Source organism: Manis pentadactyla, chromosome 10, assembly GCF_030020395.1.
Source record: "Manis pentadactyla isolate mManPen7 chromosome 10, mManPen7.hap1, whole genome shotgun sequence".
In the NCBI taxonomy this organism is placed as follows: Eukaryota; Metazoa; Chordata; class Mammalia; order Pholidota; family Manidae; genus Manis; species Manis pentadactyla.
Window position 1 is genome coordinate 11,794,470 of NC_080028.1, and position 121,896 is coordinate 11,916,365.

The 121,896-nt window shown below is 50.0% G+C and overlaps 4 protein-coding genes and 1 long non-coding RNA gene across 14 annotated transcripts in view; all 5 read right to left on the reverse strand.

Moving 5' to 3' along the window:
* MCM5 (minichromosome maintenance complex component 5) overlaps positions 1-11,094 on the reverse strand; it is an 18,571-nt gene extending 7,477 nt beyond the window's left edge. The window contains exons 1-9 of one of the 2 annotated variants that reach the window (XM_036891406.2): positions 10,946-11,094; positions 10,528-10,702; positions 8,871-8,997; positions 8,661-8,789; positions 6,240-6,412; positions 4,198-4,353; positions 2,859-3,025; positions 2,207-2,378; positions 1,193-1,304 (exon numbers count right to left, since the gene is read on the reverse strand). In XM_036891406.2, coding sequence (XP_036747301.1) covers positions 1,193-1,304; positions 2,207-2,378; positions 2,859-3,025; positions 4,198-4,353; positions 6,240-6,412; positions 8,661-8,789; positions 8,871-8,997; positions 10,528-10,694 — 1,203 coding nt within the window. In that variant the 5' untranslated portion in view covers positions 10,695-10,702; positions 10,946-11,094. Of the gene's footprint in view, positions 1-1,192; positions 1,305-2,206; positions 2,379-2,858; positions 3,026-4,197; positions 4,354-6,239; positions 6,413-8,660; positions 8,790-8,870; positions 8,998-10,527; positions 10,703-10,920 lie in introns of both variants that reach the window. The other variant, XM_036891405.2, reaches the window with a different exon arrangement.
* A 2,294-nt stretch (positions 11,095-13,388) lies between these two features.
* HMOX1 (heme oxygenase 1) lies at positions 13,389-19,418 on the reverse strand. The gene is made up of 5 exons (XM_036891387.2): positions 19,272-19,418; positions 18,018-18,138; positions 15,515-16,006; positions 15,000-15,099; positions 13,389-13,946 (listed from the first exon to the last, which is right to left on the reverse strand). Exons 2-5 carry the CDS (start codon positions 18,135-18,137, stop codon positions 13,816-13,818), a joined length of 843 nt encoding a protein of 280 aa, XP_036747282.2. The 5' UTR covers position 18,138; positions 19,272-19,418; the 3' UTR covers positions 13,389-13,815.
* A 13,178-nt stretch (positions 19,419-32,596) lies between these two features.
* Positions 32,597-39,523, reverse strand: LOC118915490 (uncharacterized). Its single transcript, XR_005026095.2, has 5 exons — positions 39,445-39,523; positions 36,501-36,680; positions 33,821-35,746; positions 33,530-33,702; positions 32,597-33,365 (listed from the first exon to the last, which is right to left on the reverse strand). It is a non-coding gene; the product is annotated as an uncharacterized LOC118915490 (long non-coding RNA).
* A 9,104-nt stretch (positions 39,524-48,627) lies between these two features.
* TOM1 (target of myb1 membrane trafficking protein) lies at positions 48,628-86,345 on the reverse strand. 3 transcript variants are annotated; one of them, XM_036891575.2, is made up of 16 exons: positions 86,179-86,345; positions 70,612-70,696; positions 67,987-68,065; positions 66,944-67,093; positions 66,475-66,609; positions 66,186-66,332; positions 63,631-63,747; positions 61,243-61,376; positions 59,098-59,131; positions 58,619-58,712; positions 57,694-57,814; positions 54,933-55,008; positions 52,143-52,181; positions 50,689-50,748; positions 49,641-49,680; positions 48,628-49,563 (listed from the first exon to the last, which is right to left on the reverse strand). In XM_036891575.2, exons 1-16 carry the CDS (start codon positions 86,228-86,230, stop codon positions 49,409-49,411), a joined length of 1,518 nt encoding a protein of 505 aa, XP_036747470.2. In that variant the 5' UTR covers positions 86,231-86,345; the 3' UTR covers positions 48,628-49,408. The 3 variants fall into 3 exon arrangements, with proteins under 3 accessions (XP_036747470.2, XP_036747472.2, XP_036747476.1); XM_036891577.2 differs by lacking the exon at positions 52,143-52,181; XM_036891581.2 differs by lacking the exons at positions 48,628-49,563; positions 49,641-49,680; positions 50,689-50,748; positions 52,143-52,181 and adding an exon at positions 52,188-53,631.
* A 3,184-nt stretch (positions 86,346-89,529) lies between these two features.
* On the reverse strand, positions 89,530-118,273 carry HMGXB4 (HMG-box containing 4). Of its 7 annotated transcripts, none has more exons than XM_057486417.1 (11): positions 118,159-118,228; positions 113,585-113,674; positions 112,826-112,944; positions 112,473-112,551; positions 110,741-111,693; positions 98,943-99,024; positions 97,859-97,923; positions 96,761-96,866; positions 96,142-96,311; positions 92,160-92,282; positions 89,530-91,648 (listed from the first exon to the last, which is right to left on the reverse strand). In XM_057486417.1, exons 2-11 carry the CDS (start codon positions 113,613-113,615, stop codon positions 91,604-91,606), a joined length of 1,773 nt encoding a protein of 590 aa, XP_057342400.1. In that variant the 5' UTR covers positions 113,616-113,674; positions 118,159-118,228; the 3' UTR covers positions 89,530-91,603. The 7 variants fall into 7 exon arrangements, with proteins under 7 accessions (XP_057342400.1, XP_036747104.1, XP_036747103.1 ...); XM_036891209.2 differs by having other exon boundaries at positions 112,796-112,944; XM_036891208.2 differs by lacking the exon at positions 113,585-113,674 and having other exon boundaries at positions 118,159-118,273.
* Between the last annotated feature and the right edge of the window lie 3,623 nt (positions 118,274-121,896).

The window sequence follows — 121,896 nt, forward strand, 5'->3', positions numbered from 1 at the left end:
TGGGGGTGTCAGGACCCACACAGCCCAGCTCCGTGCTCTGACCCCAGTTAAGGCTGTGGCTCGCTCCAGGCCACACTTCAAAGCTGGCTGCTCAGTGTCCTCCCTCTGGACAGGGAGGTCGCCCTGGCAGACGTCGGACCTGGAGACTCTCCCCCAGGGTCATTCACATCCACCACCCACCTGAGGCCCCCACAGCCTTGAGGCAGCCTTGGGGGCTCGGCTCACAGACGAGCAAGCGGAAGCCCCCAGGAGAGGAGCGACACACTTCCAGGTGGCCTCAGGGCGGGGACAGACTCCTGACTCCCAGGGAAAAGGCTTCCCCCACCGAGTCCCGTCATCTTTGCACCACCTGCGTGCCACAAGCTGTCACTGAGTCCTTGAACTGTGGCAAGATGTGCTTAAGTGTAACACACACAGATTTCAAACTTAGTGCTAAAAAAGGAATGTAAAGTATCTCAATATTTTTTATATTAAGTTACATATTGAAATAATGTTTTAGATATATTGGGCTAAACAAGTATTTCACTTCCACTTCATTGTGCAGCTACTGGAAGATGTACGTCACCGCTGTGGCTCCGTGTGTGGCTCACACGGACAGCACCCACACGGAACACCACACTCGCTGTCCAGCCAGACGCCTCCCACCTGTACAGCCCTGCGCCACTGAGCGCACGGTCATCCTGGCTGCACTCTGACCCAATCACTGCCCCAAGGCCCCAGCCCACCACACCCTTGGTTCCAATCCTGGGCTACCACTGCCTCACTGGGTCCTTGAACTACCCTGTACCCACTTCCTCCTCCATAAACAGGAGTCAGAGTCCTGACTGCAAAGCACTGAAGGGAGATTTAAATGAGTAAAATTTGTAAAACGCTTCAAACAGTCCTGGCACTTGATTTTAGCCATGATTGTTGTCACTGTGATGACAGAGAGGGTGGATAAATGCAGGCTCAGGGAGAGGAGGTGACTTGCTCAAGGTCCACAGCCAGTTACTGGCCAAGCGGACACCCAAGCCCCACCCTGTCTCAGTCCAGAGCTCTACCCTCTGCCCCAGACCCACACACACCCACTGGGGCTCCCTTACTCCTCTTGCCCAGGTGAGGAAGAGGTTCCCAGGGACCCAGCGGTCCTGCCTACAGCCTGGCTCCCTGCTGGGGCCACCGAGGTGGACAGCAGCTGGTCAAGGGCACTCACCCCGATAGGAGAACACTTCTCCACAAACTTAAGCAGCTGGGACTTGGCCGTCCCTGGGTCCCCCAACATCAGCAGGTTAATGTCTCCTCGGCGAGTGAGTCCGTCAGGGAGCCTGCAGGAGTTCAGGCAGGTAAACAACACAGCATCCACCAGGAGCCGGGACTCGGGGAGGTCACATGGCAGACCGGCAGTTGCCCACTCTAACCCCCAACACTACCCTTAGAGCAGGGACGAAGGCAGGGGCTCTGGCTGAGTGAGACCCAACATTCTTGGCCTGCTGTGTTCCCTGGCTTCACCCATGCTAACAACGAAGGATCAACAGAAATGGTGCCTAGGGTTGGGGCACACACACAAAGGCTCTGATAAACAACCCTAGCAGCTAGAAGGAAAGCAGGGCAGCTGCTAGGGGTCCACACACATGTCCCCTTAGCTCTCTATGCATCAGCTTCCTCATCTGTAAAATGGGCTGGGTTGTAGCTTTCTCACAGGGTCACTGTGAAAACTGACTGGGTTTCAGACACATAATAGCACTTAGCAGAAGGCCCAGCAGGTGGTAAGAATGCAGTAAACGGTAGCTGCTGGCATTATTATTTTCTATACCTCTGTCATTTTAGTCTGAAAAGGATGCATAATGCCCTTTCGTGTTAGGTTCTCACCTGCCTTGTTCATGTGGAAACTGGTTCAGAGAGATGCTGTCTCTTACCCAAGGTCACACAGTAAACAGCAAAACAGACATCTTATCCCTGGTCTCCAGACTCTGAGCCCAGAGCTCTCCCCACTGCACTTGCCAGGTACCCCCAATCCACCCCCTAGCCAGGGCTGGAGGGCCTCTCTGGAAAAGAGAGCATGGATTAGACACCAGCCAGCTGACAAGCCTGCGAGTCAGGTAAAGTGCCTGGGCTGAGGGTCCTGGGAAACTGGACAGAACATTCCAGCCCTGACCACCTGGTAACTGTCCTCCTATGGGCCAAGTCTCCCATCCCCTCCCCAGACCTGGGGGGTCCTGGACCCCACCTCTTTCGGGAACCCCCAAAGAGCAGGCAGGCGATGGCCTTCTTCATGTCTGTGCCCCCAAAGATGGAGGGGGCAATGCTCTTGGAGATGACCTCGTAGATGTTGGGGAGACTGGCCAGGCGCCGGAACTCTTCCTCCTCCTGCGGGGTCACAGCCGTGGCAAAGCTGCGGCCTGGGAGGGCAGGGAGGGCGGGCATGAGTGCTGTGGGTGGAGCACCTGCTGCAGCCCCCCCGGGCCACCCGCCTGGCCTCAGCTCAGAGCCTCCCAGAGGGCAGGGCCTCCAAGCCCGGACAGCACAGTTTGAGCAGACAGAAGCCAGTTCTCCCCTCAGGAGAGAGCCTGTGTGCAGGGGCCGGTGAAGGGAAGTGTGGAGGGGGACCTGAGGCCACAGAGGCCCTGGGGGAACCACTGTGAAGTCTTCCATCTTGCTGAGAGGCTGCCTAACCAGCCAAGGACTGACATGGTTATCTTTAGTTACGACAGCAGCTCACCCTGGCTACTGTGCAGAACAGAAAATACAGGGGCATGGCTGGAGACAGCAAGACCAGGAAGAGGCCCAACGATAATCCAGGGAAGAAATGGCAGGGGATCGGGCCAGGGTATAGCACCACCTCTGGCAGGCCAGGCAGGCAGGAATCAAAGCCAACTCACCAGAGCCATCTGTGTCCACCTGGATGCCCAGGACCCGGATGTAGGAGCTCCGGATGCCCACGCCCACCCTGTCTCGGCCCCTGCTGGAAGTCAGGCCAAACTTCTTGATGGAGTAGATGCCCATGATGGTGACCCTGTTTCCAGGAACAACCTTGTCACACAGGTACCTAAGGGTAAGAAAGGACAAAGGTGAGAGCCCGGTGGGGACAGCAAGGCCCTGACCCCCACCCTGTCCTGGTCACAGTCCACCTTAGCGGTTCAATCAGAGGCGTCACAGCCTGAGCTGGCTCCAGACTGCTCCACCCCGCAGGGTCCCCATCACGACAGAGCCGGGGCCCGAAGGCTCTGCGGCTTGGAGGGTGGTACCGACAATCCTGGTCATGGTGGTGGCCTGCCCTTGCCACTGCCTTCAAATCTCATCAGCTAGGCTGCATGAGGTCGGAGGGCAGGGTCCTGCTAGCCACCCCCAGCCCACCCCCAGCCCTCAGAAGTCCCAGAAATGCTTCACAGAGCAGAAAGTCACATCCCACAAAAAGCCATCACGTCATCGTTAATGTTCTATGAGAGGATTCTATGACTCCTTTCTTCCCACACCCCGACGTCTTCAGCTTTGTGGATCACAGGGTGCTTGGGAAGGGCCTGATAAATTCTGAGTATCAACTGTGTATTAAGGAACTGTGTCAAACAGTCCACATGCATTTTCCAATTGAAATTTCCCAACAGCCCAATGAGAGACGAAGGACTGTCACCATCCCCATGTAACTGATAGGGAAACTGAGGCTGAAAGCGCTCATGCAACTTGCTGGGGAGTCTCTTTCCTCCACTTTGCACTGCCACTGATGAAGCTGACGAAGCCTAGGGACCCGTTCCTCAGAAAGACCGTCAACCCCAGCACAGCTGCATGCAGGGCAGGGGGCACAGCCCCAGCTACGAACACTACCCACCACCCACAAGCCCTCCTCCCAGGCTCCAGCCCAGCACCCTCCTCCCTTTCCAATCACTCAGAATCTTAACAGAACGGCTAGGGTGGGGGCATCAGGCTGGGCAGAGGCTGTCCCAGCTGCTGATCTCCCTGCACCACCTTGGGCTGCCCACTTCAGGGAGCTAGAGAGATTCTCCCAGAAAGAGCACAGGCTCAAAGCCCAGTCTCCCCTCCCTGAGGCAGTTACATGTCCTCATCTGCAAAATAAAGGTTGACCCAGACCTGCAGACTATGAGGAGACAAGACGACAGGAGACGCACAGGAGCTCCAGGCACAGAGGAAATGTCCCCTAAGCAGCCTTGCTCCCCTCCCTGCCCACCATACTCCAAGGCCCACAGCCAGGGTCGGCCGCCTCACCGGTCGCAGTAGAGCTGCATGTGTCTGGGCATCTCGCCGTGAGGCACCGCGTCAGGCAGCTCCTGCAGCTTCAGGGTCTGGAAGTCCACACACTTGCATTTGTCGGGCATGATGAAGTACGGGTCCAGGGGGCACTTGGGGCGCCCGGCCTGATCCCTGTAAGGGAACCCAAAGCCTAGGGAGTCCATCCCAGGGGTCAGCAACAGGAAGAGGTCAGCAGCAAGTTGAGGGTCTCCAGGATAAGCTAGGGGAAGGCCACCCTAAAAGTAGGGTGGCTCTGGGGGGACCAGCAAAACAGATTAGGTGCAGGGATGCCGGCTTCCTATTAACTTGTCACACTCCCAGCCCCCTGGAGCTCTCTCAGTGTCCCTACAGTAAAGAGGGGCCAGACAGCAGTGGTATTACCAAAGCCCCACGGAAATCCCGGCCTCTCAGTGAGGGTCTGGGCACCTTGCGAACATTCTCAAGGCCAGGCCTCCATAAACCCTACGCGATGGAGTCAGCGTTCAGCTATTACAGCAATGTCATAGCAAGCCCCTCCTAAGTGCCAGGCACTATTCCAGGTGCTGCGGACACAGCAGTGAACCAAGTCCCCACCTTTACGGAACTCAAGCTCTAGATGGGAGACTGAAAGGACAAAGCAGCAGTAATGATGTAGAAGAGTGACAGACAGTGCCCCATGTGCCCAAGAAGGCAGCGAGAGACGAGTGACCCGGTGCCGCGCGCACAGAGCGGAGATGGAAGGTCTGGGCAGGCAGCTGAGCAGGCTGACATCTGAGCAGAAAGCTACAGGGCGATGTCAGGGCACGGCCTGTGGAGGTCAGAGGGAAGAACGTTCTGGGTGGGGGAGTAGCAAGGTCAAAGGCCCTGCGACTGGAGTGTGCTCAGTGTACGCCAGAAACAGGAGGGAGGCAGCAGGGCTGGGGCTGAAGGAGGGAAGACAGGGGCCCAAGGGGGCTGGAAGCAGACATGGGGGCCATGCAGGCCCCGACAGGCCCCGACTCCGGTGAGACGGAAACACCAGCATCACCTGTGGGGTAAAGGGTCACCCAGCTGCTGGTGGAGAACCAACTGGGGTGGGGGTAGGGGTGAGAGTGGCCCCAAAGGGATCGCCGTTCCAGAGCCAGCGACAACAGCATGGAGCCCGGCAGACGTGCCGAAGGACGTAAGACACGGTCTGACTCTACATACAAGCTGAAGGGCAGGGCCAAGGACTTCCCGATTGCATGCCAGATGGACGAACCTGTGAAACCTTTGAAAGAGTGTATATCAATGATACCTTAATAAAAAAAAAAAAAGATGGGACAAACCATGAGACCAGGATTTGGACCTGAACACCTGAAAAGTTGGCATTTCCATCTGGCAGTGAGGTGCAGAAGGGCAGATCTGGGGGTGGGATGGCATCGGTGCAGTATGGCACATGTTCAAGTCAGTGATGCCCATGAGACACCCATGTGGCCGTGTCTGGCAGGCAGCTGAACGGGAATCTGGAGTTCAGCAGAGAGACACATTTGAGTGTCCTCTGTATAGACAGTAATTAAAGCCTGAGATCACCTAGGAGTGAGTGCAGAATCAAGAAGTGTGGCTGAGCTCTGGGGCACTGCAACATTTAGGTCAGGAAGCTGCTGGAAAGCAGCAGAGACAAACGCCGAGCAGCCTGGGAGAGGGCTGGGGGCCCTTCAGATTAGGGACAGCAATCATTTTCCATTGGGGCCAGAAGGTAGTTTTGGTTGCATGAGCCAAGAGGCCACACCCTCTGCCTTTGTAATGCAAATGAAACCAACAGCAATATGTAAATAAATGAGTGTGGCTGTGTCCCTGGTCCCTGCTGATGGCTTCAACAAGCCAGTTTGCTTTAGAAGACTCCAGATAAACTCATTCCCTGGGACCACTTCTCCTTCCCAACCCGGAGCTCGTGCACAAGTTACCGATGTCCTGGTGGGAGCAAAACCCACCAACGTAGAGGGACACCCAGTTCCTAGACCTGAGCGCCAAGATCAGCCATTCAGCTGTCAAGCCCCACACTGCCTCGGCCCACTCACGTGTTGCACTTCCTGGGCAGGGCGTAGCCCTCCAGGCCAGGACGCATGGCGATGTTGGTGAGCGTGTTGCGGCAGCTGCGGCACTGGATGGAGATGCGGGTGGCCCTGGCACGGACCCCAGAGGCCGAGATGATAATGCCAGGGATCTTTACTAGGTGTGACATCATGTCAGACTGCAATAGAGCCAGCAGGAGAGTGGCTGGTTAGAGGGAGCCAGGGACACCTGGGATTATGAAAATCTTTTTTAAATGCATACTTAATTATTTAAGGACAAAGTGCCACATCTGTAATTTGAAACACTTTAGCAAAAAGTAAGTAAAAATAAAGGAGAAAGCAAGTAAGGCTTTCTCCATCAAATCTAGGTGAAGGTATATGGAATTCATTACACTATTCTCTCCTTTTGTGTGTGTGTAATTTTTTATAATAAAAAGCAAAAACCAAGAAAGTTGATCGTTGTTTCTGGGATGGTACTGGGATGGTTTTCCTGATAGGTTTTCTTGGCAGACAAGCAGTCTATGGGTTCATCCTAAGGCCCCCTCAAAGCCTGGGAGGTGAAGAAGCGAAAAACACTGGAGGGAGGCTGGCCTAGTGATGAATGAGGCCACGGCCCCATGTGCCTACCATAACCTGGGTCACTAGAACTGTTGGAACAACCACAGAGCATGTTTTCTAAGAAACAATCTACAAAGCCGCAGGTATCCTGGCTTTCCAGAATTCCAGAGCTGGCAGGGACTGGGGTTGTCTCAGCCCCTCTATGCCATCCTGACAAGGGATCCTTCTGGGGAGGGTGCCATCACCCAAAGCAGGCGATTCACTGTGTTCCCAGTGAGTCTGAGAAGAGGAAAGGAGACTCGCTTCTCTGACCAAACAACTGTCCCAACACAACAAAGTCCAATGCCCAAACAGCAAGTCCAGTGTCACTGTGACAGGCAAATGTGTGATACTCAGTTTGGTTCCAAACACGATCCCAGTCTGGTGCTGGGAATACAGAGATGAAGCCAAGGTGCTCCACAGCCTCAGGAGCCCACAGCCCTGCTTCTGGAACAGACTGGCCTTCGTGCTAAGCAAGGAAGGCTTGACAGGGACCCCAACAGAGCTGCAGTATGCAGGGATTCGAGTGATGGGCCAGTGCACAGTGCACTATGAGGATGTGACATTAGCTACATTTGGACACCAGAGCCTCATGCATCATTGCATCTGATTTGCAGAATAGCCTCATGACTGAAGGACAAGCCCATCGCCACCACCTCTTCCTCTCATGGCTGTCCTGGCTTCCGCTCCTGCCTATTCTGTGAGTTCTCCTTCCACACGGCAGCCAGGTGGTCTTTAAAAATGGAACCAATTCACTCTCATACTTAAACTTCCACTGGTTTCCTACATGATTCAACCCAACCTACAAAAGCCCAAGCTCCTTCCCCAAGCGTGGAAAGGCCATGGCCGTGCGGCCTCTCCATCCTTCCCTCCCTTCCTGTCCTCCAACTCCCATTCCCTGGAGTCCAGCCACCCTGGCTTTTTCCTGTTCCTTGAAACACGCCACTGTCCCTCCCTCAGTGCCTGCTTCTCCTGGAGCTGTCACATGGCAGACTAGGCATCACTCAGACCCACCCCAAGATCACTACCTCAGACACCCCCTCCCTCAGCCAGTCGCCCCCCCATTCTCTCCCTTCCCTTCGTGACTCATACCACAGTACCTGCAAGCACGTCCGTGTCCCTGTCTGTCTCTCCCACTAGGAGCTCAGTGAGAACAGAGGCCTACCTGTTTATAGTGAAGGTCTAGCCTAACACCTGGCCATGTAGCAACCACTCAGAAAATATGTTAAACAAAATAAACAACCACATGACAGACTGGCCCTGCCGACCGCTCCTGCTTCCTCATCGCTCTGGCCACGCTGTCTGTCTTCTGTGTGGCCTCAACACCCCGTACCCTGCTCACCTCAAGCTTTGCACAAGCTGTGCCGCCCCCTGCTCCCTAGAACACTCTCCCAGCTGTGTGCATGCTCCCTTGCAGAACTCACTCACGTGGCACCTCCTCAAGGAAGCTGTCTCTTTTTCAGAGCCCACCCCACCCCACCCCCGCTTTCTCAGCACCCTCCTTTTTTCCTATTAGGTTTCCAATCATCTAAACCACCCCGGGCAAAGCTTCCTAGTTCACTCAGTCTCCCCCCAGCCCAGGGAGACAGAAACTCGATGAGGACTGGAGCTTGTGATTTAGTTCACTGCTGTTTCTTTAGGACCCAACCCAGTGGAGGCACCCAGTAAACACCTGGCCGGTGAGTTCATTTTACAGAGGAGGAAGCAGGCTTGAAAGGTTAAATGAGCTGCTCAGGGTCACACAGGTGACACCCCGGTCTGCCTGTGTCCAAAGCTATCTGCACCTCGCAGCAGCCATCGCCACCTTGACTGGCTTCTAAGTGGACCCACCTTCAGGCTACGAATGATGGACGGGCTGGCGTCTGACTTGAGCATGACCTGGATGTCCTGCAGCACCTCGTCACCAGCGGGCCGCGGCCGGGTCACCTCATCAGCCACCTCCTTGGCAGCTTCCTCCAGCTGGAGAGGAGGAAGGGGACACGCTGTTAGTGACCAGAGCAGGACCAGCCCTGGGGGTTTCAGGGTCAGGGTCCCACTCACCAGCTGCAGGTGCTCCGCTGGTTGCTTATACAAGTGGTCAGCCAGGTCCTCGTCAAAGCTGGCCAGGTCCTCCATCTCCACCTCGACCCAGTATTCCCCCAGGTTATAATGCCTCTTGAGTTCATCCCTGGGGCACAAGGTGGCAGGCAGAGGAGGTACAGAGAAGAAACTGACACTGGCTGAGGTGCACCTGCACCCCAAATCTGCCCACACCGTCACCACCACCGCCCACCACTACTCTCCCCAGACACAGGTGGAATTCTAGGGGTCCCATCATTTAGTCCCATAAAGGCCCCTGGCACCCAGTTGAGGCACCCTCCAAGGAAAGCCCCACAGAAGGCCCATGAGACCTTCAGGAGCTTCTTTCAACACTCAGCAGTCTGCACACACGTCAGCTTGGGAGACTCTCGCTATAAACCACCTCTTTCATTGCAGGACTCCCTGGAGTCTTTATCTCTCTGTGACTAGCAAAGCACAGGGCTCAAACCTAGACACCGAAGCAGAAGAGACCATGTCTTGCCAACGCCCAGACTTTTTACAGAGCATCTCATCAGACTATTGTCTCAAGAACACTCTTGGGGACCTCTGTCCTATGCACAGCCTGCTCCTCAGCCTCATCCCCTTCTACCTATGTACAAGAGCCATATAAAATGGCCAGTCTAGGCCCAGAGAGCCCCTGGCTGTAAGAGGCCACCCCTACCTCTGCCCATGCATGCAACTGCTCCTATCTGGAATGCATTCCACCCCCACAACTCTTCTCTCAGCTCAAGGGCCAAACTGGCTCCTCTGCAAGTCAGATGCCTTCTTTTACATTCCTCCTTTGAGGCAATTATCAGCTTGCAGTTTATTTGTTGGTCTCGCTGCCTCATTCCCACTGATGTATGAGCTCCCTGAGGGCAAATGGTGTCTTTTCACCTTTATATCTCAGTGCCTGGCACACAGGTGGCCAATGTCAGCTGCTGCATGAATAAGGGGAGGTAGGATTGGCTATGCCCATTTTACTGAAGAAAAAACTGAGGCAGACTTACTCGGAAGTCACTCAGCAAATAACTGGTCTGGCCATGCAAACTCACCTTCGCTGCATTTAAAGTCCTAGGGCTGGGCCTATGAGGTTTTGGCACAAGAGCAATAAAATGACTAGAAGCAGGGACCTGGCCTCACTCACTCAGTATGTAGCCCTAGCACATGGAACAGTGCCTGACGTGCAGCAGGTGCTCAATCAATAGAAGGTGCCTGACTGGAAAGATAAATGAATGAATGAACGAATCCTAACTGCAATCTTCACCCCTTTGTACCCAGAAAACTTGAGTTTACAAGGGGGCACAGACATTACATGGAAGGACAGCAAGACACGAACAGGTACTGAATAAAGAACCAAAAGGCCCAATTGGTTCTAGCTGGTTACTGGAGTCCCATTCAACAGATGAGTCATTCAAGTTATTTCAGGTACAAAACCATATGCCATAGAAACCTGGGCCGATGAAGCCGACTGGGACCAGGAGAGCCTCCTTCACCTCTCTGGGCCTGTTTCCCCATCCGCGCTCTATATGACACTACAAGTCTCCGAGTGAGGACGTGAGGCCAGCGCGGTCAGTGTGCCCAGCCCCACACAGAGGGGCTGGTTGGGGCGCCTCTCCTGCCCTGTTCCAGCCGGCACCTGTATTTGAAGGTGAAGCCGGTGCGGTCGGTGCCCACTCGGTACTGCCGCAGGAACTCCTTGAAGCGCCTCTGCAGCTGCGATTTGCGGGCCTGCCCCTCATCGGCAGCTGTGTCCCCCCCGAAGCTGTCGCTGTAGAATATGCCGGGGTCGTCGAAGCCCGACATGCCTGCGCCTGCAGCGGGGACAATGAGCTGGAGAACGCCGGGGGAGGCACGCGGCCTCCGCTCACACGCCTGGGTCGTGGGCTCCCAGTGCGGGCCGGGGTAACCCCAGCTCCGCCGGGGCGCGACCCGAACTTTCCCAGAAGCCCCTGCCCACCCCTACTGCACACGCCAGCGACCCCCGTGAGGCCGGCTCCCTGTCTCCACTCCCCAGACCCGCCGGCCTCACCTCTCCCTTCCCGCTCTCCAAGGACCCAGACAGTCAAGCACCCCCACGCTCCGCAGACGACTTTCGCGGGAAAAACCCAGACGCCGCGGTCAGGTGCCGCGGTCGCTGTGTCTCCATTGGTTAGCTGGGGTCCCGCAGTCAACGATTGGACTGTTCAGCGCCCTCAAGCCCCGCCTCCAGGCCCGGCAGCCGAAGTGGATTGGCTGCGGGGCGCGTGACGTTTAACGATTCCTGGGGTCTTCCGGGCTCCATTTTGTGCACCGACAATTTGGCGCGAAACTTTTGACGGAAGAGGAGGCGGTGCCGCTGCGCGGGGCGGGGCGAGGCGGGGGCAAAGATGGCCGGAGGGCGGCGCCGGCCCGTGAGCGCTCGTTGTTTACTCTTCTCTAGCCTTGTAAAAGTCTCGTGGAAAGTGACCCCATTCAGGGCCTTGGGGTGGAAGGACGAGGGCTTGGGAAGCTGGAGCCCCGGTGAGCGCCTCGCCTGCCCGGTGGGAGCCGCTGCCTCCGGCTGCTGGAGGGCGCGGCCCGCCTGCGAACCAGCTCCGTGCCCCTCACCGGAACACGGGCTTCCAGAAGCCGGAGGCTAATCAGTACCACGTCACGGGTGGTCTCCTTAACGCGTCTGGGATGCAGATTGTCCCCACGTTGGAACTCAAGGTTGTTTACTTAGACCTAAATGGTGACTTCTTTTTTTAACTAAAAAATTTTTCATTATTTGGCGATGCTTAAAATTTACGAAAACTTCACTGCGAGATACCCAACCTAGCTCGAAAATTGGGATTTGGCCAAACTCGACGCATTCTCAAGCAGTAACAAGGGATGCATAGTCTCCCCTTCTTTCCCATCCCCTCGTCCCCAGTATGAACAACTGCAAAGAACTTTTTTTCCCCCTCTGCCACATTCACACAAATATGTATTTATGGAAGTGTTTTAAAAGATGTGTATTTTCACAGTATATAGAAATAATGTCAAGTGAATCTGGAACTGGCTTTTCTCAATACTTAATGGAAGTCACTCTGGGTGGGGAATAGGTTTAATTCATTCTGATTTAACAGTCGCTTAATTATCCATAGTATGAAGAGAAAATAAATTACTCAGCCATTTTCCTACGGGTAGAATTCAAGATGGTTTCTCTCTCCCCTCCCTTCCTTCCTTCCTTTGTCACTACAAACAATGAGGGTCCATGCTCCATTCACAGAAAATGGAACAGCCCAGCGTGGGAAAAGCTATAGCTGCTATCTGAATGCCTACGTAACTCACCAAAAGTAGCTCTGGTTGCACTTTGGAATTTCCCAGGGAGCTTTTCATCAACGGGAGTCTAGAGTCCTGTCCCGGGGCCCCAGAATCAGAACCTGTCCGGGTGGGGCCCAGGATTCCCAGGAAATTCTAATGCTGCTTCCACGGATGGAGTTTGGACACCACTGGCCTCTCCACCAGCTGCGGGAGGTAGGCGTATTGTTCTCATTTTGCCAGCAAACAAAATGAGACTTGAAATGACTTGTCCGAGGTTCCATACTTCGTGACAAAGCCAGGAATGGAGACACAGGTCTCCTGACTCCCAGGCCCCCCATACTAGTGGTACAAGGAAATTCTTTGTCCCCTGCTCTCCCACTACTCCTTCAGTGAGGGGTTTCCACTAGCCAGGTGGGAAGGCTGCATATGTAATATTTCAATGGCTTTCATGATTTAGGACAGTGGTAGAGGCTTGCTTGGGTTCTAAGAGCTGGACAGACCTGGTTTAAATCCTTCCTGACCCCTGGTAACACCCCTCACAGGGTTGCTATGAGAATTCAGTGAGACGATGTAGGTGGTGACTCACAGCACAAAACTCACAGACAAAAACCCCACAAAACACTTATGTTCCTCATTTCATAATAGGAGCTATTGTTGTATGATGTTGGCATTTTACATGCATCTGACTTGCTTCTCAGGACAGGCAGGTGGTAGGTCTCAGTGTATTCATTAAAAAGGTGACAGAACTGAGCCCCAGATCAGTTAGTAACTAACCCCGGAGGCAGAGCCTCAAAGCTCAGCAGCAGGGATTTGGACCTAGGTCTCACTCCAGGCTCTGAGATTCACTGTACCAAATCCATAAATTCTCTCTCAGGGTCTGTTTGTTTCAGCCTCAGAAGAGCCATCTTGCTTTAAACAGGGTTCAACACAAAGATGTGCCCACCGACTGCTTAAAGTTCACCCCCTACATTGTCACACCAGAGCACAACGTCCAAAACCATCACCCCTTCTCCCCACCAGGGATTCAGGAAACAGCTGATAAAGGTCACCTCCCCCAGGGTGGTGAGCCCAAGAAAACACTGTGAGTTACTATCAGGCAATACAGTTTATTATTTCACACAAAAGTTAGCAACCAAGGCCACAGTGCTGTTAAACACCTCCCCCCCTCCCCCTCCCCCCAAAATTCCCCCAACCCTGCTATAAAAACAGTTCAAGCTGAGCCAGGGTCAGAGAGTGGCTCTAACAAAAACAAGACAGACCAAAGACACAACATCTTTGCACATTTATATTAAAAATCGCCATGGCCCACAGGGAAGGCAGTCATGTCAACACGGAGACCGTGAACCCAGGGCAGCTGAGGTGCAGGAGAGCTGCTGCTCCTGGCCATGTCTCCCAGGCTCTGCTGCAGGAACGCAGGATGTTTAGGGGCCAGGAAGGTATCCTTGCCCTGCTTTGAAGTTCAGGTCATGGGCTGATGTGCGTTTGGGGAAGATGCCACAAAAACCTTCCTTTCCAGAGAGGGACACAGGTAGAGGGCAGGGGCCCTGACAACCTTCCGTGCCCAAGGTAAGTAAGGAAAGCAGCCAGGAGATTTTCCCTCTCCGGAAAGAGGGCTCCTTCGGACAGAGTTCACGGCCCCCACGAGCCAGCACGCTTGCGTTCACATGGCATAAAGCCCCACAGCAACCGTTGCCACCAGAAAGCTGAGTGTAAGGACCCATCGGAGAAGCGGAGCCTGGGGCAGGATGCTGAGCTGGGCCTTCCCTCTGGGAGTCTCTGTGGGAGCAGAGTCTGAAAGAGAAAGGGGAGCAATGGCAACAACAGGTGGACAGAGGTGGATATCTGATGTCACAGGAAAATGCAGCACAGGGCCCCAGCCTCTCTAAGACTGTCCCCGCTCAATGCTGGGATACTGTCAGAGCACAGGCAGGTAGCCCTCTGGCTACTGTCTGAATACTTCCAAAGACAGGGAGCTTACTGCTTCTCCAAGCTGTCCATTCCTCCACTTTCAGCCAGCCCGCATTGCTAGGCATGCCCCCAGGGACGCTCCAGGAGACCACGCTTTGACAAGAGCTGCATTAGGGTGAAGACCCCTCACTACCAGGTGGCGATCCTATCAGGACTGGCCGTGTTCCAACATTCCCAGGCACAGTCCTGCCAGGAGGGGGCCATGTGGTCTGGGCACAAGTGGGAAAGCCACAGGTGGGTTAGGGGTTAAGGTGGCTCTAGGAGCAAAAGCCAAAGTAACATGACAGGCAGGTGGCCTCTCTGTTCTCTCCCACTCCCAAAGCCACACTCCCACCCATGGGTGTCAGGCTCCATGAGGGTACATTTTGTGGAGCACTTTGGTCCTTCTGGAAGTTTCCTAGATATTCTCTCTGCATAGCCACAGCCCTTATAGCTCTAAGGCCCACATGGAGGGATGCACATGCAATAAGACCCAGAGGCCACATATCTTCCTAGCATCCCATAGGCAGGGTCAATAGCTAGAAGCGGTCTTGGACTCCCCGCTCCATGTCAGGGGGTCTCTACTCAGGAACTAAAAAGGAACCCGCATTAAGACGGGGGGAGGGGACGGTGGGCTTTTCCCATGACTTCTGAGGGCGCTTTGTGTGCAAATCTTCCCCTCTGAGCCAGTGAGCACCACGTCCACCACCCTTGGTTTTAGAGCTGATGAGGTGTGGAGAGGTCACACACAAAAAGGCTGGCTCCTCCTCCCTTTCGCCAGCACTCTACACCCTCCTTGTCATTTAAGACATTCGGGAGACAGAAGAGTCAAGCGACACTGGAGACAGACAGCTGGGCCACGTGGTCCTCCAGTGGAGCCCGCCTGGAGGGCCTCACCTTGCGTCCTGCTGGCGGCCCACTGGCGAAGCCCTGGGGCCTGTGAGGGAGTCTGGTCCTCGGCGTCGTGAGTCAGCAGCTCCTGCACCTCCTCAAACAGCTGAAGGACAGAGGAACAAGCCAGTGTCAGTGAGAGAAGGCACAGGCCCCAGCTGAGGCTAGTTTAAGCTTTGACACGGCGTCGTCAGAGTGCCGCAACAGGGGCCCTCCCGCCTGGAGGAGCCGTAGCTGACCTTAGGTGCTGGCCCTGTGCCAGGCCCTGCTAATCAGGACTTTACTGGTAGAAATTCAACCCTCACAACTCTAAAAGGTAGGCGGGAGCATATCCCATTTTACAGATGGAGAAACTGAGGTACAGAGTGACTAAGGGATGAGCCCCAGATCACCCAGCCAGTAAGTGGCAGAACTGGAACGTGGTTTTAACCAGGATCCGTAGCCTGCTCCCCGACTGTAAGAGAAAAGCCCCTTGGAAGTGCCCTGGGGAGATTCGCCCACCCTGGGTGGCAGACCCTCACCTGAATGTTGAGCAGGAATGCCGTCTTGGCCTCTTCGATTACCCGCTGCCTGACCTCAGGGGTCATCTCCAGGGAGTTCATGCGGGCGCGGTAGAGCTGCTTGAACTTGGTGGCGCTGGCAATGTTGGGGAAGGTGAAGAAGGCCACACCCTCGCCAGAGCTGGGCAGGTCTAGGGCCTTCTGAGCAATCTTCTTGAGGACCTGGCCCCCAGACAGGTCACCGAGGTAGCGGGTGTAGGCGTGCGCCACCAGCAGCTCGGGCTGCATGCGCCCCACCTCTTGGAGTCGCTGCACATAGCGCCTCGTGGCCTGCGTGTAGGGGATGGTCTGCTGCCAGCGGGGTCCATACCAGAAGGCCATGTCCTGCTCCAGGACAGCCCTGCGGTGCAGCTCCTCCGGGAAGTAGAGCGGGGCATAGACCGGGTTCTCCTTGTTGCGCTCGATCTCCTCCTCCAGGGCCACGTAGATGTGGTAGAGGGAGGCCATCACCAGCTGGAACCGGAGCCAGTGGGTCAGACAGACAGCCGAGTATGAGAACCCCCATCCAGCCCCATCACCACCACCTTGGTGAGACCCTCTTTACCTCCCTGGGCTGGGATCCTACCCCCCGCCGGCCCCCAGTCCCCTGCACATGGCAGCCAGAGGGAATGCCACGCAAGAAAAATCTGATAATGCACTTCTGAACCTAAAACCCTTTCGTCCCACTGAATAAAACACATGTCCTAACTTCATCCTTATAAAAATCTAAAGGAGTTGCTATCCCCATCTTACAGAAAAGGAAACAGGCTCTGAGAGGGTGTGGGTTGTTGAGGTCACACAGCTAGTAAGAAATGAAATGGGAGCCAGGCCTGGCACTGCTGAGCGGCAGTCCTGGCTCAGGAGCAAGGGGGCCCCTGAAGGAATGTGCAGATGCTGGCACCTCTGGCCTTTGACCTGGGAGTGACCACCTGCAGGGCCTGATTCTCCTTGCCAGGGGCCCCCTCTGAACACCATCACCTCTGCATGCTGTACTTGGGGGACAGGCCCAGTACACCTTGGCTTGGGGAGCTCCTTTTACACACTAATACTCCAGTTTGAGCTGGAAGAAGGACAAAGTTCAGATGATTTCCAAGTTACTTCTGAACCATAAACCTTCCTACCAGCACCATTTCTCAAAAGGGCAGAGCCAGGCAGCCTGGTATAAAATAGCTGACCTGGTTCTAACCTTGGCTTAGCCAGTCCTCAGCTGTGTGACTATGAGTAAGCCACTCACCCTCTCCGAGCAATCTGAGGTCTGAGTGACTCAATGCAAGGAAGCCTTCATTCTCTCCCCTGCAAAAGGGGACAATCTGACCACGTACTAAAGGAAGCTGATGTGAGGGCCAAGCAGGACGACACAGGTGAAGCGCTGGACATTCAATCGGAGCCCGCAGAGATAAATGCCACCTCCATCTGCATAACCCCAGTGAGCGCTGGGTTCTCTCACGGATCTTTGTGCCCACCTTGACCTTAGTGGCTTAGAGGCAAGATCCAGAATCTTGGTGGCTGGGGATGGGATTTCCCAGCAGTCATCTCCCTGCTCCTGCTGCGTCCAGCCACATGATAGCAACTGGGTGGACGTCACCTTTTTGAAGGAGGGAGGAGGATGCAGAAGAGGGAACAAAGGCTATACCCAGCACCCACGGGACACAGCCAAAGGCCCCAGCCCCAGGAACTGAGCTATTACAGCTCAGGGAAGCATCACTTAGGCTAGAAGTGGGGGAGGGTCCAGATTTCAAAGAAAGGTGTCAGGAGCAGTGAGATACGGCTCCCCCAACTCCAACACCCTCCATTCAACCTGAACGTGTCTTTCCTCACACTCCTTAACACCCAGCACTTCTCTGTTTTTATCAAATGCTTTCCTTTCGTCTACATTGAGTTTCACAACCGTACTTGGAAATAACACAATGAGTGCCTACAAAGTGGGTGCTTAAGAAAACCCTATCAAACACCTCACAGATGAGGAAAGGGTGCCTTAAGGAAGTCAGACAAGATGCCCACAAACATACTGTTAGGAAATGGGTCAGTTACAGCTCGAACCCCTGCTACCCCTTGCCTTCAGAGGCCAGAGTTAGGTCAGAAGGACAAGCTCTGAAATGACACCAGCCTTTCCCATTGACTTACTGACTGTGTGACCTTCTATTAGTTACTTAACCTCTCTGAGCCCTCCCTTCCTCATCTTCCCCATCAGGGCTCAAGTACAGACTACAAATCAAATGTGTAAAATGCCAATCAGGGCACAGATGCTCAGTAGATGGTGCTACTGCCCCAGACCCTCCACAACACTAAATAGCAGGCTCTGGATTTGCTGGGTGACCATGGGTAAGTCACCTCCCCTCTCTGATCCTCGATGCCATCATCTGTAATAATTCCCCTGGACATGCCCATCTGTTCTCAGCATCCCTGGTCCCAGTCCCCATTTAAAGCACTGTCCCGCAGCCTTGGGCAGGCATTCCAGTCCTCCGCCGGGGCTGGTCCCACATACCTTAAAGCCTTTTCGGGTGACCTGGCCCTTCTGAAAGTTCCTCATGAACTCAGCATTCTCTGCCTGGGTGTGCACCTCCTTGGTGGCCTCCTTCAGGGCCTCTGACAAATCCAGGGTCATGCTGCAGAAAGAAGAGAGGGACGGTGAGCAAAAGGGTGGCTTTGAGCAGGAGTCATCTCAACACTTAGCTTCGGAGGGGGCCATCCACCTGTCTGCAGGCCCTCAAGGGATTTCCCTTTGTCAGGCTCCTCTCCAGACACTAAGTCCCACCTCCCATCTAATACACAGGCCACGTTCCCAAGCCTTAAGATGCAACCCCATCAGCACTCTTCAGGTGTAAAAACAAGTGGGGAGATCCTGGTACCAGTTATTCTCAGTGGAGGGGAGATGGGAGCACCCTGGAAGCAGCCGCTGTGGGCAGTGTGAAACTTCATACTCAACATCAGAACTGCTCTGATTGGCTTTTACACCCCAGGTTTAATTCACACATTTTGTTGACGTTTCAGACACACCTCTCACAACCCGTCATAACATTCCGCTCATCGTAAAACTGTTCAGGTTAAGAAGCCCACCAAACTCTTTTACTCGCTAAGTCCCTTCTGGGAGTATTTCTGCCTTACTGTTCATATTTACCTCCCACAGAATTGTGGTTTCTCCTTTCTCTCCAGCAAGCCTTCCAGAAATATCATGCCCCTGCCCTGTACATGCTGATCAAGTTGGGAAAAGGGAAGGCGCCAGACTTGGAGGTGGACAGACCAAAAAGTTCAAACCCCAGTTCTGACACCGACCTGCCCGGGGACCTAGGCTCGCTGCCTCCCTCATCTGTAAAATGGGACAGCACAGCAACCCTGATGTCCTGCTCAGGTGCTCGGCAGCTAGTGGGAGGTGGACACGGACAAGAGGGGGCTCTGGTGGGAGACCCAGGCTCTCTAACCCAGGCTGCGGCAGTCGCACGGATCCTCGATTAAGCAGAGAGCACCTCCCAGCACACTCAAAAGTCCAATGCGCCCCCCAAAAAAGTCAGATACCACCGCGGTCTTCCCATGTGGTCACCCACTCTGTGCCAGGGAGCCAAGCATGGAAGTCACCCTTCAGCCCTCTGTCCCACCAGACAGTGCTGGGACCCAGCTCCTTATGTCCCAAAGACCGAGGGACTGGCCGTCCCGCGCTGCCGCTTCCCGGCCCGGTCCTGGGAGAGTCCGGCCGGAAGGCAGGCCGCCCCGAGCGCCCCGCGCCCCCGCGCCCCGTGCTTGCCTGTCGGGTTGCGGGCGCTCCGTGCGGCCGGCGGCTGTCGGTGCGGGCTCCGGAGCGGGCTGTCAGTCTCGGGGGACCACGGGCCTGCGGTAGAGCGGCTGCCGAGCCGGGCCGCTCAGTCCATTTATCCCCGAGCAGGGTCACGTGGCCGCCCGCAGCTGATCCTCACTCCCCGGCGCGACGTTGCAACACCCGCGCCCCGCCCGCGCAGCCCGCGGGGGCGGGGGCGGGAGGAAGGAGCGGTCATATGACCCCTGGAAAACAAAGTCTTCCAAAGGAAAAAAAAACTTCTGGAAATCTAAGCAGCTGCGTGATTTTGCCCCTTTCAGAGGTGCGGTGGGTTTGAGTACGCCGCTGCTCGGCGGTTTCTCAGAGCAGGAGGCTGGTGGGCCACGCCAGCGAACTACCAACCCCAGACCCTGCGCTGGGAGCCTGCTCCCTGAATGTCACCTCCTCCTGGACCCTCAGCCTGACAGCCTGCCTCCTCACACATCCTTTAAATGTACATTTTAGAGCCTGTTTTTTTTTTTTTAATTACCTACTAAGTGCTAGAGACTGTACTGTTTTCATTGTTCATCCCTGCAAGGATCCTGTAGGGTACTGCGTTACCATTGTACAGAGGGGGAAACTGAGGCTCAGGGGAATGAAGGGTGTGCTCAAAGTCACACACATAAAGCAGGAAACTGGGACCCAAACCCGAGCGAGTCTAAGTCTCCACCTGCCTTCTCCAGCCTCTCTTCTCATACAAAACTCCGTGCCTGCTTGCATGCAGAGGGCACTCTTCCAGGGCTTGCAGGTCTGGTTCATCTCTACCCTCAGTGCCAGGACCGGCCTCTTTCTGACCCTTTCTGACCAGCTGTTGAATGAACTGTGCATGAGATCGATCGCTTGAGAGGGGAGGGAAGTAGGTCACTGGGTGAGCCCAGATGATGAAAGAAACGGACTAGGTGACTCCTGACGTCTCCTCCCGATGCCACGATTCTGGATTCTAAGTTAAAAACAAAAGTAAAACACAGGAAAAAGGTGACTTCGGTTCATTGCAAGTATGTTGTTTGGAAATGAAGGTCACAAGTGCTCTGCTTCTGAAGGAATGCTGGTAAGGGCTAAAGGGCGGCCCGTCAAGCATGGAGTCCCCAGCTCGGGGACTGTGGTGGCTGAGCCCTGCAGTCCCTTCCACGATGCACACTGGGGAGTCTCCAGTGCTTGGAGACAGTCAGGGAGCCCTGGACAGGTACAGGTGAGCAGTGGGTGCTTCCAGTCTGAGGTCAGTCCTGGCCCATGATCCATCCTCTTCAAAGGCCACTTACTTGAGTGTCAGTCACCAAGTCAATCCACTGAGCTGGGGGTTGCTGAGCCTTCTAGATAGAAGTGCCATGCCAAGGAGTTTAGCCCTTGATATAAGCTATATAATCACCTTCCACTTCTATGAACAGTGATAATACCAATAGCTAATATTCACTGAGCACTCACTGTGTGCCAGATAAACACTTACATGTATTTGCATTTAATCTTCATAATAACTCAGTAAGGTTGATGCTGTTATTATCCCCATTTTACAAATGAGGAAACTGAGGCAGGGAGGTTAAGATACGGGTAAGAACCCACATCTGGCATGAACTTTTCAAAACTTCAAGGTGGGGTGGCATCTGCCAGAATACACAGAGGGTAAGACAAGCCAGGAACAGGGTTATTATTCACACTATAGCCCAGAAGGCACCTCCAAGGTTGTTTTGGAAAAGCGACCTACAGAGGATGTCATCTGCTGGTCCACAAGACTCAGAGAGGTCAGAACTAGAACTGTAGCTGCTAGAAGATTTCAAAAAGAGTTGCCAAGAACTTTTCAGAAATGAGGACTCACAGAAACAGATGCCCTCATTAAAATGTGAACTCCGCTGGGGTGGAGCGGAGGGGGCAGGGACCTTGTCTGCTGTGTTCTGAAAATCTCCAGAGTCTGGAACAGAGCCTGACAGGTAGCAGACAATCAGTAATGAATGAATGAATGGCTGCCACAAGATGTCCTTCTGGTGAACATGATAATTTTGCTGGCTGCCAGGAAGGGCTGGAATCAAGCTACAATTATGAATTGCCAACTTCTACTGAGCATTTACTATGTGCAGAGGCCTTGCGTACAGGGTTTCATTTAATCCTGACAACAGCCCTGCAAGGTATTGTCATTTTCATCTCCATTTTGTCCACAGAAACATTAAGGCACAGAAGGGTTAAGTCATTTTCCCAAGTCACACAGCTAGTGATGGCAGAGCCAGGATTCATGCCATGGCGCTCTGAAGCCAGAGCCCATGCTCCTGATCCCCACACCACATGCCCTCTCCCAAAGGGACCACGCTGTCCTCCAGCAGCGTAGGGGATAAGGGTATGAAGGTCTGAAAGTGTTCCAGAGCCTGTCAATTCAGGAACCGCAGAAAGTAATGCTCATGTGATGTGACCCCTTTCATATTTAACAATGGGGAAGCAAAGGCCACAAGAGGGGAGTAAGTTGCCAAGTTCCCAGTCTGGCTTGCTCCTTATTTCAGCCGCTTCCCTGGGAGCCCCCACAGTGGGTAGAACGGACCCCACATACAGACCAGCCAAGGGCAAGGAGGTCAGGTCAGCACTGCTCTGGTTTTCTCTTCAGTCCCAGTTGAGCGTGTGGCCCTTCCGGGAGCTGATTCAGCTTCCTGATGTCCCCCTTCCCTGTCTGCAAGCAACAGCAATGATCCAAATGGCAGTCTCTCTCTTGCTGTGGGCTGAATAACAATCCCCAAGGATGCCCACCTCCTAATCCCCAAACCTGTGCATATCTTACTTCACATGGCAAAAAGGCAGATGGGATGCAGTGAAGGCTGAGATGGCGAGATGATCCTTGTGGGCCTAATGTGATCATGGCAGTCCTTTTACGCGGGTGGCTGGAGGGCTGCAGATGCAGAAAGTGGGATGATGAGCAAAGCAGACAGACAGACAGATGGAAGGGTGCTGTGCTGCTGGCTTTGAAGATGGAGTTCGGGGCCTGTTGGGGAAGAAATTTCCTCTACCCTTCAAGGTTCTTCTAGCTGGTCTAAGAACAAATTGATGTGTAACAGGAGGAAAAAAAACCAAGGTCAATTACATACTAGGGGAAGCCACAGATGAGGTTCCAAGACAGGGAGAATGAGGTGTGTGTGTGTGTGTGTGTGTGTGTGTGTGTGTGTGTGTGTGTGTGTGTGTCATTGTGAACCAAGGAGAAGGGATAGGGATCTGAGACTTCAAAGGAAAAGGGAAGCAATTTCCCAAGAATATGAAAAGAGTAAATGTTTGATAAAATACTTGATGGGCCACCCAGAAACAATGAGGGGACACAAAGAGGAATTGTCACAGACTTCATCACATTCCTCCCAGGCTCCCCCAGCCAGTTGACATTATAATACAGCTTCTGTGGTGAGAGCTCTCCTCCTGGAGCAGTACCTCCATCTAAATTCTTTTTACGCAGCTGGCATTGGGGGAGATGGGTGTGGGGGAGGTCGGTGTTCCTTTCTGAGTCTTTTGGGCCTTGGTGGTTTTCAGCTCAAAATAATCTGCACGTCACAGTGGCACATCTTGGGGCGGCCTGCCCTTGGTCCCTAGAGTTCACAGGCCGAGGAGAGCGGGTAGCCTCCAGAGCTGGAAAAGGTGAGGAAGTAGGTTCTCCCCTAGAACTCCAGAGCACAGCCCTGCTGGCCCATTGTAGGACTTCCAGCCTCTAGCTCTCCAGAGAATAAATTTGTGTTGTTTTAGGCTACTGTGTTTGTGATGTTTGTTACAACAGCTGGTAGGAAAGGAATACACCCCCCTCTGCCATCTCCCATTAAAGCTTTATTCTGCGGAAGAACCTACCACCCTCTTCTCTGGGTTTTCCTTTCAGAGTCAAATGCTTGAGCAGCTGGAAGGGACCAGTAATCTGGGGAAATGGATGGTGACTTGGACAAGCAGGGTGAGAAGGGACCTAGGACATCCATATTTTAAAGGCAGATCCATCGAGAATTTCAAGTAGGAAATGGGATGTGAGAAAGAAAAGCAGTCAGGGTCAACTCCAAAGTCTTTGATTCCACCAACTGGGAAAATGCAATTGACAGTTCACTGCAACGGGGGGAAGCTGAGCTGCTCAGTCTTGGACAAATACATTTTGAGATGTATGGCACGAAAAACATGCAAAGACTTAGAGCTCTGTAAAGGGGCTTCTGGCCTTTTCTAGAAGTTTCACTTCCTTCTGCTTGCTGTGAAAGCTGCCCTTTCACCGGACCAGTCAGAGGTATCAGAGGAAGCAGCTGGTGACTCAGCGAATTCCGCCTTCCTCAAGTTTCCGAGTCCCCCTCCCAACAGTGACACAGCAAAAATGCAGCTGCACCACGGGAAGGTGAAAATCTCAACTCAGCACTCCGCGGGCACCTCCTCTGCCTGCCTGGAAAGCAGAAGTGGTTCGCACTGCAGGGAAGGGCCTGGGCTGTGGCTCCCAAGGTTCTAATAGTGAAAAACAGAGGCGGGGCACTGGCTGAGGCCGAGGGAGCCCAGGGGGTGTCTTCGGGTGTCAGCTGGATGATGTTTGGGAGTTTGGGGTTCAGGGATCAACTAGGGGACATCCCAAGCAAACAAGCTGACACAAGGTGTCCCGACTGCGCCCATGCGCCACACAGACCCGAGGACATGCCCTTGACCCAGCAGAGGCTGGTGCGGGGGAGTGTGCAGTGGTATTGTGCAGTGTAGGGACCAAGGGCAGGCTGCCCCAAGATGTGCCACTGTCTCACGTAGATTATTTTAAGCTGAAAACCACCAAGGCCCAAAAGACTCAGAAAGAAACTTTCACCCCCCCATCCCACAACTGCAAAAAAAGAATTTAGATAGAGGAGCTGCTCTAGGAGGCGAGCTCTCACCATAGAAGGTATTTTATAATGTCAGCTAGGGGTGGTAGGCTGGGAGGGATGTGGCTAAGCCTATTAAAATTCCTGTTTGGGCCCTCTCGAGTTTCTGTGTGGCCTATTACGTATTGAGTGTATCAAACATTTACTCTTTTCATATTCCTGGGAATTGCTTCCCTTTCCCTTTGAAGACTCAGACCCCTACCCCCTTCTTGGTTCAGGATGACAGACAGACCTCATTCTCCTGGACTGTCTTTGGAACCTGTGTCTGTGGTTTCCCCTGTGTATGGGATTCAACTTGGGTTTTTTTCTCCTGTTAATCTGTCTCACATCAAGTTGATTCTTAGACCAGCTGGAAGAACCTGGAGGGGTAGAGGAAATTTCTCCCCCTCCACAGAAGCCTCAGTGGAGCACAGTCCTCCTCAGCCAGGCACACAAGCCCAAATCATTAAAAACACCCTCAGATGGGACTGCAAAACACTGACGCTTTCTGGGTTGCAAGCAACCCTATTAACGAGGCTGAAACTCCACAACAGACCTAATGTTAAAAAAAAAAAGACATAGCGGGCCCCAGATAGAGTCACTTGAGCTAAACTCCACATCAGCAAGCCAACACTTAGCGTCTAACCAAACTGCAGTTTCAGCCTCTCCCAGGAACAGGACCTTTCACTGGTTCTGGAGCTACCTGGTCAGCACTAGTGCGGTGATCTGTCTGAGGTGATGCTGCTGTCCCCCAAAGGAAGGTGACCTTGCCTGAAAAAGTCCCCCTTTTTTTTTTGGACCTGCCTTCCATTCTGTATAGCCCTAAGGAGCTCCCTTCTGTCTGCAGGACGGGGTGCTGCCTGCTTATAGAATCAGTTTGATCTTTCAGTCTACTCAGCTGAAGTTTGCTTTTTAATGCTCATAAAAGAGCTCCCCAAAGCAGTAGAACAAACAATCGCCAGGAAATGTTAACATTTAATTCAGGGGGCTTATCATGAGCGTCATGAGAGGGCCAGGGAGACAAAACAGAATAAGAAAGAGAAGAAGGCGGGCCACCGGGATTCACAGCTAAGGCAGCTGAGGTGACTGCATCTCTCCTCCGCTCAGCAGCTCCCAGCAGCCCCCCCACTGCTCCCAGGATGAAGTGCAAGCTCTTCAGCCTCGCATACCTGGCCCTCTGCGCTTGGGCCCGCCCACCTCTCCAGGAGGCCGGTCTTACCCTAGTTGCTCCCTCACACCACAAGTTCCAGTCTCAGAACTACTTACCCTCCCCCACAGCCATGGAGGTTTGCCTCCCACTGGGCCTTCCCCTGAGTGGTCCCTCCTGCTAGAATGCCCCTGTTCACCCCTTTGCCAGGCTGTTCGAGACTCAGCCCAGAAAAGGATTATACATCTCAGTGAAAACGCCAACCAAACCTCTAAAACATAAACAGAATAAATCATAAAGGAAAATCACAGTCACCTTAGATCGATCGGGCAGGGATTTCTCAAATACAATACAAAAAACACAAAACACAAGAGGAAAAAAAAATCGATGGTATTTTATCAAAATGAAAATCCTTTGCTCTTCAAAAGATACTGTTACAAAAAATAAGAGGCAAACCAGACACTAGGAGAAAATATTTGCCAACATATACCCAAACAAAGGGCTTCTCTCTAGAATGTGTAAAGAACTCTCATGATTCAATGATAAGAAAGTAAATAAGTGAACTTTCAAAAATGGGCAAAAAGTTGAAACAGACAATTCACCAGAGAAGATATATGGTTGCTTACTAAGCACGTGAAGAGATGTTCAAATTCATACGTAATTAGGGAAATGCAAATCCCAACCATAATGAGATACCCCTACCCAGCTATTGTAATGGCTAAAATTTTTAAAAAACTGACTATTCCTACTGTTGAGAATGCAAAGTAACTGGAACTCTCCTTACTGTGGTAGGGGGTCACAATATGCCACCTCTGATGCCGGGGTTCTTGTTCACTGAGCCAAAGAATGAGCTTCGCAAACACTCAAGGTAGGAGAGCAAGGTACAGGTTTTTATTTAGAGATTAAGTGAGAGGACAGAGCTCCCAACTCATGCCAGGAGGGGACAAGAGAGTCTGTGGCTGGCTCATTGACTAGGGGTTTTATGCGCGGTTGAGGATTTTCAGGAATGGGGTAAAGGGCTAGGGGTGCAGACTTGTCGAGTGGTCCCAGAATGCTCATTTTGCTGAGTAATAGAAGAAATTTCCTGCTCTGATTCTCTCTCAAGATAGCAGTTTCCCTCCGGGAGCACGTCATCAAGACTGCCTACCCTGCCCCCAAGGTGGGCTGGGTTGTTGCCTGTTTGCTGAAGTGTGCTAAGAATCTTCTTAACTTCTTGGGCTGTTTATAGTTGGGCTGGTTTACTAAATTAGTCTTTTTCCGAGGTTGCAGGTTACTTGGTTAGGATCAGAGAGGGAAAATACAGCACATAGGTACAGTTAAAATAAGGTGGGCCTTTTAGCAGGCTAAGGTAAATTTTACAGTGTCATGATCTAAATTGATACAGTGAAGTCTGATCTAAATTGATACAGTGAAGACACAGGTTATGCTGAAACACTTCTCTTTATCTCCAGAACACTCAAACATTCCAGGCCAAGTTGCTGCTGGCCTTTTGAGCTTTAACTGATCTCATTGAAGATGTCTACATTCCTAGTCTGGTGTCTTTACTCTAGAGAATTAGTGTGACTGACTTTGCGTACTGCTTATCACAGAGTTTCAATAGGGACTTCTTTGCACATTGCTACATTGTTCTGATTGTAATATCTTGCTCTGCTTTTTCTCTTGAGGCCCTCACCCTACTCTGCCTAATCCCATGGTCCCTGTCTCACCTCCAAATATACCACTTTGGCATAAGGGTTATTTTGAACTGAAGACAATTGAGAAAATGCAAATGCCAATAAAAGCTCTCTGCTTTCCCCACCATTTGCTCCAAAGTGGACTTAGACTCTTAATCACCTGAGACAACTCTAGACTTATCAGACCGGGGATGACAGCCAGAGGAACTGACATAACTAAATCAACCCTTATCTTCCATTTATTTACCCCATATATTTACCCTTGTGCAGCTTGCTGCCCCTAAACACCTCAACCCCTTTTCCTTTGTCTTGTCACTTCTCTACAAATGTATGCTCTTTGTTAAGATGCTATAAGCTCCAGTTCCAGCCACCCCTGTTTGTTACATTGCTGAGCTTCTCCCATGTGAATGTGTGCTGCACATATTCATAAACTGTGCCTCTCTCTTGTTCTGTTTGTCTTTCATCAATTTAATTTCCAGGGCCCCAGCTGGAGAATCTAGGAGGGTAGAGGAAAGAGGTTTTTTTCCTCCTGTATAGTACAACCACTTTGGAAGACAGTTTTACAATTTCTGAAGAGGCTAAACAAACACCTACTGTGTAAACTAGCTGTTCCAAAACTAGGGGTTTATCCAGAAGAAATGGAAGCATATGTTCCCAGAAAGACTTGGATGTGAATGTTCACAGTGGCTTTATTTGTAATAGTCCCAAACTGGGAACGACAAATATGTCCATCAACAGGTGAATGCATAAACAAATTGTGGCATAAATATACACTGGATACCCAGCAATAAAAAGGAATGAATCATTGATCCAATCAGCTTGAGTGAATCTTGAAATAATTATGCTGAGTAAAAGTAGCCATACAGAAAAGAATACTTACTGTCTAATCATGTATATAAAATTCTATGTAAATGTATATATTCATACAAAATTATACACAATTTTAGAAAACACAAGCTAATCTAATCAGATCAGTGGCTACCTAGTGAGGAGGGGGTTAACAAAGGATGATGAGAACATTCTGGAAATAGTGAATAAATTCATTATCTTGATTGTGGAGATGGTTTCACAGGTATCCGTATGTCAAAATTCATCAAATTGTATACTTTAAATATATAGCATGTATGTCAATTATATCTCAATAAAGCTGTAAAGCAGACTCAGCCCAGGCTTCCCTGAAGTTCTTTCTCTCACCTTATGGGGCCCTCCCCTGAGCTCCTTGTGCCCCGAGAGCCCTGACCTGGACCATGAATTACCTTCCTATGCCCAGAGTCCCAGCGCAAAGCAGGCAGTTGCTACATATTTGATGCATAAGGCTTAGCAGGGTTAAATTCCCCTCCTGCAGTCATGTAACTCACCCGGGACTTGAGGCCAGGTGTGTCTGTCTCTGGTAGGGGAGGAAAACTTTTCCTCTCTTCTAGGTTCTTTGACTGGTCTAATAATTAACTTGATCCAAGACAGATTAACAGGAGAAAAACAAATTTAAGTTCTCATATATGGGAGCCCACAAAAGTATGGGACTCCAAGAAGTGACCAAAGCAGGCAGCTTTTATACCTTTTAGACAAAGAATCAACAAATTTGTGAAAAACTGACAAGATAAAAGTCTGGGTTTGGGGTGGTAAACTGGGCAATACAAAGTCTGTTCGCACAGCCTTCTCAGCCTTGAATCCCCTGTCTCTGGTGATAAGGATGCCACCTACCCTCCCGGTACAGGGAGGGTAACATGCACACGGGAGGTTTTATTTCCTGCTTTCAGGGGACAAAGGAGGGTCAGCATGCCCTTGCACTGTTCAAGTAGCTTTGATTCAAAATAATCAGTACACCAACCCGGCATCTTCTGGGGTGGCATATTTCCCTCCCTTCTCTCTGAAGCACAGTCAAGGTCTATAACAAGTAGCTGTCTAGAGACCTTGGCCGGGACAGTGAGGGGTCCAGAAAGAGCAACATCTTCCTCAGACATTGGCCAGCCCCCATTAGCACAGGTTCAGCACTAAGGCCAGAACAGATAGCAGGCCAGTCCTTGGGAAGTTCAGACTGCCGGGCAGCCCGGCCCACCAGGAGCCTGACTGTGGCTCCATGATATGGTCAACCCAGTTCCTCCTGATCAAGGCACGTCAAGGTAGTGTAGACCAATTAAAGCAATGAACTCTAAGCAAAAGGGCTGCAACCAAATCTGGTATCCACAACTTAGCACAAGCATGAGTAATCGCTAAGCTTTTATTTCCTCCGCTGACAAAATAAGGGTAGTGACAGCATTAGCTCCAGGGGACGTGGTGAGGATAAAACCAGTTTAAAACATGTAACCAGCTCAGAACCAGACTGGCACAGAGGAAGCCCCCAGTCGGCATGAGCCATTTGGTCAGAAAGTGGCATCCAGTTCCCCTTTCATGATTCCACCACAGCCTTTGTCCTTCTAGAAACTTCTGGATGGTTCTGAATAGGGTGGGGTCACTAACATCTGAGGAACCTTTCTCTCATTTGGGAGTTTTGAATCTCAGGCTCCTCATCTTTCATTTTTTTCCTCAAAAGATAAACTTCCTTGAAATAATTTCAAATGTTCACAGAAGTTGCAAGAATACAAAGGATTTCTGTATATTGTCCCTTGATTCACCAGTTGCTAGTATTTCATCACATTCGTTTTTGTCATTCATCCTCTGTAGATTATATACACATTTTAATATATATATTAAAAAATATTATTTTTATGTATACTTTTTTCATGGCTCATTTGAGAGCTCATGGCAGACACCATGGCCCTTCACCGCTGTGGATAAAATGAAGGCTCCTGTGGCCAGGATTCTCCCCTGGCCATGGTCGGCTAACTCACTACACACATATGGGCAATATGTTGCTATTGACTCTATATAAGGAGCTCTGCCCAGTGCTCTGAGCCACACGGTGGCATGGCTGCAAGGGCTGCAAGAGAGCAGAGATGCGACTGGAGCGGTGGCAGTGCTGAGGACAGAGACTGAGATGGCTGCAGGGGTAGAGAGGCCCAGAGGCAGAGACCAGCTTGCTGCATGCAGACTGGCTTTGAGTGGATGGGATTCTAGTGATTGACCTGTCACAGTGGGAATAAAGTTGGGTATAAACCCTTTCAGCCCAAGAAAGTTCCATTGTCATTTTTCGGGGCTGAGGACTACTGCCCCTCCCCGCCCACTCCAATTCTTTAACCTGCATTATACTGTAACCGCACTACAACTATAAACATCAGGGAATTTGACTTCGATGCAAATTAATTCCATAAAGCCTATGTTCAAAGTTCACTAACTACCCCTGAAACGTCTTTGGAGCCCTTTCCCGCAGGTTTCAACCCAACCCAGATCCTGCATTTAGCTGTCCTGCTTCTTTGCTCTCCCTGCCTCTGTGTTGCATGACCTTGTCGTTCTGGGCAACTACAAGCCAGGTGTCTGTTTTGCAGCTGTCCCTCTGAGAGCAGATCCTCTCCCCTCGGTGGGACCACAACGCCCACCCCACTGGGCTTCTGCGATTTAAACTGTGACGCCCCCAACACCCCGCCGGGCCGAGGCAGGGCGCCGAGGAATATAGTTCCCTGAAACAGGACGAGGGAGGGCAGCAGCCGAGGACTGGCGGGAGCGGGGAGGAGGGTTGCAGGCTTGACTTTGAGAGGAGTCAGCGACCAGCCGGGACGTGCCGGCCCCAGGGAGTCGCCGCGCGCCGGTGGCCCCGCCCCCGCTGCTGCTGGGGCTTTGCCCAAGGGATCAGGCGCCGCTGGAGCCGTGACTCAGCACAAATAGACAGCGGGACCGTGACTCAGCACAAATAGCAGCGGGACCATGACTCAGCGAAAAGCTGCCCCACCCGTGACTCAGCAGGAAGGCGCAGCCACGCGCTCGGGAAGGATTACGCACGGGGCGTGGCGCCAGTTTGTACTGAGTGATGCCGGGCGGCCTCTCGGACGGGACGGCTTGCTTCCTTTATGCCCTGCCCCCTGCCTCCTGTGAGCTCTAACCACAGGGTGAACACCAACACTAGCCATGCAGGCTGTTGGGAGGCTTAAGTAAGCCCAGGAGTAGCACTTAGTGGGCACCTTAACAAATGACCTTGGACGAGTGACTCCATAACAGCCCCATCCGAAGCGTGGGCACTGCTGTGACCGCCTGGGAGTGTCCTTGGCACCATTGAGTGATCCCTGATTTCCTTCTGCCCAATTCAATAGACACTTGATTGTCTCTCTGGGGCCTCAGTTTCCCCTTTGTGGGGCACAGATGAGCTCTCTTAATGACATCCCACAGGCCTATTATCATCCTCGAGTTTTAAATACATTTTTAAAAAACCATTTTTAGCCACCAGTTATGAAATACTGCATGGCCATTGTACAACATTTAAGTTTATAACCCTGCACCTGCAGACAACAATTATTAACATTCTACTGTATTAGGATTAAAAAATGATAAACTATAGCATACTCACAAAGGAGTATATATACAATTACATGTAGAGAACAAACACAGCTTAAGAAATGGGTGTCTCTTCACAGTCTTTTTTCTTTGCAAATTCCCAATGGCTGTGATTGTACAGTCTATTTTGTTGCTTTTTCTCCCTTTTGCTTACCATTACTGTTCCCAAATTATTACAAGCCTCTTGTACACGTTATTTCAAAAATCCATTCAGTGGACATATTCATTCATTCAACATAAGTACCCCGAGTGCCCAGCTCCCACTATTTGGATTGCTTCTTATTTTTTTTCCCCTGTGGAAAGGGAAAGATAAGGAGTATATAAAACAAAAAATAGTTTCAGTGTCTTTCATATACTAGGGGAAGAGCATAATTCATATCAGAGAATTGTCTGTCTATTTTTGAAAATACATTGCTTGCCTCCCCCTTCCCGAGAAGCTGGAAGGAAACCGGAGGAGGAAGAAGGGTGGGGGGGCTGGGGCTTTGGGTACCAGGGGCCTTCAGCAGAGGCCAGTGCTGGGAAGCAGGTAAGTTGACTTCTCCATTAGGCAAAGGAGGCTCTGTGCCTGGGGTTTGCCACACTTAAGGGCCCACAGAAATGTTTTAATTTTAATTTCTTTTAAAATGAGGAGGAAAAAAATACAGCAATAATAAATGGAGAGTAATGACTCCAGCCTGGGGTCCAGGACCCACCCACTAAGGAAGCTAGAAAGGAAGAGGCCTATTCTGCAGCACCCAGATTAGGGAGGAGTCTTGGTCCCTGTCACTGGGCGCGACTTTCTTCTGAGCAGCCTGGGCAGCGGGGTGTATGTGTTCTGGGTGCGTGGGGGTAGGTGGGGTGGAGTAGGGTGATGGGGGAAGTTTGGTGCTGGTAGTGTTGAAGGAGGACAACCTCCATCCCTCTCCTTCTCACCCCTAGCAGATGCCTGCTGCAGCCCTCTCCTGCCAGGAGCTTAGCTTCAGAAAGGAGAAACACACTGGCTCAAGAGGCCTCTTTGTGCCCTCGTGGAGTTCAGGTGAAGCTCAAGGTGGCCTTAGGGTCTGCTCCCCCCACCAAATCCATCTGTCGAAGCTCTGACCCCCACTATCTTTGGAGACAGGGCCTTTACAGCAGTGATGAAGGTAAAACAAGCCCTTAGGGTGGGCCCTAATCCAACATGACTGGTGTCCTAGGAAGAGGTGAGAGAGAGAGAGAGAGAGAGAGAGAGAGAGAGAGAGAGAGAGAGAGAGAAGAGACCCCAGGATACACACTGTGAGGACACGCAGAGAACACTGCCTGCAGGCCCAGGAGAGAGGCTTCAGAAGAAACCAAACCTGCCTACTCTTGGACTTTCAACCTTCAGAAGTCAGAGAAAATGAATTTGTATTGCTTAAGTCTCCCAATTTGTGGTGCTTGGTTATGGCATTCCTAGCAAACTAATACATGGTCCTAGACCTGAAAACAGGGAGGCACTCAGAAATACCAGATTTGTTCAACTTCCCTTTCCCTATGTCATTCTCCCTGTCTATTTTGAAAACATTTCAGACCTACCAAAAAGCTGAAATGAACAGCACAATGAGTACCCATACACTCTTCCCTTAGAGCACCTTTTCTTCATAATTTGCTGCTTTTGTTTCTCTCTCTCTGGGTAAAATTGTAATATTTCCAGAATATCTCACCTGGCTTTAGTGCATTTGCATATCAACAGACGTTCCTCAGGGGTGGAGAACGGTAGTTCATCTCCGTATCAGTGGGTAATTACCTGGGTGACCGAGGGCTTATCGGGACCTGAGAGGTGAGGGGGAGGTCTTCCTTGCTTCTGCTGGAGCAGAAAGAGACAGCCCTGGACTGCAGTTTGTAAGCAATAAACGGGTTTTAAACTCTATTTCTCCCTTTGACTGATTTCAGTTTTAGATGTATTTTGCCCCAGTATTTCCTCTCCCTGGAGTTACACTCTCTTTTTCTCCTTTATTACTTCTTTTCTGGAACCATATGAGAGCACATTGCAGACATCATGACATTTCATCTGTAAAAACAAGGGCACAAGTCTGCATTATCGTCATCATACCAAGGAGAGTGAGTGCTGCTTCCAGCAAATCCTGTACTATTGTCCACATTCAAATTCACCCATGATCTCCCAGATAGTTCTTAAGAGCCTCCCCACCCTAATAATCCAGTTGAGGTTCCCACCTTCCGTTTGGTTGCCCTGCCTTTCTATCGTCTTTCATGACATTGCCCCCTGGAGAAGTGTTTGGAAGAAACGGATCAGTTAGTTGCCTTGGAAATGTCCCATGTTCTGTATTTGTCTTTTTTCTCATAGTTATGTTACAGGTTGAGTCGGTTCTCCTCGCTTCTTGTCCCTGCTGAAACAGAGAATTGAAAGGCAGGGACACAGTAGGGAAGCAGAATGGAAGTTTTATTTAAATACACTCCAAGGGAGGCGCAGGCCAGAGGCAAGGGAGGCAAAGGGAGGCTGCTTACTGTGAGGCTTCTTTTTGTGGGGATTTTGGCAGGACAGGGAAGTCCTTGATTGACGGTCTTTGGCCTTGGGGGCCTGGTCTAATTGGTAAATAGAAGACATGGGCTGCACTTGATGCTTGCTGTTCCTGTCTTCCGGTATTTTATCTGGGGCGTGTCTGTTCTTAGAAGCTTCTCCTCTGGGAAGTTGTTTTTCATCTGGGAAGTGTCTGGACATTCCAAGTCCCTCCTGGTTCTCGAGACTTCAGCTAAGTAACTGTCTTTTCTGGCTCTCTGGTTTTATCTGGTTAACTCTTTGAGTCCCTTTTAGTGTTAGTGGGCGTCACTGGCCTTATTCTCCCCCCACCTGCTTATGTCTGTCTTTCTGCCTAACAGTCAGAGTCCAGCTAAAAGGTTTTGTCAAGAATACAACAGGGTTGTGTTACATCTCTTCATAAGGGAGACGAGGTGAGACCCAGCTAGTCGGTGGCAGAATTTACATGCATTTCAATATGACATTTTTGTATTTGCCTTTATCAGGCCTGTGACTAATTATGTAGGATGGGAAAAGGGCCTTTGGGTCAAGTGGGAATGTTCACTAAACAAAGGCAAGTGGCCCTATTAATATAAACAATATTGCTCTTCCTTTCAAAGCCTGGTGGTTAAACACATCCTCAAGACTTGGCTTTGAATCCCATTAGTAATAAGTCAGGTGACCTGGTCCAGTCTTTTAATGTCTCTGGGTCTCAGTGTTCTTATCTGTAAAATGGGATAACAACAGCACTTACCCCCTAGGCTTGTGTGAAGTGAAACTGTCCATGTCAAATAGCATTGTATCTGGCTTGTTGCAATTGCTCAATAAAAAGTAATTATTATTGTGGATATGTTTTTATATATACAATTACTGACACACAAAAGTGCCTTGGCTCTGCTCCCTGCCTGCCTCACTACTCCCTGAAGTGAGGAGGCTAGAGGCAGGTAGAGGCGTGGAGAGTGGGCAGGGCTACAGCTTGGACTGGGGCAATCCCCGCCCAGGAAGGAAGACACAGCCCAAGCCTGACTGTCACAGGATTCTCTGCAGGCACAGGACTTAGAAAGTGGGGCTTGCACAGCGCCAGGGGCACAGTCCTACCTCAGGCCCCTGGGTGGGACCGCACCTCCTGACTCCTGGGGACAGGGAGGCTGTGTGATTAGTTGTGGCAGTGACTGGAGGCTGGCAGGGATTGTGTCACAGTTCAGGCCTGGGCATTCCTTAGCCAGCATGAGACCCTCCAGAGCTCTTTCCCCTAGCTTGGGATGGGCAATGTGGGTCCCTATGCCTCTCCCTGCCAGCCCTCCATGGACTTGAGTGTGCACATGAAACAACCCTTTTCTAGGGATGTCATGTACACCATGATGGCTATAGTTAGCAATAACGTGTATTTGAAAATCACTAAGACAGTAGATCTTACAAATTCTTACCACAAGAAAATTAATTTGTAGCTATGTGAAGTGATAGTTGTTAACTAAATTGGTGTGGTTAATCATTTGGAAATACGTACATATACCGAATTATCACATTGTATACCTTAAACATGTAATACAAAATTGTATGTCAACTATATCTCAATAAAATCAGGGGTGGGGGGAAGAAGCAATGCTTTGTTGTTTGGAGTTACTGAGAGGAGGGTGATTGCTCAGCATTGCCTAGCCATCCTGACCTATGTCCCCTTAATCATCGCTTCTCCCAAGTTCCTCTTCTCACAGTGGCTGCTTCGTCCCTCCTTCCTCCCTCTGCATCCTCCCCAGCCCACTTCCTCTCCACGTTCCTCCCCAAATGCCTTTCAACTTGCACATCTGGCCAGTGAAACAGCCCACCTGCTATTTCCTAAACATACCTGGGGGGACTTCAGTTCTTCCTGCCACAATGAGCGCCCCCATTTTGCAGATGAAGAACCAGGGCCTGCAGAGCTGGTGAGGAGAGATGGGGTCAGCTTTAGGCTGGGGAGACAAGGCCTGCGGCGAGGGGAGAGGACCGCGCCACCGCATTTGTCTGTGTCCCCCAAGAGGGGCATGTCTGTGGCTGGAGGCAGTCCTTGACCGGCAGTCTTCTCGGGTTTCCCAGTGAGCCACCCCTCCCTTCCCCACAAGGGGAGCCCACCTTGCTGCCCATCAGCAGAGCCCCCTCAGAGGCTTTTCTGAGGATGGGAGTGGGTGCTGATGGCCCCCCTGAGATTCTAGAGCTTTTCTTCCCAGATGAGTTACTGGGAAAGTCACTTGCCCTCTGGGTCTCATCACATTCCCGTGACCCAGGGCATACTGAATTAGATCAGAAATCCCAAACTCAGAGACCTCTAGGGGCCTGACAGGCAGCTGAGTGGGCAAAGCTAGGGAGGCAGGGTGTGGGCAGCTGGGGCCACATGGCCCGTGTAACGGGAGCAGCTGGAACTCAGCTCCAGCCATTCTTGCCATGAGCGACATCCTCTTTCCTCTTTTTTTAAAAAAAAGAGAAATGAGAAAGCTTAGATTTTCAAACACTGGCAATGAACTCAATTAAAAAAAAATCACTCTACAAGACTTGATGTGGCCCTCAAACCGCCAGTCTGAGACCTGCAGGTTAGCTCAGCTGTCCACTCTCCTGGTACCCTGCCTGCTTGGCGGGGCTGGGATGCGGGGGTTCTGGTGGGTTGATCTGGGATGGGATTTCAGAGATGGCAATTCCTACCTCCTGTCTTTTGGCACGTCCCCATGCTGCCCTGTGTCACCCAGCATTGCTGGGAGGTCACAGGCTGCACCCTCACGGGCATGATGAGCGCTCGGCCTGGGCTGCTGTCATCACTCTACTCAGGTGAGCGGGCCGGTCACTGTGGCCCAGGCCTGCAGGACTTTCATGGAGACTCGAGCCCTGCAGGTTCCCAGAATAAAAAAGAAAGAAAGAAAAAAAACCCTGCTTGTTCCCTGTGTTTCTGGGAACAAAGGTTGTGACTTCGTGGTCCATACACTGTCAGAGTCCAGCACACAGGAGGCGCACGCGGGGGGCGGGCATCACAGTGACTACAGCCCGTGAAGGGACAGAGGCAGGATTTGCAGCTGGAAATGCTGAACCCAGGTTTCTGACCTGAGGGGGACAAGACTGAATGGAAGCAAATCAGGATCAAAGAGGGTGGGACGGGCCTAGGAGTTGGCCTAAACTGTCAGTTTGGTTTTTTTGAGCAGTCCTTAAAAAAGTTACTTAAAAAGTGCTCAAAGCCACACAACTTGTAAGTTATGAAGCATTTTTTGTGTGTGGTAAAATATACAAAAATAAAATGTACCCTCGTAGCCATGTTTAAGTGTATAGTAGATTCACACTGCTGTGCAGCCATCACCACCATCCATCTCCAGGACTTCTTCATCTCCCCAAACTGGAACCCAGTACCCATCGAACAATATGCCAAGGGGATCTGATGACTGGCTTCATGGGTCAGTGTTGGCGGGCCAGGTCAGAAGGGCTTGGGAGGCGGTGAACGTCCATCACTGGAGGCTTGCAAGCAAAGACTGGATTTGAAATGCAGGGATTAGCTGCTTGGCCCCATTAGTCAATGACTGTGTGCTAGTTTTTACCAGATTTCTGTTGGAGGGTGAGATGTAAAGCCTTACCTGTCACTAACTGAGGTGGGGGGTTTTGCTGTGTGGGTGTTTTGTGTGTCCTAAGGGACATGATTTGACCTCCAGTTTACCTGTATTAAAAAATAAGCTGTCCAATGAGGAGGCTCTGTTATGCCTCACAGAGCCCCAGTCCTGTCAGGTGAGTCTGGGTGCAGCCATGGACTTGGCAAGTTCAGGCTCCTGCTCATGCAGTCACCTTGTGGAAATGTGTGGGGGGCCCCCCTCCACCATCACCTGCTGGAAGTGGGGGGCCCCCTTTGCCTCTACAAGGAGGGCAAGTTGGAGAGTGTGCAGTGGACAGTACATGGTGGACACTGTTGGTTCTCTACTCAACAGCCGTCTCCCCCAGAGCCCCTTGAAGACAGACCCCAGTTTATTTGGGATTCAAATGGAATCATAGGGAAGATGGGCCAAGTGCCAGGGCAGGAATCAGGGCAGGTCTAAGGTGTGGAAGCGGAGCCTTGTTGTGAGTGCCCCACGCCTCTTTGCTGTCATGGAGGTGAATTCCAAGATGGACGAATGATCTAGTCAGGAGGTTGGGATCGGGGACCTGAGCTGAACCCTGAGGGCTGGAGGTGGGGCAGTTCTAGAGGGAACAGCAGCGGAGGTGTGAAAGAGGGCCTGTGTGTCCCGAAGGCAGAGAATCCGGAGTGTGGCAGGGCCCAGACCCTAGCACCTTGGAGGCCAGGCCAGGAAGTGGGTCTAAACCTGAGAGCAAGTGAAAGGTTTTAGGTGTGTGTTGGGGTTTGGGGGGTGCAGGTGTTGTAAAACACAGAGTAGCCTTTTGAAATTTATTTTGGATGCATGTGAAGACATTGAGGGGAGGACAGAGTTGATGCTTTAACCCATTAACCTCATGGGCAGTAAAATTCACCACTTCCCTGGGCCCGCTGCTCCCACTTCTCTGAGTGATTTCTGCTCTGTTGCTGACTCAGATTGAAACTTTGTTCCTACATTTCCACAAAACCCCCCTCTTGATAAACACTTGTGGCATAGCATTGACCTAAGATCTTAGGGTCCCAGAGGTGGGTGACATCAGGCCCTATAGAGAAGACACTGCTGGGGAAGAAGAAATTTCCTCTACTCCTCAGGGTTCTTCTAGATGGTCTAAGAACCAAACGGACATGAGACAGATTAGCAGGAGAAAAGGACCAAAGTTCAGTCAGATACATAAGGGAAGCCACAGACAGGGTTCCAAGGAGAATGAGGTCTGTCTGTCATCCTGAACCAGGAAGAAGGGGGCAGGGGCCTGAGACCTCAAAGGGAAAGGGAAGCAATTCCCTACACAATACTTGATGGGCCACCCAGGAACAATGAGGGGACACAAAGAGGAATTTTCACAGACTTCATCACATTCCTCCCAGGCTCCCCCAGCCAGTTCACGTTATAATATAGCTTCCGTGGTGAGAGCTCGCCTCCTGGAGCAGTTCCCCCACCTAAATTCTTTTTATGCAGTTGTGAGGTGCGAGGTCAAAGTTTCTTTCTGAGTCTTTTGGGCTTTGTTCTCAACTCTTGAAATAATCTGCATGCCACAGTGGCACATCTTGGGGCAGCCTGCCCTGGTCCCTACAACAGGGTAACGTGACATCTCAGACAGGGGTGTTCTTCCAAACCTCTTTGGGGCACTCTGCTCCTCCCGGCCTGGCGGCCCGGTGGTCCATCCTGGACCTTCCCCACAGCTTGCCTGGTCGCCCGGGGCCTCAGCCCTCCTACTTCCCCTCTCACCTCTGGGCTCTCCTGCCCTCTTCCAGGCGGCATCAGAACTGTAGGATTCATCTGCCTCTTACCTCACGGCCATCCTGCTCTCTCCAGAACCCCCCTGAGCTTACAGATCCAAGGTCACAATTCACTGATGTCAGTGTGATCTTTTTCCTCCAGCCACTGCTTTCCTCCATGCCTGCTTCCCCTTTGCAGCCTTTGTGACACCTCAGGAAGTTCTGCTAACTTTCCTGTCACGTTCAAGCATGCCAGAGTCCAGTCTCAAAGTTCCATCTCACGTCTGACTTGGCATCCCTCCTTACCTGCCCCTGTACATCAGGGCCTTGCTCAAGGGACGTGGAGGGGCCAGGGCTGGCCCGCTCCTTTAGCCCCCTTCCCTCCCGTTCTTCTCTGCGCTTGGGGCAAGGGTGTCAGAAAGGGCTTTGTCTCATTGGCCTGGCACCTGTGCGTCCTTGCTGTGTGATGTCCCTACTTCAGTGGCCCTCGCTGATGGGCCCTTGATGTCCCTGGTGTGGCAGGCATCTCTGCAGGCTCTGGATGGATGGGTGACAGAAGAAAGCATTGGATGGCTATGTGGCATCTGTGCTGGATGAATGAATGATGGATAGTGGACAGGCCAGCGACAGATGGATGGAAGGGATGGGACTGAGGAAGAGCAGAGACAGGGGACAAACATCATTGTTGATTTTTCCTGACTATGATGAAAAATGCAGAAGTATAAATACTAAGACCAGGAGGGACTCCGACTTAAGGCTAAGATTCCATTTTAAAAACCAGGGAGTTAGGAGGTAAGATTCCCAACATATTTTATGGTAATTAGCCAACAACTGACCCTACCTTAAGGCAGGGCAACAAGTTTTAAAACAGTATGTTTCCACTGCTCGAGGATAACCATCATCTTGGAGAACAGGATCAATAAATTCCTTGTGTTAAGTTCATCTTACAGAATATCTGGAAGACAGACTGTGGATGAAGACATAGTGTCTCTCAATGGAGACAGACATCATGAGACCACATGTCAAGCCAACGCCCCCTTAGCCCTTTACCCCATTCTTGAAATCCTTAAAAGACATGAATGCCAAGCCTTTGAGTGTGCCACCTGAGGCTGCCTGCACTCCCCTTTCTTCGAGTGTGTACTTTACCTTAAAGCCCTCTTGCTGCTCAAATTATTGCATTTTGTCTCCCCGCTCTTCCAAGCCTCTTGGGAGTTCACCAAGAGACCCTGTTCTTGGTGGTAAGCATCTTTGTTACTTCACCACTTCGTTCAGTTATCTAGACTTAAGCACAAGTCTTCTCTTTGTTCTACTTCAGACAAGTAGGGAAGGGCTACTGAGACCTCCGATTTGGGCTGGCAAGTTCCTGTCCCCTGGGTGACCTGGACGGGGCCGCAGCTATACGACCATGTTCTTTAGGAGCCTGCCCCCAGATCCCCTTCCTTTGCTTTGGGAAGTTCCCAGAACATAATCTCACTCCTTCCGTTGCTCTGTGGCTCCGGCAAATCCTGGGGTGGTAGGGGCTTAGTTCCCTTGCTGTGCAGATCCATGCGGACACTGGATGCCAGGTGACCCTGGCTTCAGGAGTTGGTGAGGGATTTGCCGTGCCAAGCAGGGTTTCAATGAGCTTCCCTTTTCTCCCTCTGTTCTTTCTGCTCTCTGCTGCCTGCATGGCTGCCACTGTTCATCACCACTCTCACTTTAATCAATTTCTTCCTTACCTACACTTGTTGACCTATTTGCAAATTCTTTCTTGATCAGAGTGAAGAACCCTTTCCTGCCCGTTTCAGCTAGTGCGCAGGAAGAGATGCAGCCGCCCAGGAACAGGACGACCGGAGATGGGGGAGGGGCTAGCAGGCACTGTCCTCAAACTGGGGTCTTGCCCAGCTCTGCCTGGTCATCAAGCTCTGCTGCACACTGCACTCACGCCAGCTCCATGTTTCTTGTACCTCAGCTGGTGGACACTGGGTGGAGGTCCTGCCGGGAAAGTAACTGGGGAGGAGTGAGGGACAGAGGGGATGGGGCTCCTCTCTGGAAGTTGGGGGCTAAAAGCCAAGATCCCCAAGTACTGGAGATTATGGGATAAATGAGAGCCCACCTAAAGCTGGGTGTGCAGAATTGAGGTGGGGAGATGGGGAGCAGAGCCATGTCCACAAGGGGCCAGTGCAGAAGCCAGGGGGTCAAGAGTGGTGGTGTGCAGTGAAGGTGAAGGCCAAGGCCTGTGGGAGCCACAGGGGAGCCCTAGCCAGGGTGAGCACAGCTCTCCTCAGCTCCTGCCCCACAGTGTGTGGGCCCAGCGGGGCTGGACAAATGGGCTGTGTAGTCAGTTCCCACGAACAGGGCTTCCTAGAGCGCTCCTGGCTGAAACAGCACATCTGCCCAGTGTGCGGCATGGACACCAAGTCTGATTGTGATGCATAGAAAAATATTAACTCCTTAATACAGTGCAAAATATTTTATAGAGAGAAAACCAAAACAAACAGAAACTTCTGAATCCGAGGTCCTGGGGAAAACCATGAAAACGGAGGTGCTTGGTGAGAGGTTTACAACCCACCGGACAAGCTGGTGCCTGAGGTGTAACATTCTAAGGAGCCCAGAGCGTGGTGGAGGGTGCCGGGAGGCGTTTGCACAGAGGGACTTCCACCTGTGCTCCATCCTCTCCCTTCCTGCAGGACAAGTTCAGTGGGAGACTTGGATTCTAGTTGTGCCACAGATTTGTTGTGTGGCCTTGGCGGAGTCTGTGTACCTCTCTGGGCTTGTGAAGGGCCCCTGCTTTGTCCTGACCTGGCTGCCTCTTCCCCACAGGTGGCCAGGAAGCTTCTGCAGACTAAATAGGGCCCTGCACACATTTGCATATGCAAGCATGCACATGCATACACACATGGGCACACACACACACAGTGACTTTTCTAGCCCTGAAGCAGCCCTAGGCATAGCCCCAGCCCCAGAATACAATGCACCCCTGCAGGGAGGCTTTCTCCCCAGAAAGCTGGACTCAGAGAGGCCTGTCTTCTTTCCAGCTGTGTGATCCTGGCTTGGTCAGCTGACCTTTGTCTTACACTTTCCTCACCCATATAACAGAGATTCCTCTTCTTTCCATCTCAGGAACAGCAGGGCAGAGACCCATAACCCCAAGTGCATTGTGAGGGCAGGGGGCACAGAGGCCCCCTTGCCCTCCTCCCCAGTGGGCCATCTGTTTCCCCTTTCCGGGGGCTAGCCCGGGAGGGGGCTGGGGGGCGCGTGCAGGGATGTTCCCAGCTTGGGTTTCACTTCCCTCCTGCCCCCAAGCCCTGCAGGCTCCCCAGCGGGTGCCCAGCAATGGGCTGTCCAGGGCCCAGGAACTCAGTCACTCACCTTCCATGCGCAGCCTGCTGGCCTGCACAAATGCAGGTCCCCAGGTCCCCACTGCTGTTACTGTGATTTCTTGCCTCATTTCTTTCCTGGAGGATTGTGGAATTTGGGCACTGAGTGGGAAGAGGCCTCAGGATCATGTAATTCACTCTCCTCTGTTCACTAATGGAGAAACCAAGCCCAGAGGCCAGGGCGTGCCCCAGATCAGAGAGAAAGTAAGTGGCTGGGTGGGCTGGAAGCTGCTTCTGCGGATGGCCCCTGCTGCCCTCCCTGACCTCTGGGGTGGGGTAGGGTTGCTCTTCCCCAGGCTGGGCTGCTGCAAGGGGCCTCCCAGGACTCTGCACTGGGAGGGAGGTGGCAGATCAGCTGAGGCAGGCCCCTCCCTTCTTCCCCAGGCCTCTGTTTCCCTGTTTGTAATCACACAGAGGCACAGCCGGCCATGACTGACCCACTGAGGATTTGGGGCCTGGGTAGGTGTGGACTTCTTCCCTGTGTCAGCCAGACCAGAGGTGCCGCCTCAGCATGGAGCCAACCTGCACGGGGGCAGGTGGGGGTGGGGGAGATGCAGGGTGCAGGGCCGCCTAGGCCCAGGGCAGGGAGAGGCCCAAGTCCTGGTCAGAGGCAAGAGGAAAAGATGGAGCCTGGGGGGCTGCTCCCTGAGCAGTCCTGCCCCAGGGTGGGCAGCAGTGATCCCCGCCAGCCCACCACCTTGGATCTGCCCTGAAACATAATGGGTGGCAGTGGGGACCAGGACAGCCGTAGCCCAGACTCTGGGCACTGTGGCCTTCTTTCCTCCTCTGTTCTGTCCTTGGCCCTCGTGGCCCATCCTTCTTGGGTTCCCAAGGCCAGGTTGGCCCAAGAATGGATGTATAAGCCACCCTCACACCCCTACCAGGGCAGGGGTGTACAGTGAGAGTGCCATGTGGTCACCCCTCCGCAAGAGCCTGTGTGGGTTAGGGGTGATGTGGTCTTGGGACCATGTCCAGAGCAGAGCAGATGGGCCTGGGAGAATGGCTAGAAGGTCCAGAGGTAATCAGTATATCTGATCATTAGGGCTGGACTTGTTCCCCCACCACCCCAATTCATCTATGGAAGTCCTAACCCTATCTTAGAATGTGACTGTTGGGAGATAGGACCTTTAAAGAGGTAATTAGGGTTGAATGACGTCATTAGGGTGGCCCCAATCCAATCTGACTAGTGTCTTTATACAAGATTAGGTCACAAATACAGGCAGAGGGAGACCACGTGAAGACACAGGGAGAAGAATGCTGTCTACCAGCCCAGCCCTAGGCCCCAGAACTGTGAGATAATACATTGCTGTCTTCTAAGCCACCCAGCCAGTGGTGCTAATTAAGACACTGCCTGAGGGTGTTTGTGGTGCTTGCTGATGCAAGATGTAGGGGGGGCGGGGAGTCTGGAGGTGGAACTACCAGGACGGCACAAACGTTGGGATGGTTCTCGGGGACAGGGGCATCAGACATGACTTCTGAGAGGATTATTCTGGCATCCTTCTTAAAATGAAACCTCTTCCTCGTCTTTCGCTATTTGGCACAATTGGCCCCAAAGCCATTAGCTGGGACCAAGGCAGGAGGCGGCTGCCTAGAGGTGGGGGTGGGCTGCAGGGCCCAGTGGGGTGTGGGCCTGCCCTGGGTGGGGACCGGGTCTGAGCAGGGGCTCTGAGGCGCATCCAGTGGGTGAGAACCCAAGCAGGGTGAGTTCTCTGCAGGGTGGGGGCAGTGGTGGCCGCGAGGCACTGAGCCAAGTAAAGGAGGGGAAGGGGAACTGGGTTTCTCAGTGTTGCTGGAGGAAGTCGTAAACGGGGGAGGGAAAAATAGCAGGATTACCACGGCGTCAGTTTGTAACTGGAATTACTGGCGTCAACTCATGCTTTCCTTTGTAAACGGTAGAACTAGAAATACACACAGATCTGAATGCTGTCTGCCATGGAGGCGTGCGGAGGGGGTGCCCCTCAGGGGCGGGTGCGTGGAGCTTTGTAGGAGCAGCCCCCAGCTCCTGGGAGCTCCAAGGGACAGGGCGGGAGTGCCCATCCAGAGCTCCTGCTTGCTGGTTCCCTGGCTTGTCTCTCCCAATCCTCCTCACAACCTAGTGAGTCAGGAGGTATGACAAATGGCTGAGGTCCCTCGTCCAGACCTACAACTCGAGCTCCCAGTCCCACCTGAGAAAGTGTGTGTGTGGTGGGGGCTGGGTGGGGGGCAGAGGGCAAGGGAGTTGGCGTGGGGCCTGGGCTTGGGGACGAAGATCCCTTCCATCAGCACCACGGGCAGAGCGGGGCAGTGTGGGAACTGGCAACCACCCTGCTGTTCCCGGGGTCAGTGCCCCGAGGGGGACTGACTTGGTGGTGGCCGACCCCACCCCTGCAGGCCTCCGCCCGTGTGGCACAGCTGCCACCTCGTGGTGACTGTGGGGCACTGACCTGAGCCCACACCACCTCTGGGGAGGGCTGAGGCTTCCTGCATCTCCACTGTGAGTCAGTAGGGCCCTATCCATCCAGGACCGCTAGGCAGATCCTGCCTCTGGCCCCCGTAGGAGCAGCAGCCCGGGCCCAGCCGAGTGGCACAAAGGCACTGTTGTTGGAACTGAGGTTGAACTGGAGGCAGCGAGCGCCCCTGAGAGCTGGGGTCCCTGAAATCACTCGGGAGTCGGAGGGGCAGTGTCCCTGGCTGGGCGTCTGGAGCACAGACCGTTCTGGATGGAGGGGGGACCATCCGTGACAACATGTACGGAACGTTTTCTTGACAGGCGCTGTGTGACTTGTTCTCTCAGTTAATCTTATGGCAACCCTATGAAGAAGTGACTGCTACAGTCCATTTTACAAGAAAACTGAGGAACAGAGAGGTTAAGTAATTTGCCTCAGCACACAGCTCAGAGGCAGCCATGCCAAGATTTGCTGTTATATAATTGAAGAGGTTGGATGCTGACAATGGGTTGGATAGGTAGGGGGATCAGTGTCCAGGCCCAGGGTGGGGTCCTGGTGGCCCAAGGAAGCCAGGAGGGAGGGGAGGCTCTGCTAAGGGGCTTCCGAGCAGCTCTGGTGAGCACTTGCTCACAGGCCCCTTCCAGGTACCTCTTCTCCTGCCCACAGGCTGGCTCCACTCAAATTTCCGCGTGTCCCTGGCCTGGTGCCACCTTCCCAGGCAACCAGGCCCAGCAGGAGCAGCCACCTCATTCATCCTGTCCCTTGGCCACAGCCCAAGGCCCCTGCCGGCGGCTGGCCCTTTTATGTGGAGCTGTGCGACTTCCTGCCACCGCTGAGTGCAGCCCAGGGCCTGCAGCCTCAGACAGTCAGCTACCAGGAAGCCCAGCCTGGCCCGCCGGTGCTCCCGCAACCACCCCCAGCCCCAGCCCCCTTGCCTCTGGAGGAGGGGCCCTAGCGGCCCCTCCAGGGGAAGCCCGTTGAGCTTCGTGGGCCCCGTCCTGCCTGGCTCTCCAAGGCTGGCCTCACCCCACCTTTCCAGCCAGGGCTCCTCATCAGAGGTCCTCCCTGACCTCCCAGCTCCTCTGCTCTGCATGTTTCCCTTCATTTCACGGAAAGTGGCACTTTTTGTCTCCCCTGACCACCATGTGACCCACTGGGACTGGCACACTCACCTGTGTATTCGCAGCACCTAGATGTGAGCCTGGTATGCAGTGAGCACTCGGGCATCATACACAGGAAAGAATAAATGACCTGGAAACTTCAGCCATTAACAGAGCCACGAGCCCCTAGAACTTCCACGGAAGCACCGTGGATCCTTGTAAAATCACCATGTTCCTCAGGGGACCCCAGTGAAATGGTGGCCACTCACCAGGTAAAGAGCAAGAGGGAGGCAGGTGGTGGGGTGGGATGGGCAGGGAGCAGAGGCAACAGTGAGGACTAGGCCCTGCTCTTGCGTTACTTAGTGTGTGGCCAGGCAAATCCTTGCTTCCCCGAGCCTGTTTCCCCACTTGAAAGAAGTGGTCCAAACTGTCCACCCCACAGGACTGCTGTGAGGTGTGCAAAGGCCCAGGTCAGGGCATGGCATACAGCAGGAGCTCAGCCCAGTGAAGGTGGGGTGAAGAGCCGGGAGAGCTGGTGGGCTGCGGGGAAGAGGAGGGAGGGAGCCCATCCCTTATGTGTCCTGTGAAATGTTCCCCAGGGTCCCAGGACAGATACCTGTGAAGACTTTGTGAGCGGGTGGCACACCCGTCAGGGCCAGGATAGCCGGTCCCCCTGTAGGAGCGTGTGCGCGTCTGAGCACGTGCGCGGCAGAGTCCGGCCAAGCCCAGACTGGGGAATAACTTAAGTGTCGTTGCCACAGTCCCCTTGTCTGGCCCCAGCTGCTGCCAACCTCAGCCGCGGAGGAGCAGCTGAAAAAGGTGCATGCTATGAAAACATGGTCACAAAACCCAGGCACCTGAGGGGCCTCACCCAACGTGGAGATCAGGCACAAATTCAGTCGCTGCTCCAGGCACTGGCGGTCTGGTGTGCCGCTGCTTGTGGGCAGTCAGAAACAGTCAAGGGAGGAGCCTCTGGAAGCCGTCTGCTGCCATGGGCGCTGGCTGGAGAGGCAGCAGGGCCAGCCGTTCTGAGTGGGGCCTGAGCCCCCCAGCACCCGGCCACCTCTGCGTGATGGAAAGCAGGACAAGAGGGAGGGTGCTAGTCCCAGGTGCAGGCAGGGCAGAAGCACCAACTGCAGGGGTCACCTGCTGAGTGACGAAGCAAGGCTGCGCCATGTCCACCTTGTTAAAACCAGTCTCCCTGTCACCAGGGCTCACGCACAGCTAATTTATGCATTACTAGGTGGTACCCTCGAGTTTGGACCAGCTGAGCTTGGTATGACTGAGGGAGAGGGCCCAGGGTGACTCCATCTCCCCAGAATCCTTCAGACCAGGCTGAGGATGGCTGCCCAGGGCAGAGTGAGAGAATTGCTTCCCCCGCACACATGAAAAAGAGGTGGTGCAAGTTGGAGAAGTGGGTCTATGTAAGGCTCAGCTGCTGCCTTCCTCCAGGCCTGCCTCATCTGCAAGCTCTGAAGCTTGACCTAGACAATGAGCCCCCTTCCCTACTGAGGGGCGGGCAAGCCTAGGGTACCACGATACCTGCCCCCAACTCCACATGGAGGGCTGGCTGGGCCTGGTCTCCTCTGTGTCCAGCTCCAGACCTCAGAATCCGCACACAGGTGCTGCCTGCCTGCTGATGGCAGGCAGTGGCTGCTCAGACAGACCCAGGCCCCCCTCCGGCCCCCCAGCCTCCCCTGAATCCAGGCATGCTGACTTCTGCTCTCCTCCAGGGGCTGAACTTTCAGGCAGCTCAATCACTTCAGTCCTACATCAGCCCCCTTCCCTTCGACCTCCCAGGGCTGGGCCAGGAGGCTCCAAAGTGCCTCAAGCAGTGATTGTTGGGGAGCCCAGTGTGGAGATGCCAAGCCAGAAAGGATGGTACCCCAGGACCTGGGGTGTTCGAGCTGCCATGAGACAAGAACTGACACCCAGCACCTGGCCTGCGGTCCAGCTCCTCAGCTGTGTTCTAAACCATGCAAACTGAGCCTCAGTGGGGTCATTTGAAAAATGGGGACAAGGCAGATGCACAGGAAATGCCTAGCACATGAACAACTGCAGTTGTGCCAACTTCTGTGCCCGGGCAGCTCGCATGACTGAATTGTACACTCAGCGTCTGTGGAACAGGATGGTAACTGTGTCACCCAGGGCTGTTGTGATGATTCCACAAGCCTGCATGTAGCCTTGTAAGTGCCTGGCCTGGCGCCTGGAGGGTGGCCGGCGTCCTCCTTGCAGGTGCATTTACCCGCACGCTGGCAGCGCCCCCATGTGCTCCCTCCCTTGTGATCACTGTGCTACTATTGTGGGGCAAAAGCTGGCCTGGGGGTCACAGCAGTGTGAAGGTGCCCTGCAGACGTAGGGTGTCACCCCATGGAGAGCAACGGGCCTCTTGGCGGGGGAGAACTGTGGCTGGAGCCTGTGTGGTGGGTGTGAGGGGGCTGCCTGTACCTGGTAAGAGGGGTTGCTGGACACCCAGTCCTGCTGCTCTACCTGTCCCATCTGCAGATGCCCACCTCTTGGATAGCCCCCAGCCCATCCCGAAGTAGTTCCTGCACCCGGTGAGGCTAAGCAGTCACTTCCCACCTGGAGAACGGACAACGCTGCTAGCGGGATGGTTGTCTACCTTTAATTGGGGATACAAAAGGTACTTCTCCCAGTACAAGAGGACCAACCAGCAGGTGGGGGGCCCAGTGCCCAGTGGAGCCCTGCCAGGAGGAACAGAGGACGGAGGAAAGACAGTGGAGGAGGGAGTGGGGCCGCAGGCGCTCCGGCATCCCTGGAAGCCCCCGCCGGTGGCCCGGGGCTGGGGAGGACTTGCCCCCACCACGTGCAGCTTCGTACCTGGACAGAGGGCAGCTTGGCAGAGGGCCACATACCCTGCCCTCAACAGCTGGCCAAGGCCTTTGGGCTCTGCGAGGCGGGGGCTGGGCAAGGGACCAGAAGCTGCAGCAGAAGCTTCCGCAGCCTCCAGCCTCCAGCCAGGCCTTGACTGGCAGTGTGGGCGCTGAAGAGGGCTCCCCTGGGGACGGTCCAGAGAGGAAATCACCCAGGGCAGAGAGTGTCACACTGGGGCAACCATGCAGCCAGCCTGTCTGCCCCAGGGCCTCCTGCTTTTCAGCAAAGTAGTGGTCAGTTAGGGTGGGAAAGGACGCAGGAGTGGCCAGGATCCCAACACAGAACTGACCTGTTCCCCCAATTCATCTGGCTGCCTCCCCACGCCCCCAGCAGCACAGCCCAGCTAGAGCTGGGTCAGCCCCACCCTCAGTGGGGAGAAGTGGGGTGAGAAATCACCCCCAAAGCAGCCTTAACACACCAAAGGAGGGAGAGGTCCAGCCACAGGGTGTGGGAGCAGCAGGGGCTGGACTGCAGGGGCCAGATCCCACACTCATAAGGCAAATAGCATGTCGGCATCTTTCTCCTGGGTCTTCTTTCGAGGGGTGGTGCCAGGAGGGGGACCCGGGGGCCCCTCGGCTGATGGGCTGGAGAGGCTGGGCAACCGATCTGCGGCTTTGGCCCGTTCTTCCAGGAACTTGTCAAACTCTAGAGGAAGGAGAGACAGGCTGGGGGTGGGCTCTGAGGCCGGCATGGAGAAAGGGCCGGCAGGCAGAGCCTACTACCTTCACTGGTGACGCCCCTGGGCTCCTCCGCATCACTGCCCTGAGAAAGCAAAAGGAGGCAGAGGTTAGTGGCTGGGGTCCATGCCGGCAGGGCGGGGCGCAGGCTGCAGTACCAGAGGCGTTGGGACGTAGGCTCTGCGCAAGCCCAGGCTCTGCACCTCAGCCCCACCCCTTCTTGTGCCAAGCACCTCGGGTGTCACCTGCCTTCTCTGGGCCTCTGACTTCTGCTTGGTAAAACTCAGGGGGTTGTGGGGAAGCCCAAGAGAGCACTACTCGCTGAGTGCCAAGCACAGTGTCTGGTGCCAGTGGGTCCTCAGTGAATGTTTAGTTCCTTTGCTTCCAGGGCCTAGAGGGATGGACACACTCGGCCCTGTGGTGGAAAGGCTGACACCCAGAGGCTGTGATCATGCATGCTGAAGTTGGGGCTGGGCAGAGAAGCCTCTGCCACCAGACAGAGAGATGGTCCTTTGCCTGACCTCAGGCAGAAACAGCTTGGCAGCTTGCAGAGGCAGTCTGTGGGCCTGGAAGTGCCCAGGCTCTTGGTTCTTGGCACCCAGAGAGCAGGTGGTGGATGCTGGGGAAGGAGCTCTGGATGGCGCTGAGACTGCCTGGAACCCCACCTGCCTCCTCCTGGGCACAGCGCCCCACTTAGTTGCTTAGCAGTCTCCTGATCTGTGCAACGGGGCCACGGATGGGGCTTCCCTCTTGAGAGTGGCTGGGGTCTCCCTGAGCTCACGCAGGTGCAGAGCTCAGCTCATCCCATCTTCCAGGTGGAGTGGAGAGCCCAGGACCCAAATCTGGCAGCTTGCTCAGGGAAGGGAGAGCTAGCAGCTGCAAGTGGGGCTGTGCACAGGGGCCTCCCTAAAGGGATATGCCTGGGATCGGGGGCTCGTCCAGTGGCTGAGGTGTCCTAAGCTCCCCTCCTCACCAGCTGTTCACCCTGCCCCCAGGATCAGTCATTTCCTCATGACAGAAACAGGAATCCCTATTAGGTGGGTGAGGAGTGGGTCTGGGCCTTTGCTTCTCAGCTGGGTGGGCCCTGACTTACCACATCAGTGGAGAGCCACTGCTCGATGTCCTCCATGAGGCAGGCCTGGGTGACAGGGATCTGGAGGGAATGCAGAGGTGAGGCAAGGAGAGGCAGTGCAGTGGGTGACAAGCTGGGTGGCTGGGGGGTGGGTAGTCAGAGCCACCCTGTCCCCTCCTGGGGGGTCAAGACCCTAGCATCCAGTCCAAGATGGCTCCTGCCCAGCTGCCAGGGACCCACAGACCTGTCTACTATGCCAGGCTGTGGGCAAGGGGATGCAGGGCCAGTAGGCTAAGCAGGGACCGTGGAGGGCACACTTAACAGCTGCAGCAGGGGCTCCTATGTGCCAAGGGTTTGGGGTGGAGGGAAGCTCCAGGCTTGGGGAAGGGGCCTTGTGCACAGGCCTAGGGAAGGGACTAAGCTCAGGTGCTCAGGAGGATCTGAGAAGCCTGTGAAGCCTGCGGAGGGGCCAGCCATCAAGGTTGGAAAGGGGAATGGCTGTGGGCCAGGAGCCTCCAGCCTGTCTCCCAAACCTCTGCAGATTTGGAGCCCGTGATGGAAGGGGGTATAGAAGGGCGCGAGTGCAGGGAGGTGCTGAGACGACTGGACAAGGCCAGGCAGGTGGACTCCGAAGGGCTGTGGCTGTGCATGGGGCAATTTCACTCTGGGCCACAAAGGCTCCTGCATGGGGCTGGGGGCTTCCTTCTCTAAAGGCTCTTTCAATGGGAGAGTCCAGCTGGAGGTAACAGGCACAGACTTTGGAGAGACAGGCTGGAATATGGCTCGGTCCTGCAGTGTGACTTTGGGAGGATGACTTAACTTCTCTGACCCTCACTGGCTCATCCGTAGAGAGATTAACAATATTACCCACCATCCAGTTTGCTGTGAGGATTAAATGAGATGATGGAAACAAAGAGCTTAGCACAGTGCCTGGCACGGAGTAGTTAGTGCTCATGCAATGCTAGTTCCCATGTAGCCGCTTTGGGAAAGAGAGGCAGAGTGAGTCTCCCACCAAGCCAGATCTGCTCCCAGGCTCTGCCCCAGCCCGAGGCCCCAGCAGGCAGCAGGAGAGCCCGGAGCAGGGGCAGGAGCTGGGGGCAGGAGCTGGTTTCCCAGGGCGGTGGGAGCAGAAACAGCAGGAGCTCTGGGTTGCCCACACGAGCTCCCTCTCCAGGCTCTTGACCCAGGGCAGGTGTGCCTTGGGCACCTCTCAGCACCCAGAGGGGCTGCCTGGGCCCTGCTTCTGAGTCAGGAGCCGGAAGTGGGCACAGGGGGCGCGGCAAGGCAGCAAAGCGGAGATGGGGCCGAGCTGCTGGGCCCAGCAGGCCCTGGCTGCCCAGGCCCTCGCAGCGCTGCTCGCTCCCTGGTGGCTCTAACGCCCCGCTCCCACTGCCAGCGCCAGCTGGGAGGACCCCTGCGCCAGCAGCCCCAGCCCGTGGGTGGCAGGCCGCCCCGCCTCACCACGCCTGTCTCACCATCCAGTCACCGGGGCTCTTCTCACGGCCGCCTCCCATCTGGGTGAGAAAGGGCCACGCTGAGGTGGCGGGAAGGGCAGGGCCAGAGCCTCCTCCACGGGTGCTCCTTTGGGCAGCAGGCCTGCTACCACCTTCCGAGGCCGTGCGTGCGTGCGTGCAGGCATGCACAGTCGTAGCTATGCGGTGGGTGAGGGGGCAGGTGAAAGGGGAGAGGAGCAGGAGGGTATCTCACTGCGGGGTGAGCCACGGCTGCTCCGGGACTCCAGCCTGATTGTGCCAGTTCCTCCCTCACCTGGAGAACAGCCTGAGCAATTCCAGAACGGCAGAGTAGGCGGCCGGGCCCCCGTCCCCTGGGGATTCTGGCGGTCAGCCCAGGGTTAGAAATACCAGTTTATGCGGTCCCCTCATGCTTATGGAGGGGCAAACGGAACTCCCGAGGACCGCAGAGCACAAGGGTGACAGAGGGAGACAGGAGTCCTGGCCCTCAGCCCACCACCCCGGCCTAGACAGACCCTGCATGGGAATGGGCACATGCTGCCCCACACCCCATCACGGAACTTGTGAACCCTGGGGGCAGTCACTGGCTGCCCTCTGAGATGGCACCTGATCCCATTCTGTATTTTGCTTCTTGGAATCACATTCTGACAGTCTGGGGAGATTATCACCCAGCCAGACTTACGCATGTTGGGAGCAGGTGTGTACTGACATGGTGTTAAGAAAGTCATACCCTGATTTGGTGGAAGTTGCTGAAATCTCTCAAGTTATCAAAGATGAGTGAGCAATAATTTATCAGCTCCTGCTTTTATGCAAGTAGACGTATGTGTGTTTCCTCCCTGTGCCTAACTGCAAGGTGGCGTAAGAGCCAGGAGACCTGATTCCTGTTCACATCATTCTCCTGAGTTGCTGTGTGACCCTGGGCAAGTGACCCAGGTCTCTGGGCTGCAGCGCTCGCATCTGTGACAGGAAGGGGTTGACTGGAATGCTGCCCACTGGGCCGTGGAGTCAGTCTCTGCCCACAAGGGGCCGGGTAGCATGAGAGGGCAGGGCTTTCACAGGCTTCCAGAGCGTCTGATCCATCTGGATTCCTGGAGCCAGAAAGATGGCCCTTGGATAAGGAAGGCTGAGCAGGGGTGCGTTCACCTCTGTGCCTCACAGCTCTGCAGGCCATGTGGGGTTCCTGTTACCAGCACTGGCTGTGGAGCCAGACAGACCAGTTGTGAGACCCTGGCTGAGTTACCTCACAATCCTAAGCCCAGGTCTCCCCCTGTAAGTGGGGTAACCAACACAGAGGACTACGATGATTATCTACTTCACTACATGCCAGGCACCATGCTAAGGACGTTATGCCTTGTGTCACTTAACCTCTCCCTGGGACTCAGTGTTCTCATCTGTAAAAGGGTATAACAACATGCCTTAAAGGTCTGTGTGATGGCTCTGTAAGAGGCGGATGTACAGTCGTTAGCACAGGGCCTGGCACAGATCACAGGCTCTGCAAAAGACCATTTACAAAGAAAAATGATGGGAGGCTCTGAGATGTGGTACGTAGACACTTGGCTTGGTGGCAAGTCACACAGCACACACAGGAGGCATCTGGTCCCCTGGCTGGTCCTGCCTCCAGTGTTCTAGGTCTTGCCCTGTTCTGACCTCTGACCTGGGAATGTCTCCTGTGATGCTGGGGAGCCTCTGGAGAGTCGCTGGGACCGCCCCTCCTCACCCCCCTGCTAGCAGACCACGAGGCTCCAACAGGCTCCTAACTGCTCTCCCCACTTACACGCTGCATCCTTTTAAAATGGGAATCAGCTTCGTGTCCCCTTCTGCTCAAGACTGTGCATGGTTTCCACCTCATGCAGGATAAAAGCCCAGGCCTCCCAGCTGCTCAAGGCCCTTTGGTCCCTGCTGCCCCTCAGGCTTTGCCCCCCAGCACTCAGCCCCTCAGCCCCACTCTGGCCTCAGAAGCCCTGTGCTGTCACTGGCCCTCTCCTCTGCCACCCACTTCACGGCCCCTCCTTTCCACTCCTGGTCCTGCTGTTTCCAGCCACCGCCCAAGGAGCTACTCTGTCCACTTACTGGACAGAAGTTCTCACTGCCCAAAAGGCATTCAGAAATAGAACCAAAGGTACAAGAATTGTACTGGGAGCTTCTGCCAAGGGGCATGGGCCACCCAGAGCATGCTCGGTGCTGGGCCCGTGGCAGTCCCTCACACACAGGCAAGCAGTTAAAGGGAACTAAAGTGGTGCCCTTGGATGCCTCCCTGTGCTTCTAGGGTCTGTTCTCTTGTTCCCCTCTGTCCATATCCTGCAAATAACAGGTCCCTAGAGGGGCAATGAAGAATGTGGATTGAGCTTTAACTCTGGGCCAGGCACCTTAAACACACCCTCTCATGCATCCTATTATACGCCCCTGTAGGCACTACTATAAGCCCCAGTGTGAAGGTGAAGAAACTGCAGGTCAGAAAGGTTAGTAATCTGCCCGAGGACACACAGCTGATAAGATGTGGACCTGGGATGAAACCCAGGATGCTGGACTCCAGCTCCCTGTCCTAGACTCAGGTCTGAGTCCTTGCTCTAACCTCTGTGTGAACTTGGGCAGATGACATAACCTCTATGTTTCCTCAGATGTGAAATGGGATAATCACATGAACTACGAAAGGCCAAATAAATCAGAGAGCTGGACAAGGGAAGGGTTGCGGACGAATGAACCAGGCCCGGGATATGGTGGGGCTGCGGCTCAAGCGTCCCTGGCCTTCCTTCCGGCAAGGCCCCGGAGTGGCGGCAGGGCCCCTCTGCTTACCGCACTGGTGCTCTGCTGCCGGGCATCCAGGGCTCCAGCCAGGCCATCCGTTGCTTGGGGGGCTTCATATTTTACCCTGAAAAACAGAGGCCACAGTGGCCATTACATGCTGCTCTTGCCATACCAGGCACGCCAGTTGAGGCGAGGATGGAGGGAGGCAGGCAGGGAAGAGCGGGACTCACACCCCGTGTGGACCTGGGGGTGCCTGGGCTCAGCCTCAGGAGGGGCTCCCACGCTGTCAGCCTGCCTACAGTGGTAGTGAGGGTTTCATTTCCCGCCCCTGGGAACTGGGATCAGATGGGTGACCTCCATGGCAGGCAGCGACAGGCTGGAGAGGTCAGGAGGGCGCTGCTGGCTGAAGACCAGGCCAAGACGGCCAGGGACTACCACAGGTGCGGCCAGACTCCGGGCATGAGAAACAGCGCCACTCACCCCATGCTCGTGGAAGTTTCCTTTTCTGAGCACCTCTACTTCATAATTTTACGGATGGTGATTCTGCGTGAGGGTGTCTTTGAATGGGGAATTCCGTCCTGCTGCTGAGAGCGACCTGCAGGTGGCTGCGTGGGGCACCATCTTGCAGTGGCTTGCCAGCCAAAGGGCATCCCACCCGTCTCTAAATGCCAGCATGAGAGGCAACAGGGCTGCACCTCAGATCCCGGTGAGGCCAATGGGCAGCTGCTGGACCCGAGGCCATTTGGGTGACACAAGGGCGCTGGGGAGGATGTGGAGCGGCCCCGGGACAGTGATGTGGACGAAGGCGAGCAAGAGCACCCCTGTGTCCAGCAATCGTGGCTCAGGCACCCGACTCCAGTTCACCCAGAAGCCTGCTGCTCTCTTTGGCCTTCCCCGGGAAGGGCCTGTGGGCGTCAGCGGGAGAGGCCATGGCTGTGCCAGCTACGGTTGGGGCTGGAGCAGAAGCAGAGGGGCCGACAAGGAGCCGGCTTCCAAGCAAGCAGGAGGCAGAGCTGGCGGGCCAGACACGGAGGGCAGAAAAGGCCTGCGAGCATTCCAGAGCCCCAGGGTAGGGCCAGGTGGGGAGGCCGGGGGCCAGTTCAGGAGGCCGGGGCTGGCAGATCCAGCTGCAGCACAGAGAGGGGCAGCCACGCAGGAAAACAAAGGAGAGGAACCTGATGCTGGGGCAGCTCTGGTCCCTGCCAGGCACTTGCTGCTGGGAGGAAACCAATCTGACGCAGGGCCGGCAGAGCCCACGACCTGAGAAGGCACATGATGTCGATGCAGCACATTGTCCCACCCCAGCATCTTACGGTCTCCTCTGCCTCTGAGCTTTTGCACACGCTGCTCCTATGGCCTGAAACAGCTTCCTGACTCCCCAACCTCATGGTGGATGCTCGAGTGCCCTCTTGCAGAGTTGTGTGCCACCTCCCTGTCTCTCCAGTGCTTGGCACACCTCTCTAGGGCAGCTGCTAGCACTGCATGGCAGTGGTCTGTGCCCACGTTACTCTCCCACCGAGACTGGAGGCCCTGGAGAATGCATGCCAGGTATGCTTCTCCTGCCCCCAGGGCGCTGCTCCCCAAAGGAGTCACAGTGCAGCAGCCGGCCTCAGCCAGGCTGGCAAGCTGGGCCAGGTGCCAGCGGCTCTCTGGGGTGGCCACTGTGCTGCCTGCTGGCACCAACGTGGGTGGGCTGCCCTCCTGGCTACAAGTCTCACCTGACTCATCAACTTCCACCGGCACAGGGACTAACAGCACCCCTAACTCCATGGCAACTGTAAGCTGCTGGTCCCAGGGCCCCTGGGCCTGGAAGTACGGACTCTGCTCCAGACTGAAGATGCAGCTCACAGCCCAGGGCTGGCATGGCCAGTGGGCAGGGCTGTGAGCAAGCCCACGGACCCAGGCTAGATGTAGCCTGTCAGATTTGGCCTGGATTTGCTGGTGTGGAGAGGGTATCACTGGGCCCTCTGGAGGCCCACTGGCAGTACTGGGACACTAGAATGACCACTAGGGAGCTGGGGAGACCTGCTGGGAGGGTTCCTTAATCTAGATCTCTCCTTGGCTGTAAATCCCTGCTCCCCACCGCTCAGCCCTGGGTCATAAGCAAAGCACTTTCCCTGATAAGCCTGTATGGAGCCGGTCCTGAGAAGACGAGACAAGGGGCTGGCCTTGGCTGCTGAGAGCACCTCCATGCAAACAGTCCTCAGGGAGGGACGGAACCTCAGGTCTGGCGCAGAGCAGGCAGACCCCGAGTAAGGCGACAGGGACTCCTCAGGAAATTAAGGCGGCTCTGGGACAGCAGAAATGTCCAGACAAGTCTGTTCCAGAGGATTCACGAGGAACCCTCCCTGCTGCTGCAGAGGCTTTGTTTGTGGTATACGTGTAGTGGGGCAGTGCGGCAGGCAGCAGGCACTGTTTTGGAACCAGACAGCCCAAGCTCCCAACTTATGCTGCCAAGTATCAGCTACCTGACCCAAGGCAAACAGCCTGGCCTCTCAGTACCTCAGCCTCCCCACCTGGTCAGATTATGGAAGATGCTGGCACACAGCTGCTCATCAGCCTACAGGCATCCCTTCCCTTAGCCCTGCCTACGGGGCACGCAGTCTGCCACCTGGTCACAGGCGTCTCTGGGCCATGGGGATTGACTTAGTGCACAGAGCTCTGCCATCCTGAGGGCATGCAGGCCGGGGGCCATGTGCCTTTCCACACAGTGTGCCTACCAACAAGCCAGGCTCAGGGACCTGGGGAGAGGGTCTCTGATAGGGAATGACCCAAACTGCAGGGACCAGGGTGGGGCCAGGCCACTTACTCTTTCCGTTGGTCAGCCAGGGAGCTGCCCCGTGTCAGTGCAAACATGTCAAACTCGTCTTCCATTCGGCCAGAGGCCTCCAGAGACTGCAGGCCAGCCCTTACACTGCTGGAACCCAGGTCTGCAGGGGCAGAAAGGCCACATGATGGGTCCATCCGGCTGTCCTTGAACACTGAACTGTGGCAGAGCTGCTCCCTGCCACCCAAGGCTGGTTCTGGAGAAGCAATAGGACTGGGGCAGGGACAGGGTGGGCGTATGGATGGGGAGGGCCACCTGCTGGCTGAGGATGTGGGCAAGTCACTTCCTCTCTCTGAGGTGGAGATATGGGCCCCCTCCGCGGGCTTTTGTGAGCATCAGAGAACAGGTAAAATGCCCACCCACTTTATTTGTAGAGTAAATGGCTAATGGCAGTAGATAGCGATCAGATGTGTACCGTTTTCAATAAGCATAGTATCAGCGATTCAAAATGGGATCTTAATTCTTTCCTAGGAGTCAGCATGCAGCAGGCCTCTGACGTTACAGCTAATGGTGATAATGGTGACGCATGCTAACCGGCCGTGGGGAGGGCCCGCTCCTGCCCCTGCTGCAGAGGGACGAGGGGCTCAGGACACTCGAATGATTTCCCAAGCTCACCCAGACGGGTCAGGCCATGCAGAATTCGGTACCGAGGGGCAATCACAGGACAGTGTGATCTGAGATCCTGGGGGCTCGGGAGCTGTGGGGCTGAGGGGCCGAGTCCCATGTTTTGCCTCAGGGGATCAACCTTCAGCAAGATTCAGTTTGGGACCCTGGTGAGGTGGGGTCTGGGCTGATGTTCTGCTGTTGGCCTCCAGCTCCAACTTCATAACAGGAGGGTATCCCCAGAACTGCAGGGGTGCCCAGCACCACAGCATGCCCTCAACGGAGCCCCCTCCACTGCACTTACTCATTCCCGCCAGCTGGGAGGAGAGGTTGCCCGCGGCTGCCGGCTCAGGGCCCATGTTGATCAGGTCAGCTGCGGCCTCGGCCTCACTTGGGGCCTGGGGGGAGGGAGAGGCCACCATTACCCTCACCACCTGCTGGCAGCCTCGCTCCCTACTGCCCCGGAGCACTGAGCCTGCGTTTCCTCATGGAGCTGTTACCAGGGCCCCCAGCAGCTACACTGGGAGACAGGGAGTTCTTCCTCCCCATGCTTCTAGCTCAGCTGCACCCCTGGGAGGCTGGGAAGACCCCAGGGCATCAGCTGCTGGCAGCACCTTGGTTACCTTAAAGGAACAGTGACATAAAAAGTGAGAAGGGGATTTCCTTCTCTGTGAGCTTGGATGAGAAATTGCATCCTGCCCAGGGTATCTGGGGAGGGAGGTGAGCACTCCCTCCTTCCCACCAACACTGGCACGATCCAGTCACAGAAGAGAAGTCTTGTACCTTGCCGGCCTGGCCTGTTCGGAACCGTTCAAACCTATGAGACAGAAAAGACCCAGGTCAGGGAGGTAGACTGAAGGGTCCCTCAGCACAGCCCCAGCTGAGCTTTTCACACTGCAGGTCTCAAAATCAACATAGTGGGTCACAATCAGGTGATAAGGCATCCTGGTTTACACTGGACAGATCCAGTTCACCCAGGTCCAGCCTGCTTCCCCAGGGAAACAGGAACAGTGCCCCTCTGTCCCTTGCAAGAGTGCTCCAATATGATTATTAATTATCTGGCCACTCTAGTCATGACCAGTGTTAAACAAACAGCAGTGGACGAGAACGAAAAAGAAAATGGGACTGCAACGCACACAGAAAGGGAAGTACAGCTGACTGTGAGCAACACGCGTCCACTTACACACACATTATTTTTAATAAATATACTGGAAAAATTTTTGGAGATGTGCAACAGTCTGAAACAAACTACACCACTTCTGAACTTTTTGCCAGCTTACTTCAGTGTAAAATACAGCATATTAGACATACACAAAATATGTGTTAACTGTTTATGCTATTGATAAGGTTTCTGGTCAACAGCAGGCTATGAGTAGTTAAGTTTTGGGGAGTCAAAGGTTATAGTGGATTTTCAACTGTGTATGGGGGGTTGGTGTCCCTAACCCCCATGTTGTTCAAGGGTCAGCTGTAGAGTTTTATAAAACATGTTTGATAATATATGGAAGTCAGTGGCTCTCTAGTGGGTGAAGAAAGACACGTCTCCGACATTGCTGGACAGAGCCACTCAGACTACCTTGTCAGGCCAAGGGGCTGGTGAGGTGGCTCAGGAATACTGTGGTCTGATCAGTTTGAATCCTGACCTGTCACTTACTCAGTGTGTGACTGTGGGCAAACTACACCACTTGTGAACTTCAGTCTCCTTGTCTATTAGAAAGGGGTGACAATGGGACCTGCCTCCCAGATGTGAGGATCAAGCAGGCACTGAATACAAGTGCGTGACCTGGAAAGTACCAGGCAAATGTCAGCTGTGTTGGCTGTGGACGTCATGGGCCCCGGGTGCCCCAGACTAGGCTGTGGGCCACCCTGAAATGGCAGAGAGGGGACTCATTCCGTTGGGCCAACGAGCAGTAGAGCCCAGGCAGCTGTGGCCTACAGCACCCCACCCTTCTCTGAACTGGTTTAGAATCACTGTCTGTTGATGTTAAAGATACAAGATAAACAAGGGCTGGAGGAGGCAGGGATAACCAGTATCCTGTACCAGATACTGACTGCTGGGGCTTAATGGGCATTGCTGCCTGGACCATCCACTACCCTGTGGGGCAGGGGACACTGTGAGCTTCGTTTTACAGAGGAAGTGTGGACGTGTCATTTCTGCAGGCCCAGCACCCCTTCTCCCTTCTTTTGTAATAGCACCTAAGTGCCGCTCTGGGGACTGCTGTCCCCCATTTCCCACGATCTTGGTGCAACTGCCAGCAAGGGGCCCTGCTCTCCCAGCCGGTGGGCACAATGATGCTGAGCTACTCAGTTTCTCCTGAAGGGCTAATTATTGAATAGAATGATACCAGGAGGGCAGGCACGTGGAGCCCACTCACTGATGGCGACACCCAGGGGACACGGTCTAGGAGCTTCTGCCCTGAGACCGTTGGGCCACTCTGGGATCCGTGCTTCCTGCTCTGTCAGGGTGCCTCACTGTTTCACTCTTCTTTGGATCCTAAAGCTATCTACATAAGAAAGGCTATTTCTCAATCAATTCTTTTTCCGCTTTAGTTAGCCAGAAATGCTCTGTGCAGCTTACAGTCAAAGAGCCTCAGTGAAGGTAAGTAACTTGCCCAGGGCCCGACAGGAGGCAGTGTGGGGTGAGGCACGACAGAGCAGGCCTGCCTGGCTGCAGACCCACGCCATCAGTCACCACCCACTGCTGTCTCCCGACGCTGGAGGCAGGAGGCAGGGCCACGGGTGGCAGGGCGAACTCTGGCAAGGAGATGGGAGGTGGTGGGAAGCCAAGCATTCCTGCCCGCACTGGAGAAGCCAGCTGAGGGTATGCGGCCTGGTGTTTGAGAGGGAGACGATGGAAGGCCAGCCGGTGTGATGAGAGGGGAGGGAATAGGATGGGGCAGCTGGGCAGAGGCTGGAGAGGGGGCAGACTACCTTTCATGGCGCAGGAACACGTTGTTGAGGTTGTCGTTGACCATGAGCAGCTCCTCTGTCAGCTGCTCACTGGCGACTCGGGGGATGAGCTCCAGGACCCGCTGCTGCATGGCTCGGCACGTCCGGTTGAGCTCCTGCCGAGGAAGCAAGTGAGACCAGAGCACCACTGGCCTGAGTGAGGCCACCTCTGGTGGATGGGCCCCGGCCTCTAGGTGTGCCCTGGGGTATGGAGAGGTGGACTTCAAGCCCCACAGAAGAGCTTCTGGGGTGCTACAAATGAGCCCTTGAATCTCACTCCCAAGTGTTCTACCCTGCCAGTTAACACACAGGGGACGAGCACCTTGTTAAATGGTGCTGCGGGTTTAATTTGCCTTTGTGCAGACTTTAGAATAAAGTTCCTGCTGCTGTCTGCTTAGCCGAACACCTGAGACGGCCCGTGGATGCCTGCACAAACGGCAACTTCTCTGGGTGTCCTGGGGCTTCTTTAGTAACCAAAACATACAAAAGGAACTAGAAGACTCCAACTATTACCCACAAGCCCTGATTTTGAATTTTTACCTCACTAATTTATTTTTAATACTTTGTTTTGGAATAATTTTAGATTTATAGAAAAGTTGTCAGGACAGTACAGTTCCTGTACACCCTTCTCCCAGCTTCTCCTTAGCTCAACTTTGTGAAACTGTCATGAACATTGGGACAATGCTATTCACTAAACTACAGACATTATTTGGGGTTCACCAGCTTTTCCATTAATGTCCTTTTCTGTTTCAGGATCTCACACTGCACCTCATTAGTCACCATGTCTCTGACTAATTTTTATTTAGTGTCATATATTTAAACTAGTTTGGGAAAAAGAAATAAATTAAAAGCCAAAGCATTGTAAGTTTTTCATTTGTAAGACTTGAGTGTTCCTTTCTTCAAGTACCCACCCCCAGGTAGCTGGGTGCCTGGGTCACGGCCTTAACGTCCAGACAGTTGTCAGGCACTGTGGCCTGTGGCCACATGCCAGTACTTTTTTCCTACTAAAGTGCCATTAAGACCAGGCACTGCCCCAATATTGAGTTTGGTTCTGTTTTGGACCCTGCTACCCACCCCCTCCTAGGTCAGGCCTTCTGGGATTTCCTCACCCACCGTTAGCATGGGGCAGGGCGGGCCTGAGTGATGTTCAATATCCGGTAGGCCTCCCTTCTCTTCCTCCCATGACCAAACAGACTTGTGGCTTTACTCCCACTTCCTTGCCTGCCCCTTTCAAAAGCAGAAGATCAGCAGCCAAGCCCCTGGGTTCAAATCCCAGTATTGTTCTTTTCCAGCCATTTGACCTCTCTCTGCCTCTGTTTGCTGACCTGTAAAATGGGGATAATAAGAGTACCTACCTCACAGGGGTGGGTGAAGAGGATTAAGTGAGTGAATGTACATCAAGTATCCACATCAGGGCCTGGCCTATGGGGATGCTCAGTGCCTATGAGCTGTCACTGTGTCAACCCTGCCCGCCAGCTCCGGCCCTCGCAGTGCCCGGATCGCTCTCACTTGCGTGGTCTTACACTGGGACATATGAAACCAACTGCACCACAGTGATCCTGCTGCTCTGACTTAGGCGAGCTTTTCTCATGAACCCTCACCCATGTGTTTGTTCAACTCTAAGACTCTGCCTTTACTTCCTTGTGGAAGGTAAGATTCCCTAAGTAAGTGCACCTCAGTTAGGTGCTAGGACATAGAGATGAGGATGACACAGTCTTGCCCTCAAGGAGGCTGAGACCTAGCTGGAGACTGACACAAAATGAGGAAGTCACACCAAGCACTCTGTCCCCTCGTGGGTTCTGGCTACTCTTGCGCCCTGGGGTCCCCCAGCTTTCTTGGTGCCTCTATGAACTGTCCTCTACAGGGATGGTGCCTTTCCCCAAAATGGTTCCCAGCTGGGGGTGGGACTGTGACAATGTCCGTGACACACAGGAGCGCAAACCCACAGCTCCTGCCAGCCTCAGCCCCGAGGGCCCTGCTCTCTCAGCCCCACCTGCTGAGCTCTGTATCCTGGGGGCAGAAAGCTCCCCTTCCAGCTTCTCCTCAATACCGTTACTGGGAGCCTGTCTGAACCAGGCACAGGATGGGTGTTTTACATGCAAAAACCTCATTTATTACTCATGTCAAACCTGTAGCATAAAGGCTATTATTAGAGTAATCTGATATGAGGAAACTGAAGCAAGAGGGGCTATTTTGTTAAAACCAGTGTTGTAGAGCCCTCAATTCCAATCTGATAGTCCAGAGTCCCTGGTTTTAACATCTCCCATGGTGACCAAAGAGTTCAGAGGAAGCCATGAAAACTGTAGTGTGAATGGAGAGGAAGCCTGTGCATGCAAATAAGAAGTTGGCTGGGGACAGACGCTTGCTCACCTGCAGCAGCTCCAGGTCTGCGGGCTCCGCCTGCGTAGGCACCAGCTCCGTCAGCATCTCCGACATCACCCTCACGTTGCCGCTCACCATCTCGAGCTCACTGCGCAGCTTCCCGATCTGAAACATGCCGTCGGCCCCAGTGAGAGAAGCCAGGGGTCTGCAGCATTGCTGTTCAAGGGGACAGAGCCTGGAGTCACCTGTCCTGGGTGTGGCACCTGAGGACCCGACTTGCCAGCACCCTCTCTTGGCTCCTAAGCCACAGCCCAGCCTGGGTGGGCTTGCCCTGCACCCCCATGGCCCCTCTCACAGAGGTGCGACTAACCGTTACCATCGCCAGACTGGGAAGCCCAGTGCAGTGAGAGGCCTGTGGAAAGCAGCTGAGAGTGCGTGAGCCACAGAGCTCGGCTGGAGGCCTCCAGCATCTCCGGGGTCCAGGGCAGCCGCTAACAAGGCCCTGGAGGCAGGTCACCCCTGGGACGTGAGGGAGCCGGCAGGCCCGCTTCCCCACTAGGATGGCAGGCTCTCGCCCGCTGTCCTCCCAGAGGATGGCCTTTTGTCTTGCTCCTGGCTCCCGGTCTATTTTCGTGTCCAAGGCTCTTCCACGGTTGAGTCCTAGTGCTGCCCCCTCACATCTTGGGTATGAAACTCAGATGCAGCCCTTGTTAAAGGGACATTAACAGGTTTTCAAGGATCAAAGGGTCCCAAGGTCATGGCTTGGGGAATCAGTATAAACCAAGCCACACAATTGCCACACAAAGGGGTGGGGAGGCAGCTGTCTGGTGTCTTATGTTGCGGAGCTCTGCGGAGTGCTGACAGTCTCCTCGGGAACACTGTGTACACTGTGGGTGTCCAGGAAGGGATCCGTTTGGTCATGGGATAGCTCATGAGTCTGGTATTAAGCGGCCTGGTAAATGCTGGTACATTCTGAATCATGTGACCTAGTTATTTTCAGAATATGAATGTCACTACATAAATTCATAATGCCTGTGATAGAAGCTACCATTTTTTGACCACCTACTAAGTGGTCAAAAATGCCAAGCATTTACTGTATATTGCTAATCAAACTTTACCATGGTCTTACAAGGCACATGTCATTATCCTAGCCCTTACGATGAAGAAATGGTGCAGACACAGGTAGGCGTCCACTACAGTTCACTGACACCTTCCAAAACCCCCAAAGAGTTTGGCACATTTGGCCTATTAAATGAATGTCCTTGAAAGAAGTGGGTGGAAAAACTACTGATCACAAACCCAGTGTGTCCAGGTCAGATGGGACCCAATTATAACGTGCCTGCAAGTCTTAACATGTCCCAGGAGACAAAAAGTGACTTGGAAATTAAAGACTACTCAGTTCTGATTAGCAATAACCTTCTTGCATTAGATATAATCAAAGTCTTAATCCACACAGATGTTGGACTTTGGGTAACTTGGTTAAATCATAACCGTATTAGGTAAAATTTGGATCACTGAGTGAATTTACAATTTTTTTGTACCTTTAATTATGTGCTCAGTTAGAGGAACTGTTCTAGTGATATTTGGAATACTGGGAGGTGACTTTATAACTTGCTGTGAGATATCAAAGTACAGAAGTTTCCCTTCAAATAGCTTAGGGTGTGAAAGGCTGTTAGTAAGTTTACTTGTTAATAAATGCAAACATGACTGTATAAGAGCTCAGTGGGTACACTGCAAAGTTTCTCTTTTGTTGCCATCACAGATCTGCATATTTCTCTCCAGCACTTTCGACAGGTAAGCTTTTACACTTAGCTGATGTGATAGGCCTGAAATTTGTAAAGTAGCTCAAAAGTGGGCATCCTGCCAGGGCCAGGCCTTGGCCCACACGCCAACAGCCAAGTCTAAAATGACCGAGCACCCAGCCGATGCTGGCCGTGGCTGTGGACTGCCCTCCTGGGGCCCGCTTCAGGAGGGAGAAGCTGAGTCAGTGTGCCACCTAGTCTCAGGTGGTTACGCCATCCTTCGGTGCTACTCACACGTACCCGGGAAACCTGCTCCGGGCTCCAGCCCCTGGGATCTCACACCACACTTCAAACCTCGGGGCTTCACAGGAAGCATCATAGTACAATGCAAAGGTTTAAAAACCTTTTTTCTGCATGTTTGAAAACTGTTTTTAGCCAGAACCTCTGTTCAAATGAAATCTAATGTGAGCACATAAGCAAACCACAAAAGTGGGGCTGCTCTGGTTGAAGGGCCGCCTGCTAGGCACTTGCTCTCTCTGGTGCTGCCTGAAGCTCTCCACGGAGAGCAGTTTGGAGAGCAGCTGAGGAACAGGACAGAGACTGCTTGAAGACACGCAGGCTGGAGCTTGAACACCTCACTGTCTCTGATGAGCTGCGCGGCCCTGGGTGAGTGAATTTTCTCTGTTTAAGCCTCATCTCTCAAACAGGAAGACCGATGCATGGCCTCTGGGGTGGTGTGGGGACTGAGCAGAGGCTCCAGGACAATAATTTTCATACCGACAGGGGCCTCTCCCTGATGTGTGCAGGGGACAACCCGGCCCACTGTCCTGACTCAGGCGGCTCTGCCTCAGGCTGGTTTACCTGCTCAGGGGTCGGCACTATGGGTGTGTCGTTGGGGAGTGTGGCTGTGATGGGCAGAGGGGTGGTGTGCTGGCTGGAGTCCCCTCGATGACTGGTGTCAGTACCCACAGAATTCTGTCCTGACGGTGTCTCTGAGTTGAACACAGTCTACAGGGCAAAAAGAGGATTAGCCAGGCTGGGAAGAATCCCAGGGAGTCAGGAAGTAGCCACCAGGAAGCCGCTGCAGAACCCGCCTGGGGATTACCCTTGCCTCCCCTTCCCTCTGCTCCCGCATGGTGAGCCTCCTCACCCTCTGGGGCGTGTGGATGGGTGACAGCATGTCCAGGTCGGTCATCGGGAACTCTAGGCCCTTCCTCCGCAGGTCCTCATAGACGGCGACCACACCTGTCAAGTCAGGCGAGCTGCGGAACGCGTCAGCCCAGGACTGAGAGGGGACAAGGGGACATGGCCAGTAACCACTGCTCACCATCTACTCTGTGAGCCTCATCCCTCCAGAGCAGAAATTCTTCCCCTGGCTGGTCCTTTGACTACATTGCCCAGGCAATCCACTCCCCAGCAAGGCCTACAGCTGTCACGCCCCCACACTGCTGTCTCCTGCTCCTAACTGCTAACGTCCAGTTAGCAGACAGTGAAGACGGCCCCCATCAAGAAACAGACTGAAGCAAATGGAAAGGGCGGCCAAGGCAGGAGGCAGCGCTCCCCTGGGACGAGAGGCAGCCGGGCTCTCCCTGGCTGGCCCGCCTGCTGCCCGCACTCACCTGGATCAGGGTGAGCACCTTGTCATGCACGATGGTGGGTGGGTTGTTCTTGGGCAGGATGGTCCTCACCAGCACTCCCTCCACAAAGTCCTGGCTGGCCACCAGCAAGTGGAAGCGGTGCCCGCAGTTCTTCACGCAGGTTTCTAGGACCTGGAGGCCGCGAGGGGCCCGTAAGCACCTGTCAGAGGACGGGGAGCCCCAGGGCTCCCACCCTCACACTCTGCCTCCATCCCAGAGCGAAGGCTGAGCAGAGGATGGGGCTTCCTGAAGTGAGGCCCCGGAACGCAGAGAAGCGGGGACAATGCCTGGGTTCAGGGCCTGCTTCGCTGGGGGTGGGGCTGGGGGTGCAGAGGGCGGCGCACTGGCCAGAGGCCTCTCAGAGTCCTGGCCTGATGTGGCTTCTCAGCAGAATACAGTCTAGAGGGGAGGTGGCTCTCCAAGTGGAAAGCAAAGCGCACTTTCAATCTAATGGGGACCCTGTGGCCCGAGCAAAAGGTGCTCAACTTCCCACCCCACTCCCTGTTCCCACTCTCAGCAGGAGGTGCCTTTGCTTTTCAGTTTTGCTGGATTGTAGTGCTGCTGTGGGGAGGCTGCCCACACTGCTCTTGTCCTCACTCCTGGCCATATCCACCCGCAGCCAGGGTGCCCACTCATGCCTGGCCCTGCCTGTTATGGGTGAGGGCTGTCCTCAGCCACCAGTGTTTGTTTTTATGTTCATTTCTTAGGGCATCCAAGTGCCCAACAGCATGCCCTCTGGCCTGCCAGGCTTTGCGCCCTGCAAAGGCCTGGGTTCACCGAGCCTCGGTGTCCCCCAGTAGGCTCTCTGGCCTCAGCGTGTCTGTCCCCATGCCAGTAGGTTAGAGAACTTCTCCAACTGGCCTCTCTTGCCACTCTACGCCTGCCAGCACAGTAGACAGGAGAACACTTTGCCCATGAACCTTTCCTTCCCAGCCCTTGGAAGAGGAGCCCCAGGTGGCTGACAGTCCCCTCTGGGCCTGGGCTTCCAATGGACAGATAGAAGGATGGACGGACAGGGTGCTCACCGTGAGAGCCAGCATCACCTCATGGAAGTTCTTGTTTCCCACGATTCTCTTCTTCACTGCTCGGAAGGCATCTTTGGGACTGGGCAGAGGGACAGAGGAAGGAAGGGCTGAGGAGGGGAACCTCCTGACCGGCCACGGGAGGCCGCCCGCACCACCTGAAGAGGTGCCGGGACAAGGGAATGGCTCCTGCCTGCCCTCCAAGGCCTCCTCAGTGTCCAGGGTCTAATCATATCACAGTCTGCCTGCCGGCCCTCAGATCCGCTCAGCAGACTGTGAATGCTGGGCAGTGATTCGCAGTGGGTGGGCCCCAGACCCCGTCCCAGAAGCCCTTTGTGGGAAGGTGTGTTTGTTAAGATACAGAACCCCGGGCCCCCACCTTGGAGCCCCTAAACCACCCTCAGGGTATCTGCGTGCTTATACATACTTAAGTTTAGGAACCAATAGCCTATAGGCAGAGTCCCAACACCCCATCCCGGCCAGTCCTCTCTCCACCCATGCTTCCACTCAAGTCTTATTAAATACCCATGTATGCTGGCACCATTCTGGGTGCTGGGGACACACTGGTGAACAAGACCCCACAGTCCTGCTTTTGAGGATCACACATTCCAGGGAGACCGACATAAATGAGGGAAGTGAGGGGGTCCCATGGTAAAAGCAAATAAGTGTGGGAGAGGAGGGTCAGGGAAGTCTCTGAGGAGGTGGCATTACAGCTGAGCGTGATGGCTGAGATGGAGCCAGCTGAGGGGAGCATGGGAAGGGGTTCAGGCAGAGGCAAGAGCCTGGACCAGGGCCCTGGGGTGGGGAGGTGGAAGGAGGCCATGCAGACTGTGGGGGAGGGCAGAGGGCGTGGCCAGGGATGCCTGTGGGGGAGTCCTGGGGGTCTTGGAGGGGCGCAGACCTTGCATCTTGCCACTTGGTGCTGCACAGGGCCTTAATACAGTTCCAACTGCTTGTGCCTAAAAGCCTGGTGTCCCCCCAACTTCCAGGTCTGCCTGGCAAAGGTCCAGCTAAAATGCACTTGGCCCACGATACTTTCCCAGCCTCCACCTCCCCGAGGCACAGACCCAGAAGCTGACTGCCTGGCTGAGAAAGACACCTCCTGGAGGGCAGGGACAGAGCCCTCTTTGACACTTTGCTGCGGGAACCCAGCATGTAGCAGGAGCACAAGCGACATTTCCTAGGCCAGTGAGTGCATCTGGGCGCGTCCTGCTGTCGGGGGGCCTCCAGCCGACTGTCAGTGCTGACTCTGTTCAAGGCAGGGCAGGAGAGTCGGGAACCCAGAAACAGGTCCCCCAGCCTGGCCAAGGTGGCCGGCAAGGCTTCTTGGGAGCAACCCCTGCCCAGGGGCGGAGCCGTGGAGTCCTATCAGGGCTGTGATGGGGAGAATGTGCAGGGCATGAAGGGCAAGGGACACGGCCCGGCCTGAGAGGCTGGGAATGTCCCAGGAGTGTGAGGGCAGCTTCCAGCCCAGGGCCCTGGGGCAGTTATGGCCTCCAGGCTCCTCTGGGGACGCTGGTTTCTGTTCCGGGCTTAGTCACTCACTGTGGCCGCTTCAGCTCTCTACTGGGGCTTGTCTCCACTTGCGGCACAGCCCAGAGAAGGGCACAGCGCCAGGAGTCCTGCTGCCGTGTGTGCCCCTGCTGTGGGCCTGTGGGGACTAGGACTCTGCCAGGCACACAGAGTGGAGGACAAGGAGGCCACAACTCAATCGGGAGTCGACAAGAGATTAAAGTTCAGATGACAAGCTTAGTGAGGCCAAGGGTCATGTCTGCCTGGCTCACTGTTGGGGCTCCTGTGCCTCATGCAGTGCCTGGAACACAGCCCTCCCTGTCCTTCTCAGGATTGCCTGAGGACAGTGACCCCACATCCTCTCTGCTCCCTTCAGGGCCTTGAGCTTACTGTGGAAAGATCTAAAGAGCTTTGCCTTTGAGGACAAAGATCTAGGAAAGTAAATTGACTCGACCAAGGTCACTCAGCCTGTCAGTGACGGCTCATAGGAGGTCGGGAGCCAGGACTGTGACACCTCCCTGGCTCTGGCAGGGCTCCTTGGTGCTGAGTGGGATGCTGGGACCTGCTCACTGGAAACACTTGGCCAAAGCAATGTCCATTAGCCTCTCAGTTCCAATTCACTTTTGCTGCTCTCTCCTGACCTCCCTGCTGGTTCCAAATATTAAGCAAATCAAAGTCTGTTCCTGCTGGCAGAGAAAGCCAGAGTCCCCAGTGCAAAGAACACAGAACTTCTAATGCTAGAAGTCGCCAGCTGGCCTTGTCCTAGGTGATGTCCTGGGAAGGTCCAGTTGGTTGGGATGCCTCCAAGAGAGGCTGTGTGACTGGCAGTGCCCAGGGGCCAGCGGGCAGCTGAGCCCCAGCAGCTCTGGGCCTCTCCTCCATCTGATGACAGGGTTTAACTGGACCTTGGTTCCACATGTTTAAGAGGCCCTGTTCCTGCCTGGGGTGGGGCTCATACAACCTCTGCGGCACCCCCGGCACCAAGGGCGACAAGCAGGGTCTACCTTTGTGCTGCAGAAGGGCTGTGATGGGGGCTTCTTGCAGAAGGCAGGTGTGGCACCGACGCTGCCCTGCAGAGCCCCTCCCCTCGGTGCCCCTTCCCCCCAGGGCCTTTACCCTTCCTCGGTCTCGTTGATGATGTCGCAGATCTCCATGTTGAGAGCCCAGTCCTCGCTCTGCAGGGAGCCATCGGTAGCTTTCTCTGAGGAGGAGAAGCCCAGTCACAGAGGTGCATGTGGGGCCCAGGCGGCGGAACTCAAATAGTGGCATAGGGGTGTGTGGGGAGGGGGTGTGTGGGGAGAGGCGGCGAGGAGGGCGGGACGCAGATGCTCTCGGCCACGCTGTGTGCTGTGTTACCTACACTGTCCCCTGTCATTTATTTCATTTTTTCACCCCCACTCCTTCCCTTTTTTGCTGCTTTTTGTCTCTTATGTTATTTTTTCTTTCTATTGTGTTAAAATACACATAACATTTAACATCTTAGCTGTTTGTAAGCACACAGCTTTCAGGACACTCACACTGTTGTCAGCCATCACCCCCAGCTGTCCCCTGAACTCTTTTCAGGTGTAGACCTGAAACTCCATCCCCATCAGACACTAACTCCCCATTCTCCACTCCCCCAGGCCTGGGCAACCACTGCTGTACTTTCTGTCTCTGTGGTGCGACCACCCCATGTACCTCTGCGCAGTGGAATAACGCAGGTTCTGTGTTTTGGGGATGTCACTGTATTTGTGTAGTAGCCACGTGAGGCCAGGAGAACCACTGCCCTTTGACCACTGAGGAAGCCACAGCTCAGAGTCTACCAAATAGGGGCAGGAATCCAGTGGACCTGGTCTCAGAATGCTTCTTTTTGACACAATATAGAGAGCATCTTGTTTTCTTTTTGTAAACGAAATGTTCCTTCTGGATTTCCTAGTACCTTCTGACTAGGTAACCACTTACATGGACCAAATGTAAGATGTTCCAAAGTGGCGCACAAAGGAGAGTAAATCTATCTCCCCCACCCCCATCCCTAGAGACCCCACTGTAACCAGTTTCTTCTCAAATCCCCCAGAGACATTCTTTATCTACCAAGCAAAGGACCCAGTGTAGTTTAAATCTGGACTCTGCTACCAGCAGGTGGCCGGCCTTGGTCTTCCCCTTCCTGCCAGTTTCTGTCTGCTGACTGGCAGCCCCAAGCCACCCTGCAGAACTGCCCCTGGAGTGGCAACGATGCCAATCAGGCATCGGCACAGTACCCACCATGGGACAGCCGTTCAGTAAGTGGTGGTGGTTGTTTTTTTTCAAATGGAGGTGAAAGTCACGTAACATAAATAGTCATCTTAAGGTGTATGATTCAGTGGCATCTGTTGTATTCATCATCTTATCTAGCTCAGCTTGTACTGATTCTTAGGGTAAGATTTCCAGGCCCAGGGTCAGGCCAGGCTTTCCAGCCTGCCAAGGCCTGGGTCAGCGGCCATTTGCTGAAGATCTGCTCAGGGCAGGGACCGCTAGCAAGGACCGTGTACTCTAGCAGGGGAGGAAGTAGGCAGTTGATGAACATGGGAAGAGACAACACTCTTAGAAATTCAACTGCATCCCTTCCCCTCAAACCCACCACCTGCTCTCGTTCCCCTCTGCATGCTTCCAGATTCCATCCTCATGCAGAGCAGTTTCATAAGTTCTACTACAGTGGACGCAGACAATTTTGTCCCCTGCTCTTTCTAGGCAATGTTCTATCAAGCACATTCCCCCTGTTTCTGTGTCAGACACACGTGCATTTTACCCTACATGTGACAATACTTGTTCAGAGCTTTAAAGTTCAGAGCATGAGCCCTGACACAGGCTGTCCACATCCCCTCCATCTCAGCTGTCTCCTCTGGCTCCCAGACCTGGCTCCAGATGTGGAGTGCACACACACCTGCCGGCGCAGTGCCGTCAGCATCTATCATAGACCGCAAGTGCCCGACAGAACGGTGACTGTATAGCCATCCTGCGTGGGAAGCACCCTTGCCCACACAGGCGGCTGAGGCTCAGGGAGGCTGAGTGACCCTCCCTTGCTGTGCAGCTACTGATGGGCCAGACCTGCTCTGGCAACTGGGGATGTGACAGTGGACCAGACAGACATGGTCCCCACCCTATGGCGTCCAAAGGGGCTGAGGCACGCTCTGAGCCAGGCCTACCCATATGATAGGGCAGGGCCCTCTTCTAGCCGGGCAGGCAGGCCCATCCTGTAGGACAATGCCTGGGCTGGCCAGCACTGTCGGCTCCCTAAACTGTGGTTTCTGTGACCTTGGTTTTGAAACTGGTCTGACTTCAGTTCCACCCTGGGTGCCGCCTCTATTCCTGCGGTCAGATGGAAACTAGGGTGGCCCAGGACACAGGCCAGGTAGCTGAGGCACCCATACAGGGGCCCAGCAGCAGGGCACGCTGCTTTACTCCCTAGATTATGGCTGGGTGAGGGGATGAGGAAGGGCTCCCTTTAAAAAGGCTGAAAGGCGGCCTCGTTCATTTCACAATTATGACCCAAGTGTGGCTTCTTTGTGTCACAACCCCCACCGTTGGGGACTCACATACTTAACTGAGACACAGAGGAAAAACCAAAGAGAGCCAGACAAGTGTCCCTCTGAGCAGACGGGCTGGGCTCTCCTTTGGGCGGTTCAGGGGGCAGTGGCCAGTCAAACATGCAGAACCTGCTCCCCTTCAGGAAGCACACATCAGCGACATCCACCCCTCCATCACCTGGGCGGCAGACTTAGCTGTCCTGACTCCTGACCACAGCTAATTGGCCACAGAGTCCCGCAGTTCCGGCTCCGCCTCTCTCCCCCCACAGGTTCGCTCTGGCCTTGCCGCCCTCTGCCCCTGCCAGCCCGCCGCCGCCCTCTCCCGCAGACCACCGCCTCGGCTCCCCCTGCTTTGCTTCTCCCTATCCATTTTCAGTGCTGCCCGGAGTGGACTCTCTGAAACCTCAAAGTGATCGTGTCCCTCCTGTGCCCCAAATCCTTCAAAGGCATGCCCTTCCACAATGACAATACTCTGACTTCCCAAGTTGTGTTCTATGTAACACCACGCACTGTTAGCTGTTTATTACAAAGAATGTGATGGAATCCCACCTCCCTATAAGGTGTACATCACTGGCCTCATCTAACTAAGAGGAAACAGGTGTAGAGAGGTCACCCAGTGGGAAGGGAGGAGCGGCAGCTGATGTCACTGCCCCTGCCTCTCATTGGCGGTCAGGGAGCTCTGCTCTCCCGGAAGGGTCCTTCTGGACACTCAGGCCATCTGCCCCTTGTCCCGGACCCCTGGCTCCACCAGGTCTCGCCGTGGTTCCTCAGCTCGATCCCTTTATGACCCCTAGTGACCCCTGAAAAGGACAGGTCCCACTCTTCTTCTGGGAGAGGGAGTGTCAAAGTTTAAGAAGAGATTAAGGTCATTTTGGATAGGCAAGTGGCTGTTGGTGGGGACAGGTGGGATATTTATAAGTCAGAGGAATGCCATCCCAGGGGATCAGGTGGGTACAGAGGGACCTGGAGCATGAGTCTGATGCCAACCTGGGCAGAGCCGAGCACCAGCAGTGGGCAGAGCCATTCAGGAGATGGAGTTTTTTGGGGGGGAGGTTTCAGTCAGCCTAACCAGGAACAGAGAGGAAGAGGAAGAAGGCAAAAGAAAGACAAGACCCATCTGAATGATTTCAGTGAAAGGTGTGCCCGGACCAGGCTGGCCCAGCCCACTGCCAACTGCCTGCAGGCCTGGGAACAGACCCAGGACCGGGGTATTTTAAGACTTCCTTAAAGATTTCCACGGGATACGCATGCTCCATTAAGGCCGAAATGTAAACCCATAGGAATCTGGGAATATTTGTTTTGTTTTGTTTTCAACCACAGAAGTAACTCAGAAGGTGGAATAAAAACAGTGGCCGTGCTTACCAGTTCTGAGAGATGATAAGCGACTTCCCGCCCCTGGGGGCCAGGTGCGGTAGCCCTCAAAGGCCCTCGCTCTGTTCTTGAGGAAGCCAGGACCCTTAGACCCTCACCTGCCAGTTGGCTGCCCTGCACTGCTGTCCTCGAGGGCTGGGAGTCCTGCGGGTCTAGATCACTGAGCCCCTTCTGCCTGCTCAGTTGTCTGTTGTCTTTGTGTTGGGCCTGGTGCAAACATCACCTGCCCTGAGGGCTCCCTAGAGGCTGCCCGGCTTGGTGGCAGGCACAGGCAGGTCGGGCAGTGGCACGGGCTTTGGGGTGGGACGAGACTGGCCTCAAGTCCTAATTCAGAGACCCTGGGCAAGGATCTAGGCCTCTCATCTGTAAATCCGAGAAAAGACTGCCTGCTTCACAGGTGTTGACTTTTCAGCCAGACAGTGCAGGTGTGAATCAGGTAAAGAGCAGCCATGAGTAACTGCTAAGTACCATGGCTGTGACCTGGGCTGAGAGCAGGTAGAATGGCCACCAAAGACAGGCCACTCCGTGCCCCTGGCCCCAGCCTGCTCATTCTTGGGGGACCTGCACAGCCAGGAGCAGGGGTCATCTTGGCCATCAGGGAAGCCCTGCCCCTTTCACTGCTTTTCCCTGCGGACGCTCGGCGGGGGTGCATGTCAGCATCATGAATGTGAGCTCACAGACCACCTACCACCAAGTCAGCCTCTAGGGAGCAGCCTGCAGCCTGCTCCCCACCACCTGCATGTTCAAACGGTCAGCAAGTCCTGTGAAGTCCAGCTGAATCCCAGCAGCTCCCTGCACAGAGTTGCCCCCGACTCCATCATCACTGTGACAGCTCTGGTTCAGGCCCTGTCACCTCCCCCAGCCTGGAACATCACCTCCACTATCTTCTCTTTAACATAAATCCAACCAGTACTTTTCAGTCTACAAATTGTCCAAGACCCCCAGTCCTCCCCACACTGCCCTGCATTGTCTGAGGGTCAAAAACCTGAAAGGGGCTACAAGGGACCCTGGCCTGACCTCAGCCACAATCAGCTGTGCTGTCTGCCCTTCAGGGCAGAGTTCTTTCATGCCTCTGGGTTTCTGCCTTCCATTCGGTCAGGCATCAGGTTCACAGGTGACAGTGACAACCATCGCTACCACCACACTCACCAGGCACTCAGTAAGTGCCCAGCATGGGCACAGCACTTCACAACTCAGTTACTCCTCACCACAACCAAGACAGAGGACGGATAAACTGAGGCGCATAGAGAGGTCAGGGGGTTGCCCATGATCATATAGCTTGCAAGTTGTAGAGTGGAGATTTGAACCCTTGCCAAGTGCTGTGAAAGAGGTCTGGCTCCCAAATTCATACTCTTAACCACTATGCTCAATACCTGTGGTTGTCTAGGCCTGGGAGACATGGGTGAGCAAAAGCGAGCAGTTCCTGCCCTCCACTGGGAGGCCATCTGGAGAGCACAGAGTCCGAAGTGGCAGGACAGAGCAGACCAGCACTGAGGCAGCACAGGGTGAAATCTGGCTGTGCCCATGCGCAGAGAGGACACAAGCTGACACTGCTCATCTTGTAAGGAAGGCTCTACCGCTGTCGGCACCTCCGTGTTGCTGCCGTCCGGGCAGACCGTCACTCACCATCCCACACTGTGAAAGTGTTATCACGAGTAACTGACAAAATGACGGTACCCTTGGATGTCAGCCTGTGCAAGATGCTCTGTGTCCCTCCTCTGTGTCACCTCCCCACTGCCCCCACGTGGAAGGCGGGGATGCAGAGTGGGGCCTGTGGGACTCCTCGCCTGTGCATCTCTTTGCTCTGCCCTCTCAAGATTGCTCTTCCTGGCCCGAGTGGCCCGAGCCCCTGGGGACATTGCCCTCTCACTGGGGTGCTCCTCTGGTGGGACAGAGAGCAGAGGTTCGGTCACTGTCTGTGAAAGGACCGACTGGGCCTCGGGACTGCCTTGGTGCTCCGCTTCACGCTCCGCCCCGCCCCGCCCGCCCCATCATGTTCCGTCTCACTGCTCCTACGCCCACCCCACTCCCACTCGTGAAACCCCTGATACTGGGATGTCTTACAAATGAAGACCTGTCAGGGTGCAGTTGGCAGCTTTCCTTTTTATACTCCATGGTGTCTTACACTCATTGAAATATGTCTTGTAAATAGTAAGGAATTGTCTTAAGGGCCAATGCCAACGCTAGCAGGCCCAGTCCCACCCTAGACTATGGCCAAGTCTAGGGCAGGGTCCCCTACTCAAGTGACAGGAAGAAAACAGGAGTTAGGTGGCCATGACAAAGAAAACAATGCTGTGACACGTAGGCTCAGAGGGGCTCCAGAGGCCTTCCTTGACAGCCTCCATGCCTGCAAGGGCCAGCGGGTAACATTTATTGAAAGCATCTTTCCATCACAAAAGTCACCATTTGCATCACTTTAAGGAACCACATGGAACCTCTGTGGAGATTACTTTCTAGTCTTTACTGTTTTCAGGCTTTAAAAAAATACATCTGAATATACATTTCTAAGTGTGTAATGATATTGTGGTTAAGGCTTGTTTGTTCTTAAGAGTCCTATTCATACTTTTAAGAGACATGCTGGGATATTTATGAGATGCTATGACGTTTGGAATTTACTGTACATAGTGCCCTGCCCTCCCATCCACCACCCACCTCCACCGGCAGCCTAGTGTCCCTTATTCTCACTGCCCTCCTACCTGCCCTCTCTCCACCTTCTTCCTGCCCATCTTGTCTCCCCCGCGCACTCCTGCCTGTCTGCTTGCCCACATTATCTGAGCAGCTATTGTTTGCCCAGCCCGGACAGGGGCTAGAGAGGTAAAGAAGAGGAACAGAACCCCTGCCCTGCAGAAGGCCCTAATGGGGCGAGGGAGGTCAGCGTGACAAACATTTTCAGTGCCAAATGCCAAGTGCCGTGACTGAGGTCCATTCAGGGCGCTGTGGGAACCAAGGGAAGGCAGTAAGGCCTGCAGAGGGAACGGGAAGGTCTCAGCGAGGGGCCATTGGAGCTGAGCAGAGCACACCGTGCCAGGCTGGGGAAGGTAATGACGATGACAGGAAGAAGAGGAGAGAAGAGGGGCTTGGGGGTCAGCTTCAGGTACTGGGAGGAAGTGGCCCTACAGGAGGAGAAAGTCCCAGGAGGCAGTGAGGCAGCCAGAGGAGAAAGGCACGTCTGCTGAGGCAGAGGGAATGCCGGTGGGTTGGGAGAGAATGTGCCCTGGTGCTAGAAAGGGAATCCCGCAGGGAACCACACCAGGACCTGACAGCTGTTGCTCCCTTCTTCCCCGCCCAGAGCAGCACTCCCACCTCCCTTACAGGACTTGGTCCAGAAGTGGGGTAGCGACCCCGTTCTGATCCCTGGGGAATCTAAGGGGGCATCTGCTGGGCAGTTGTTGGGGGAGGTGTCCCTTCTTGGACACAGAGGCATGTCCCAGGGAGCGGAAAGCCTTTTCTTCCCCTGGAGCTTGCTTAGGAGGTGACAAGCTCAGGACAAAAGGCCAACATGTTAAGGACAGGGAAAGAACGACCCTGAAACTGCCAACTTTTACACTTCTTGCGAGGGAAGCAAAGTGCATGGTAGCTGGGTCCCCTGTCACCTGCAGCCAAGGAAACCTGATCCTCTTCTCTGTGAACTGAGTCCTGCTGCCCCGGCTTCCCTGTGGGGCTGCTGTGCAGGAGGACCAGGGCTGTGCTGGGCTTCACCAGAGCTGGGTTGGCAGGATACAGTCTTTCTCTCCATGCCCCTTTCCCCCGAGCCTGGGTTTTCTACCCTTGGCCCCTGATCCTGGTCCTTCAGGTTTCCGGGCTGTAAGCAGGCAGTCCTCCTCCCTGCCTCCCTGCTGTCCCTCAGGCTCTGAAACCCAGCTCAAGGTCAGGTCTCCATGTGGAGCCTGCTCTCAGCACCCAGACCTACTCTGACCCCCCGGAGGGCCTGCTCCTTCACTTACTGGGCCAAGGGCATTTTGCACAGAGCACAACTATAGGCTCCGGTTAGTGGGGTTGTTAAAATAACCCTACTGAATTGGTTTGTTTCTGTCTGTCTCTCCCATTAGACTGTGATCTTGGGGTGGAGATTATAGCTCATGAATCACCGAATTTTGTCCACCAGACAGCACTAGGCCCATGATAAACCTGCAGTACATGTTTGCTGAATGGCTGATTGAAGGATGAGGCCATATTCACCAGAACAACAAACCTTTGTAATACCTTAATTTAGGTGAAATACACCCAATCCCGATCCCTCAATGAGGGATCGTCCCTCATTGATCCCTTAGTAGCTGCTGTGTAGAATCCTAATCTTTTTTCCAACCGTCAGTCCTCTGAATATTTCTAAAAGGCACCATGTCCTCCTGTGATCTGTTCTCCACACTGATTTCCTCGGTGCCTGTGACCACTCCACTCTGCCAACCTAGCTCTGGTGATGCCCAGCACAGCCCTGGGCCTCTAGCACAGCAGCCTTCGTCCTGAGCTCTAGAGCCTTCGTCATTCTGACCGATCCCCCCGAGGCGCAGGCCGGCTGGGCCGTCCTTCTGGAAATGCAGTGAGGGAACTCACTCACCTGCCCCACTGGGATATTGTATTTGTATTACTGCATCCTGTGCGTTAGATATTCATTAATTCCGCTGCGCAGAGCTGGCTCCAACAGAATTTGTCATTGTGACAGACACACAGACCCACAGTATTTAGCTTTCCTAGTCTCCCTGGAGCTAGAAGTGACCCTATGACTCAGTGCTGGCAGCAGAGACATAAGTGGAGTCCTCTTGGGCGGTTCCTGGGGAAGGTTCTGCATTCCTGATAAGGGAGGCGGCGGCAGCTGGTGCTCTCTTGGGCTTCCTGCTCCGTGGGGACAAGCATTAGGGTGACAGCAATATTCTAAAGGTGGGGAAGGGGGAGAAATATAGGAGGAACCATTATGAACAGATTCATTCTAGACAGAACCAGATATTCTCCCTCAAAGGGAAACCCAGAAGGCTCCTTTCAATTCTAAGTGGAAGCAATGAAGTGAAAAGTTAGGAGCGTGGGATCTGGATACAGACAAATCCCAGTTCAAGCCCTGACTTCAGCACTCATTTGCTATGTGACCCTGAGTGAACTCCTTAACCTCTCTGCGCCTCAGCTCCTCCTCTGCAGAGTGGGGACCATTAAAGGATTCACCTTCCAGGGTTGTCTGAGAAGGAAATGAGAGAATGCATTCCAAATGGTTTGTATCCTACCTGGCATACAGCAAGCATCAAGGAAAAAATTACTGATCATGCAAATATTAACCAAAAAATTAATATTTGAAAATTTCAAGTGCTCTTTTAAAATAGGCTTTTAAATTACATACCTACATATATATAATTCATATGTATATCTCTACATAAGTTGTACACATGAAACATGTATATTTTATTTGCCAATAAAAAGAAAAAAAAATTTACAGGGAAAAAAAAAATTACATACCTACAGAAGCCATATTTTTTTCCTCAGCCAGCAAACTGCCTTGAAGCCTACTTTCCAGATGAACAAATCTCTCTGGACTTAGCATGGAAAGTTCCGTCCGTTTCCTAAATTGCTGAGCTGTCCGTCCTCAAAACCCTGGCCGCCTCGCCCCTTCCATTCTGTAACCACAGGCCACAAGAGGAACCCTAAAATACTTCACAGAGGGCATCACTTCTGCCACCCACAAATTCAAAGTTGATGTAACTAATTATAGTACCTCACTGAAGAAAATTTCAATTAGACAGAGGGTTTTGTGAAACTATCCAGGTAAGAGGGAGCAAAGCCTGGAGAGCAGAGGCTTACGCGTCTGGTCAAGTGTCTGCCACATTCTCTTTTTCCCTCCTCCAACCTGGGAATGCAAGACGTTACTGACTCCTCCCTCTCTCTCCATCTCTTCGTCTCTCCCTATTTACTCCGCAGGATTGGCTCCTGTGATTGTGAAGGTCTGGCCCGTCCAGAATCTGCAGGGCCTGCCGGCGGACTGGAGACCCAGGAAACAGTGCAGCTGGAGCCCAAAGGCCTCCAGCTGACTGGATGAGGCCCATCCCCACTATGGAGGGTCATCTGCTTTACTCAAAGTCCACTGATTGAATGTTAAATCTCATCTAAAAATATTTTCACAGAAACATCTAGAATAATGTTTGACCAAATATCTGGGTGCCATGGCCCAGAGAAGTTGACACATAAAGTGAAGCACCCCAGGATTTATACTGTACCAACGCAAACAAGTTCTAATTGAACAGGAGACATCTGTCCGTCCTTAAATGCTCCTGGCTCCCCCCTCCTCTGCTGGCTCCCTTCCTCCCCTACCTTCCCTGTCACGCAGCAAAGCCCAGTTCCTCTCTGTGGGTCTTGCACAGCAGTTTGGTTCTCCACAGCTCTCCTCAGGGCTGTGTGTCAACTGCCAAGTTAACCAAGTAAGTCCATCGAGGTGTGGGTCCCTAGGAGGTTTTATCACTTGACTGGAGGACACAGCCAGGAAGGCAAGAGCTGGCACTTGAACCCAGATCTTCTGATCCAGGGTCCAAGCTGACCCTATTTGGACTGCTCCCATCTGAGTGACCAAAATGTGCCACCCAGTGTCATGTTAGGTGGGCTCACAGGCAAACAAAGCACTTTTAGAGTTGCTTATTTACTTTAGTGTAGAACAGAAAAACAATGTGAACTAGCTCCTGTGATTTCATGGGTATAATTACGTAGGATGAGGTAATATTAAAAATGGTGAGCCAAGAAAAGGAAACGACTATGGAAGGAAAACTAAAGGTGGCACAGAGGCTGACACCAATCACAGGGGAGGTGCCCGAGGGCAGGAGCCTGCAGAGCGCTGGCCTAGACAAAGCCCTCCTTGGTAGGAGGTAAAGAGTTAACTTGTCCTGAATCCCCCAGCTTCTCCGGGGGTGATGGCCCTGAGCTAATTAGCAGACACTGAGGGGTTTGTTTTTTTTTCTAAAACCAGAAGTGCGGAAATCCGGTACTTTATTCTTATTTCTTTGAGCTCAGTGAGGGAGCAAAACCTATTCACTAGCTCTATCCCCAGGGTTGGGCAAAGGCTTTATTTCCCCAGGGAGAATCGGCTCCACCCTGCAGCCTGAAACCTGACCTGTCTGTGAATGGGGCTGCCACCCAGCCAGTGAATGCTCTTTCCCCAGAGCCACCAGGACCAGCACAGAGGCTGGACCTGGCTCCCCCACTAACTCTGCTCCAGCAGTGATAACACCAATGAAAAACCCAACGGCGAATAATCACAGGCACTCACCTTCTGGCAAGCAGCGGGGCCAAGTGCTTCACCACGACAACACAACAGACTCCCAACACAGCAACCCAGCAACTCAGCGACCCCAACCGACCTGTGCTATTATTACCCTTATTTAACTGATAGGAAACAAGAACACAGAGGGTAAGTCACTTGCCCCAGGTAACAAAGCCGGTGAAGGCTGAACCAGGACTCAAAGTGTTTGGTGTGACTCTAGAGCTCATCCCAGATGCTGTGCTGTAGGTACTGGGCGGCCAGCTGTCACAGAGCCCTTTCCAGACATTGTTCCCTGTGAGCCTCCAGGCAGAGGCTTTTGGGCTGTTAACTTGGCTCCAGCAATTACAGATCAGGGAACTGGAGCGCTGAAGCATTACTGCTCTACAGGCAGGAGGTGGGGGCCGCTCTGACTCTGGGGGCCCAGGGCTGGAGCACCCTCAAGCATCTCTGACATGGGCACTCTGGGACCCCACTGTGAAGAACACTGCCCTCCATCACTCTTACTTCTGGCCGCTGGTTTGACCTGGGCATCAGTAAACTACAAACCCACGTGCCAAATTCAGTCTGCTTTTGGATGGGCCACAAACTAAAAATGGTCTCCACATTTTTAAATGGTTGAAAACAAACCCAAAGAAGAGTAGTATGTCATGACATGTGAAAATTACGTGAAATTCAAATTTTAGCAACCATTACTACAGTCTGATTGGAACAGTCACACCCCTTTACTGACATATTATCTATGCTGCCTTCCTGCTACAGTGGCTGAGTTGAGTAGTTCCAACAGAGGCCATATGGGCCACAAAACTGGAAATATTTACTACCTGGCCCTTTACAGATAAAGACCGCAGACTCTTCTTGAGTCTACCCTGCCGGTCAATGCAAGAATCCTCTTTCCAGCTTCCCTGCCCTCTGGCCTCTGCCTTCACACTTCCAGTGGTGGGCAGCTCACCGCCAACAAGGTGCCGCCCCATCTGTGACAGGCGCTGGGGACAGCTCTTTATGCTGGTGCTGCGCGCCCTTCATAGCTCTGCACTCTGCCTCTGAGCCTGGTGGGGGCGTTCCCATCGTTCCTCCCCAGGAGCCATCAGTTTCCCTCTTCCCCCAGGTCAATCCTTCCCTGCCTTCATCTGTCCCTCAGTTGCTCCTCGTCAGCACTCTGGGAAATAAAGGGAGAATATAGCATCCCTACATTATAGGTAAGGGGATGCGCAATGCGGAGGAACTGTGATAGAGTTCGGAACAGAACCACAGCTGGACCCAGGTCTCCTCTCGGCCAGCCTGCAGTCTGCTTGGCAACATCAGCGGAGTGTCCAGTTCGATTTCCAGCTCGTCATTCCCCTAACCACACACCACCCAGAGGGTCCGAGGTGTCCTCTCCTGCTACTGCCTGTGGTCTCCCATCCAGGACTCCCTCCTGCGCATCCCTGGCTTGGCTTTTGGGGATCCAAACGGGGCTCCCCCTCCCTTCCCCCTCTCCCATGCACCCCAGGGCTCAGTCTTAGGCTCTGAGCTCTTCTCCCTTCATAGCCAGCTACTGCCACCCCCACCCGGCTCCTGGGGTGCCGGTCCCTAGGGACTGCCCGAGTTTATAGTGTCTGTGGTTTGCAGGCTGCTTGCATGAGTCAGCTGGGTCTCCTGTTCAAAGTACCAGGGGTGAGCTGACAGCCAGAGATGGGAAATGGGATTCCTGGGTGGCTTTCTGCTGTCTGCCTATAAAACATAGCCAGTGAGATCTGTCTTCAGAGGATATTCGAACGGGTTTTGAAATCCTCGGAAGAAGAGGGCTGTGTCAACAGCACCTCATACTAATTATCTGGGATCCTTTCAGCCACAGGCTGCTGCCCTGGGAAGCTTGCCTACTAGAAGATAAGGGCTTGGGTCCTGGAAATGTGCACTGACCATGTGTGCACCATCAGCAGGAGAGCTCATCTATGCATGGAACAGTAACTGGATTTGGATCGGCCAAGGCAGTGTGGTGAGGATGCAGGAGGACCCGGGCTCGGAGCCGGAGAAACCTGGGCCTGGGTTCCTATCCTGGTTAGCTGTGAAGCCTTGGGAGGTGACGCTTCCCACAGAATTACTTTCGGTAAAACTGGAAAAAACAGCAAAATCCCATCATGAATATTAGTGACTAGGACACTAGCGTGGCACCTGGCACATGGTATTTGCTCACAAAATGTTACTTTCCTTTTCTTTCTTCCATCCTTACTGTGTGCCACAGACAATGCTAAGGGCCGAGGGTCCTGATAAATAAGGGACAGTCCCTGCTCTTAAGAAGTCCAGTCTAGCTGAGGAGACTCACATGTACAACTGCACACAGAATGGGACAGTGCTCTGGTAGTGTGATGATGGTGGAAATAATAAAAAGGAAGATGAGGACAGCAAGAGCTAATGTTTCTGCACTCAAAACGTACCAAGCACTCTCCAGGGAGGACTTCACTTCACTATCGCCACCACCCTGAGGGGTGAATGCTGTTACAGCCACCGTTCTGTCCAGGAGGAAGTGGAGAATCAGAGCCCCACAGGCAGACCGTGAGGAGGTCTGAGGAGCTAGGGTCACGGGAGAGCACCAAAGCACGTGGGTCAGGGAGGTGACACTGCCTGCGGCTTTGTAGGACACACACAGGAGCAGACAGAGGGAGCAGCAGGCACAAAAGGGTGTGTGCGGGTGGGCGAGAACTCTGTGACTAAGTGACACCCGCCCCTGATTAGCACCATCAGGACCCACTGTGCTCAGGCTGCCAACTCTACAGGGCTCTGCTGTCAACACGTGGATGGAGTTGGTAGGCTTGAGAAGAGATTATTTTCCTGCAGTTTACAGAAATACAAGTAGCTATGGTTTAATAGTATTCTCTTTGGACAGAGCATTTCTTGCCCAAGATAGGCAACTCTTCAGGGTCAGAAGAGAAGCTGTTTTCTTTTGATCAGCCAAAGCCCAAAGCCCAGGTGAGCTTTTCTAGAAAAGCTTCAGGAATATGTGGCACTGACTTTGAAGGTCAGATTTTTTTTTTGACGTATGAAGTCTCAAGCCTGGTCTGTGATGTAAGTGGTATTATCTGTAATTGGAGAAAGAAAGATGAGAAGAGAGCTGACTTCTCTTTTCAACTCCAAAATTATGGTTCAAGTGTGTGTGTGTGCATGACAGAGAGAGAGAGAGTGTTTCTGAGAGGGAAGATTCCCCTCTCTGGTCCACTCGTGTAAATCCTTGACTACCACCCCTCTCCAGGAGATTTGATTACAAAACCTCAGAGAAGCCACAAACAGCATGATTACAACACAGAGCTGGGATGAGACTTTAAGTGAGGTTTATCGTCCAAGATAGTAAGGATGGAAAGAATGCCTTGTCTAAGAGATCCAATTTTCCCAGTCTGGCTTTAAGGCTAAAAACCATAAAGAAGATGAAGAGAGAATTTCACTGTATTGCCCAAGGTTTCTTCCTTCAAGGAGGAGGCACCCCAGACTGTCCCAGGAGAGGAGTTAGCTCTTAGGGCCACGGCCAGTGGGTCCTCCAGCGTTGCTGTGCTGGAGTATCTATGGAACTCACTGCCCAGCTATTTTCAGGGATTCCCAACCCTCACTTAGTGGTATCTCAGTAACAATGATAAATATTACCACTTTCCTTTATATAGCACTGGCCACGTGCCAGGCAGTGTTCTAAGTAGTTTACATTTATTAGCGTTTAACTTTCAGGACAACCGCGCTGAGGTAGGAACCATTACTATACCCTAATTACAGGTGAGAAAACCTGGGCACAGAGAAGCAACGTCACAGAACTAGTAAGTCTCTTGTTAGCAGGGTGCAGGAGGGCCAGGGGACCCGGGCTCTGAGTAAGCCTATGTCTCAGGCCCGAGTGCTGGGCTGTCCCACCCATTGAGAGATGACGGAGGCCGCGTCAGGGGGTTTCTAAGATCGTTCCCAGCTCAGAGGGTCTGCGACTCCATGCAGCCGATCTCTTGCTGGTTAGTGAGGGCTGCGTAGGCAGGCACGTTCAGAGACCTTGGTCTTTCAGGCCGCGCTGCCGCCTCGCTGGGCGGGTTCCCAGCGTCCAGCCCGGGCGCGGGGAACGCAGTGCTGCCCGGCCTCCGCCCGCTCGTCGCCCGCCCAGACGCCAAGCCCTGGTCTCCTGGTCCGGACAGCCCGGCAAGCCAGGAAGATGGTCGGAGCCCAGGCGGCGCGACCAGGGCTGAGGGAGCGACGAGGGAAGCAGTCCACCGGCCCCTGATCGGCAAAACCACCCAGTCTCTTAAATACCCGAAACTTTCTTCCAGCATTCGGGAACCCAGCAGGGGCACATTGGCTGAGGCGCAGCTGCCCAGACCTGCCCTCTCTCTCTACCTGTTGGCTCCCGGGAGAATCCATCACAAGCCGAGGCTTCCTAATGGGCCACAGCTTTGTCAGTCAAGGTAGGCAGGGGTAATGGGCGGGGACAGGTCCGGGAGGCACAAGCCAGGCTCGTTCCCCTCGCTGCTTCCCTCCGGTGGGTGACTCGGGACCTAGAGGTGCCCTGAGGTGCCGGGGCTGGTCGGGGCTCAGGGGACTCACCGATGCGCTGTCCCACTGGAGAGCTGAACGGGTTCCCCAGGAGAAAGTCCATTGCCACCGCTGTCCCAGCCACCAACCCTAGGAATCAGCTGACAGCAACCGCCAGCGCCTCCGACCCGTCACGTGACGCGCCGGACGGTCCGAGAGGAGGTGCCAGTGGGGGCGGGGCGGAGCGAGTGTGGAGTGCGGCCACAGACCCCGCCCCTGACGCAGAGGGCCGGACGCCCCGGCGGCGGGCGATGACCTCACCGCAGCTTACTCTGCGTCAGCTGACGTCACGCTGACGAAGGTCGGTCGCAGACCTGGGTTGGGAGGGTGGGCTGTGTAAGCCACGCCCTCGACACGTTTAAAAAAGGGTTGGGACGTGGTCCAGCGAGCTCCTCGTATAATTTGCTAAGCCGGGTATCAGAGCAGGGAAGTAACTTGGGTAAGATTGGGGAGCAAGCTCAGACCACAGCTCTCATTCCTAGTGTCAGCCCTTGGGGCCTCACTTTGCCTACTCGCCACCACCCCTCCCTGCCATGATAGTACTCTTCCCATCTGATAAGGAGGCCTCCCTGTTGCAGGATGTACTCTGCTTGCAGCTCAGATAGGTCTACCTCAAACTGGAGGCCAGGGGCTTGCGATCTTTTGACACTGAACGAACTCCATGAGTTACAGCTGGGGAGTGGCGAGAGCCCAGGGTGGCAGAAAGCCCACAAATGTAGACCCGAGTGGGGCCACTAATACTGGATTGTTCAAACAGTGCAGTTTACAATTTCTCTGGATGCTGGAATTAGATCAAGGACTCAATTTTTTTTTTTTTTTAGGTCACAGGCTTTGAGGATTCTAAGCCACGTGTCTTTCTTAAAAAAGGCAGAAATAGTTTGATTCTGAGAGTTTCTTAAGTCTCCGAAGTATAGCAGTGAACTCCAAGTTAAGAATTAAGACTCTCAAAGGCCTTTCACAGCTTTGTAATTTTAAGTAGTTTCAACCTTCCTGATTGTGTAACATGTTTCAGGTACTTGCCTACACATTAAGGTTTGTGATATGTTGATTTTCTTTTTTCTTCTAATGACACACTCCAAAAGATATAAAAACCACCGTTTTGGTAGTTAAAAGCTAGTGAAGTGTGCTTTAGTATTTATTATGACGTTTTGTGATTTTTAAATTTGAAAGGCTAGTAAATTGCACACTAGAATGATGGAAAGCCTGTTAGAACTTACTGCCATATGTTAACCTGTTTGAGCAGCCACAGGGGCTGATATCTTTACTGTATAATATAAAAACTTTATGGAAGTCATATACTCCTGTGCTGTAAATTTTAGTAATGCTCAGGAGACCTGTTAATAAATGCCCTTCTCCTCGCAAGTCTAGATGATCCGTGAGGGCTTAGATACTACGTCTATTGTGCTCACCACTGTAATCTACCACTATGACTAACATTAAAATTTAAATCAATCTACTTTTCAATAATGGCTTTTGGACTGTAAAGCAGGCTGTACATTTAAGATGGCCTTTATATCAGGTACCTTCCATGTTTTTCTACATTTAAGCATATTACTTGATTGTATGAAGGATATTTAGCATGAACTTCTTCTGGATTCTTCCAGAAGAGCCTTTAACACTCCCATGTTGGGTGGTGATTTACCATAAGGTTTTGCCTTCTTGCGTGGGTATAAAGTGATTATGGGCAGAAGATCTTGACTTTACTGCCAAGAATGAAACAGCTGTTAAGTTTTATCCTTCATGGTAAAAAAGCAGAAACAACAAACATACTCCCAGAGAGTGGAATCGTATTAACTTAATGCAATCAGAATACCATATAGCTATTAAATAAGAAATGGAAGTATGTGGCTTTTGTCAACACGATAGGTTGTAAATGGAAAACATTAAGTGTAGTACAAAGCTGATTATGTTTTAAAAGTATCTGCTAATAAGGAACTTATTTAGTAAAAGGTCTTGTTTTAGTTTTCCCTTTTAAGGGTTTTAGCAATATTACTATCAAATGCGTAAGCAAATAAGCCCCTTAAGACTGACATATAGTTGCCTCCTTAGTGCAGTAGGCAGCGCGTCAGTCTCATAATCTGAAGACTGACATATAAGTGTACTATGATCTATTATATCAGTACTTTTAGACAAAAGTCAAGATACTTTGCCTTCAAAGTTTAAAGACAATAGCATGACAAGAAAGTGAGGCCTGTATAGTAAAAGCCAGCAAGGACAAAAGGACATTTGAATAATGAAAAGGTCTTGGATGATTTTCCTACAATCACATTTGCTCAGGACTGTAGATAATGGAGGATTATGATGAATTACATACACGATTTAACTTTGAAAGTGGCTTGGGGAAGAAAGAGAACCTAGGTGTTGGTGTCAGCCATACCAGTGTGCTTATTCTGGCTTTGCCATTTACTAATGTATAACCTTAGGAAAAATACTTTCCTGCATCTCACTTGTAAAGCGGGGTAATACTCATAAAGCTTTTGGGAGGATTAAGAGAGGTAAAATATGCAATCACTCCATAATAGTCACTCAGCAATATGAAGGTCTCTTCCTTGTAGCCTTTCCATAAGAAGTTGGCCTTTCAATCAATCATTATATTTCACTATTTATGACTATTAACACCTTGTGTTTGTATTGAAATTTTTACCTAGAGGTCAAATCTCCATATATTAAATGTTCAGAATATTATTTAACATTCATGTCAAGCTGGCTGGCTGCAGGTCTGGAAGTAGGGAATTGGCATTAACACTCTTTTACAGATGGAACTTCGGATGCTTATAAAGATTAAGTGACTTACCAACATCACTCACTGAGTCAGGACAGTGCCAGAACAGCGTTAAATATACTTAAGCACATGATTTAGATGTGATCCTTATACAAGATGGAAAGGTATTTTCTTGAGTTAGGCCAACACCATAATGTACATACAATTTCATGTGCTAGTGAATAGAGGCACTATTCTGTATAATAAAAAACTTTATGTTTTATATTATACAGCCCTATGCTTATCAGGGCCATTGGGTTTGCAATTGATGAGAAGACTATTTATGACTATTAACACCTTGTGTTTGTATTGAAATTTTTACCTAGAGGTCAAATCTCCATATATTAAATGTTCAGAATATTATTTAACATTCATGTCAAGATGATAAGAAGATTCCACTATGTAAAAGTTAAATATATAGAAACAGAGCAAGATATGTGTTAGGAAAATGGCTAAGTCAGAAATTTAACCTTTATTCCTGACAAATTTTTCTTTTTAAGAGAATTATGGTAGGATATAATGTGAACGTGGATAAGTTTTATAGTTTTGTAGCAACTTTGGTTAGCAGCAGGGAAAAGATGGCTGAGACTGGACTACAAATATTAAAAATGTGATTTTTAATAACAGAAGTACAAAATTTTATTTCTTTATACAACTGTAATGGGATTTGGATCAAACTGCTAGAATTTATTTAAAAAACAAAATAAAACAATGATATAAAAACTGCAAGAAGGTCTGAATCCAAAGTTTTTCCTCTAATAGTACCAAATACCACAAGGTACAGATTATTATACAAATGTGTACAAATTTTAAATACAAAGACAATAGGGTTGGATTTTAAAGGAAAACAAACAAAAAAGGTCTTCGTCAGGATTACATTAATGTGTACAATGACAATGGTAAGACTGACTTCTTTCTGTACCAATCCATGTCTTCAAGGCCCCTACTCGATAACCTGTGTCAAACAGGAAACTTGCATGGGTAGCGATGAGGCACAGTATAGGTTCTAACACATGAAATCAAAACAAGCTTTCTGTTCATCTTGACTTTGGTTCCCAAATATTCCTGTGTCCTTCTGTTTCCCCAACGAAATCTCAGAACTACTCTGGACTGAGAAGGGCATTCAGCAGCCAGAATACCTTTAAGGAACAAAGCCCTGCGAACACATTGGTGGGGAGAAGGCAGGCCTCAAACAGGAAGTGGGCTGGCTGCACTGTCCTCAGAGATGTCCCTGGTGCCGCAGTGCTTCTTCTAGGCCAGGGCAAGATAGCAGTTACCTTAGAGCTCGGTTTTGTCAGGAATCTCACACCAAGTTTAAAACCAACCCTCAAGTGTTCAACTGTCTTCACTGGAACTGGGAAGAGAAAGTCTGGTTTTGGAAATAAGGGCAGCTGGGAATAGTAACATTCCTTTTTATTTTAATTTTTTGACATTATTGAATTTTAAAGAATTAAAATCCCAACATAATGATTCCTTCTTGAGGCATGATACCTTAATATGCAGATGATTTGTAGTTTTCGGAGGAGACCAGAGGATGGAAGAAACGACAAATCTCTATCTTCCACATGCTGTTGCTGGTGGAGGCTTTTGTTATTAAATTATATATACAGAAATTTACAGGATAAATTAAAATCAAAGAGATTTTGAAGAGTTAAATATACATAATTAAAACACACATTCACACGTGCACATAAATAAACCTACATGAGAATCAAGCACTTTTTTTGTAATTCATTTATGTGTGGAATGCAGAACGCTCTGCATGTACCCACCAGGAGAGCCAACTAGATAAACTCAAGAATCACGCACGACAAAGTTCATCATCTTACTCAACCACCAAGCAACTAAATAGCAAACCCTGTGAGGACTCAGTGGCTGAGCTAATATTGCCAACGGAAGATACCAGCAATTAGCTCTGCAGACCAAACATTCTGGATCAGCTCACAACATATGCAGCTCAACTGGTGGCATTAACTGCTTTACCCACTCCAAGATGTTCAGTGCTGTCAGGGCTCACATTAGTCCTTGGCCCCCTACTGTGGCTGCTAATGGCTACCAATGATTACAATAAATTTTGAGACATGGACACCTGTATAGCAAGAATTGGAATGGACCCCCTACTAAGCTCACCTGTGCCATCACAATAACTCTAAGATGGGAATGATTTTATCACCTCCCACCTAGGTCACTTCAAGTTGAAAGGCTTTGTACTTTCAGCCAACTGGCATCTGCCCATAATCCTCCCTATTAAATTTCAGACTGTAAGACAGGTAAGGCAAATGGTCAGTGATGGGTCTGGAGGTACAACTGAGCCTGGAAAAAAAATCACGTTTTAGCTATCCATAAAGAGATGCGTTTGGCACCCAGAACAAGCCCCCAGCCCCCAAGTTACATTGATTTTTAAGGCAGATTTACCCACCACAGGAGAGAAAAGAATCCCAAGCCCATATTCATGCCAAGGTTTCCTCTTGGCTAAATCATTGCCATTTCATAAAATTATTAAAAGCAAAGTAGTTACAGTCCTATGTATACATTGTACATTTTATATATATATATATATGTATATATATAAAAATTTAAAACCTATACCCAGAGGCCAGTAAAGGGATCTGGAACAGTCACATTATATACACAAACCAGCAGTGGGGTAGGATTCTGTCCCAGGATTCTTTGCTGTCACAGTCCAGGCATGATGTAAGCAATGTTATCTAGGGTGTTAGACTGGAAAACAAGGGGAAAAGGTTCAGATGAAGAGTACTTTACCTTAGTTCTGAGACATATTTTTTTGTTTAGGGCAGAGAGGTCAGAAAGAAAAACCAGAGTTAGAGAAAACTGTAAGAATGGAGACAGCACCCTGCTTCCTATTATATTAGGAGCTTTCTTGTTGATTTCTCCCACTGATTCTAGTAAAAAGAGTAAAAACACCGAAGCTCCTGTACTTTCTTTGTATGCAGAAGAGCAAACAGGACACACAGGAGTTGCAGTACTTCAGTGTCTAGAATGCTTCTTTCCAAAGAATGACTCTGGGAAATAGCATATTTTCTAGTTTCAATGAAAGCATGGTATGCATTCAACAATACAGCATCATTTTCCAAGGGCTAATATATGAAGGGAAAGCTATATGCCAGGAAGCCGTATGAGCTAGTGCCTGATAGAGCTCCTTACGGCAGGGCCTCTCTGGCTCCCAAGAGGTCTGGCCTCCAAAAATCCAAGGAAATTAAGGAAAACTCACCAAGACCTGTTTGGGACAGCCATTCAATTCAGGTAGTTGTGTGGTCAGACACGCCAAGGGGCCAAGTGCACAGATAATGGAATCCAGAAGCACAGACAAACTGCCAGACACTGCCACCATGCCCTGAAAGGACAGCATTTGGGGGAGGAGATAGTAACTGGAATCACACTCCTGAGGCTCCCTCCATGTCCTGGTTCATTTCCTTACATGGCTCTTTAAGTCTGGGGTGGTTCTGAAACTTGCAGCAGACATGGAAGGTATCTGTTCTGATAATTCTTTAAGTTGTTTAAAAAGAAATCTGGTGCAATACATTCCCAGGTTTCCCTTCCATATTCCTAACCTCTCTTACCCTCTATGTGACCTTGGGTTAGTCACTTAGAAATGGTAAAAAATGCCTTACCTACTACTCTGAAGAGCTGCTGAGTAGATTTATGGAGATCATGATACCACTTTTCTGGACTGAGTTGTTTACTCTCAAAAATAAGTGAATTTGGTTCATTTCAAATTTTAGGATTTTGTACAACTCATATTGACTGTATCTCTATGATTCAAAGAGGTAAGAAATAAGATTGCTTGCTGCAAATACTGCTGCCCAGCTCTTGTATAATCTGCTTTAACGAGGAGCACGGTGAAGGTACATCCTCTAGGGAGGCAGCATAGCAGACCCCTTTGGAGGCTGAGCTCTGGGTCAGGACTGCCGGGTCCAGAACCTGGCTCCCCAACTCAGTGCTTCTGTAATTGGGCCAGCTGCTTACTCTGCTCTGCCTGTAAAACAGAGTACTAATAACATCTGTAGCAGGCAAGAGATTAAGTGAGATACCAGATATAAAATGCCCTGGATATGCTTGGTACATGTTAAGTGCTCAGTAACTATTAGTAATTATTACTCTTATCACCAGTATCTTCCTCCCCAAAACTGCATGTCTGGCTACCTGCTAGGTCTCACTTTGGATACTTCTCAATCTCAATGTGCTGTAAAGAAAAATCAACGTCCCCCACACCCGCCTTAGCATCCGTTCTCTGCTAGAGTCACCACAACTCACACACTGCCCAGTCAAAAGGCCTGGCCATCGCTGACTCTCCCTTCTCCTGCTCCTCCCTGTTCGGGGTCTCCCCTCCCTACCTCCAAGGGAGGCCATGCAGCAAGGGGTTAAGGGCATGGACCCTGAGGTTGCACCACCAAATTCAAGTCTCTCTTTGAGCAATCAGGGAGCTGAACTCCAGAGTAAGTTTCTATTTTTCCTTCTGTAAAACATGGGTAACAAAACTCTGCCTCACAAAGCTGCAGTGTGAATTTAAATGAAAGAATTCATATATAGCACTCTGAACCAAAGCTGGTTGAGTAAGCATTCTACCAAAGTCAGAAACTAGTAATATTATTTCATTACTTTTGCTTTATGGTTAATTATAGCTAATATTTTATGGCTGACCCTTCTAATGGATTGTAAGCAACTTGAGGGCAGGAACCATGTCTTTTTCCTTTTTATTTCCCTCTGGTAACTACTGGTGTTCTGCACACAGTAAGCTCTCGAAAAACATTTGTTGGATTCAAATCTCTGTCCTATCTAGACTAGGTTATTGTTAGAACTTCTCCCCAGTTCTGGTCTCTCTTCACTCCTAACCTAAAACAGAAAACCAAGTGAGAGCACTGATCACATCCCTTCCTACTTAAAAAATCCCTACAGTTCCTGAAGAGCAAAGCATAAACACTTCAGAACACCAATGAAGCCCCTCTGTAATTCGGGCTGTAGCCTTAATTTTCTGCCTTCCTCCACCTTATATGTTGGATGTTCTAGTTTTTCATTTTAGTAGTAAAGCCCTTTTCCAAATAAAACTATGTGGAACCTCAATATATAAACAGCTAAAAGATCTCGTTAAAGTGGGAGTGGAGGTGCCTAGGGCCCCCCAAGGGCCTCCTTTCACCGATTTCTGCAGAAGAGCCTGAGGTTGAGAAACAGAGGTACACCCTATGGTCCCCGTGTGGAGCACCTCTCCCCACCTCCTCCAGAGACAGACCCCCCTCATCCTTTCAGGTCTGCGGGAATGCCCCCCACCCTCCTCTTCACAGAGCCTGCCTACCTCTCCCTACGGCTACTCTAACTGCTTCAGCTAGCCTGGAACAGAATGAGAAGGAGGTCAGAAGTGAGGCAAGCCGGGCTCTATCACCAACAGTTGTGTAAACTTGTAGTAGTCACTTAATTTCATTAAGTTTCTGGTATTCAGTCTTTAAATGAGTTAACTGTGTAAATCAATGCTCGTAGTAATTTCAGGTGGCATATGGGTGAATAATAATTATTTTGATATACATCCATTTCAATGTATGTTAGGGAAAAATTAGAATATCATATTTATGATATCAAGGATACTATTGTGAAAGCATGGATAGAGTTAAGTAAAAATGTAAGGTAAATAATAGTATAAGTGGTATATGAAAACTAAAATTGTGAGGATATATGCAAATGATTAGTCTGGAAAAAAGCAGACTAGAGGGGGAATGGGGAATGACTGTTAATGGCTATGGAGTTTCTTTTGGGGGTAATGACAATGTTCAGGAATTAGTGATGGGTCCATAATTCTGTAAATATATTAAAAACCCTAAGTTCTAGTTCAAAGGGGTAAACTTTATGGTATGTGATTATGTCTCAACAAGACTGATATATTAAAAAAAGTGGACTCCAGAATCTTCAAAATTCTTTCCCTTTTCTGGCCTAAAAATATATAACTCTGTATATGTAACTCTCATAGCAACTGCTCACAGAAGCTGGCTTGTTTTAATTTTCTAATTATGTATATATTCTATCTTTCCAATTAGATCGTAAGTTTCCTGATGATAGGAAATCATCAGGAAGCTATTCAAAACTGCCACTCCCCCAAGTTTATGGGACAATGCCTAGATACTCAACAAATACTTGCTAAACTGAATGGGAATATTAGACGACATCTGGACTATGGAAAGTGCATATGACAAATCCTTTTTACTTTTTGGGAAATGTGGGAATGACTAAATATGAAAAATAAATGAGCGTCCCAGAATATTTTATTCTGGAAATGCCTATATCCATTTAAATATCTGAGCCTCTATGAAAGTACTCTAGTTGTTTTGACACCTGTTAAATATTTACAAACTAGCCAAAGAACTTAAATAACCTTCATCTCTTTTGGCCATTGGCATTTTATTTGCTGAATAATAATTCACTTTCCACATAGAAGCAGGTAAATAGTTTATATTCCTATACTGATTTCTGAGTTTAAAAATGGCTTTAGTAGCTTAGACCGATTTATTTGCTGAAATGTTCCAGGAAGACCTGGTGGAAAGCTAAAATACTACACTACTGAGTTAGCCAAGGAGGCAAATGATTAGAAACTGAATATGGTAATAGAAATGGGACACATAGCTTTGCAGGTTAAGTGATTTTAAAATTGAAGCTTACAAGGACAAAGATCTCCCTAGGGCACATAGTATTATATGATTCAAGTGAAAAGTAATGAAAAGCTTGAGAAATTCGATTTCCTTATTTGTAACCTATTTTCAAAGAAGTAGAGGAGCTCTTTCTTAATCCTCTATACAATCTAATCTGCCTATTCAAAATCTTGCAGGAAATGTGCAGAAAAATTCACTCTCTTAGAAGTACAAGTGAACAGAACTTCCATTTGATTTGTGCTCACTTTCTCCACTGAATACTCAAAAAATAAAAATGAGTTAGAGGGTTATATGTAAATTATATCTCAAATTAAAACTGGGAAAAAAATTTCTTTTTGTGCCCTTGTTTCAACAGTATGGTATTAATATAAACTTTGAGAGCCAGTAGGCAGATTCTAAATTTCCAGATGTTTCTATTACCACTTACCTTCTTTATCACTGTATCCTGAGCCCCTAGCATAATCTAGCATGCAGTAGTTGCCAAATGAATGCATGCAGAATGAGTAAATGGATTGAAATCATACCAGAAACTGGAGTCCTGCTGCTGACAGCTCTACTCACCTCGGTTTCCTGCAGGCGGTGTCCAATGAGGCTTAGGGACTCCCCCAGCAGCTGCAGATGAGCAGCAACATCAATGGGCTCTGTCTCAGGGGCTTTGGCTGGCGAGGCTGGTAACAGCATGGTGGTGGGTGGGGATTTCTTTTGGGGTGACAGTACTCCTGCAGAGGAAGCTGAGAACAGAGATGACAGAGAGAGAGAAAGCTTGCCTAGAGCCTTGAGCACCCCCAAAATGTTCTTCCTGATTTTCCCTTTTTATGAGCTATACCAATCATCTGCAAAACTATGGACTGTGGGCCAAATCTGGCCCATGACTGGTTTTTGTATGGCCTGTGAGCTAAGAATGGTTTTACATTTTTAAACTGGTTATAGAAAACAGAGATTATGTGTCAGAGAATGCACATGGCCGAAGGACCTAAAATATTTATTTTCTGGGCCTTTACAGAAAAAGTTTGCTGACTTCTGATTTACATTTTTCTAAATTTTTTTTGTAACTTCAGTAATAATACCTGGGTGTCAAGATCTGCTTCCACTATAGGCTGCTCTCCCTAGTTCCTGGTAAGAAAGCAGAGCGCACAGTGCATGAGGGAGAAGAACTCAAAGGATAGGAGGCACTCACTACCTTTTACTTTCACGGAACCTTCTGAGCTGGATGCTTTTCTTTTTACAGTTGTAGCTTCTGCTTTGTTCTGTTTGTGTTGCAGATACTGAGCTTTCTGCTTCCAAATCTGCAATCAGACCAGGGCAAAATAAATTAAAATAAATGAAAAAGAACAAAAAAGTGAAAGGGAAAGCAGTCAAGGAAAAGGAGAATGAAGGAAAGGAAACAGTGAGGGGGCAGACAGATGGCTAATGCTAACTATTAAGCTGACAGTCCCCAAACAGGCTTCAGACAGTGACTACAGCAGTATCTTAGTAGAGGACCACAGACACTCCAGAATGCTAACGGTCAGACCTCAGCATTGACTCTGAGATCACTTTAAGGTCAAAATGGAAAACCATGGAGTAAACATCTGGCTCAGTATTATGTCCATGTGGTTTAAATATTTCTTCTAAGCTGCTGGTTGGCAACACCAATAGTAGGATGACAATGACACAAAAAACAGAAACTAAAGATAACCTACCTGGGTGAAAAATATTTTGGTGGTTTCACCCAGATAAGCTGTCCCTCAGAGCAAGATGGTAATTATGATTCCTAGATCACCTTCATCATCATCTAATTGGAAAGTGACTGTAATGATTCAGATATGACCATCACTGACCATCACTGTCTTATTAGCCTCTTGCTATAGGGAATATTATTTGGTAATGGCTGATGAGGATGACGACATGGGACCTGCTTACTTAGTGAACACAGTCCAGCTTTTACTATTTGCACTGACTATTAAGTGGATAATTTTCCCCTGTCCTAAGATCATGGCCAACTAGGAGTGTTTGTAGTAAAGGGCTCTAACTGCAGATTCTCTTTTAATACTTTAATCACTGCTCAAGTTAGGTCATCTTTTGGCTCAAATGTAAGGTTGTTGGAAAAAAGTGAGATGAGGTTAGAAAAGGCAGTCTCCTTGCCCCTAGCTCCTCCCTTGGAGTGGGTTGGCATCACCAGGGGCAGTGCCCTTCCTCACTACTTTGAGTGTTGTCTGGCCTGATGACCTACAGCAGAATCACACATTCTGGAATGCATGAGGCAATGAAAAATGTATTCGTGATAAAGAGTACTTACCAGTTTGTCCTTTTCTGGCAACTGCTTCCATACCTCAGCCAGTTTTTTACTAAGTTCCCCAAAATCTGGTGTAAAAGAGTAAAAAAACCCAACACAGTAAAGATTTAGCTATAAATAAAACAGAAGATTCATTAAGAGCAAAAACTTAAAAAAGGGTTTTGAAGATCAGATTTAAATAGTATAAGATTCCTTCAGAAAACCAAACCAAACCCCATCACTTTTCTTGATTATTTTCTATAAGGAAGGGGGCTGTTTTGGTGGGGATGAGATATGCTCAAATTCTCACACATTTACTCTCTAGGGATTTAGTCCTTAAGCATCTCTGTGGTGTCTTTATTTGATCCCATGAGACAGGGCTTATCAATTTAGGTTAAAGAAAATATGTTACATAGAATTTGATAGAAGATAGAATTCTATTGAATTTCTGAGAGCTCAGAACCAAACAAGAATTTCTGCAGGGCACACAGAGCATCTTGGAAGCAATCCTCCAGGTGTGTAATGCTGCCCTCTTCACTGGATAGCAAGGTCGTGTGTTATAAAGCACATTCATATCTTTTATGGTACTTTCATGTATGCCTCACAACAACCTTGTTGAGAAGGTTGGGAAGCTATTTTACACCTTAGGCAAATGAGATTTGTAGAGATTAAGTGACTTGCCAAGTTCTGAGTGTAGTGTTTTTCTCACCTCGGCAACTTCTAATATAGAGACAAATGTGAACAATATTATGTAAGTCTAAGTTGCCCCACCGTAACTCCATGCCCAAGGGCAGTTTAAAGAAAAGGTCAGCTGTAGAATCTTGGAAATAAAACAACTGCATACTTATGCACTGTGCTTCAAAACTGGTACTGTTACTGTTTCCTATTTTATCAGTAAGAGATATTAATAGAAAGCTTATTCTTTCTTTTATGGATGGGGTAACTGAAGACAAAAATCTCAAGTGACTTGCAGAACTGAGGCAGGAATGAGATTTGTGTTCTTCTAATACTATGGGAAGAAGCTACCTGCTGACTGACTGAATTGATTGCACCACTTCTGAGATAGAAAAAGGAAAGTAAGAAAATGAAAGGTCAGTAATGTCCTTACCTATACCTGGATGGTCAGCCACAATGGTCACACGATACTCTTTACAGAACACCTGGTAGGCTGACATGTTCTTCTTTTTTGGCTAGCTCCACAAAAATAAGAACAGGGTAAGACTTCATTAGAAGACAAGTTGAGTAACCCTGAATCTACGGTAACAAAATAGAAAAAAACAGCTCTACTTTTTCATCAAGGGAAGAGTTCTAAACTACTAACTAGCTTTCTGAAACAGGATAATTAATTTTTAATCCATGTTACTTATCATTCAGAGATGAACATCAGTTTTACTTTTAGAAGGTAAAAAACACATGCTAAATTATTTTTAGATCTTTTCGGGTTGCTGTAGCTATGTAATTATTTGTAAAGTCTTTTATTCTTCTTTCATACAATCCCATGTTACTTCTTTCTTTTAGAACTAACTGCTAAGAAAATCTTTACCTCCCCTGCAGTGTCTATTTTTCTCATCTTTGAAAATAAGAATCACATAATTTCCCTTTACTTTGGGGTCAAAAAGACAACAGCAAAATATATGTTCATTTTGTTCCTCTGGTTTTGATTTCTAATCTTACAATTTTCTTGACCCCGCTTTTACTATCACTTGTTTTAACATTATTTATTATTCACGTTCTTGTGGCCCAAGATGAGAAGTAAATAAATAACTGAAGAAAATTCTTTAGTAGTCAATGTAAGATGATCTCTTTTACTTCAACAAATTGCTTTGTACTATTTGAAGCATGTTTATTCTTCCCTGTATTATAACAATTCCAAAAGCAGTGCATCATTTTTGAGAAATAAAAATCAAACATGATTTTAAAGCCAGCTCAATGAGGGGCATATGAAACAAAAGATTATATATTACTATGCATTCCATTTTACAACTGTTCATACCCTGAGGAAAAAAAGTTTATTTTCCTACTTGAAAAGGTGTATTAGACAGTAATTGCCCAACCTCTCATTCTGAGGATGAGAAAAAAAAGTTACACCTGGGACCCACAACTAAGCCAGTTCAGTTATAACAACTACACACCAGACAGCCTGGGCTATGCATTGTGGGCCAAAGAAAGAAAATATATTGCTTCATTACAGAAAAAGTTACTATTTAAAAATAAAAGATCATCCACTTATAATCTTTATGTAATAAACTGAGATGTTTCAGTACTGCTTTCCTTAAAACCTCATCTGTAAGTATCAAAATATGACTAAAAGTCCTCCATCTCCTCCCATGATAGTCCTCTCTGGTCCTGCAGTTAATATAATGACATGAATGTTTGGTACTTTAAAGCTACTGGGAACTTTTGATTGCCTAGAAAGTCAGATTTTATGACCAAAAACAAACCAACAAAGAACACAGTCCTGTCTCATGACTTCAGAGTTGTGTCATTCTAAAATAAGCCTCATCATATACTTTGTTCACCTTAGATCTTACTGTTATTTTCATAAAGTAACTATCCTCAAAGACCAAGACTAGGCAAGGCATGACGGTAGAAAAGCTTCTGTGATGGCACTGACTTTAATTCCAAAAGGGATTCTGAAACCATTTGGAGGGATGGAAACCTTCTGGGGACACCTTCCAAAGTCACCACTTTGAATGAGACAGCACTTTTTTGGATATAAAAATTATGGCATGTTCTGTGATGACTGCCCTTGTACTGTTCACCATGTAACTTAGTCACTATGTAAGAATTTGTTCTCCATGTAAGAACTTGTTCGTTATGCTTCAGAAGATTGGAGACTGACGAAAATTAGGCTTGGGGTGGATTAATGATTGTGCATTGAGCATTGACTCCTCTGTACAGAATTTTATTGTTGTTAACAACCATTTGATCAATAAATATGAGAGATGCCCTAACAACAACAACCAAAAAAAAGTACACACTTCCAATTGTAAAATAAATAAGTAACCGGGATGTAATGTATAGCATAAGGAATATAGTCAAAATATTGTAACAACTTGGTATGGTGATAGCTGGTACCTAGAATTATCATGTATATAAATGTTGAATCACTGTGTTGTACACCTGAAACTAATGTAATGTAATACTGTGTGTCAACTACCCTTCAATAAAAAATAATTATCTAAAAAAAAAAAAAAAAAAAAAAAATTATGGCATGTTTGTTACAAATTTAGCTTAAAAAATTTTACACTAACCTTTTAAAAACAGCTTATCCACAGGCTTGACATTTGGCCATATTATAAAACTTGCAAGGAGTTTTAACAATGTTTTCCCAAACATGATTATCATGCTGTAAAAGTTTAATGCCCTCTGTGACACAGGGTCTCTAAAACTATCACAAAAGCACAACTACCTCTACAACATTAACCACAACTCTTACCCATTATGTTAGATCCAAACTTATATACTGAAGAAAGGGATTCCTCTCATTGCTCTCATAAGGGACTCTGTTCAGTTATGTGGACAATAGCCAGCATTTATTGTGTACCTGTGCAGGGTATGGTGATAGTTCAGACGATGAGCTTTTGAAGCCCGGAACTTATTCTAAGGCAGTTAAACAGGATCAAATAGTGGAAAGCACATGCAATTTCAAGTTTAAAGGCCCACCATCTTTTCCCAGCCTTACCTTATATTATTTGATCTTGAATAAGAAGCATGCAAAGTAGATTGTTCTTGTGACATGTGTTATTAAAAGTATTTCACTGGCAAAGAAGAAGCAGGGACTAAAAAGGATTCAAAGTAACAGAAATGTAACCTACCAAAGTCCTCTGCCTCTCATTTATTAATATTTATTGATTATCTGCCATATGCCAGACATTAGAATTTAGCCAAGAATCAGACACTTACTGTACAGGAAAGATAGATAAATATATATTTGTTACAATAATAAAATGTGATGGCATTAAGGGGAAAGCACCGGGTGCTATAGGAACATGTAGCAGGCCTCACCTAATTAGGCCTCAGAGAAAGACTGGAGGAAGTAACATTTAATCTAGGCCTGAAAGCTGGGCAGCACTAGCCAGATGAAGAGTGGGTATGCGTGTTCTAGGCAGAGGGAGTATGTGGCAACACTCATCAAAGAGAGGCCTAGGAGATGATGTCAGAGAAGCAGCGAGAGCCCAGAGATCGACGCTTTAGAACCAACCAGGGGGCTGCTGCAGTAGTACTCAGGACGGGTGACGAAGGCCTATACAGCTAAGACAGGGACTGCAGAAAAGGGGGGTTTGGAGAAGTTGGAAAGGAGGGAGAGGTGGCAGGATTAACCAGGGGTAGTATGGCAAATTGGAAACAGCCTGGGATTTGGAGGCCAACAGATTTAGGTTAGAATCCTGACCATTCTATTCACTGCTTCACTGCAGAGCTTTAGTTTCCTTGTAAGTAAAACTTGGATAACGCCACTTAACTCACAGGTGGGAATTAAATAGTATTTGGCACTTCAGCATGTACTTGATATTATTTCTGTGGTAGGCAGAATTCCAAGATTTCTGCACCCCTGGTGACACACCTTGTATAATGCTCTCCCTTTGAGTGTGAGCACTAGTGAATATTGTGAGATATCACTCCCGTGATTACACTGTTACACAGCCAAAGGGACTTTGTGGATGTAATTAAAGTACCTGGTGAGTTAAATCTGAGTTAATCAGAAGGGAGATTTTCCTGAGTGGGCCTGACTGTATAAGGTGAGTCCTTAAAAGAGACAAGATCCAACAGCAGACACTCTCTTGCAGACCCTGAACATGAAGAAAATAAGTTGCCATGAGTTCTACAACTGCAAGGAATTGAATGGTGCCAACAACCTGGAGGAGGACCTCCAGCCTCAGATGAGAACCCAGCTCTGGCCAACATCCTGATTCAGTCTTGTGAGTGACTGAGTGGAGAACCCAGCTGAGCTCTGTCTGGACTTCTGATTTACAGAATTGTGAGATATTAAGTGGATGTTGCTTTAAACTGCTAAATTTGTGGTCATTTGTTATGCCACAATAGGAAACATTGACTTCTTTTATTCCCCCCTCTATGTGTTTTTCAAAATAGAAATTATGGCATACAAAAAATAAATATAGGCTTTAAAAAAAAACAGAAATTCTGGTGGAGGATAGGATGAAATAATCTGACCTGCATCAGACAAAGGAAATAGCAGCAAGGGCTTTAACATTTCATTTAATAGGCAAGGTCCTATTTTTAGTATTCTTCTGGTGAAGCTAGCCCTGTTTAGAGATGTCACAGAAGTGATTTTGGGGTGCAGTATCTCATTTACTTATTAATAGTTCACATCCTAAAATGCTCTAGTTTTCTAACTAATGCTCTCGCCTTTCAAATCCCCTTTTATTGGGCCCAAGATACAGTGGAGTGGCATTACACAGACAGGAGTTAATCTAAGTTCTATATTTGGCCATCTAAGAGCAAAAAGGAGAGATGGATTGATTAGTCTGGGTGATTCCACTCTATGAGCCTATTCCTTGGAGTGTGACAGCAAAAACCAGCTATCCCTAGATAGTTCCTGTATGTCTCTCTCAGTATGTGCAACTCACTACTCAGGTGAGGTTCTGGTTTACAGCTGACATAATTTTAAAAAATAAAATAAGATTACGGCTCCTGAACATATGCCAATGACTTTATTTGGTGCTGAAGAGAGAAAAATCCAGTGGCACTGGGCTGACATTCTGTTGGACTCAGAATCTGCCTGCCTTCATCATGGAGCCTTCCTAAGGGATTTTCAAGGAAAATGCTGACGACTTAATAATTTTCACCGTACGTGCTGACCTTAGGACCTAACCATTGTGCAAGATGCAAACTCCAGTCTGTTGTCCTAGAGCTCAGAATTCAAACTTAATGGTTAAAATTTTTTCAGGGCACAGCCATTTTTCAAAATTAGTAGTTAGAAATATACAAATAACAGACGATCTCTACACATATAAAACATTTCCATGTGATTCCAAACGCAAGGCCAGTAATTCTACTCTAGACTTTGGAATCCAAGAAAACATAATGACAAGCAAATCACAATGGTTACATCTGCAATAACATGGACTCCCCTTTAATTTAAGGAAATGTTAGTATTTCAAAAGCTTGGATACTTTATTATCAGTAGCAAATGGCTAAGCAAGAAGTTTACTTACTAGTGTGACTTACAATGTTGTAATTTTACAGCTAGACCCTCCTTTAAATGTTTGATGACATACCACAATATCAAGACCTTTCAAAGAGCAACTTCTTAATACTCTTTATAAAGCAGTCATGCTTAACTTTTTTGGGTCATACGACTCTTTGAGAATCTGACGAAAATCCCTCTTCAAGCCTATCCATGACTGTAGTTTAAGAACCTGTTTTGAAGGACAAAACATCTGGGGTGAAAGGAAAAACAATTTTATGAACTTTAAAAATGAATCTTGGCTTTCTGCTGTGGATGACAGGAACCCAATTTCCTCACTGATAGTAACACTGTGTAGAAGACACTATTATAAAAGCTTTTATCTGGAGAGACTCATTTAAACTTTGAACAAGGACACAGAGGTCACATGACCTGTCGCCAGTACCCAAGAGGCACACCAATGAGCTGTAAAAAACAGGCATTATAACATCTGCTTTTGCTCCTTGGAGACCCTGTTTTCTTTCTGGTTCTTATTTTCCAAATAGGTGAGAAAACAGCAGAGTTTGCTCCTAAAAGGTGGGTATTACATTTAAAAGCAAAACAAAACCATAAAAGCATAGTTTCCTTGTTTAGTCTAATATGTGAAATGAGTGATGGAAAAAAAAAAGGTTTAAAAAGGCATTTTCAAGTGTATTTTATGATTTTGAAGAACTTGGGCTGAAAGCAATAGTGACTGTACCAGTAGCTATTGACTGGGCCATACTCTGTGCTGAGCATGTTACATGTATCACATATTTAATTTAAATAACCTTGTGTTACAAATGAGCAGAGAAGTGAGGAAACAAACTCAAGAGAACAAAGCTAGTAAGCAGCAGATTAGAACAAGAATCCAAGTTAGCTGAATGGAGTCCAAGATTCCAGCCACTTCATTAAATGAAAACTGCCTCTTCAACTTGAAAACGTTATCTGTGTCTCCACAGGACACATCTCAGACACCAGCACACTATATTGGTTTCCTTTGGCGTAGAATCTACTTTTAGCTTTTTCAAAGATGCATCATGGTACTGGGTAGCCATCATTTAAAGTTTTGGAAAGGCATGTGCTATAGAGTAAGGAATACGGGCTTGTGGTTAAAGAAAACCTCTATTAAAAATTCTGTTTTTTCATCCAGCTGTTTTCCTCTGCCAAATGAGGCTAATGATACCTTTCAATCAAGACCATTATATATGGAAAATGGCTAGAAGAGTCTGGCACAACCAGGCACTCAATAGATGGTAGCTACTAACTCTTGCCATTTATTACTGCTGTTACTCAACTTCAGTTTTGCCAGTGAGTTTATGTAGTACCATCACAAGTCTAGTTATATCTCAGAATTTAGTTTACTAGTGGATCAACAAGGCCTGAGTGTGCCAGGCATTAGACCAACTGACCAGCCTTTGTTGCTTAGGGGAAATGTGACTATTTGGGAAACACACAGAAACAGAAGGCATGCCTCTGACACGAAAACACTGCAGGTTGTTATTCTGAGTGGCAGTGAGTGGGCTTATTGACATAGCGAAACCAAAAGTAAAGAACCTCTGAAATGCTATCATATCCTGCTCCTCCAATATGAACAAAAAACGCCTACTCCAGTGGGATGATCTTTAAGGGCAAATCATCAAGAAATTACCATATGATTTCTCTATTCCTCTTTAGAAAGTGGGATGCAACAGTCAACCAACAAACACGCAAACAGATAAACAAAAAACTACTCCTAAAACAAAACTCAACACTGAAAATGCTACATTTCACTGGGCAGACAGTTCAATTTTCCTTCTTTGTATGAGCCAAAATTTCCAGTAAGAGCTCCCTACCTGCTGCCCTTGCTTCTCACTCTTCCAGGAAGGCTGCCCATCCGGCTTCCATTCTTCCCACGACACCTGAACTCTTTGTCCTCTCTAGGATGATACTGATCTATTCCGAAATCATCTGTTCTCTCACTTCTTCACACTGATCCCTCTTCCTTCTCCAGTGCTCTACAAGATTCTGCTCTTATCCACTCATATATTTCATTTATCATATATCTATTTCTAATTCTAGCTCCAACTATCTGAATTCTAGGTCTCCCATTTCCATTTTTCTCTGGAAATTCTCCTGAGATGATGATTACAACAATCAACACTTAATGAGTGCTCACTAGTGTGCTGGGCACCGTGCAAAGGCAGAGGTCCCAAGCTTTGTTGGTTCACGGTGCCTATGTGGGTTTTCATGTGGTACTTGCTTTTTATTTTTAGCACAGTAATCACTGAAAACCCAGCTTTGAAAAGATATGGCATTATGGAAAGGAATGTAACATGGTAAGAAATTGCAACTCTGAATTACTTTGAGCTAGTAGTTCATAAGGTACCTGACAGATGTCAAGTACTTCTTTTTCCCTCAAAAATTATTCAAAATATACAGTGGTGGCCCTGTGAGTTTGCTGTGGCACACAAGAGGGCCTTGGCACACCAAGGCCATAGACACTTTCACATGTTATTACCTCACTTAATCCTCAACAACCCTACCAAGCGGGTCTATTATCATCTTCACCTTATCATATAGATGGAGAAGATAGGCAACTTGTCCGACATCACATAGCTTCTAAGCAGTAGAGCCAGGACTTGAACGCAAGTGGTCTGGCTCATCAGCCCATACTTTAACCACCCGAACATGCTAAATCTCTGGATGCTGTATCTTAAAATCTAAACCTAATGTATCTTCTTTTCTCAAACCAGCCATTCTCATTGCTTCTCTGTTTTTATTATAGTCTTGATCATATAAAGGACACACAGCGGCCGTCAGCATTTCTGCCAGCTGGCTTGCCAGTCTGTCCACTGTCAACTGAGGGAACACTATTCCTGAAGCATTCCTTTCTGTATCTAGATGGACTTTTAGATAATTCCTTTTTATGCTGAAATGAAACCCAGAAAGGATTTTTTTTTTAAGCTCCATGGGAAAGGTTTTATGCATAGGTTAGGCTTAAAAAAACAAGGCATGTTTCCCATAAGTATTTGTTGGATAAATAAATTATTATCCTCAGTGTATGACTACTTCAGGTTTGGCCAGTCATAATCAAATACTGAATCTTAATAAGGTTTTAGCTATAAACTAAAATTCATTTTTCACTAGCAATTGTTAGACACATGGGGAATTATAAATCCCTACCCTTGAGGAGATCATAATTTTATTTTCTAAGGCACCCAGGTTCAAAACCTTAAGGGACATCTTTATACTCATTTATGTTTCTGGCTTCCCAGACCCAAGCCCAGTTGCCACATCTTGTCAGCTTTTCCTTCCAAGTCTCTCTTGCATCTGCCTATTCAACTTTATTTCTATCAGGCTTTTATAACTGACCCTGGACTATAATAACCTCCTGGGTGGTTTGTCACAAGTCTCTCGTCAGTCTAATCTACCTGGTAGAGCTGTACTATTTTATACTTAAATTATCAGTTAGAGCTCAAAGCAAAAGTGAAGGAACAAAACAGCAGCAGATTCACAGACTCCAAGAAGGGACTAGCAGTTACCAAAGGTTGGGGAGTGTGGGTGGGGAGGGAAGGAGAAAGGGATTAAGGGGCATTATAATTAGCATTCACAATATCGGTAGGTCACGGAGAAGGCAGTGTAGCAGGTAGAAGACAAGTAATGTCTCCATAGCATCTTACTATGCTGATGGATAGTGACTGCAATGCGGGGGGACTTGATAATACGGGTGAATGTTGAAACCACAATGCTGCTCATGTCAAACCTTCATAAGATTGTATATCAATGATACCGTAATTTAAAAAAATGATCAGTTATGGCTTATCTAAACCCTGCTCAGAACTTCAAAGTGCCCACTGCCAAATACCTACTTTGCCATTAAAGATTTTTCAGTTTGCTCCCAACCTACCTTTTCAATGCTGTTTTCATCCATATACTCATTCACTTTACATATACCACAAAATGCTTACCAAGGACATTGACGAGTTGAAGGTAACAGTAAGGTGACTAACCCAGTCCCTAAGGAGCTAAAACATCCTCAAGGAGTTTGTAGTCTTTAATAGGGGAGACGGAATATGTGCAGATATAACTCTAATATAAGGAAGAAAAGAAGTGTAGTAACTTCCCATAGCAAGGCATCACGGGAATTCAGAAATTAATTCTGACAGGAGGGTCAGGATGTCTTAGAAGAGGTGGCATTTGATTAGGTCTTGAAGGGAAGGCAGAGTTCAGTATTGAAGGGGAAGAAGGTCACTGCAAAAAATGAGCAAAGGAATGGAGGTAAGAATGGAATGTTTGGTCTCTCCACAGTGTATGTAAAGTGGACTCATAAGAAATAAAGCTGAAAAGGGAGATTGAGGGCTTAATTACAGTTATGAATGCTTGCTTGGCCAAGGGTGTGGACTCCAATATTTATTCATTCAACAAGTACTTATTGCCTATCTACAAAAGGCCAGACCACAGGTTAAGTACTAAGGAAGGCAGACATGATCCTGGTGCTCCAGGAGCTCACAGTCTAACTTAAAGGCAGTAAGGATCCACTGATGACGAAGAGGAGGACTGTCATCATCTAAGTGGTACCTAAGATCATCTGGCATCGATGTGTAAGATTAATTGCATGGAGAGAGAAACAGAAAGAAGGCCATCTACTACACTAAGTACAGAGAGGGATGAGGCCCAAGATAGGGGCACTGGTGACAAGGACTTAAAGGTGTGGTTACTAAGGTTACTAACTTAAAGGTTACTAAGGAGGAAGAGTATCAGGCTCAACAGTTGAGTGGAAACAGAGAAGGGGAGCAGAGAAGAGGGGAAAGGTAAAAATGGACCATAAGATTGGAAAAAAGCAGACTATGGTTGGCTCTGGGGGTGAAGGGGTATGATGAGCTGCCTGGGATGATGATAATGTCTGTATTTTGACAGAGGTTTGGTCACACAGGTGTGTGCATTTATCAACACTCATCAATGGAATACTGAACACTTCTTTACTTACCATATGTAAATTTTACCTAAAAAAAACCCTGAAAACAAACATTGAGCTTAAGTTAATAACATTAAAGCTGAAGTGTTCAGGGGTAAAGTATGTGATATCTACAACATATTTCAAAATACATTCAAAGAGGTAAGATGGATTGATGGGTAGATGTATAATAGAGCAAAGAGCAAAACAGTAACTATAGCATCTTAGTAGGTTGCATATGGTGTTCATTGTACAATTCTTTCAATGCTTAAGTTTATAATAAAGAGTTGAGGAAAATGATAAGCACACAGTTTGAGTCTGGGTTGCCTGGTAGGACATGGAGAGTAGAGAAGGAGATTCAGGAGATGTCGCAGATTGGGGGTCTGGATGATGAGCTCCATTAGTGACATGTGGGTCTGAAGTAACCAAGGCATCCAGGTAGAAATATTTATCAGGCAGTTAGATACCCAGGACCAGAGTTCAGTTGGTTTGCTGCATTACTTCCTGAACATCTCCCTGCCTCCGTGCATTCTCGGCTACTGAAATCCTGGGATGCTTTGAGCTTTCTCAGGCCACCCTGCTCCCTGACATCCAGCACTGTAAGATTATGGTTTTATGTGTCACCAGAATGGAAGTTCTTAGGATAAATGGAATCTTACGTACAGAATGTATACTATTTCATGAAGCAGTTTTCAAATAAACAAATGAGCAAAACCTGACCTAGTATCTAATCATTCATGCCTTCATGCTCACAGGGACTCTTGGCTCAGAAGGTACAGTTTTGCTTTTGTTTCTAAGATATACACACACATTCTTAAAAAGCAGTCTTTGTAGTGGGGAGAATAACTTGCATCTCTGAATTAGACAGAAATGAAACTGCCATTCCCAAATTCTTAATATATTTTTCTCTTTCTTAGTAGCTTTTCATTCAGATTTTATCTGACATTTAATTTTGAACACTATAAACAAAGGAAGAAAATGGTTGTCTGTGGATGGCAAATTATGACTTTTTTTTTTCTACTATTCTGAATTTCTAAATTTCAACAATATATTACTTTGATAACACCGGGTAGGTATTTTTTATAGCAAACCTTTCATGACACTGTCATCAGCTCCTGAAGTACAACAGCTAGAAAATCTCTCAAGTTGTGAGAAAGAAATCAAACCAAGATGGCTGATTTCTCACTGCTATTTCCTCAGGCAATAGGGAGCTCCCTGAGGTCAGGAACTACACCCTGCTCATCTTTGCCTCTCTTTACACCTGTTGTGGCATTGGGCCTGGCAAACAGTAAGGAAGCACCCAAAAGGTGAAAGAACATGTATTTGACAAGAATACCAGAAAGTAGCCAACACCAGTTAGTGGCAAGCCATTAGCTTATTCCATTAACTTGGTCATTATTTCCCTAATTCTGAAAGTCTAATTTTCAAAATGAACTCGTAGAATACCTTTTCATCTCTCTCAGCTGCCCCAAGCAGGCAGTGGTGGTGAGTGGAGGAAACTGGGTTTGGCTCCTTCTATGGATTCCAAGTACCAGTCAGAATAAGCCACGGGATTCCTGACCTATGTCCAGCGCAATGGGAGAACAACTCTATTAAGAAAATGCACGGATCATTAAGATCGCTCCTCTTTTGTACCAGACAGACTCGGCCACTGATAATATTTTGTACTTTTTGTCATTCCAACAGGTTTACCTTGTTATACTCCCAAGTGGCTGACCTCAGAAGCTTATTCCAAGTCCGCTTACTACTATCAAGGAAAACCCTGCTTCACCTCACCCCCACCATGCTTTAAAAGATGCTTTACCTTTTCTCCTCTCTCTCTCTCTTTGTCCTTCTCCTCTTTTTTCTTTTTCTTCTCACTATGCCCATCTGTGTGGAGGCCAGGAAGTAGGGGGAGGGGGGCTGCCGCTCCAGCGCAGGGGAGGCTGGGAGGGGGGCCAGGTGGCACTGTGACCTCTCCCACTGCTGCAGCAGGAAGTCCCGAGCTTCTCTTGGACTTGGAGTGTCTCTTCTCTTTGTGCTTCTCCTTGTCCTTCTTTTTTTTGCTCTTCTTTGACTTCTTTTTCTTCTTGATTTCTCGGTAAGAATCATCTATCACTAGCTCCCCAGCCTCTAGCTCCCCACCAGAGGATGAGTCTGATTCTACTAGAATAGGTTCAAGCCCTGAAAGGTCAAGGTTAGCACTGTGGGATTCTGGGAATTGGGAGGCATCAGACCCACAGCCTTCAGGGCCAGGAGATGAGTGTGGGTCTGAGGATGACTTATGCTTCTTCCGGGCTGTTTTCAGAAAGCTCTGCAACTCGTGTCCTAGGAGTAAAGCACCTTGCTCATCCCGAGCTGATTTCTTAGAGGATTTTTTCACAGTCGCTTGTTGAGAGGGGTACTGCAAAGACTCCTCATCAACTGAGCTGCTTCCCTTCTCCTTTGGTGAGAGGATAAGTTTCATCTTTAAACCATCAGGCTCACGAAGGGTCAGCGTCTCTGTGTTCACATAGAGCGGTTTCATTTTTTTTGATTTGTGGGAACCATCCTCCAGGGATAGTTCCCCACTACTGCCACTTACTTTCTTCCTGTGGTGTTCCTTTTTACTCTCTGAATGACTTGAGGAACTAGAGGACTTCTCCCCTGTCTTTTTGGAGGGCTTGGAGCCTGTTGCCAGTGGGGAAGTGATAGCTTTCAACAGGTCCATAGCTGTATCAGCAGACTGCGGGCTGGACTTTTTCTTTTTCTTCTGTGACGATTCCAAAGATGAAATATCTAGAAATAATCAAGAGCAGTAATGTCCACATGATAAAACTTCTAACACGTTTCCTCTCTCACCAGAAACATCCAACTAACACGAGGAAGAGGCTAACAGGAATGATTTCAGGGAGGCCCTTCAACTGATTGCTAACACTCAGAGATGATACCCATGTGCTTCTTGGCTTGGTAGGGTCTGCCTCTGACCCTGGAGCCAGTTCTTGTCACTAGAGTTGTTTCTCTTTACTGAGTCTTCACAGGCAGCCAAAGAGTGCACATTCAGAGAACTGAGCTATAGCTGTGGAATTACAGTAGTCATGATCTGGATCACACTGAAGACAGAGTATCATTTGTTTTTGTGTTCAGGACAAATCCACTGCAGTAAAGGGTTAGTCTCATCAGCTATGTGCACAATGTAACTAAGAAGAAGTGGTCTTGTGAGTGGAAATGCGTTGGACTGAGAAGTAACCCATAGGTGCAGGCCAGAGGGCCCAGGACTACACATGGCAGAAGGGAGGCTAGGTAAAAATGGGCACAAGAGAAGTGGATGATTGGGGGGAGAAGGAACCTGGTACCTGGTGTATCACAAATGAAGACTGTTCTTCTATGCTGAATCCTCCAAAATACCAGCCCTCCACCTCTCTCCTCCTTCACTCTGGTTTATCGGCACTCAGAACAAGAACCACTCTCCTGTTAAATAGGCCACTGAGTCAGCAACATCTGGATCCCTTTCCCCTACCCCGACTCCAAGAACCAGTGATGTGTTTATCCCACCTGCTGCCCTTCCCCAGCCTTACCTCCATAGTAGTAATCATCAGAGGAGTGCTTCCTCTTCTTCTTGTGTGTGTCCGTCCCCAAGAAGTAAAGTTCACTATCCTAGAATCAAAGAGGAAGAAGAATTGACCAATGCATAAGATGTCAGGCAAAAGCAATTTGGAACCAATCTTGTTCTTTGATGACTTCTGACTTTGGAAAACAAAGTAAGATATAAGAAATATTAAAAATAGATGTGAACGATGTTTATTTTTGTTTAAAGTTTTAAAGAAACTTTTCTTCAAATACTAGGATATATGATATGGAACAGTTTACAACTACCCTAACTCAAATGTTTAGGATTTACCTTTAACTTCTTCTTGGAAGAATTCCTGACCTGAGCAGCGATTTCTTCCTCTTCTCTTAAAAAATCTTTGTAAGAACGTTTCTTCTCCCGTTGGCTTCGGCCAGCTGCTAGTCCTATGTCCTCAAAGCTGTGATCACCATCAAAACAATCTGAGAAGCACATGTTCATTTGGGAAAGGAAATGAGAAGGCAAGTGAGGATCAACCAAATCACCACATACATAATGCAAAAATCCCTCCATTTCCAAATTAAAATGTTTCAGTAAATCCTCTGGAATACAGGCTAGATCCAAGGGGACAAGAATATTTTGTGATGACTTGGCTGCAAATACAAGAATCAAACCTGAAGAAGCAATGTTTCCATGCTATGCAAAGGCCCAGTGTGCATCCTCAGATATGGTTTCTTAGTTTGATTTGGCAGGTGGACAGACTTGCAGAGGTAAGGTTGAAAAGAACGATTCACGTGCTGTGCTGCTCTGTGGGAGTCCAGTATGTGATTCCATCCCCACTCCTGCACACTGGAGCTGGCAAGGACCATGAGTGCTGCAGGGGATCGCCCCGATAGACTACAGAGACTTATATTTCAGATTCTTGTGTTGGTACCCTGTCCTGATTTTCACTTCCATGGGCCCAGTCTGGGGGTGACGTGGAGGCTGAGTGTCATCATAGTGCTCTGGACCATCACTTGGGAGTCCAGGCTATGATGGCCAGTCCTGGTCTCTATGTCCACAGGCTGCAAGGACTGAAGAGGACACCCCCTTTGGAATGCTTCTCAGATTAAGGGGTCATACCTTCTTTCTTCACGTTGTCATCATAAGCCATGGCGGTCCTTTGAGAATGAGTCACTGTGTCCAGGCTCCTTCCCGTCTACAGGACCAGGTCTGAGAAACAAAGAAGGAAAACCCTCCTGTAATGCAAAATCACTGTGGAGAAGCAACCTTCCAGATGGAACTGCGCAGTGATCCAAGGGCAGCCTGGAAGGGCAGGAAGAAATAAAGGAGTGTCTTGTCACCTCCTCATTCTCTTTGTAAAAATACTGGGGTTGAAACTGCAAGGAGTGCACTAGGTTTAAATTGATTATTCAGTTAAAGTTGTGGTTTGGGGAAGTATATAAAATACCTCCCATAAAAAAAATACTTCAAAATTAAAGGGAATTTCTGGAATGCCAAGAGGACTGACAACACCGAGACGGGGTAAAAACCGACATTAAGTCAGAGGGTTAGGTTCAATCACGGTTACAAAGTGCACAGATAAAGCAGGACGCAGAGCAAGACAGGTTACAGCAAATGTTCAAGACCACAAAACCCTACCATTTGGATTGGTGACAGGCTGGTCTACTGTACTGCAATTTAAATAGGAATGATGACAGTATTATGGGGGTATTAAAGATCTTTGGAATATAATTTTTAAAGTACCTTTTGTTGGACTATATGAGTTTGCTCAAAATTATACAAGTGTAAAAGTACACTTCTTATATTAGTTGGCTGTGACAGCTTTCAATGCTATTAAGTCTTAGGTGAAAATAAGGAAGAAATATCATTTGTCCACTGGTGATGAAATTTTTAGGATTAAGATTTTCACAAATTTAAATAATTTTTGTACTTTGAATATTCTAAATGCTGTTTTGAATTTGTTAAGAGTATTTTTTGGCATTCAAATTTGTATGTCAATTTTACTTTGGAAATGACAAGCCGTAAGCTGCACTTAAGGGAAAGTTCTCCAAATACTTTAAGGAAAGGCAATGTCACAAGTCCTGCAGGAAATTTCAGATTTATATACAAAGTAGATCAAAAATGTTCTTGTCCAGTTAGTGAAATGCTTGAGTTGATCTGATTGGTCATTTATTAAATTTTATTTTACCTGCAGTACTATAATGGCATTTAGAAATGCTGAAGGACACTTCCATGAGACACTGCCAATCCCTTCAGGTAAGCATGGATAATACTGAAGTATGTAACTTTAATGAAAGAAAAGATGAATTTGATCAACAAGAGAAACTTTTGTAAGAATTACATTTAAAATAAGAGAAAAACAACTTAATTGCACAAAGCAGATAAAATACAATGCAGATATGCCTGAACTGAAAATAGGAAAGTATTACCAAGAATGATTTGTAAGATTAGGAAACATAACAAGGCATTTCTCCACTTCCCTAAGAAGTGGAATGAAGAATAGACTTAATCGCAGTAACAGAAGCTAGAGTGAAGTAAAGAAATTAATTGAACTGTACTAAAGATAAACTAGAGAACTGCTTGCTTAAAGGGCTTTTCATAGGAAATGAAGGGATAGGTGGTCCAGTCTCATGTATAAATAGGAGGCAAGATACATAATGTAGCCAGTTTTTCACGTTTCAATGTAGCATTAAGCATTAACATTTCTCAAATACCAATTACTGTCCTCCCCTTTTGACCCCACTGGTGCTGACTCCAAAAGGGTTCAGGGGAGGAGGAAGTTGTAGGGAATTATATCCATTCACTGAAACAGTATCTCCTCTCATTGGCATTATTTTGAGTTTATTAGAAAAATATATAAAGATCCCATTAGTTTTCATTAGGCTGATAATGCCAAGAAATACCATAACTCAAAATCTCAAGTTAAATGTTTTTCATGCCAAATGAATTCTGGTAAAGAATGTTAGAGAAATAACATTAAAAATCTTAAATATTTAACATGAGAAATACAGCTACCTATCTGTTGTCAACAATACCAAATATACTTCTAAATGAAACAAGGGAAAGTCCTGAGATTTAAACCAGGCCTTCTCTTTAGTAACATCAAAACTAATGGAAAACAGAGTTGACCAGTCTAACAGTCAGAACAGCAATAAGCACCTCTGAACACAGTATGAGAAAGAAAATAATGAGGTGACTTCCTGGACTGTAAGAAAGTGCTCATGATCTCACAACTGACTGCTCTGAAAACCAGTGGATTTAAGATGCTGTGAAAGGGAACAGAAAATCTGGGGCTGATCCTCAGAGCCACAGCCAATACAGAAAACATGTGCTGGTGTTAGCATTATGTATTAGAATTAGGCCTGCTACTTAAATTTTCATTAAAAACACCGAAGAGCTTTTTACAAATGACAGAATTAAATAACCTGTAGAAAAAAAATGAATGGGGCCTGGAGGCAAGTCCAATTCACTAAAGAATTGGGACAGCCAAGAGCTTAAAAAACTAAAATTAAACACAGTGGACTATGTCACTCACAACTTGGGTAGACTGAAGGACTGAATTTCTAGGTTCTTTACAATCAGGATATTTTTGGAGCTCGGTTAGTTTTGGTTGCTGACTCATAGAACAAAGATGAAACCAGATAAAGAAATCTCAAGCAACAGTGTGAAAGAAAGGCAGAGTTAGAGCAACATTTATATAGGTTCAGATGACCCACATATGCCTTCCAGGTCTCGAATATTATCCCTGATAAATTCAGAGTCGAATGAGGCAGCACACTGGGACTAATGAAAGTGAAAAATACTAGGTTTGATCTTCACATTAGAAAACAGAGGCCATGATTACACTGAATGTTGGCAAATGTGAAACAGGTTTAAAGCCCATTTTCCTGGATTCCGCAATTTTGGAATTGATAGAATTCGATGTTGTCAACTTCAAGAGGAGGGCATAATTTTACAATTAGGTTCCTCTCAGTGTGCTAAGAAATGACAACATACATGAAAGTTTCATTATTAATATTTATGGAAGAAAAAAACGTGTACTTATGAAATACACAAACTGTTGAAGGGCTCCTTCGGGGCTTTCTTCGGAATATGAAAAAGGAGAGGCAGAGCTTTTCTTCACTTGCAGATAGGTAGGTATATGCATTATGTTCTGGCACAGTTTTCTGGATTACTAAAGTAATTAGGCAAAACCCCAAGTCAGATATAGTACTTCGTTATTTTTAAAGTCCAAATTATAAATCCTGAAATAAAACTTCCAGAAGGTAATTTCTTGAGGTAATCTGAGTTCCAGCAATCACTACCAAGCTTCTTCACCCCAGAATGTAAATGAGTATTGAAAAAGAGGGAACAAAGTCAGCTCCCTCAGTGGCGTGGTAAGCAGAATCCTGAGATCCGGGCTTAGTCCAAGAGGAGAACCTTGTTCAAGACTCTCGTGTTCTCTTCTTCCAGCATTCCTTTCGGGAATTCAAATTGTCAGTGCAGGAAAAGGAAGATGCACATCCAGTGGCGGCCAGTTTCTGAATCGTTTACTTCTTTGAATATGAGCAGGTGATGTCTTCCGGTTTCTGAAAGGGCTTCCAATCTCACCACACCGCAACTCCGAGTTCTGGACACTCCCTCCCCCAAGAACCTAAGTATGCAGCACTCACAGCCCCTGCCAGCTCTGGGAACTGCGGAGATCCCGACAGCTTGGGATGGGGATTGAATTCTCTCATTGCACTGCAATTAAGCGGAACCACGACCACCGCACAGATAGGCTGACAACACACATTTCCAAAAAAACGAGCAATACGAATTTTGACAAGCCTTGTCCAATCAACAGGCTTTACTTGGGATGCAGTTATTTATTTATTTATTTATTTATTTCTGCTGTTGGGGAATAGAATCAACCACCAGTTTAACCATCAGAAAGGAGGGAGATGATGTTTCTCCTCCTCTGTGTGATATAAACTAAAGTGAATCTACAGGTAATAGCTGTGGGGGTTAAATGGGCCTGTATGGAGAAGATTCCACTACAAAGGTACGCGCACATTGGGTCGCCCGCCAAGAGTGCACACAACACCGGGTTATTTATACAAAGAACCCCCAGGACCACCCTTTCTGCGGCCCCCGCGGCAAGGCAACGGGATTCTCCCGGCAGTTTTGCAGCAACAGCTAGTTCAACAAAGCTCTGTGAAGAGGAAAAGAAGAAAGCTCCTCGCATCCTCTCCTGCCAGCCGAGGACCCAGCCCTCCCCTCGCCCCGGCTGCGGGGCCCTTTCGCCTTGACAGCCCAGAGACCCCGCAGCCCGCGCCCCGAGCCGCCGCAGCCCCGACCCGGGTCCCCGCGTCCCCGGCGGCCTCCCGGCGCCCCCGAGGGCGGAGACGGCCGCGGCAGGGGGAGGGGCGGCCCCAGCCCGCAGGCCCCCGGGGCGGCCGCACGCCCCCTCCCGGCCCCGCAGCTTTCCCGCCTTCCCCATTTGAACGGCTCCCGCCCGCCTTCCTTCTCCGGCCCGCTCCAGCCCCTTCCCGGGGGCGGCTGCGGCGGCCACTCCAGTCCCCGGCTCGGCCCCTGGGCTAGGCCGCGACGGGCCTGGGACGCTCCCGGGGTGGTGTCGCGCGCCCCAGGCGGCGCGTGGCGGTGGGGCGGGGCCGCTGCGGCCTCCTAGTCGGGGCCCGGCCCGGCCTCGTGGGGGCTCCGCTCCCCGCTACCTTCACTCGGCTCGCCCGGATCCCGCCTCGGCGCCGCCGACCGCCGCCATCTTGGAGAAGGAGAGAAGAGCGCGAGCGGCCAGGGAGCCTCAGTCGAGCCCAGAGCGCAGACTCCGGCTCTCCGGCGAAAGAGCGCCGAGCGCATCGAATGAGCCGCGGAGCTTGCTGAGCTCGGCAGCTGGCACTGAGAATTTGCTCTGTGCCGGCCTTGGGCTGGAAGCTTTACGAACATTTTATCATTTAAACCTCACTGCATCCCTGTGAGGTAGGGTTTGTCACATTTTACAAAAGAGAAACAGGCTCAGAGAGGTTAAGTGGTTTGCCCAACTGTACACAGGTAGTTGGGAGTGGGAGCCAGGCTACTACTCCAAGTCTTCTGATTCTTAATGAACCTTCCAAACACGATGCTATTTTCCTCAAGGTATTTTTATCAACAGTTCCTCTCTTTGCAAAACCTAGATCTTGCAGATTAATATCAGTGGTGCTTATGTGGAATTTAGCATTTGCATTTGGGTGCGTGGCATATTTTGGGTGAGGTGGAAGAACACATCTGTATAGCAACGCATTGTAAAATAATTTGGATGGCGAACCATCTGTATTTCTCCCCATAAATTATTTGCATTTTAAAGTTAGAAACAGTCTTCAGAGAAATGAAGAGATGTCATACACAGGAGAGTGACTGGCTTTTCTGATTTGGTTTACATAATTTGGACCAACGGGCAGAAATTAGTGTGCAGATGTTGTTTTAATACGAAGTCAAACTTATTTTTCTAGAGCAGTTGTTGTGTTTGGCTACCTTGTGAGGTAGTGAGCTCCTCGTCACCAGAGAAATTCAAGCAGAAGCTAGTATCTTACTGTAGAGCAGAGAAGTTAGAGGTATAGATTGGCTTCTGGACTTGTGAAACCCATGAAACCACGCAAAATTATGTGTTTGTTCATGTGTTTTTCTGGGGTTCAGGTTCCATCAAAGATTAAGAACCCCTGCCTAGTGGGCTTTCCATTCCAGAATGGGATGGGTGCTTGACAGTGATGTACTAACACTGCTCACTTTACAGACTTAGAAATTGAGACCAAAAGAAGCACAATGATTTGTCTCAGCCCACACTGCCAATTAGTGATCAGATAAGGATTAGAAGCCAGATTATAGGGCTCTTGTTTCTGTGTTCTTTTTACTGTGTCATGCTCTTTCCCTCTGTGCTGGGCAGAATATCAAATTCTATTAAATAATTACTGTTACTGATGCCGGGGTTCTTGTTTGGGGAGCCAAAGAATGAGCTTCACAGTCAAGGTAGGAGGGCAAGGTACAGGCTTTTATTTAGAGGTACAGTGAAAGGACAGAGCTCCCAAGAGAGTCCGTAGTGGTGCGCTGTCTAGGGGGTTTTATAGGCAGCTGAGGATTTTTCGAGAACAAGAAAAAACTTAGGTGTGTGGACTTGTTAGGTGGTCCCTGAATATTTAGAATTAACTTAACACAAGCAACTTCCTCCGATGATTTCTCCCTGAGAGACCAGCATCTTGGTCTGGGGGCATATGAAACAAGGCCACCTGCTCAGCCCCCAAGGTGGGCTGAGGCATTGTTTGCTAAAGAGTAAGTGAAGAATTTCTAACGTCTTAACTTCCTGGGTATTAAAATGCAATCTTATCTTTAAGGTGGAATCCTTCCTGCCTTTTACTGTGTTGTTTATGCCTGGGCTTACTTGCTAAATTAGTTGCCCAGTTTGCAAAATCACTTCAGATCTGAAGGAGGAAAGACAGCACATAGGCCTGGGCCTTTTAGTATGCTAAAGTGAACCTTACAGATGATTATAAATGGTTAGCATAATAAAACATGTGCTACTCTTCTTTATCTGGGGAACATTAACTGATTTCACTGAAGAATGATTCTAGAGCTCAATGTTTAACATAGAGTTTTAGCAGGGGGGTTTCCTTGCATGTAATTACGTTGCTCTGACTGCAAATATCCCGCCCTGCCCCCTCCGGAGGCCCTCACCCTACTCTGACTACACCGTCCCTGTCTCATTGCAACTGCGAGATGCTGAGATATTAAAACACCTGAGACACAGTTGTCGAATTTATTCCCAATATGTAAATGCAGAAAACAAATAAGACTAGTATCATGGACCTCTTCTTCTCAGCACCCATCCTCCTCACCAAAAAGATAGGCAATGAGTTTCACCAAAACGAATGGGATTACACTTCTGGGACGCGTTTGTCTGATGTTAGGCTTCCCTGTGAGATACTTAAGAGCCTTAACAATGTATTTCCCCCATATTCTTTGGTATTGCTTAAGACGTTTTCAGTTGTAAGTGACAGAAACCCAATTCAAAACAGTTCACTGGAAAAGGAGAATTTATTGGCTGACATTATTGAAATGTCGAGTGCCTTCAGGCATGGCCGGTTCCAGGGAGGGACTCAGGTCTCTTGACATCTGTCTGTGGTGCTTTCATCTGAGTTGGCTTTATTCTCAGGCTCCAACGGCTCTAGGCTTTATCATCTCTACTATTAGCCATGTCCCTGGAGAGGAAGTTCTTTTTCCCATTTGTTTTGGCAGGCTTTTATTGCCTGAACTGGATCATGTGTGTCCAAACAGAAAGCAATGACTAGGAACAAAGGTGTGGAGTATGCTGATTGGCTAAATCAGGTCACATGCTCATCCCACAAAGTAGGGTAAACCCAAGATCGGGTTATTGTCGGAAGGATAATGAGTGCTGGGTAGACAAAACAACAGCTGTCCACCCAATTGTACCATTTGCTTGGACCTAAATGCCTCATGAAACTAATTTCCCATTGTAGAATGGACATATTAAGTTATTGGTCATCTTAACCTCCTGTAGACCCAAAGTCGGATCATTCCTCAGTCTGTTCTCTCTATTAACCTGCTCCCAGCCTAGTGCCATTGCGTGTGTATTCATTCGCTCATTTAACAAATATTTATTGAAAACAATATGCATTATGCACTATCTTAGGTGTTGAGAATAATAGAACAGTAAGCAAAATTGAGAGTGTTTGACCCCTGGAGCTTATATGCTTACATAGTTGCGTTGTGGGGCAGAAAACAAATAAATAGATACTACGTTAGGTGATGATCAAAGGTGAGAAAAAAAAAATCCCAGGGAAGAATTCCAATTGGTTGTCTTGGGGTCATGTGATCATTCGATATTGTAATGAACTGTTCCTGGCAGAACTATAAAGTTGAAGTGGAGTAGGAGTCCTTCCACAAAAGAATGGAGGAATCTATTGTGGGAAGACAAATAATAAATCCTCTACAGTGAGGCAATGAGACTATATTCCTGCTTTTGAGGTGTTTACTATCTTGTATGCAGCCTCAATTCTTTACATTCCTTGACACCTGCCTGGAGCCACACTGACCTCACCATGGCCTAAGCAGGTAGTGCTCCATCATGCATCCCTGCCACTGTATACACATTTCCTTGTCCATATGGGTTCCCCACACTCCACCATTGTTGCTAACTCTGCACCCAGAAAGCTCCTATTTGTTTTTCAAGATGTAACTGGCATGCCCCTCTCCAGGCTACCCTCTCATGTTGCACACACTCGAGAACACACTTGTAGGACTGCACTTCTCACATTACACTGTAGTAATCTTTCCCCTAATCCTTAAGGGTAGGATCTAAGTCATCTTTGCCCCTCAGGGAATGTGGTATTCAATGAAGCCTTTTGATGAGATGCTGTTGAGTGAAGAGTGGACCAGGCCATTTTTCTTGGGACTCAAGGAGA

What these genes read in the sequence shown, in the direction of transcription:
- HMOX1 (XM_036891387.2), bottom strand. Translation starts at nt 18,137, where the DNA reads ATGACCCTGGATTTGTCAGAGGCCCTGAAGGAGGCCACCAAGGAGGTG. An exon ending in TCACCCGAAAAGGCTTTAAG is followed by an intron (nt 16,007 to 18,017) that starts GTATGTGGGACC and finishes CTCCGGTTCCAG; the next exon opens with CTGGTGATGGCCTCCCTCTA. An exon ending in CATTCCTGCTCAACATTCAG is followed by an intron (nt 15,100 to 15,514) that starts GTGAGGGTCTGC and finishes TCTGTCCTTCAG; the next exon opens with CTGTTTGAGGAGGTGCAGGA.
- TOM1 (XM_036891575.2), bottom strand. Translation starts at nt 86,230, where the DNA reads ATGGACTTTCTCCTGGGGAACCCGTTCAGCTCTCCAGTGGGACAGCGC. An exon ending in TAGTGCCGACCCCTGAGCAG is followed by an intron (nt 63,748 to 66,185) that starts GTAAACCAGCCT and finishes GGCATGTTTCAG; the next exon opens with ATCGGGAAGCTGCGCAGTGA. An exon ending in GTGTTCCTGCGCCATGAAAG is followed by an intron (nt 59,132 to 61,242) that starts GTAGTCTGCCCC and finishes TCTGTCTCATAG; the next exon opens with GTTTGAACGGTTCCGAACAG.
- HMGXB4 (XM_036891209.2), bottom strand. Translation starts at nt 113,615, where the DNA reads ATGGCTTATGATGACAACGTGAAGAAAGAAG. An exon ending in TGACAACGTGAAGAAAGAAG is followed by an intron (nt 112,945 to 113,584) that starts GTATGACCCCTT and finishes TGTGCTTCTCAG; the next exon opens with ATTGTTTTGATGGTGATCAC. An exon ending in ACCGCCTGCAGGAAACCGAG is followed by an intron (nt 92,283 to 96,141) that starts GTGAGTAGAGCT and finishes CTGTCCTTTCAG; the next exon opens with GGCATGGTGGCAGTGTCTGG.